At 36.5% G+C, this 109,418-nt stretch overlaps 1 protein-coding gene across 2 annotated transcripts; it reads left to right on the top strand.

The window, feature by feature from the left end:
* The first annotated feature begins 38,972 nt into the window (after window positions 1-38,972).
* HSPA4L (heat shock protein family A (Hsp70) member 4 like) lies at window positions 38,973-100,561 on the top strand. Of its 2 annotated transcripts, none has more exons than XM_058292591.2 (20): window positions 38,973-39,419; window positions 40,646-40,843; window positions 53,650-53,707; window positions 54,875-55,015; window positions 59,515-59,637; window positions 61,903-62,002; window positions 62,353-62,486; window positions 64,700-64,944; window positions 65,089-65,165; window positions 65,773-65,924; window positions 66,365-66,471; window positions 69,137-69,270; window positions 70,348-70,547; window positions 76,322-76,417; window positions 84,214-84,351; window positions 86,172-86,297; window positions 86,841-86,948; window positions 89,376-89,495; window positions 91,506-91,667; window positions 95,220-100,561. In XM_058292591.2, the coding sequence occupies exons 1-20, from the start codon at window positions 39,061-39,063 to the stop codon at window positions 95,409-95,411; spliced, it is 2,970 nt and encodes a 989-aa protein (XP_058148574.1). In that variant the 5' UTR covers window positions 38,973-39,060; the 3' UTR covers window positions 95,412-100,561. The 2 variants fall into 2 exon arrangements, with proteins under 2 accessions (XP_058148574.1, XP_058148648.1); XM_058292665.2 differs by lacking the exon at window positions 38,973-39,419 and adding an exon at window positions 49,383-49,446 and having other exon boundaries at window positions 40,331-40,843.
* The last annotated feature ends 8,857 nt before the right edge of the window (window positions 100,562-109,418 follow it).

The following is a 109,418-nucleotide window of genomic DNA, read 5'->3' as shown; positions in this document are numbered from 1 at the left end:
AACTACATCTTTCCTATGGTTGCCTTTCTGTATAGGTCAGATATTACTGTGGGAATTGGTGTCAAGGAACTAGAATCCTTAAACAAAATGGGGTGATTGACTTCCAGGCTTACCAGAAGCCAAGTAGCAGTCCTTAATCACCAAGGACAAGTTGGACATGGCTATCACAATGAAAGACAGACTCAAAGCAGCAGTTGAGTCTGAGCTGCATAGGTCTGTCGTATTGCCTAATAGATCATGGGGTATCTAGAAATAAAATAGATGGGCAGTCTACTAAATTACTACGTGATCTATCTAAGCAGAACTGTTGTATATTGAGTGAACAAAACCCTAACTTAAATTACAGAAACAGTCACAGCTCTTTGAACAGTTCCCAGACTTCAGATAGTTTACAGACCCAGAACCCCTTGAAAGAGGGAAAGGCCAGGTCTCCTTAGGGAAGGATCCTATTAAACTGCCCAAAATTTATACTGTTAGTCTTCCTCCCAGCTTTCCCCAAAGATACCTACAGCCTTTTAATAGGCTAACCATGCATTGGGAAAAGGAAATGATCACACATTTCAGGGATTATTGGACACTGGTGCAGAAATGATATTAGTCCAGAAGACCCAAACGTCACTGTGGTCCACTACTCGGACTAGGGGCTTATGGAGATCAAGTGATTGGTGGAGTTTTAGCTCAGATCCATCTGACAGTGGGTCTGGAAAGTCCTCACACCCTTTCTGTGGCTATTTCCCCAGCTCCAGAATGCATAATTGGAATAGACATACTCAGTAATTGGGAGAATCCCAACATTGGGTCCCTGACTTGTGCAGTGGGGCTGTTAATGGTAGAGGAAGCCAATTGTAAGCCACTAGACCGCTCCTGCCTAGCAGAATAGTAAATCAAAATACCGGATTCCTGGAGGGATTGTAGGGATTAATGCCACCGTCAAGGATCTGAAGGATGCAGAGGTGATGATTCCCATCACATTCCCATTCAACTCCTCTATTTGGCTTGTGCAGAAAACATGGATCTTGGAGGATGACAGTAGATTATCATAAACTTAACCAGGTGGTGACTCCAATAGCAGCTGCTGTGCCAGATGGGATATCATTGCTTGAACAAATCAACACATTCCCTGGTACTTGGTATGCAGCTGTTGATCTGGCAAATGCTTTTTTCTCAATTGCCATTTGTAAGTACCACCAGAAAGAGTTTGCCTTCAGCTGGTAAGGCCAGCAATATATTTTTACTGTCCTGCCTCGGGTATATCAACTCTCCAGCGCTATGTCATAATATTGTCTGCAGGCACCTTGATTGTCTCTCTCCCACAGGACATCACACTGATCCATTATATTGATATCATGTTGATAAGACCTAGTGAGCAAGAAGTAGCAAAGACTCTAGACTTACTGGTAAGGCATTTGCATGAAAGGATTGGAAATAGATCCAACAAAAATACGGGGGCCCTCCACCTCAGTGAAATTTCTAAGTGTCCAGTGGTGTGGGGCATATCAAGATAACCTTTCTAAAGTGAAGGGTAAGCTATTGCATCTGGCTCCTCCCACATCCAAAAAAAGAGGCACGATGCTTAGTCGGTCTCTTCAGATTTTGGAGACAACATACTCCTCATTTGGATGTGCTACTCTGGCCCATTTTCAAAGTGACCAGAAAAGCTGCTAGTTTTGAGGGGGGCCAGAACAAGAGGAGGCCTTGCAACAAGTCCAGGCTGCTGTGCAAGCTGCACTGCCACTTGGGCCATGTGACCCAGCAGATCCAATGATGTTGCAAGTGTCAGTGGTAAATAAAGTTGCTGCCTGGAACCTCTGGCAGGCCCATATAGTAGAATCACAATGATTAGGATTTTGGAGCACAGTTCTGCCATCCTTTGCAGATAACTACTCTCCTCTTGAAAAGCAGCTTTTGGCCTGCTACTGGGCTTTAGTAGAGACAATGCGTAACCATGGGCCATGGGCCACCAAGTTTCCATGAGACCTGAGTTCCCTATCGTGAACTGACCCACCAAACTAAAATATTGGGTGTACACAGAAGCACTCCATCATAAAGTGGAAATGGTGGTATATACGGGATAGGGCTGGAGCGGGTCCCAAAGCACAAGTTACTTGAGGGAGTGGCCCAAATGCCATGGTCACCACTCCTGCCACATTAGCTTCTATTTCCCAGCCCACAGCTGTGGCCTCTTGGGGAATTCCTTACAATCTGTTAAGGAAGAGAAAACAGCCTGGTTTACAGATGGTTCTGAATGATATACAGTACCACCTGAAAGAGGACAGCTGGAGCATTGCAGCCTCTTTCTGGGTCATCTCTGAAGGACAGTGTGAGGGAGAATCCTCCCAGTAGGCAGAACTTAAAACAGTGCTCCCAGTTGTTTTGCTTCGAATGAGAAGTAGCCAGATGTGCCTTTGTATTCTGATACATGGGCTATTGCCAGTGGTTTGGCTGGATAGTTAGGGACTTGAACATGATTGGGAAATTGATGACAAAAGAGGTCTGGGAAGAGGTATGTGGATAAACCTTTCTGAATGGACAAAACATGAAAATATTTGTGTCCCACATGAATGCTCACCAGTAGGTGACTTCTGCAGAGAAAGACTTTAATAAGTGGATAAGATGAGCTGCTCTGTGGCTAGCACTCAGCCTCTTTCCCTAGCCACTCCTGTCATTTCCCAATGCGCTCATGAACAAAGTGCCTGTGGTGGTAGGGATGGAGTTTATGCATGGGCTCAACAACACAGTCTTCACCCCACCAAAGCCAACTTGGCTATAGGCACTGCATATGCTCAGTCTGCCAGCAGCAGAGACACACTCTGCCCCTAATATGGGACCATTCCCTGAGGTGATCAGCCAACCTGGTGGCAGGTTGATTACACTGGACCACTTCCATCATGGAAGGAGCAGCAGTTTGTTCCAACTGAAAATACATCAGATGTGGGTTTGTCTTCCCTGCAAACAATGCCTCTTCCAAAACTACCATCTGTGGACTTAAAGAATGTCTTATCCATTGCCATGGATGGATCATACAGCATTACTTCTGATCAAGGAGCCCACTTCACAGCAAATTATATGTGTGAATGGGCACATGCTCATGGGATTCCCTGGTCTTAACCATGTTCCCCATCATCCTAAAGCAGCTGGATTGGTAGAACAGTGGACTGGCCTTTTGAAGACTCAGTTATGTTGCCAATTAGGTGGCAATACCTTGCAGGGCTGGGGCACTATTTTCCAGGAGGCTGTGTATGCTCTAATCAGCATCCACTCTATGGTGCTCTTTCTCCCATAGCCAAGATTCAGGGTCCAGGAATCAAGAGAAGTGGGGATGGCACCACACACTATTTCCCCTAGTGAACGACTAGGAAAACGTTTACTTCCTGTCCATGCAACCTTAAGCTCTGCTGGTATGCAGGTCTTAGTTCCAAAAGGAGGAGTGCTTCCACCAGGGAACACAATGATACCATTGAACTGGAAGTTAAGACTGCCATCTGGCCACTTTGGGCTCCTTTTGCTTCTGAATCAACAGGCAAAGAAGGGAATTACTGTACCATGTGGGGTGATTTATCCTGACTAACAAGGGGAAATAGAACTGCACCTATATAATGGAGGTAAAGAAGAGTTTGCCTGGAATACAGGAGATCCTCTAGGGTGTCTCTTAATACTACTGTGTTGTGATTAAAGTCAGTGAAAAATTGCAGCAAACTAATCCAAACAGGACTAACAATGGCCCAGTATCTTTGGGAATGAAACTTTGGGTCACCTCACCAGGCGAAGAACCACGGCCAGCTGATGTGCTTGCTGAGAGTAAAGGCAACATGGAATGGGTAATGGAAGAACTTGGACCACGTGACCAGTTACAAAAACAAGGACTGTATTGGACATGAATATTCCTTGTTTTATTGTACATCTGTATATGTACATAAAACAATATTTTTGTTTTCTTCCCTAACATTTTCCCTTATCGTATGACATAAGTTGTATTAGTTTCACATCATAAGAGTGAATGTGACCCAAGGATTTACACCCTGTTCTGGAGGTATATAATTTGTTTCTGGTTATACCCAGGACAGTTGAGTATTGTTAGGCAGAAACATATACATGTGTGTGTATCTGTTACTGTTTTTATTTAGAGAGTATGGTTTAAGGTGATGTGTATGGCTGCCAAGGTGACAAGGAGTGGACTGTGATAGTTAGGTTAATGGGTGAACTCTACCAGGTAATAGTTCCAGTTTGCTTAAGCAAACAATGGGCTAATTTTAACACAGGGGCATTTCATGGACTTTAACCATCAGTGCATTGATTACATAGGTGACTGGTTACATCTACAGTCAACCGAGAAGATTGATTTTCATCGGCAGTGTGTGACATCTCATCCAATCAGTTGAAGGCCTTAAAAGGAGGAGTGATTTCAGCATTTAGAGAGAGAATTCCCATCTCTACTTCAGATAGCCAGCATCTTCTGGGGAACTCATCAAGGACTTTCATCAGAGCCCCTGGCTTGCAACCTGCCCTACAGAATTTGGACTTGTGCATCCCCATGGCCATGTGAGACAATTTTATAAAATCTCATACTATTAACAGATATATTCTGTCCGTTCTGTTTCCCTAGAGAACCCTGATGAATATAGGACAAACTGGAATTTAATCACTAAATCACTAGACCAAAAACCAATTATTTGAAGCCTGGAAAATGTACAGTTGGGCAAAAGGATATAAAATATTAGTATCCTAGAATAAGTTAGAACTGTATATATTAAACTCTTGTAACAAGAGATAACTTAAAATGAACAAAATCATAATGGAGATTTCATACAAAAAGTTTTTAAGTGTGAAGACATATGTTAGAAAAATGTATAAGTAAAGCATATTTAAAATGTGTACAATTTTTCATGTTAAATTACTAAATACTATATGTTATACATATTTTTTTAGGTAGGATTTTTCATTCTCTGCCTAAAGTATCTCCTCAAATAATGCCTAAAATTCCACTCTGAAAGCTTCATTCTTTTAATTTATCTTTCTCTAACTCATTAACATATGCCCTCCATAAGAAAGATAACCTCTTAAGTTGGTAGTCATTTTTCTTAATGAAACTATTTGTATTTTAGGGATTTTCACATTGTTTCCTCACAGCAGATTTTGCTAAAGAGAGAAAAAAAATATATATGAAAATACCAGACACTTTCTCCGGGTAATATGAGGCCATAAACACTTTGATTTAGTTTCATTATTGCTGAAGCAAATACCATGCAGTGAGTTGGCTTAAACAAAGGGAATTTATTGGCTCACAGTTTTGAAGCTAGGAAAGGTTGAAAGCAAGGTGTCATCAAGGTTATGCTTTCTCTCAGAGGATGGTAGCATTCTGGAGCTGGCTGCCAGCAATCCTTTGTCCTTGCCTCTTCTGTCGCTGGCAGTGTACACAGCAGCCTCTCCTGGCCTCCTGGCCTCTTCCTTCTCTTCTGTGTTCCATTGACTCAGCTTCTGGCACTCCCTGTGGTTTTTCTCTCTTTGGCTTCAGTGATAGGATTAAGACCCAACCTAAGTCAGTTGTGCTACACCCTCACTGAAGTTACCCTCTCAAGCCCATTTACAGTGGGTTCACATCCACAGGAATGGGTTAAGATTGAGAACAACTTTTTCTAGTGTACATAGCTCCAAGCCACCACAACTGAAGAAATGCTTACTATTTCATATCCCTACTCTGGATTAGTACTATATAGTACTAGAACTTTGGACCCTCGAACTAAAATTTCTGAAATAGTTCCTTTGTTCACATGCAGACTTTGTGCTAGATAAAGGAGAAAGATACTTCATTCTTCTTTACCTGATTGACCTAAATGTGAATTCAGAGGGGCCCCTTTTCTTCTTCTACCTCTTAAATGTTAGTATTTTCTAGGTACCATTCCTATGCTCTTTTCAGTTTTCATATGCTCCCCAGCTCATCTCTTTTATACCTTTAGCTTCAGATACTGACTCTATTCTGGTGACACTGAATTCAGTGGAATGAAGGTAGAAATCAATTACAGAGGGAGACCTGGAAAATTCACAAATAAGTGAAAATTAAACAACACTCTTACCCAACCAATGGGCAAAGAAGAAATCACAAGGAAAATTTAAAAATACTTAGGAATGAAAATAAAAACACAGCATACCAAAATTATGGAGTACACAAAGGCAGTGTTCTGAGGGCGATTTATTAGCAGTTAATGCCTATATTTTAAAAAGATTTCAAATCAATAACCTAATTTAATACCTTTAGGAACTAGTAAAATAAGAACAAACAATACTCAAAGCCAACACAAAGGAATTATTACTAAATATTAGAGTGGAGGAAAATGAAATAGAAAATCAATAGAATCGACAAAACCAAAAATTGGTCTTTAGAAAAGATCAATAAAATTGAACAAACCTTTATCCAGACTGACCAAAAACAATACAAATAAGTAAAATCAGAGATGAAAGTGGGAGCATTACTACCAGCCTTACAGAAATAAAAAGGATTTTAAGAGGATAGTATGAACAATTGTACTGCAACAAATTAGATAATCTAGATGAAGTAGGCAAATTCCTAGAAACACAAATTATCTAAACTGACTCAAGAAGAAAGTATATCTGGACAGCAACAGAGGGATGGATAAACATTGTGTGTGTGTGTGTATATATATATAGTGGAATATTCAGCCATCAAAAGGAATGACGTTCTGATACATGCTACAATGGGTGAACCTTGAAAATACTATGTTAAGTAAAATATGACAGTCACAAAAGGACAAATAGTGTATGTAGCTGTTTGATATAGTTTATGAATTCCAAAAATAGATATCGGATTATGTTTGTAAACTGGTCTGCTCCTCTGGGAATATTAGATTATATCAGATTCAGAGGTTTCACTTTTACTTGATTAAATAACAATTAAGGTTTTGATTGGGCCACATAAGTAGGGTGTTGAGTCCCCACCCTCTTAATGGGTGGGACTCACAGAGAAACCGCACCACAGAGAAGGGAGGTTGGAGTTTTGAGATGGAGCCCAGGAAGTAAACACATGGAGAGAGCAGAGCAGCTGAGCCTGGAGAGAAACAAGCCCCAGAAAGAGAGAGCCTAAACCCTCACTGACATCAGCTGCCATCTTGCTCCAACACATGGCAATAGACTTTGGCGAGGGAAGTAACTTAAGCTTTATGGCCTGGTAACTGTAAGCTTCTTTCTACCTCAGATAAATGCCCTTTGTAAAAGCCAACTGATTTCTGGTATTTTGCATCAGCACCCCTTTCACTGACTAATACAGAATTTGGTACCAGAGAATGGGGTCTTGCTTTTGCAATTACCAAAATGCTGGGACAGTTTTATAAATGGGAAAGGGGTATTTTTTGGAGGAATTATGAAATGTTTGATAGAAAAGGCCTAGAGTGGTTTGAAGAGACTTTTTGTGATGCCTTAGAAGTAAGTGATGAAACTATTATTGGAAACTGGAGAAAAGGTGATCATGTTTTAAAGTTGCAGAGAACTTAGCAAGATTAACTCCTGGCATTTTATGTAAGACTGAATTTTAAAATGGCGAGCCTGGACATTTAGCTGAAGAACTTTCCAAAGTAAATTCAGAGAATGCAGCTTGCAGATTATAGCAAAATGCTAGACAAACGAGATAAACTAAGATAAACTAAGAACTGAATTGTTGGGCACAAAGAAAGCAGAAACTGATTCTGGAAATTCCAAGTCTCTGGAAATCAAGTCCCCAGAAAATAGTGGGGACTTTGAAGACTTAACTAAACTTGGAACTTGTAGATAAAGTTTGAAGATGCAGTTATCTAGGAAAGACTTGTGGAAAGACTTACTGTCTGATGCCTTGGATCCCTGCTTCTTGCCAAACCAACAAGCTTTTTGAGACGGCTCTATGAACAAAACCAGTCAGCTTGGCTAAAAGGGACATGGAAGAGAATAAAGGGGAAATGACTTCAAGAGGAAAACCATGAAAACAGATCTGGAATTAAGACATCTCTTTAGGCCAAGAAAGGAACCCCACCCATGTGTCCAGAGAAAGTAAGTTTGCCCTGGCAGTGGAAGAGGGTGGATGTCCCCATCCAATGATCAGAGAGAATTTTGCCTTCCCAGGGTGCAGAGAGGGTAGAGCACATTCCCTGGGGATTAGGGAGGTTGAAGTTGATGCCCCATAGGTCTGAGAGGGGCAGACCTGTCCCCAAGCATTAGGGAAGGCCAGGTCACCAACTTGTTGCTCTGAGAGGGTTGAGGCTGTATGCCAAAGGTTACGGAGAATGTTTTCTTCACTTCACTGTACTAGGGGGCTAAAGACTTTACCCCAGAGGACAGGGAAGGTGTGGCCATCACCCCAAGGTATTTTGAGGATGAGTTCTGGAACTTGGTCACCACCCAGATGCTTGATGAGGATGGAACCAAAAAAAAAAAATGGCTGTTGGGCATGCCTGTGGGAAGTGGATCTCCATGAGGCCCCAGGGAAAAAGAAACAATCATCTTAAGAATGACTCTCACGGGACATTGTAGATCCCCCCAGGGCCCACTGGATGGAACGTGGGAGAGTATGGGCTATGATGTGGACCATTGACCATGAGGTGCAGCGATGCCCAGAGATGTACTTACCAAATGCAATGGATGTGTCATGATGATGGGAGAGAGTGTTGCTGTGGGGGGAGTGGGGAGTGGGGGCGGTGGGGTTGAATGGGACTTCATATTTTTTTAATGTAATATTTTTTAAAAAATGAATTAAAAAAAAAAAAAGAATGACTCTCAGACTTTGAAATCGAATGGGGTCTGCCCTGCAGGTTTACTAAACTGTAGAGGACCCATGACTCATGTTTCCCCCCCAGTTTCTCCTTATGGTAATGAGAATGTTTATCCTTTGTCCATTTGTATATTGGAAGCAGATAAATTGTTTCATAAGGGAAGCACACTTGGCCCAGTGGATAAGGCATCAGTCTTCCACATTGGAGGTCCTCAGTTCAAACCCTGGGCCTCCTTGACCCGTGTGGAGCTGGCCCACGTGCAGTGCTGATGCACACAAGGAGTGCCATGCCACGCAGGGGTGCCCCCACGTGGGGGAGCCCCATGTGCAAGGAGTGTGCCCTGTAAGGAGAGCCACCCAGCACGAAAGAAAGTGCAGCCTGCCCAAGAATGGCGCTGCACACACACAGAGCTGACACAACAAGATGACACAACAAAAGGAAACACAGATTCCCATGCCTCTGACAACAACAGAACTGGATAATAGAAGACTACGCAGCAAGTGGACACAGAGAACAGACAACTGGGGTGGGGGGGAAGGGAAGAGAAATAAAATCTTTAAAAATTTGTTTTAAAAAAATAGTTTAATAAGTTTCAGAGTCACAGCCAGACTGGAGTTTGCCCCAAGACAAACTGTTTCTTTAAACTGATTGTGATATGATTTTGTATTTAGCATTGTACTGATTTAAGGTTTTTTAAAATACTGTAATGTCTTTTTGGAATACAGAGGGTGGAGTGTAGCAGTTTGATATTGTTTATGAATTTCAAAAATAGATACTGGATTATGTTTGTAAACTGGTCTGCTCCTCTGGACATATTAGTTTATATTGGATTCAGAGGTTCCACTTTTACTTGATTAAATAATGATTAAGGCTTTGATTGGGCCACATCACTAGGATGTTGAGTCCCTGCCTCCTTGGTGGGCAGGACTCATAGAGAAACTGCAACACAGAGAAGGTTGGAGTTTTGAGATGGAGCCCAGGAAGTAAACACATGGCAGAGAGCAGAGCAGCTGAACCCAGAGAGAAATGAACCCCTGGGAAGTAAAGAAAGGTACCCAGGAAGCCTGAACCCTTGTAGATGTCGGCAGCAATCTTGCTCCAACACATGGCAATAGACTTTGGTGAAGGAAGTAACTTACGCTTTATAGCCTGGCAACTGTAAGCTTCTACTCCAAATAAATACCCTTTATAAAAGCCAACTGATTGCTGGTATTTTGCATCAGCACCCCTTTGGCTGACTAATACAGTATATGATTCCACTTATATGAAATATTAAGAATAGGCAAATTCCTATTATAAAGTAGATTAGAAGCTACCAAAGGCTAATGGGGGGAGGAAATTGCTTATTAGGTATACAGTTTCCTTTGGGGGTGAAGAAAATGTTTTGAAAATAGTGGTGACAGTTGCACAACATTGTAAATGTAAGTAATGCCACTGAATTTTAGACTTAGAAATGGTGAAATGACAAATCTTATAGTATACATATTTTATATACTAGCCTTTCAAACACAGAAGCTTCTAAACTTCTATACAAACTCCTATTATTGTATTTTCTAGTATTTATTATAAGGCAAAGTATTTTATCAACTACTTTTGGTTCACCTCCTAATGCAAGGCCCTCTACTAAAAACAACACATTCTATATCCTCAAATCTTGTAAAGTTAATAATGTAGTAAAGCAGATAGGCAATACAGATAACCAGTGGAGGACAGGTGAAAAGTATAAAAAAATAAAACGTAAGTACAAAGTAATGGAAGGAAATAGTCAACTTGGGGCAGTCTTGGGAGGCTTCATAATACTTTCAACTGAGACTTAAACAATACTGAAGATTTTAAATATGTAGAAGTTAAGGAGATGTCAAAGATATTGGCACAAAACCTTGATGGGAAAACCCAAGTCATATTTGGTTAACAGTATGTGGTCAGACTGGCTGGGATTTTTAAAAAATAGATGTAGAAAAATGATAGCATGAGGATTGAAAAAGTAGATCTGGGAGCCTGGTTGTGAAGGTCTTTGAATACCAGAGTAAAGAATTAAGCAATGGGAAACTGTGGCAGTTTGAGATTATTTTATGAATCCCAAAAAGAGATTGTGTTTGTAAACTAATCTATTCCTCTGGGTATGATACCCTTTGATTGCATTAAATTCAGTTGGGGGGGACTTTGATTAGATTACCTATTAAGATTGATTTAGAGCTTTCTATTCACCCACATCATTGGGTATTACTCAGGTTGAGTCCCTGACCCCTTGCTGGGTCTGATATGAACAGACACTCAGACACAGGAGGAAAGAGCTCTGTCCTGTTTCTTGATCCTGACATGATAGAAAGGAGAAGGCTTAAATAGTTGAGGCATTGGGGAGAGATGAGGTATTTGCCTGATAGCTTACAGCTGAAATTTGGAAGAGAGCAGAACAGTCAAGAGTGATATAGGAGGACCAGAAAGAAACAAGCCTTATGCCAGGAGAGAGAGGAGTATATGATCACTTAAGCATGAAACGTCAAGAGACTAGGCCCACAGAGCTCAAGAGGAAGGGGTGAGCCTGAAGGGGAAGGCTGAAATCTGGACAGAAATTGGTGGCCATCTTGCTTCAACATTTGGCAACTGATTTTGGTAAGAAAGCACCTCTTATGGTACCTTGAGTTGGACTTTCCATGGCCTTGGGACTGTAAGCTTTACCCCCTAACTAAATGCCCCTTATAAAAGCCAACAGATTTCTGGTACTTTGCAGTGGCAGCCTTTTGGCAGACTAATACAGGAATCATTACTAATTTTTTAATTAAGTGAATAAAGTCAAAGCAATGGTTTTGGAAGATAGTTTGACATTGTAATGAAGGAAGGGCTGATGGTAGAGAAACCAGAGCACAATTATATCACTTATCCAACTGGAACAGATTAAGGATCATCAAATATTATTGCAAATATATTTACTAAACATCTTGTACTTTGTAGGTACATGAACTGTATATTAATCAGGGTTCTCAGGAGAAACAGAACTGACAAGATATATATGTAATTTATTATAGAAATTTACTCATGGGACGCTGAAAATTGTTGAGTCTGAATTCCAAAGAGAAGGCTACAATTTGGGAACATTGATGAAAGAAGCTTGTTGGTTGATGTAGAGATAGAAATTCTTTCTCACTAATGAAATATCAAGTTTTGCCTGTAAGGCTTTCGACTGTTTGTACAAGACTTCTCTTATTACTGATGGCAATATTTCTGTGTTGATTGTAGATATAATCAGCCATAGATGTAATCAACTGATTATTTAAGTCCACAAAGTACCCTCACACTAAAAACTAGACCAGTGCTTACAAAAAAACTGTTCCAGGACTAGTGAAACTCCCTCAGGGCTCTGGTAGAGACATAAACAAAACATCTCTAGGATACTTCCACAACCCAGACACTTAAAAATCCACATAAAAAATAGAGACTTCTCTTCTTTTGATGAATTCACAGTGAAAAATTAATAGTAATAATCATATGAGGAAACAGCACTGTGTGGCACAGTTGGTAGATGCAAAAAAAAAAAAAAAACACTCCAAAAACTGAATGTAATAAAATAGTCTGAAAATACTGTAAAATTAGTATGTTTAAAATGATAAAGATGATAAACTTTTAAAAGGTATAGTAAAGACAGCTGAGAAAAAATAAACAGGCAAGTTTGAAAAAGAACATCTAGAAATGGTTGAGTGTTTGAAAATAAAAACAGATGGCAACTTCAGGAAAATGGCAGAGTAGGGAGCACCAAAACAATTATTAAAGAGGCAGAAACTGAAACAAATATTTTGAAACTCCAAAGACCTAAGGAATATTATACAGCTTCCAAGTAAGAGTGGGAGGAAGAAGCTGATAAAATATGGTAAAGAACTGAAAATTGCTCTAGTCATGTGGCAGATTTCAGCACCCATCCCCCACTGTTGTGACTGGCTGCCATGGGGTCAAATCCCTGGTTAGCTGCTGACAAAAAGGGATATAAAAATCGTCTTCCCCAAGAACAGGTGTACACAGCTGATCCCTAATCATAGCTTTTGATTAGCAAATTTGAGTCCCTGCAGACTGACTCTGAGGACAGATATTGCTTCAACCCGTCCTGCAGCAGCCATTGTATCAACCACCCCCAGGCAGGGGCAGATGCAGTGGAGATTTAAAGACACAAGGCTTCCCCAGGACAGTGGGGGAAATTTAGCTGAAGGGCTGCATTTGCTGGGTAGACCAGGAAAACTCAGCTTTCGGGAACCATTGATGAAGTTTTTGGTGCCCTTCCTGATCCCATCCATAGGGCACGTTGGAGTCAGTCTCAGCCCCCTTTGTGGATGGCGGGCTCTGTTTTGGTGGGAAAGACCAAATTAGGAAAGTCCTTCCTGCGTGAAGCTCCTCCCAGAATTTGCCCTTCAGGCAAAAACAAAGTGAGACAATTTTAAAAAGTAAAAATCTAGACAGTCTGGGGTTAAGGCCTTCCAACTTCAAATACAAGGGAGAGGGAGGTTTGTCTCCTGGGAAGCAGAGGGAATAATCAAACTCGTGTAAATAGTAACTCCCAAACAATAAACAAAAGCCAGGGTCAAGATAAAGGCCCATAAAGACAGGGAAAACTCTGCACACTGCATTTACTTCGGGCAGACCTTCCTGATGCAAGGACTAAAGCACAAGACAGTCCTCTGTCTTATCACAGGCTACTTACAAAATCTAAAAACATACAACTCAGGGAACAAGTCCCAGAGTTAACTTTTTAAAATATTACAGTGTACAGTGTGCAACAAAAAAGTATAAAACAAAGAAACAGGAAATAATGGTCCATCCAAAGAAAGAGGCTAAAGAAAGAGGCTAAAAATACAAAAAAAAAAAAAAAAAAAAAGATAAGAACACGGACATACTGAACATACCCTTTAAAATATAATCTTAAAAATCTCAACAAGATAAAGTACAGAGAAAGGATATCAGGAAAATGATGAACAAATAATATGAGAGTCTTCGTAAAGAGAAATTTTTTAAAAAGAACCAAACAGAACTACTGGAGTAAAGACCACAATAAGTGAAAAATGCCCAGAATGGTTTCAAGAGCAGATTTGAGCTGGCAGAATAAAGAAGCAGTGAACTTGAAGACAAGACACTTGAAATTAGTCTGGCTGAGGATAAATAAATACATACATACATACATACATACATAAAAATATTAAAAGCAAGAAAAAAAAGCCTAAGACAGCTTTGAGACACCATTCAAGCACACCAATATTCATACTATGAGAGTACCAGAAGGAAAAAGGAAGGCAGAAGGAAAGTCAAAGAAATAATGAGAGAGAACTTCCCAAACCTAAACCAAAGCATACTGTGTTAGTCAGCCAAAGGGATGCTGATGCAAAATACCAGAAATTTGCTGGCTTTTATAAAGGATATTTATTTGGGGTAGGAGCTTACCAGATATCAGGCCATAAAGCATAAGTTACTTCCCTCACCAAAGTCTATTTTCATGTGTTGGAACAAGATGGCTGCCAACATCTGCAAGTGTTCAAGCTTCCTGGGTTCCTCTCTTCCCGGGTCTTGTTTCCTCTCTTCCCTGGGCGTGCTTCTCTTTCCTCTGTGTGCTTACTTCCTGGGGCTCCAGTTTAAGACTTCAGCATCAAACTCCCACATCAAAACTGCAACATTAAAAATGCTTCAGCATTAAAAAGCTCCAACTCTGTCCTTTACCATGCCTTTTATCTATAAGTCCCCACCCACCAAGGGACAGAGACTCAACACCCTACTGACATGGCCCAATCAAAGCCCTAATCATAATTTAATCATACCCAGGTACAGACCAGTTTACAAACATAATCCAGTATCTATTTTTGGAATTCATAACTATATCAAACTGCTACAGATGTGAATATGCACATTCAAAAATCTCAGAGAATACCAAACAGGATATACATTAAGAAAACACACACACACAAAAAAAGAAAACACACCCCAACATATATTGATGGTACTATCAAATGTAAAGGACAATGGAGACAGTTCTGAAAGCTGCAAGAGAAAAGCAATGGGTTATGTACAAAGGAGTCTCAGTTAGACTATGTGCTGATTTCTTGTCAGAAACAATGGAGATAAGAAAGCAGTGGGTTTAAATGCTTAAAGTGCTGAAGGAAAACAACTGCCAGCCAAGAATTTTATACCTGTCAAAATCCTCCTTCAAAATTGAGGGGAGGGAAGCGGACTTGGCCCAATGGACAGGGCATCCACCTACTACATGGGAGGTCCATGGTTCTAACCCCGGGCCTCCTTGACCTAGTGCACATGGATCATTCTCCAAGATAGACCACATGCTAGATCATAGAACAAGTCTCAATGAATTCAGAAAGATTGAAATTACACATAGTAATTTCTCTGACCACAATAGAATGGAGCTGGAAATTAATAAGGGGCAGAGAACCAGAATGGGATCACAGATATGGAAGTTAGACAACACTTTCTTAAACAATCCTCAACATGATAAAGGGCATATATGAAAAAACCACAGCTAATATCATATTCAATGGCAAAATGCTAAAGGCTTTCCCTCTAAGATCTGGAATAAGACAAGTGTATCCATTTTCATAGCTCTTATTTAACATTGTGTTAGAAGTACTTGCTCAAGCACTTAGGCAAGAAAAAGAAATAAAAGGCATACAAATTGGAAAGGAAGTAAAAATTTCACTATTTGCAAATGACATAATCCTTTAAATAGAAAGCCCTGAAAAATCTACAACAAAACTTCTAGAGCTGATAAATGAGTTCAGTAAAGTGGCAGAATATAAGATCGATAAGCCAAGATCATAGCATATCTGTACACCAATAATGAGCAATCTGAGGGGAAATCAAGAAAAAAATCCCATTTACACTAACAAATAAAAGAATCAAATATCTAGGAATAAACGAACTAAAGATATAAAGGATTATACCCAGAAAACTATGCAACATTGTTAAAGGAAATCCAATAAGACCTAAATAAATGGAAGAATATTCCATGTTCATGGATTGGAAGACTAAACATCATTAAAATGTCTTTTAATGTCCTACCCAAATTTATTTACAGATTTAATGCAATCCCAATAAAAATTACCACAGCATTTTTTATTGAATTGGAAAAGCTAATTATGGAATTTATTTGGAAGGGAGAGGGTCTCTGAATAGCCAAAAACATATTAAAAAAAATTTTTGGAGGAATCACGCTACCTGACTTTAATGCATTCTATAAAGCTACAATTGTCAAAATTACATGGAATTAGCACAGGTTAGACATACTAACCAATGGAACTGAATTGAGAGTTCTGATATAGAGCTCACATATATGGTCATGGGATAGTCAACAAGATCACCAAGCCCACTCAACTGGGAGAGAATTTTGAAAGCAGCAAAAGAAAAATGATTTGTAAAGTACAAGGGATCTTCAATAAGAATAAGTGCCATGAAGCAGATGTGGCTCAAGCAGTTGGGTGCTTGCCTACCTCCTAAAGAAAATGAGCAAGACAACAAGGCTGACTTGATGGGTCAGGATGCAATGAGCTGACACAACAAGGAAACACAATGAGAGACACAGAAAACAGGGAGCAGATGTGGCTCAAGTGACTGGGCACCTCCCACATGGGAGGTCCAAAAAAAAGATGAACAGACACAGCATACAATGAGCAGACAGTGAGCACAAACAATAAGGGGGTGGGAAATAAATAAATAATATAAATCTTAAAAAAAAACTTAAGTACTGGTTTCTCATCAGAAACCAGGGAGGTGAGAAAGCAATGGCATGATATAATTAAGGCACTGAAAGAGAAAAACTGCTAGTTAAAAATTCTTTATCAGGCAAAACTGTCCTTCAGAAATGAGAGAGAGTTTAAAATATTCACAGATAAACAGAAACTGAGAGAGTCTATCTACAAAATGCCAGTTCTACAAGAATTACTAAAGGGAGTTCTGCAAGTTGAAAGTGAAAATAGGAGAGAGTGGCTTGGAGTAGTGTGAATTTACCCTTCAGGAAGGGTAATTAAAATGCAAAGCCAATAATATTGTATCCTCCATGTGAAACTACTCTAATTCCTATATGAGACAGAATATAATTGAACAAGAAAAAGACAAATTTCTCAATAACGAACATGTGAAATATAATGTGGTAAAGTGGGACAAAGAAAGAAAAATGCAGGAGTGAGTGGCTTGGAGTAGTGTGAAGAAATGAAGATCTTCAATAAGGGTTACTAAACTGCAAAATCCAAAAATAAATATCTTTTTAAAAATTAAAAAAAAAATTAAAGCCAATAATACTGTATCTTCAGTAAAGAGCTCTACTCTAATTCCTATAAAATCCAAAATAAAATTGAACAAGAAAAAGGCATATTTCCTGATAATGGACATGCAAAATATAAAGTGGTAAAGTGAGGAGGAAAATAGCCACATAAAGAGAGGAAACAGGGATGTGGTAGCAGAGGACATGAATGTTATTGAAGCTATATTGTTGTCTTTTCAAGTCAGTAGGTTGTAATTGTAGGTTGTGTAATATAAATACTAGTGTAACCACAAATAAATTATTTTAAAAATATACAAAAACAGAAATGAGAAATTTGCCAGTCAGATACAGAAGATCAACTACACAGAAAAAGGAGATTGCAATAAAAGAGAGACAAGTAAAAATACAACAAATAAAAACCAAAGGACAAAATGGCTAAAGTAAGTAATGCCTCTACAGGTTGAGTTTAAACTCAACCATCAAAAAACATATTGGCAAAATGAATTTAAAAAAAAAAAACATAATCCGAATCTATGATATTTACAAGATACTCACCTTAGATCCACAGGCAAATTATTTGAAAGTGAAAAGGTGGAGAAACATGCAAATAGTAACAATGACAACAAAAAAAGAGCTGGAATAACTATACTAATATCAGAGAAAATAGACTTTATGTCATGAGCTCTTATATGGGACAATATATGTTAATAAAAGGCACAATCCACCAAAAATTGGGATATTAAAAAATAATGAAAAATATTTTAAACATTTTTTGGACATTTTGCTTTTCATCACTGTAATATCTGCTGTCCTGTATGTACTGTGGCATTTTTTTTCCATTTTTTCCCCAGTGTCTTACTTTTTTTCATTTTATATTCAAAGAAGTTTTAGGTGACAGTAAAGTCACATACAGAATACAGGGGACTCCCATATATCCAACATCCTCCCCCTTTTCCTCCTTCCCTACTGATAACTTTTTACATGTGGATGGTACATTTGTTACAACTAATGTACAAATATTGAAACATGGCTACTAACCATGGTCAGTGGTTTACATTATGGGTCACATTTTAGACTCATAAAAAAAATTTTATGAAATTTAACATGGCCTGTATCCATCATTGCAAGATGATGTAGAACACTTCCATTGCCCCCTAAATACCCCCTCTTCCATCTATTCTATTCCTCCCTCCCCCTCCCCTTGGGGCCCACAGCAACCACCAGGCTTCACTCCTTGAAGGACAAGATTCACAGATACTTGCAACATTGCTGAGGGCTTGACACACTAGTCTGCCCTCCCCTATTAGGATCCGCCAGTGCTCTCAAGAGACACACTCCCCTTTGTCTGAGAACATATCGGGCCTCCCCAGGATTGGAGTCCAACTCCTTCCCACTCTTCCCCCACTGATTTGACACACTATGATAAAATGATCACCCACACATTCCATGGACCGTCCAACCCACCCTCCCCACCCCACCCTCCTGTCAAGCTTGCACTGCCTAACCCAATAGTATCCCTACATGGCTGTCATATCCCTTCATTGCACAACTACTCACTTCTACCTTATCAGATTTCACCCATACAGGCATTGGCTCACAAACTTCTCCCTTTCTATTTCCTGTAAATCTATCTTCAAGACTCTAACACTCTGAGTATGCTCTATCTGCTTAATTCATATCAGAGAGGTCATGTAATATGTGGCCTTCAGTGCCTGGCTTTCTTCACTCAACATAAGGTCCTCAAGATTCATTCATGTGTTAGCACTGTATTCCTTCTTATGGCTGAGTAATATTCCATGTAGATATACACCACATTTTGTTTATCCCTTCATCTGTTGATTGTGTTGATTCCAACTTTTGGCAATAGTGAAAACGCCACTATGAACATAGGTGTGCATGTATTTATTTGTGTCCTTGCTTTCAATTCTTCTGAGTATATACCTAGCAATGGAATTGCAGGGTCATATGGCAATTCTATAGTTAGCTTCCTGAGGAACTGCCAAACTGTCCTCCACAACGGTTGCACCATTCTACAATCCCACTAGCAGTGGAGAAGTGTTCCCATTCCTGCACATCCTCTCCAACACTTGGAGTCTTCTATTTAAGAGCCGCCAGTCTAATGGGTGTAAGATGATGTCTCATTGTGGTTTTGGTTTGCATTTCCCTAATAGCTAGTGATGTTGGACATCTTTTCATGTGCTTTTTAGCATTTGTATTACTTCTTTGGAAAAATGTCTACTCAAAACACTTGTCCATTTTTTAAATGGGTTGTTTATCTTTTTATTTTTGAGGTGTAGGATTTCTTTATATATGCTGGATATTAGGCTCCTATCAGATATATGATTACCAAATATTTTCTCCCATTGAGTAGCCTGTCTTTTTACTTTCTTGACAAACTCATCTGAGGTGCAAAAGTTTTTCATTTTGAGGAGGTCCCATTTATCTATTTTTTCTTTTATTGCTCCTGGTTTGGGTGTGATTTTCATGAAGCTGTTTTCCTAATACAAGATCCTGTAGATGCTTCCCTACATTATCCTCAAAGATCTTTATGGTATTTGCCTTTTTTAAATTAAGATTTATTTATTTATTTTTCTCCCCACCCCCATTGTCTGTTCTCTGTGTCTATTTGCTGTGTCTTCTTTGTCTGCTTCTGTTGTTGTCAGTGGCACGGGAATCTGTGTTTCTTTTTTGGTTGCGTCATCTTGTGTCAGCTCTGTGTGTGTGTGTGGCGACATTCCTTGGCAGGCTGCACTTTCTTTCACGCTGGACAGCTCTCCTTATGGGGTGCACTCCTTGCGCATGGGGCTCCTTACGTGGGGACACCCCTGCGTGGCACAGCACTCCTTGAGCGCATCAGCACTGGGCATGGGCCAGCTACATATGGGTCAAGGAGGCCCGAGGTTTGAACCGTGGACCTCCCATATGGTAGACGGACACCCTAACCACTGGGCCAAGTCTGCCGCCTATGGTATTTGCTTTTATATTTAGATCTTCAATCCATTTTGAGTTGATTTTTGTTTAAGGTGTGAGAAGATGTTCCTTTCTAACTCTTTTGGATATGGATATCCAGTTCTGCAAGCACTATTTGTTGAAGAGGCCATTCTCTCCCAGTTGAGTGGCTTTCATGGCCTTCTCAAATATCAGATGACTGTATATGTGAGGATCTATATCAGAACTCTCAATTCTGTTCCATTGGTCAATATGTCTGTCCTTGTGCCAATACCATGCAGTTTTAACCATTAAAGCTTTGCAGTATATTTTAAAGTCAGGTAGTGTGATTCCTCCAATTTCATTTTTCTTTTTCAATACGTCTTTGACTGTTCAGGGTCTCTTGCCCTTCCAAATAAATTTCATAGTTAGTTTTTCCAATTCAGTAAAAAATGCTGTGATGATTTTTATTGGGATTGAATTAAATCTGCAGATAAGTTTGGCTAGGATAGACTTCTTAATGATATTTAGTCTTCCTATCCACGAATAAGGAATATTCTTCCATTTATTTAAGTCTTCTTTGATTTCCTTTAACAGTGTTGTTATAGTTTTCTGTGTATAAGTCATTTACACCTTTAATTAAATTTATTCCTAGGTATTTGATTTTTTTTAAAGATTTATTTATTTATTTCTCTCCCCTTCCCCCATGCCCCAGTTATCTGTTCTCTGTGTCTATTTGCTGTGTCTTCTTTGTCCGCTTCTGTTGTTGTCAGTGGCATGGGAATCTGTGTTTCTTTTTGTTGCGTCATCTTGTTGTGTCAGCTCTCCATGTGAGAGGCACCATTCCTGGACAGGCTGCACTTTCTTTCACACTGAGCAGTTCTCCTTATGGGGCGCACTCCTTGCGCATGGGGCTCCCCTATGCGGGGACACCCCTGTGTGGCACGGCACTCCTTGCGTGCATCAGCACTGCGCATGGGCCAGCTCCACATGGGTCAAGGAGGCCCGGGGTTTGAACCGTGGACCTCCCATGTGGTAGACAGATGCCCTAACCACTGGGCCAAGTCCACCACCGGTATTTGATTTTTTTTAGTTACTATTGTAAGTGGTATTTTTTCCTGATTTCCTCCTCAGATTGCTCATTATTGGTGTACAAAAGTGCTACTGATTTTTGTGCATTGATCTTATAACCTGTAACTTTACTGGATTCATTTATAAGTTCTAGAATCTTTCCTGTAGATTTGTCAAGGATTTCTATGTATAGGATCATGTCTGCAAGTAGTGAATTTTTTACTTCTTCCTTTCCAATCTGGATGCCATTTATATCTTTTTCTTGCCTCAGTGCTTGTGCAAGTACTTCTAACACAATATTAATTAAATAGGAGCAATGCTAGTGGGCATCCTTTTTTTCTTGTTCCCAAACTTAGAAGGAAAGTTCTAGGATTTCATCATTGCGTATGATGTTAACTGTGTTTTTTGCATATATACCCTTTATCATATTGAGGAAGTTTCCTTCCATTCCTTTCTTTTGCAGTGTTTTTATCAGGAAAATGCTGAATTTTGTCAAATGCTTTTTCTGCATCTATTGAGATGATCATGTGTTGTTTTTTTCTTTTGATCTGTTTATGTGTTGTACTACATTGATCGATTTTCTAATGTTGAACCGTCCTTTCATACCCGGGATGAAACTCACTTGGTCATGGTGCATAATTTGTTCGATATGTTGTTGAATACAATTAGCAAGTATTTTGTTGAGGATTTTAGCATCTAGGTTCATTAGAGAGATTGGTCTATAGTTTTCCTTTCTTGCATCATCTTTGTTTGGCTTTGTTATTAGGGTAATGATGGCAGCATAGAACAAATTAGGCAATGTTCCTTCTACTTCTATTTTTTGGAAGATTTTAAGGTAGGATTGGTGTTAGTTCTTTCCAGAATGTTTGGTAGAATTCATCTGTGAAGCTGTCTGGTCCTGGCTCTCCTTAGTTAGAAGATTTTGGATGACTGATCCTCTTTACTTGGGTCTGTTAACTTCATCAATTTCTTCTTTTGTCAATGTAGGCTGCTTGTGTGTTTCTAGGAATTTGTCCATTTCCTCTAAATTATCCTTCTTGTTGGCATATAATTTTTCAAAAAGGAATAAAAGAAATGGTGATATCTCCTTCCTCATATCTTATTCTGTGTGTTTGCATCTTCTCTCTTTTTTCCTAAGGGTTTGTAAATTTTATTGATCATCTCAAAGAACCAGCTTTTTTTATTTTTTCTAGTGCTTTCTTATTTTCTATTTAATACAGTTCAGCTCTAATATTTGTTATTTCCTTCTTTCTACTTCATTTGGGGTTGGTTTGTTGTTCTTTTAAGGTGTGCAGTTAGGTCTTCAATTTTAGCTCTTTCTTCTTTCCTGATATATGCATGTATGGCCATGAATTTCCCTCTCAGTATAGCTTTTGCTGAATCCCATAGGTTTTGGGATGCAGCAGTTGTAGTGTGTCATTTTCATTCATTTCAAGGTAGTTACTGATTTCCTCCTTGACCCACTGTTTGTCTAAGAGTGTGTTGTTTAACTTTCATATCTTTGTGCCTAATCTGGTTCACTGACCCTTACTGATTTCCAGCTTCATTCCATTGTGGTCAGAGAAATTACTTTATATAATTCTGGTTTTTCTGAGTCCATTGAGAATTTTTCTGTGGCCTAGCATGTGGTCTATCTTGGAGAATAGTCCATGTGCACTCAAGAAGAATGTATGTCCCACTGTATTTGGGTGTAGTGTTCTATATATGTCATTAGGTCCAGATCCTCTGATGTATTATTCAGCCTCTTTGTTTCTTTATTGATCATCTGTCAAGATGTTCTGTCTAGTGTTGATAATGGTGTATTAAAGTCCTCCACTATAATCGTAGAGGCATCTATTTCTCCTCTAATTTTTTCCAGTGTTTGCCTTATGTATTTTGAGATGCCCTGGTTAGGTGCATAAATGTTTATTGTTGTTCTTTCTTCTTGAAAGATTACCCCATTTACTCATATATATTGCCCATCTTTGTCTCTTAAAATAGTTTTGCATTTAAAGTCTATTTTGTCTAATACTAGTATAGGTACTCCTGCCCTTTCTGGGTTATTGTTTGCTTGTAAGATTGTTTTCCACCCATTCACTTTCAGCCTCCTTGAATCTGGTTCTAAGGTGGGTTTCTAGTAGACAATATATAGATGGGTCATATTTTCTTATCCATTCTGCCAATCTGTACCTCTTGACTGGTGAGTTTAATCCACTGATATTCAGTGTTATTACTCTCAAGGTGTTACTTATAATAGCCATATTTTCTTTGGGTTTATGTATGTCATATGTTGTTTTTATTTTTATTTTTAAGACTCCTTCTTTCCTGGTTTTTCCTTCCAACCTGCAGAACTCCTTTTAGTATTTCTTGAAGGGCAGGTTTCTAATTGGCATACTCTCTAAATTTCTGTTTATCTGTAAATATTTTGAATTCTCCTTCTTTTTTGAATCCCAGCTTTGCTGGATAGAGAACTCTTTGCTGGAAGCTTTTCTTTTAGTACCCTAACTATGTCATACCACTGCTTTCTTGCCTCTGTGGTTTCAGATGAGAAATCAGCACTTAATCTTATTGAGCTTCCCTTGTAATTGATGGTTCTCTTTTCTTTTGCTGCCTTCAGTATTTTCTCTTTGCCTTGAGCATTGGATAGTTTGATAAGTATATGTCGTGAAATAGGCCTGTTGGGATTTCTACTGTTTGGGTGCACTGCACTTCCTGGACATGGACATCCATCTCCCTCAGTAGGGTTGGGAAGTTTTCAGCAATTATTTCCTCCAACACTCCTTCTGTCCCATCTCCCTTATCTTCTCCCCTTGGGATGCCTATAATGCGTATGTTTGTGCTTTTGTGTTGTCATTCAAATCCCTAATTCCCTGCTGAAATTTCTCTTTTTACCTATCCATTCTACATCTGTTTGATTTCAGATGTACTGTCTTTCCTCTGCATGTTCAAATCTTCTGTTATGTACTTCCCATGTATTTTTTATTTCTTGGATTGTGCCATTCATCACCATCATATCTGTTATCTTTTTATGCATGTTTGCAATTTCTTCAGTATGTTCTCCCAGTGTCTTCTTAATATCCTTAATCTCTTCCTTCACTTCTTTAAGTTGGTCCAAGATATTTGTTAGGACAGCTTTGATTTGCTGTTCGATATTCTGCTTCTCTTTCTGGTTTTTAGTTTGTTCATTGCTCTGGCCATGTTTTCCTGTTTCTTGGTATGGTTTGTAATTTTTTTGTTGCTCTCTAGTCATCTTTTTATCTTGATGGGTTTATTCACTTGGTTACTTTCTCTCTCTACTCTGTGGTTTTATTTAGTTGCTGTTTGTGGATGTGTGTTAAGTTTCTCTTTGATAGTTTGTTCTTCTTATTCTATTTGCTTGTTGTTGTCTATATTCCCTTCAAGGAAAAAGATTAGGATGAAAGAGGTAAGAAAAAAAAAGGATAATAGTAATAATAATAGTAAAAGAAGAGGAGCTGTATAAGACCTAGGAAAATGAATATTTAACTCATGCAAGCAGTGTAGAGCAATAAGGATAAAAAAGTGGAGTACCTACAATGAAATGGGAAACTGAATAGAGAAAAAATATATAGAATGAATTAAAAGACCAGAGTGATGAGGAGAGAGGGAAAGAGAAAAGAAAGGGCAAAAAGAAAAAAGTTAATTAAAGAAAGAAAACAGAATAGATGAGAGAGAAATAAAAACCAGAAAAATTGAGGGCTAAACAAAGGGAGGTAGAATATTAGAACAATAGAAAATGAAAGATAGAAAGATAGAGGAAGGAAAAGAGTGTTGGGAGACAAAATTGGTATACACAGAAAAGGGGAAATCAAGGAAGAAGAAACACAGCAGACAAGAAACAAGCCAGAAGCACCTAATTAAAGTAAGGGAGGGGAGAAAAAGGAAAGAAAAACAATAAAACAAACAAACACACAAGGAATCAGTCAAACAAAAAGTAAGGAAAAACAGCTTTCCCCTCTTAGGCCCCTGAGGAGCTTCCCAGGTTGCCTGTGGTCATCAATCAACTACCCTACAGCCTGCCCTCAGCAGGTTTTGAAGAGGGTTTTAGCAAGTGAACTAAGTTAAATTATTTTTAAAAGTACCCTTTTTTTTTAGGAAAAATAAGAAAAAAACAAGAGAAACTAATAAAAAATAATGTCTATGTTTTCCATGTCCTAAAGTATCAGCTACATATTTGATATCTTAGTGGATCATAACACCGTGAGGAGCCAGTACCTGGTATAGTCAACGTGGAAACTCCTCCACAGAGCTAAACTTTCTCACTGTGTCAGTTAGATCTTCAGAAAGCTATCCAGTCACTTTCCCTCAGACAGGTTCGTCTATTTGTAGTTGGATAGATTCCTGCTAATTAGGAGTCTATTTCTATTCTTATTGCTTTCTCTCCTGGACACAATAGCCTATGTGAGCAGATGCCCCCTCCTCTTCCCTGGTCAGTTTAAGTTCCCTTTTGAAATTCAAATGGGACCCTTGTGACTCAACCCACAGCAGAAAGTGACTCTCAACCCTCTTACAGACCACCCCCCTCCTCCCAAGGGAGCCTAAATAGGCTCCTGGAATCTTATTAAGCACTTCCTACTGTCCACATTCCTTAGAAGCATTGAAATTTTGTTAGTTTTCAGCACAGGACCAGTCAATTGCCTGCCTTCACCCTCTCCTAGGCCAAGTTTCTCTATCCCAGGGTGGTTAGATAAATCAGGCTGCCTTGGCAGATTTGCCTCTCCCCTCTTCCTGGTGCACCTCAAGCCAGCTGGTATTCTCCTCAAAGCACAAAGGGGTTCCAGAAAACCAAACCCATGGAAAGGAAACCTCCCTCCACCCTTCACCAGAACCCTTCCACTCATGGAGAATGATCCTTCCTGCTGGGTGGTCAGTGGGATTTGGGGTTTGCAGTGGTCTTTTGCCTTTAGGGAGGTGCTTAGCTGCCTGCAGTTTCCAGCCTCCCGGGTAAGAAACTCATAGTTTTACCTTGAGAAATTTATCTCTTTGTCCAGCTCCCTCCAGATTGATGCCCTGAAGCCTCCTGCCCTGTGGGTTCTCAAAACAGGTCACTTGGGCAGAATTTTGTCCCCATTCAGCCATTTTTGCAAGAAAGATGGTGAGTGCTACATTAAACTGATGCCATCTTGCCATGTCCCCCGTGAATAACTTTTAAAAGATTGAAAATATACAAAATTTTTTCCCTGACCGTAATGGAATGAAGCTGGAAATCAGTAACAGGTAGAGAACTGGAAAATCCACATGGAAGTTGGATAACACACTCCTTAACAATCAGTGAGTCAAAGAAGAAATTGCAGGAGAAATCAGTAGTATCTTGAGACAAATGAAAAAAATGAGGTGAGTAAACAGACTCTGACCCTTGCACAAAAAAAGGAGTGAAGAGAGGGGCAGTTACCTATCTGAAGGAGCTGCTTTGGATATGCATAGAATAGGAAGGTGCTCTGAGTCACCTAGGAGGGTACTCGGAAGATAAAGAACCCAAAGGAAAACCAAAACATAGCCAATAGCAAGGAAATAGAATAAAAGGGATGAAGTGTCATACTAAAATACAAACAACAAAAAATAAAACCTTAGAGTAGAAATAGAAGTTAATCAACTGAATAAGCCCATCAAGATAAATAGATGCCTAGACACCAACAAAAAATTAAGAGCCATGTTAAGAAACAGGAAAACACAGCCCATTCCAATGAACAAACTAAAAAACAGGAGGACATGCAGAACATGGAACACATAATCAGAGATGTCCAAACAAATATCATGAATCAACTTAATGAAGTGAAAGAAGAGATTACAGATATTGAGAAGACACTGGGAGAACATACTCAAGAAATTGTAAACATACATTAAAAGAACAGATATGACAGTGATGAATGGCACTTTCAAGAAATCAAACAGTAAAACAGATAGATAAGGAGATAGAAAAAATCCAGCAGGGACTTAGGGATTTGAATGACAACACAAAACACACAAACATATACATTAATAAAAGGGATAATCTATCAAGAAGAAAGAACAACCATAAATATTTATGCACCTAACCAGGGCACCTCAAAATACATAAGGCAAACATTGGAAAGTCTAAATGAAGAAATAGATGAATTATCAGAGGTCTGGGGTTCAAACCCAGGGCCTCCTGACCCATGTAGTGAGCTGGCCCATGCACAGTGCTGATGCATGCAAGGAGTGCCGTACATGCAGGGGTATTACCTGCATAGGAGAGCCCCATGCACGAGTGTGCTCCATAAGGAGAGCCATCCCATGTGAAAAAAATGCAGCCTGCCCAGGAGTGGTGCCACACACACAGAAAGTTGATGCAGCAAGATGACACAACAAAAAAGAAACACAGATTCCCGGAGCTGCTGACAAGTATGCAAGTGGACACAGAAGAACACACAGTGAATGGACTCAGAGAGCAGACAGCTGGGAGGGGACAGGAAGGGGAGAGAAATTTTTAAAAAATAAATCTTTATAAAAATCAAAAAGAAATAGATGAACTAACTAACACCATCCTACTTACACTCTTCCAAAAAAAGTGGAAGGAACATTGCCTAACTCCATCCTGATGCCAACCTCACCCTAATAACAAAGCCAAAGAGGCCACAAGAAAGGAAAACTATAGACCAATCTCTCTAATGAACCTAGATGCTAAAATCCTCAACAAAATACTTGCTAATCATATTCAACAACACATCAAATGAATTATACATCATGACCAAGTGGGTTTCACCCCTGGTATGCAAGGATGTTTCAACATAAGAAAACCAATGTAATATACCACATAAACAAATTGAAAGAAAAAAAATCACATGATCATCTTCATAGATGACATCTTTTCTGATAAAGCCACTCTTTTCTGATAAAAGCACTTTGAAAGATAGGAATAGAAGGAAACTTCCTCAACATGATAAAGCATATATAAAAATCCACAGCTAACATCATATTCAATGGCGAAATTCTAAAACCTTACCCTCTAAGATCTGGAACAAGACAAGAATGCCAACTTCCACCACTCTTATTTAACATTGTGTTAGAAGTACTTGCTCAAGCACTTAGGCAGGAAAAATATTTAAAAGGCATCCAAATTAAAAATGAAGAAGTAAAAATTTCACTATTTTCAGTTGACATGATCCTATATATAGAAAGTCCTGAGAAATCTACAACAAAGCTTCTAGAGCTTATAAAAGGGTCAGTAAAGTGGCAGGTTATGAGATCAATGTGCAAAAATCAGTAGCATTTCTGTACACCAATCATGAGCAAACTGAAGAAGAAATCAAGGAAAAAAATCCCATTTACACTACTAACTAAAAGAATCAAACATGTAGGAATAAAGTTAATTAAACATGTAAATGACGTACACAAGAAACTACACAACACTGTTAAAGGAAATCAAAGAAGACCTAAATAAGTGGAAGAATTTCCTTGTTCATGGATAGGACAACTAAACATCATTAAGATATCTATCCTACCCAAACTGATTTACAGATTTAATGCAATCCCAATAAAAATTACCACAGCATTTTTTACTGAATTGGAAAAGCTAACTATGAAATTTATTTGGAAGGGAAAGGGGCCCAAATAAATACAAATTTATTTGGAAGGGGAAGGCATATTGAAAAAGAAAAACTAATTTGGAGGCATCACACTACCTGCTTTTAAAACATACTACAAACTACATACTATAAAGTTGCAATGGTTAAAACTGCATGGTATTGGAACAAGGATAGACATGTTGACCAATGGAACCAAAGTAAGAGTTCTGACATAGATCTCTACATATAAAACCAACTGATATTCAACAAGGCTACCAACCCAAATCAACTGGGAGAGAAAGGCCTTTTCAACAAAAAGTGTTTGAAGAACTGGATATCCATATCCAAGAGAATGAGAGAAGAATACCACTTTATCCCTTATACAAAAATTAACTCAGGATGGCTCAAAGAAATAAATATGAGTAAAGACCATAAAGATTTTGGAAGATAATGTAGGGAAGAATCTACAGGATCTTGTATTAAGAAATGGTTTCATGAACTTTACACCCAAACCAGGAGCAATAAAAGGAAAAATAGATAAATGGGACCTCCTCAAAATTAAAAACTTTTGCACCTCAAATGAGTTTGTCAAGAAAGTGAAAAGACAGACTACCTTATGGGAGAAAATATTTGGCAACCATATATATGATAAGAGCCTAATATCCGGCATATATAAAGAAATCCTACACCTCAAAAATAAAAAGAAAAACAACCCATTTAATAAATGGGCAAGTGTTTCGAATAGACACTTCTCCAAGAAGAAATACAAATGGCTAAAAAGCACATGAAAGGATGCTCAACATCCCTAGCTATTAGGGAAATGCAAATCAAAACTACAATGAGATATCATCTTACACCTGTTAGACTGGTGGTTCTTAGAAAAGCAGAGGACTACAAGTGTTGGAGAGGATGTGGAGGAATGGGAACCCTTCTCCACTGCTGGTGGGATTGTAGAATGGTGCAGCCATTGTGGAGGACAGTTTGGCAGTTCCTCAGGAAGCTAACTACAGAATTGCCATATGATCCAGCAATCCCACTGCTGGGTAGATACTCAGAAGAATTGAAAGCAGGGACAGGAACCAGATATATGCATAACAATGTTCATAGTGGCATTATTCATTATTGCTAAAAGTTGGAAGCAACCGAAATGTCCATCAACAGATTAATAGATAAACATATTGTGGTATATGACTACAATGAAATATTACTCAGTTGCAAGAAGGTATGCAGCATTAACTCACGGGATAACATGGATGTATCTTGAGGACCTTATGTTGAGTAAAGCAAGCCAGGCACTGAAGGACAAATATTACATGACCTCACTGATAAGAATTAAGCAAATTGAGCAGACTCACAGAAGTAGAGTCTTGAAGATAGGTTTAGAGGAGACAGAAAGTGAGAAGGTTGTGAGTCAATGCCCATATGGCTTAATCTATGATAAGGTGAAATGGTGTAGCTTTGCAGTGGATGGACATGACATTGGTGCTGTGATGCTATTGGGCTGGGTGGTGCTGGTCTGTGAGGGGGGTAGGATGGGAAGGGTGAGTTGGACTGTCCATGGAACTGGGGGGGGAGAATTGTTGGAGGAGCAGGTGGACTATGGAGATTTGTGGGTATTGGTTAAAACCACAATGTTGGGAATGTTCTTTTGGCAAATATGGCAGGGGAGGGTTACTGGTTTAAGGTATGGAATGTGGGGGACATGCAGGACAGGAAGCCCCTGGGGCAGGCTTCTAGGGATGTGTAGTGTTCATCTTGTCATAGTGTGTTTTATCAGTGGGTAGAGACCCACATAATGAGCAGGAAGGTGTTGGACTCCCATCTGGGGGAGTCTGCTATGTTCTTAAATAGAGGGGCAGGAGTTTCTCGAGGGCATAGGCAGTACCTAATAGGGGAGGACAAGCCAATATGTCAAGCCCTCAATGTTGCTGCAGGTAACTATGAATCTTGTCCTTCAATGAGATAAACTTGGTGATTACTGTGGGCCCAAGGGGAGGGAGAGGGAGGAATAGAATAGATGGAACAGGGGACATTTTTGGGGCAATGGAATTGTTCTACCTGATCCTGCAATGATGGATAAAGAGCATATTAAACTTCATCAAAATCTATAAAGTATATGGTCCAAAATGTAAACCATAACATAAATCTTTGACCATGATTATTAGCAATGTCTCAATATTTGTGCATCAGCGTAATGAATGTACCATCCACATATAATATGTTATTAATAGGAAAAGGGGAAAATGGAGAGCATGTTGAGTATATGGGAATCACTTATATTCTGTACATGGCTTTTCTGCAACCTAAAGCTTCTTTGAAGACAAATTGAAAAAAATAAGACACTGTAGAATAAATGGAAGAAAATGTCACTGTACATACAAGACAACAGATCTTACAGTGATGAAAGACATAATGTAAAAATTTTTCATTTTTATTTCAAATTTTTAAAAAACTTTTTATTTTACTCATTACTTTTAAAACTCTCATTATTATTACATTGTTTTCCTATTAATTTTATTCAGCTATTTTGTTGGCTTCAATTTTGAAGAAATTTTGGATCACAGAAGGGTTACAACTGTGGCAGGGGAATATCATTAGTGCAGAGTATTAGAGATGGGGGGGTGTATGGGAGGAGGTTCACCTGGGGCATACCTATAAGGGGCCCCTTAATAGTGATGACTGTACTTATGAATCATTACTTTTGAAATTGAAACTTAGCCTAGTATTATTGGGTGCCTAAGAGTTTCCCCCTGGGAGCTTCCTTGTTGCTCAAATGTGGCCTCTCTCTAAGCCAAACTCAGCATACAAATGCATTACCTTCCCCCTGACATGGGGCCTGACTTCCGGAATTGAGCCTCCTTGGCACCAAGGGGTTACTACCAAGCACCAACTAGCAATGCAACTGGAAAAAGACCTTGACCAAAAGGGGAAAAGGGTAAAGACAAATGAGTGTATATGGCTAAGAGACTTCTAAGTTAGTTGGGAGGTCATTCCAGAGGTTACATTATGAATGTCTCAGCAGGATTGCATTGACTGCCAAAGTAAATATTGCCGCATATAGCAGGGCTCCTGAAGGCTCTGGAAACCACACTCACTTGTGGTTTCCCTATACATGGCTCTTCTGCCCTTTCTATTTGAACCTGTAGTTAGTACTAGAGTTGATAAGTGTATGTCCAAAAGAGTTAAATCTTTCAGCTGTCCATGGACCAATTGGGCCCTGAATCTCAAAAGACTTGCAACACCTACTCTCCAGTTCATTGGGCTCACCCAGGACAACTAACAAGGAAATAATGATGGACAATGACCATCTCAAGGAACAGAGAGATTCTGCAACTGCAAGCAAGAGAGTCCCATCCATCTGCCCCATGGGATCTAAGCCCCCTCTTAATTAGAGTTGGAGTGGGCCTCACCATCCCAGAATCCTCAGGGATGAATGATGGACTAGAGTAGACTTACTGTTATTCTATAGACTTGTTGTGATTCTAGCAATGAAAGAACTTTTATCACTGATGTGGAGGGAGTGGCCACTGAAGGTTCTGAGGGGAGGGAGAAGGATAAATAGCTGTAATTTGGGGCATTTTTGGGACTTGGGACATTGCAATGACAGATACAGGCCATTATATATCTTGTAATAACTTACAAAAATGTGTGGGAGAGAGTGTAAACTACAATGTAAACTATAACCCATGCTTAGTGGCAGTGGTCCAAAATGTGTTCATCAATTGTAACAAATGTACCACACTAATGAAGGAGGCTGTTAATGTAGGAAAATGTGGTTGGGGTATATATGGGAAGCCTCTGTATTTTTTATGTAGCATATATGCAATCTAAGTAAAAATAAATGATTTTTTAAAAAAATCTTGTTTCATTATGTCAACAGCAAATACAACAAACATTAAGGGAAAAAAAAAACTTAAGGATATAGTGAAGGCAGTGCTGAAAGGGAAATTTATAGCCCTAAACATCTACATCAAAAAGAAAGAACAGAAATCAAAGACCTAATTGTGCACCAGAAGGAACTAGAAAAGGCACAGCAAACTAAAATTCCAAAACAAGCAGAAGAAATAACAAAGATTATAGCAGGAAAACAATTGAGAAAAATTCTATAGAGAGAATCAACAAAACCCAAAGAAATTCTTTGAAAAGACTAATAAAATTGACAAACCCGCCCAACAGTGGGCTCTTGATACTAATGGCTACACTTTTGAGCCTATGCACCTGCAATAAGAACAAGGCCTAGAGTAGCATTGTGCCTGGGGGTTTCCTCCTGACAGCCTTCATGTTACTCAAATGTGGCCACTCTCACAGCCAACCTCAGCGTGTAGATGTGATGCATTCCCCCCAGCGTGGGACACGACACCCGGGGATGAGCCTCCCTGGCACCGAGGGATCACTACCACATACCAGCTGAAGAAGCAACTAGAAAATGACCTTGAATTAAAGATTCAATGCGGAACAGCAGAATATACCTGTCTACATATAATAACATGACTTCGGGAAGCGGTTTGACCTAATGTAAGGGGGAAATGGAAAGGAGAAATGAGATTATAAGGCTGTGAGTCTCTAAAAAAGAGTCTGGAGGTTGTCAGAAGGAATACCCCTATGTACAACTGAACAGAGTCTAAGAGACAGATAAGGTAGATACAACCCCAGGTATTGGTTCTTTTGAGGGATAAAGAGACCCACGGGTTCTATGGTCATGGCAGAAGGGGTTCACTGCCATGACAGATGGCCCTTCTTTGGAGCTGGTGTTTCTGCGTGATGGAAATGGACTCAGAGGGGATCTCTTTTCACAAGACTTGCATGCTACTTTATTGGAATTGTAGTTGGTGCTGAGTTTAAGATATATGTAGGGGATTTGAATCTCTGGACTGATAATATGACACCCAGGCCCAGAGCCTCAACTGACTTCAGCTCCTACACTTTGACTTATTGGACTTACTCCACTCAGCTAACATGGAGTTGAAGAAGGTCAACCACCACAACATGGAGCCTAGAGTGTCTACAACTAGAAGCGGGAAGAGTGCATCCAGTACCCATGTGGAATCTAAGCCCTCACTTGACATAGGTGTGCAATGGACACAACCAATCCAATGTCCACAGAGGAAATGTGAAATGGGTGTGGGAACGGTAGCCATGGGGGCTGCTGGGTGTGGGGAACGGGAGGAAGAGATGAGATGTGGAGGCATTTTCGGGACGTGGAGTTGTCCTGGATAGTGCTTCACGGACAATTACGGGACACTGTAGATCCCCCCAGGGCCCACTGGATGGAACGTGAGAGAGTCTGGGCTATGATGTGGACCATTGACTATGGGGTGCAGTGATGCTCAGAGATGAACTTACCAGGTGCAATGGATGTATCACGATGATGGGAGAGAGTGTTGCTGTGGGGGGAGTGGGGGGCGGGGGCGGTGGGGTTGAATGGGACCTCATATATTTTTTTTAATGTAATTTAAAAATAATAATAATAAATAAATATTTTTAAAAAATTGACAAACCCTTAGCTAGACTGGCAAATATAAAAAGAGAGATGATGCAAATAAATAAAATAAAAAATGAGAAGGGGGACATTACTACTGACACCAGAGAAATAAAAAAGATCATGAGAGGAAATTATTAACAACCATATGCCAACAAATAGACAACCTAGATGAAATGGACAATTTTCTAGAAACACACAAAGATAAGGGAAAGTAACTGTCAACCTATAATTGTATACTTTGTTAAATTATCATTCAAAAGTTAGGTAAATAAGATTTTCAGACAAAAACTAAGACAGTTCATAATTCAGAGAGCTTTGCTGAAAGAATTACTGAAAGAAAACTGAACCCAGAATGGAGACTGTTATAAGAAGCAACAAAGTAAGCAAATTGGTAAAGATGTTAGTATATCTAAATAAGCACTGACTATTAAAGGAAAAATAAATACAGACTTTTTGGTGGGAGAAGTGCCTTAACTTGATGAATTACAGCCTCTTTATCCCTTCTCTCAGGAGCCATTTCTTGCACATTCTGGTCTCTTCTTTCTTGATATAAGTTTTGTAGTGGCAGGCCCCAGTGAGGGACTAAGTGTATTACTTCAACTAGGTGTATATCTGCTTAATTCTGGGGTGTAATATTAACAAGCCCATAGGCATGTAAGTCATTTCTCTAATATCAATGTTTTCATTTAAAAAGTGGTATTTTAATATCCATCTGCCTAGTCTCTCTCAATTGTTTGAAAATTCGGGTATGAACGCAAGTAAAATGGTATCTAGAAGGATATTTATAGCTTCAAATGTGTGTATTAGAAAACAAAAGACTAAAAATTAATGAGCTGGGTGTTCAAATCAGGAAATTAGAAAAACGACAGGGGGAAGCGGATTTGGTTCAACTGATAGAGCATCTGCCTACCATATGGGAGGTCCCCTGTTCCATCCCAGAGCCTCCTGACCCATGTGGTGAGCTGGCCCATGCACAGTGCTGATGTGCTCAAGGAGTGCCGTGCCACACAGGGGTGTCCTCTGCGTAGGGGAACCCCACATGCAAGGAGTGTGCCCTGCAAGGAGAACCACCCTGCTCAAGAAAAAAGCAGCCTGCCCAGGAGTGGTGCTGCACACAAGGAGAACTGACGCAGCAAGATGACACAATTAAAAGAGACACAGATTCCCAGTGCCAGTGACAAGAATGCAAGCAGACACAGAAAAACACACAATGAATGGACACAGAGAGCAGATTGGGGGGGGGGGGTTTGGGGAGGTGGGAAGGGTAGAGAAATAAACAAAAATAAATAAAATCTTTAAAAAATATATTTATTAAAAAAAAGAAAAAGGACAGGGTAAACATAAATGCAGAAGGAAATAACAAAGAGCAGATTAAACAGGAAACAAAAATGCAATAGAGGACAAGAAAACAAAAATCTGGTTCTCTTAACAAACCATTGGTTTGAATGTAATATTAAAAAAATAAAGACAAAAAAATACACAAAAACAAACCATTGGTAATAGGAACAAAATAAAAAAGAGAAGAGATTCAAATAAACAATATTAAAAGAAAAATACAAACATATTGCTACAGACGAGACTTTTAAAATCATGTATGAATACTATAATCAACTTTATGCCAACAAATTTGAGAACTAGATGAAATGGGAAATTTTCTATAACACTATAAATAACCAATATTGATTCAAGAAATGATAAAAAACAAAAGCTCTAAGCACTAAAGAAATTTAATCAGTGGTCATAAATTTACTCTTAAAAAAATTTCAGGCCAAGATGGTTTACAGGCTTGTCCTAGCAACACTGTAGCAGACAAAAGAAAAAAGATGAGAAACAAACTCAACTTCTTTTAGGAGGCTGGTAAAACCTTGATAGCAAAACTCAAGGAGAGTAAAGAAAGGAAAATTAAAGGCAAATCTCACTTATGAATACAGATGCAACTATACTAAATAAAATAATCACAAGCAAAAGCCAATGTACCTTAAAGAAAACAAAACCAACACGACCTAGCTGGATTTATCCCAGGAATACAAATATATTAGAAAATCTATTAATAGTATTCATCACAGTAACAGTTTAAAGGGGGGAAATAATTTTAATAGATGTTAAATAACATTTTTAAAATTTCAGTATCTGATTATGAGAAAAACCCTTAGAACACTAGAAATATAACACAATTTTATTAACCTTTATACATCATAAGCAGCAGAAATATTTTCTTTAATGTTACAGACGACATGGATGCTCAACACTACTGCTTATATTCAACATTGTATTAGAGAGATTTGGCAACATAATAAATTAAGAAAAAAAGCATTAAAAGATGTAAGGATTAAAATGAAAATATAACTATTTCCCAGGCCATATGATTCTATACACAGAAAATCCAAGAAACTCTACAGATATTAGACTTTAAAAAAAAAAGTTGCTGAATACATGATCGATTCACATAAAGCAATCATTCCTCTATTCTAGCAGCAACTAAGCTTAACTACTATTTATTGACCTTTTGGTGAACCAGGTACTTTGCTATGCTTACATTATCTTATTTAATCATAAAAATAGCCCAGCTGGAATATTTGTCTTCACTTTAACAGATTCTGAACTTGGGTTTGTTTTTTATTTTAATTTTTATTTATTCATTTTTTAAAAAAATATTACATTCAAAAAATGAGGTTCCCATTCACCCCCACCGCCCCCTCCCCACCACTCCTCCCACAGTAACACTCTACCCCATCATCATGACACATCCATTGCATCTGGTGAGTACATCTCTGGGCATCGCTGCACCCCATGGCCTGTGGTCCCCACCATAGCCCACACTCTCCCACGTTCCATCCAGTGGGCCATGGGAGGACATACAATGTCCGGCAGTTGTCCCTGCAGCACCACTCAGGACAACTCCAAGTCCCGAAAATGCCTCCACATCTCATCTCTTCCCCCCATTCCCCACACCCAGCAGCCACCATGGCCACTTTTTCCACACCAATGCCACATTATCTCGATTATTAACCACCATAGTTCATGAATAGAATATCATTAAGTCCACTCTAATCCTTACTGTATTCCTCCTTCCTGTGGACCTTGGCTTGGTTGTGTCCATTCCACATCTATGTCAAGAGGGGGCTTAGATTCCACATGGGTACTGGCTGCAATCCTGCTTTCAGTTGTAGGCACTCTAGGCTCCATGGTGTGGTGGTTGACATTCTTCAACTCCATGTTAGCTGAGAGGGGTAAGTCCAATAAACCAGAGTGTAGGAGCTGAAGTCTACTGAGAGTCAGGGCCTGGCTATGATATGGTCAGTCCAGAGATTCAGATCCCCTAGATATATCTTAAACCCCAGCACCAACTACAATTCCAGTAAAGTAATAGGAAAGGCCTGTGAAAAGAGATCACATCTGAGTCCAGCTCCATCACACAGAAACACCAGCTCCAAAGAAGGGCCAACTGACATGGCAGTGAACTCCATCTGCCATGACCATAGAACCTGTGGGTCTCTTTAGCCCTCAAAAGAACCAATACCTGGGGTTGTATCTACTTTATCTGTCTCTGAGACTCTGCTCAGGTGTGCACTAGGGCAATCCTTCTGACAACCTCCAGACTCTTTTTTAGAGACTCATAGCCATATAAACTCATTTGTCCTTTCCATTTCCCCCTTACTTTAGGTCAAACAGCATTTTTAACTCCTGTTATTATATGCAGACACGGATATTCTGTTGGTCTGCGTTGAACCTTTAATTCAAGGTCATTTTCTAGTTACGTCATCAGCTTGTACTTGGTAGTGATCCCTCGGTGCCAGGGAGGCTCATCCCCGGGTGTCATGTCCCATGCTGGGGGGAAGGCATTGCATTTACATGCTGAATTTGGCTTTGAGACTGGCCACATTTGAGTAACACCGAGGCTGTCAGGAGGGAACTCTTAGGCACAGTGCTGCTCTAGACCTTGTTCTTATTTCAGGTGTATAGGCTCACAAGCATTGTCATTAGTATCAGGGGGTCACAGTTGGACCCTCGTTCCTTCCTGGTCCTTGCCGTTGCACCTGGGGGACTGCCGCTGCTCCCCTAGGGACCACGACAGAGCCCCCCCCCCCCCCAGCCAGGAACCCAGTACCCCCCCAGCTGTTGTTTTTAATTGTTTCCACTCTGAGTATATCCAAACATTTCCATGCACCCTGGACACATGCCCTGTATAACTCCCTGTCAACCATATGTCCCCTGTCAATAACATCCTATACCAGTATTCCTCTGCTGCCATTATTGAACCACTCTGTGATCCAAAACTTCCTGAAAAGTGAAGCCCAATATAATGTCAGGTTCCCTTAATAGTAAAATGGAATATAGTGATGAGTTTAAAGGTTAGATATAGAATACATATTGATTTGGAAAAATTCTACAACCTAATTTTTTCTTTTCTTTTTTCCCTAATTATTGAGCTTCTCTTCACAAGAGCCTTAGATCACAGTAATTCAAATATACAATTGAACCTGGGGTTTTGAGAGCTAATAACTTGTGAATGATCACACACTTGGGGTTGTACCCCAAGTGTGTGAACGGGGAAAACCTGCTATGCTTTTAACCACTAGGTACTATCACTTCCTCCCAAATGGTAAGAAATCTGATCATAATGCCTTACTCCTGAATCAGCTGTTTCTCTTTGATATTTTAAGTGGTTTGTTAAAAAAAAAATCATTACAGACACAGAAAGCATGGGTAAACGAAGCCAGAAAGATAAACGATCCTAGGAGAGTTTCAGGGGATTCTGGAGTAATTCTAGATGGTGGTGGGCATAAAAGAATGCTGGCTGATGAGGCAACTGAAGAGAGCAGGTAGAAACCACTGACTGCCCAGCATTACGAGGGGCCCAAACGGGGGCCCAGACGGGGGCGCGGGGTTCTAATGGGGCTCAGCACCCAATCCCAGCTCTGCTGGCGCACTGCCTGCTGGGAGGCCGAGGTCTGCAGCTGAGAAGGACGATGGCGTGTGAGTAGATGGTCTCGACCAGGAGAGACCAGGAGTCCTGCGTGCTCCTGAAACGACAGCACAGGAGAAGAGAGGCATGAGTCGCTAATGCGGAAAGATTCGAGTCTGACATTCAATATCATCCATTCTTTTCCGTCAGTTTTGCCCTTGAAAATGGATTTCATGTTCCTCATAGGAACAGCAGCAGGAGCTATAGCCACACTAGCTGCTGGTGCTGTTGTCGCACTGATCGTAGTAAAAAGTCTAAACTCTATTAAGAAGTGGAACTCTGAAGACGAAACCACTAAAGAATCTGGTAAAAGAGCCCCGTCTCTTCTCAAGACAACAAATATGGAACAGAAAACCCAAGAAGAATTGGACAAGGAACAGGAAACACACAAATTGAACAAGATGGAACAGGAAACACACGAAGATTTGGGCAAGAAGGAGCAGGAGAGCGAAACTTCGTAAGTGTGAAATATAACTTGCTTAAATTACAGACGGACAGGCAACAGAGTGTTGGTCAAAGGCAGGGCTAAGACGGGCTCGACCACACCAGGCTCCTTTTCTGCCCACCAAAGGGCAGTGGCTGGAGGCGGAGGCACCTGCGTGGCCAGTGTCCTGGCGACACACAGACTTAAAGTCGCTTTCCTGTAAAACTGGTTTTCAGAGATAAGGGTTAGCAGAGGAGACCGTATCTTTTAGAATGGTGTAAAAGAAGATACATGGAGGAAAAGTTGTCAGTGTGCGCTTCGTTCTTGACAGAAGTTCGGCTTTTGATATTTCAAGCCCTGGTAGGAAAGAACAAAACACCTAAAATTCGTTCCGCCGGCCTCCACACGGGCGGCCTGTGAAGCGACGCGGCCTCCTTTTCCCCGGGAGCGGCGACGGCCCTTGAGCGAGGCGAGGCCGCCGCGGCGCGGCGCGGCGCGGCACAATGGGCGCCACCTCACAGAGCGGGGCGCGGCGGGGCCGCGCGCACACACTCGGGGCGCGCCCGCCCGGGGCACATGGGCCCCTCGGGGCGGCGAGGCCGCGGGTGGGTGGGGGCGCGGCTGCGGGCGGGCCCCTCGGAGGGGAAGAGGCGAGGAGGCGGCGCCGGGCCAGCACCTGCCTGCCAGCCCGCATGTCTTTGGGCCCGCTCGGCGGTGCCGTGTTCCAAGAAATAGGCTCGCCACTGGTTGCCAACAAAGAAAAAAAAAAAGAAAAGGGTGCTTCAAAACACGTTAGCAAACCCGCCGGGCCAGACGGCTGCTGCTCACCTAGCCCAAAGACAGTGCACGCAGCTGCCGCGAGAGGGCGAGCGAGCCACCTCTCCTTCCCGTGCCTCCTCTCCCTCCCATACCCGCCCCGGCCGGTCGAGCTGCCTCCATTTTCCAGATCTTTCTCGAACCCGCGGCTGCTTAGGCAGCCGTTGCCCGAGCGCTGACGGAAGCGGCCGAAACCAGGGCCGGGAGCAGCTTGGGGCTGGGAGCTTCGGGTCGCGCGCCTCCCCGGCAGCCGAGCGCGCAGGCGCAGATCGCAGTAACTGCCGGTTGGAGGCCGCCGAACCGCAGTGGGAGAGAGATCGAGGCAGGGGGACCAAGCGGAGGCTGCGGCACCGGAGGCCTCTACTCCCTCCCGGGTGCCGCGACGCCCTGCCCTAGATTTTCTGCGTAGCGACTTTGAGTCATCCCTTCTTTGCTTCCCGCAGGAATCGCAGTCCCAGCAGCGACAGATCAGAAGAGGAAGCGGTCCCCGCACGCGAGTCTTCAGCACCAGCTCCCCGACCTTTAGGCGGCGGGATGTCTGTGGTTGGCATTGACCTCGGCTTTCTCAACTGCTACGTTGCTGTAGCGAGGAGTGGCGGCATCGAGACCATCGCCAATGAGTACAGCGACAGGTGTACCCCGTAAGTGCCTCTTCTGGTCGTAACCCCGATCCTGAGAGACGTTTTCTTCTGACCCTTCCGTTTGTTCAGCCTGCTGGTTCCCCCCGATGCGCGCCGAACCCTGAGACGACAAGTGCAGCCCCTCAGCTGCAGTCTCCAGGGACCGCTGGTTGCCTGGCCTGGGTGCGAGTCGGACTTCCTCGCCTCGCAAAGCTGCTTTTCCTTCAAGGTCAAGGGACTTTGAGTCGTTGGGGCATCACTCCTTTCTGTTCCCGCAAGCCCCTGTCCTCCCCCCGCTCTTGTCTCGGGGTGCGGGAAAGGGGTTGGTGTGGGACGGCCGTGGGGTCCTGACCACTGAGGAAAGCGCTCGGATTGCGGCTGGCGGGCGGGAGGCGAATTGTCGGCCGCGGGCTGGCATCCCCTGCTAGCTAAGCAGAGTTCATTCATTCTGCCCTTCCCCTCTTCCCCATCTGTCTGGGTGACAATTCCGTCTCCAAAAAAAGGAAACGTGAAAGCGTAGAGTTAGACACTTTGGAAGACGAATTACAGGTTCATCTGACCCGGAAATCCATTGGGGTGGGGGTGGGAGATAGGTGTTTGGGCTTTTCCTCCAGTGTCCTTGAGAATTCGAGACAATCAGGTGGGTTTCCAGGGGCGTAGACTAATGCTACCTTTTTCTTCAGTAGGTCGACAATCAAGGATGGTAGTCTTTGGTCTCCTGTATTGGTATTGTACACCAGTTAAAGGGATGTGGTGGGATTAGGTCCTACCAAAAGTGTATTTTTACAGAATGAAATATTGGAGAGTCGGAGGTGACTGCCTTCTATAAACATGTTAGGAGATGGGTCTGTTATGAACACCTGATCAAAGACTTAGAAGAGGTGGCATTGTGTCATGGAAACATGTTTCTACATGTTCTGTTTTCTTTGCTGTGGGATGTTTGTTGGCAAAGAATATACTTAAGACGAATATGAAAACCTAGCTCTCATTGTAGATCCTGTTACCAATAATTTTGTTAGGAAAACAGCTGTTTCATGTATTACTTTACATTCTGTGGAAAGGTAATTAAAAATTAATTTTACCCTTTGGAATAACCCAAAATATGATATTTACATTTAAGTTAGACTGATCTTAACCAGAATCAGTATTAAGATAAGCCTTTAAAAGTCTAAAATACTGCAGTTCTACTGATAATTTAAATTCTGGGATGGGATTCTATTTTAAAATTTGCAAGGGGGTGCTAAGGAGAAAATTACTTATTTGAAGCAATCTGCTTTCGTTTCTTTCACAGAACTTTCTGGAAGGTTTAGATATATGCCTTGTGTTTCTTTTCTAGATGTATGTATTTTATTTTCTCTGTAGAATTTCAGGTTGTTTATACCCTCAAATATGGGCATAGGTCAGCTAATTCCCATAGTACTGTTAAAACTCTTCTTTTTGCCTACCTTTCAGAGTTTTATGCACAGTGAGAGGCTGAAGCAATAATTGTGAACTATTTATGAATTCATATGTATGAGTTATTGGTTTTTTTTTTAAAAAGAGCACAGTTAAGCCAAAGTAAATTCAGGCTTCTGCCAGAGAAGGATCCCAAAATTCCATACTTTTCTTTGAGAAAAATGGAGGTTTCTGGGGGCAGGCTTCGACTTCAGGGACATAACATATGGAGAAGAAGTGAGAGGTGGGGTAGACAAACCCCTAATCCTTAAAACCTTATCCTTAGTGATCAGAAATCAGAACTGTAAGAAAGTGCATTTCCAGGCTCAAATCCTTCTTAATAGTGAGTTGGTGACTCTATCTTGTCAGACTTACAGAGAGAATTTCTCAAAAATTAGTCTACTTATTTGAGTCTTCTAGAAAGCTTTTTGTTACTGTTCTTAGGCACTTAGGCTAATTCTATATGGTTGGAATTTGATATATTTCTGATTTATATGTAAAAAAGCCAATACTGATTTCTAGATTTAATGAGTCTAATCTGAGCTAGAAAGTTCTGGAGGTGGAAAGATCATATTCACACTTAAATTGCATGCATAACTCTGCTCTTTTCTCCATTGATTGAGTAGTAAGTACATAGGCGGTGCTCTGTTATCTACCTCAAGAATATATCCTTTGGTGTTACTTTATGGCAGTCCTGTGTTCTTACACTGTGTATATACTTTGTGGAAGTTAAAATTAAATGAAAACATAACCTGTCCTGATCCCATGACATAGATTTGTTGACATTTACTGAGTGCCTATCATGTAAAAGGTATAACTATTAATGGACCTTTAATTTTTGTAATCACCGCAGTATTTAATAACACATGATACAAACTAGCTCTTCAAAAAAAATATTTACATATTCCAGTGCTGAATTGTAATATGACAGTAGTATTTCTAAGATCCAAATACATTACAAAGGGATCCTGTGGACAAGTAGAAATGTTTGATTTAGTTGGTTTCTTCATCCATACTTTTTCACATTTTTTTTTTCTTTCTTTAACTTACTTGATTTTGTCCACATAGGAAGGTCCCTTGTAGAAACCAAGAATAACAGTTTAATGAAAAAGAGAATTAAATTTTGGGTGACAAGCAAGGAACCAAGGGCAAGTAATTTAATTTGTTTATTCTTCAAATTCACCTTCTGTACAGTTGGGATGGTTGCACTAGCCTCTCTTATTCCTATGTTCAAGAAGAAAAAAAAATTCTGAGCATTTTATTTTTAAAGAAAATTATTATACAGATAATACATGCTCATTGTAGAAAATAAAGCACATTAAAAGATGAAAATAAAAATCGTAATTCCTTCACCCAGAAAAAAAATTTCCAGATGGCTTTCAAGGGGAAGGGAATAAATTAAACTTTGTCTTTTAGATAACTTCTTTCTATGTAAAATATCTTTCTAAACCATCAGTTTTGGTTTTTATGTCATTATTACCTTATTTTTATCCAACTACCATTGGACATTTACATTTTATATGATATTTTGTTCTGAAAAATAATGCCACAAATAGCTGTCTTTGCAACTAAAGTTTTGATCCTTAGTTCCTTCAAATAAATTCCTAGAAGTAGAATTATTTAATGTGCAGATTTTGAAGGCCTTAGCCTTGCTTGTATTGTTGAATCAAGTATAGATGTGGTGATTGGAATTTCTATCACAGGTTTAATTATATAATTATATAAAGGTGATTAGTTTCAGGCAGGGGTAGAGAAAACTGCTGCCAAGAATCTTCATTCAACACCAAATTAAACCATATGGTCAACTGTAACTTGTTGCTTGTGTTGATAATAGTGATTGTTATGGCACAAGAATTTTGCTTCGTATTGTAATATAGTAGCTATCTTTTATTGATAAAAATCCTAAAGCAAAGTTAAATAACTTGACTAAGAACTAGTAAGTAATAAAATGGGATTCAGTTTTAGACTTCTTTGACACCCAGAATCTCAATATTTTTCCATTACCATTGCCATAGGGATTAGATGTGTATGCTAGATTAATAGAAATATAGTATGTTCAAAGGGACAAATAACTAGGCTGGGCACTCGTACAGAGAATTATCTTTCCTCTGCATCAATAAACTTACCTATTTTAGGCCACTGTCTAAGAAATATTGTCATGTTTTAAAATGTTGTTTTAATATGCTTTACATTATTTTAGAAACATGCAAAGAATCTTATTTTGTGAAAAAAATTTATATTTTCACATCTGTTGATATAAACATGGGGGAAAGCAGTGTGAAAGACTTTAAACTATTAGATATATCTTGGAGGGAGAATTATTGGCAGTGCTTTTAATATAGTTTTGCAATGCTTTAGAATTTTAAGTACATATTTTACAATGAGGAAAAAGATTTTTTAAATGAAACATTTCTATAATTCAAAACATTTTTGTCAAGTGTACTGTTGGCTTTATTATCAAAATTTTGCTTATCAGTCTGAATATTTAGTTCCCTGATTTTGTCATTACTTTTTTCCTTTTTCTTTATAAATGTAGAATGGTCTGAAAATAAGGAAAAATATTGTTTATACACTACTTTTCCAATATGTAATGTATTTTCCTTAATGCATGAAAGTAGAAATCATTTATTTTGGGATATTAAAAATAACTATATAAAAAAATGACAAACTCCAAAGATTAATCATGCTGGATAGGAGGACTTTTATAGTGATGCAGTCTGGGGGAGGAGTAGGATTTTACATTTTGTTAAATATTCTTTGTACTGTATGAGCTAGTTTTGTTTGTGGGTTTGAGTTTATGTTAACTTTGATTTAAAATATTTGTGTAATGCTGAAGAATTACACAAAGTAGTAAGCTTTCCCCCTTTGTCCCTTCACCAACCACTTCCTAAAGTTGTACATTGGTTTTATAAATATGTGAGTACCCGTTTATAACTTAGATGGTTGTTTTTTTGTTGTTTTTTAAACAAAAATGGAGTTAAGCAGTACATATTTTGCAGAATTGCTATTTTCACCTTGTTTTAGTTTGCTAAAGATTGTCAATGCAAAAATAACAAAAATGGATTGGTTTTTATAATGGAAATTTATTAGGGTTAAATCTTACCATTCTGAAGCTGTGAAAATGTCCAAATCAAGGTGCTCTGCTATCTCACCAAAAGTCTGCTACAGGCAGATCCTGGATTTCTGCCATGTGGCAAGGGAAAATGGTGGCTAAACTCTGCCTTCGCCTGTAGACTCACTTTCTCCCCAAGCTCATCTGTGGGCTGTCAGGCTTATGGCTCGTTCTTTCCCAAGTCCTCATCTCTTCATCTTTAGGCTGCTCCACTGATTCCATCCTCTAGTCTCTCTCTTAGTCTCTCTGGGTTTCTATGTCTTTCTGCAGCGATAGGTGATGCTGGAGTTTTCTCTCAAATGGCAGGGTAAAATGGGGGTATACCTTCTCTGTATTCCATTTATGTAAGACTGCAATAGAAGGATTAGACCCATCCTAGTCCTGCAATACAACCAAGAGCCTGAACTGAAGCAGTCTGATAAAAAGTGATCTAATCAAAAGTTCCCACATACAGTAGGGTCACATTCACAGAAATAGGTTAGTTTAGGAAAATAATTTTCTGGGGTCTACAAATACTCAGGCCAGGACACACCTCAAAATGTATTGTGGGGGAGTGGGTATAGTTCAGTGGGTGAGTGCCTGTTTCACATGTATGAGGTTGTAAGTTCAATCCCAGTGCCTTCTAAAAAAACTTTAAACTGTTGTGGATGTCTCAACTTTGTACATATGGCTCTAATTTATCTTATCCTTTTTTAATGGCTCATTCTTCCTGATGGATAAACTATTAAACTATTATTATTATTTTGCTATTTATAAATTCAGTGAACACTTTTTTTTTTTTTTAATAAAATAGACTGAGGGAGCCAAGGTGAGAGAAAGGGAGATAGCTCACACTTTGGCATGGCCAGAGCTAAGGTTATAGAAAGTCTTTTAATATGAATGCTATCTATAGTAAAACATAATGGATCTATAGGCATTGGCTTGCTGTGAGTGAAGAATCCTGAAGTTTCTAGAAGACAAGGAATGATAAATATAAATTATTTATATTTATGTAATATCTATTATGACATATAATATCTATTATGAGCTTAAGATGGCTAATATGCCATTTGATAATCTCTCTTTTTTTTCCCCTTGTATGTAGGAAACTGGTGCTCAACCACTGAATCTCATAGGCTACCTTAAGTTGGTCTTTTTCATATGTTTGCCTATTATTTGTTTTTGTTTTATTTAGGAGGCACTGGGGACTGAACCTGGGACCTCCCATGTGGGAAGCAAGAGCTCAACTGCTTGAGCCACACCCACTCTCAATAGGCTCTTTAGTATGTGATTACTATTTTATTTTAGTAAATTTTTTGAATGTTAGAGTTTTAGTAGGTTTACTGATGACCCTATCCTGCCAACCTTGTTTACCCTTAAACAAAGGATTGAATAGTGCTTAGCAATCAAGAAACGTTCCTTACCCTCTCCCCGCTCAGTCTGGAGGGTTGAGGAGGCACTGTTGACTTCCTCATTAAAGCAAAGAGAAATAACAGGACCTTTTTTGGTTTGGGGTATTGTTTTTTTTAAAATATACCTACCTTTAGGAGGCACTATCTTGATAAGAGAGGAACTTAAACAGTTGCTACATCCCCCATCAATAGTAAATCATATAGAAATATGATTTCTGAATGAATTGTAAAAGGTAGTATAACCTATAAAATGCAGAAAACTTAGATTCATATTCTAGTTCTTCCAGTTACTAGTTGGGTATCTTAATTTATCTAATCTCTTTGAGCCTCAGTTTCCATGTCTGTAAAATAGTGTTGCTACTTCTTCAAGATCTGAACTTCATTTATTCTTTTTTTATTCATTAGAGTGCTTTATCTGTTGCCATAGTAAAAGATTAGAAGCTTTATATTATTACTAAATCTAGAAGTCTTATTTGCTAACATCAAGCTAGAAAGTAAATAGCAATAGTCTATAATCACCCCCTTTGAGGGCTAGTGAAACTTTTTCCAAATTGTTAACTTTGGGAAACAATAATAACTATATAGTTCATTGCAAAACTTCTCAGCTCTCTTTATAAACATTGGAACATTCTAAGAAAAAGATATGTTCTCCAAATTGTTTGGACACAGAGGTCCTTTTTTCAGAAGTACTGCTTAGAAATTATATTTCACAGAACACTATTGAGGAAATGATGTTCTAGGGTTGTGATTCCTAACCAGGGGTGATTTTTTTTTTTCCTGCCTCTCAGGGACATCTGACAATATGACAAGATAATTTTGGTTGTCAAAACTGGAGAAACAGGGGTGATACTACTAGCATCTAGTAGGTAGAGGGAAGGGAAGATGATAAAAATCCTGCAATGCATATCGCCCTCCCCCTAACAAAAAATTATCTAGCCCAAAATGTCAGTAGTGCCAAGGTTGAGAAATCTTACTCTATGGATATCTTAGCAACCATAGTCAAAACTATTTGCTCAGCAACTGAAAATTTAATTCAGAGCCAAATTGGAAATGTCAGGGCCTGACCTCTTGATTTAAACCTGAGTACCTTCTCATGTCATCATTAATCTAGCTATTGTATTTATTACTCTTTAGTCTGTGATAGTGAAAGAAATTATAGATAGTAATTATGGTCTTCTCAGAACTGGCAAAGGAAAACTCAAAGAAAAAAATGTACTATCTTTTCAAATTTATTTATTATCTTTTTTTTTTTTTAAAGATACATCGATCACACAAAATGTTACATTAAGAAATATAAGTTTGGCTTAGAGCGTGGCCAACATCTGAGCAACATGGAGGCTCTTAGGAGGTAACTCGTATGCACCCTGCAGCTCTAGGCCAAGTTGAAATTTTAGGCACACAACTCATAAGAGTAGTCATCAGTATCAAGGGCCCATCATTGGACCCTCCTTCTTCACTGGTCTTTGCCCTTGCACTTGGGGGATTGTTTCTGTTCCAGGGGATTGTTGCTGTTCCATTGGGGAATGCGACAGAGCTGTCTAGGATGGTAACTCAGCACTCCCTCAGTTGTCATGTGAAACTCTACCCACTGTGTAAATACCCAACAAACATCTGAACATACCTGTATACCCTATATGCATGCCCTGGAAAACTCCCTCCCACACAAGCATCCCCCATCAATGACATCCCACACCAGTGCTCCTTCCCTGCCCTAGTTGAACCCCTCTGTGATCTAAAACTTCTTCAAAAATGAAGCCTAATATATTGCCAAATTCAATTAATAGGAAATTGAAATAGTGATGATAGGTTTAAAGATTTAGAAATAAAGTATATAGTAATTTAGAAAAACTAAAATAAAGTAAAAAATAAATTGAGGTATTAAAAATATGAAAAATAACAAAAAAAATTTTTTTGACATTTTGCCTTTCATCACTGTAATAGGTGTTGCCTTTTGTATACAGTGGCAAGGCAATCTCTTCCATTTCTTCTTCAATGTCTTACATCTTTTTTAAAGCTTAAGTAGTGAAATCAAGAGGTTTTGGATTCTTAATGGAGACTGACAAGAGAAAAGCAAACAAAGTTAGAGAGTGCTGTCATCCTAGATAAGAAAACTTTCAGCAGGCAATATGTATTTTCTGCAGCTAATCAGGCTGGCAGCTAAGGACTAGAGAAAAAAAATTAACCTTCACTTTTAAGGGAAAATACAGCTTTCTTAAGGTTAAATCCTGTCATTTGGATTTTTTTATGTTCTCCCACTAGAAGTGGCAGAAGACATTCAGAAGTTTTGCTTGTGTAGAATATTTGTTAGAATTCTGAGGCATTTTTTGAGAATCTGACATCTTCCCTTAGGCTATCAACATCAGATTGGATATTATAGATTTAAGCTGTACTGTATCAATTTTCTTGAGGTATAAATGGCATTTCTAAATAGTAGTTTAGATAATCTACAAAAAGTATACTGAATATTCTTTTTTGTAAAAAGTTTTATATCAGCCTAAATTATGTTATAATATGTGTATTTCCCTTGGTATGGTCAAAAAAGTTTTAAAGGAAAAACAGATATTTATTTTTGTTTTTCTGAAAATCTATGGTAGGTATTTTATATTTAGTAATTGTCTTCTAGAATCTTTTTTGAAAGAAAATTGGAAAATTGAAGACACGAGTTTGGAGACCTTTAACTCTGTGAGGTGGGTTTTCTGCTTATTTAAAACTGACATTTCCAAGCCCCAATATTATTATTTTTTAATTATAATAAACTTTATTTTAAAGAAGTTTTAGATTTACAGAAAAATTATACCAAAGTATAGGAAATTTCCACATAACCCCCCACACACCTATACCCACACAGTTCCTCCTATTAGTAACATCTTATATTAATGTGGTACATTTGTTACCATTGATATAACAGTATTGAGCACTGCTACTGACCAACGTCTATAGTTTACGTTATGCTATACATTTGTGCTGTGCAGTTTTATAGGCTTTAACAAATGTAAAATGTCATGTATCCATCATTGCAATATCATACAGAATAATTTCACTGCCCTAGTGTGTTTTACTTGTTCTTCCGTCCCCCTCCCCTCTGAACCCTTAGCAACCACTATCTTTATATCAACCAGCATTACAATTCTTTGGTCTTTAAAAGTTGTCTACTTTATCTTCAGAGAGAGTCTCATAATAGTAACTGTTTAGCTTTCTCTGTGAAATGATTTAGGCAAGAAACATATTTCAAAGAACCTAGCACTTATTAAGTGATAGCTCTGAATTTGAATCTTATTTGAATCTAGTGTTCTAACAAGTCAATCTCTTGGAATCAACCTAAGAATAAGATTTTCTGTGTACTCAAGTGATGGTAGCCTAGTACTGAAAATTTTAAAGTATTGGGAAATGTATGCAAGTAATTGGGGCTGTGAGCAGGGATTATAAGCAGGCTACCATATTTTCTCTGATAGATAAGTTTTAGGATAAAATGGCAATCACCCACACAGATTACTATACTGGGTATGCAAATTTTTATTCTGTCAGAGAATAAAAATCAAAGAGTTATTTGCAAGACAAGACAGATTCAAAGCTGTCATCTGAGCCACTGATTCTTACTATATCCTTATTTTCCTATTTTTCACTTAACAGTTAAAGAATGGTAACTTCTATTCTTTCCTGCATATGTCCATCACCCCCTCACACTCACACACTGAGATGGTTCCTTCATCTGTCTCCTCATTACCTGCTCAAAGTGTCTACTTGTGGTATCTGTTCCTGGTGTCTGCTCGTCTTCTTTAGGGGGCACTGGGAACCAGACCCAGGACCTCCTGTGTGAGAGGTGGGTGCCCAACTGCTTGAGCCACATCTGTTCCCTGCTCACTGTGTCAGCTAGTATTCTTTAGGAGGCACCAGGAACCAAACCTGGGACCTACTATGTGGGAGGTGGGCACCCAACTCTTTGAGTCATATCTTCTTCCTATGCCCATCACTTTTTAAAAAATATTTTATTTATTGATTTTTTCCCCACCCCTCATTGCATTTGCTGTGTGTTGTGTGCTGGTATTTTTTTTTTTTTTAGGAGCCACCAAGAACCAAACCTGGGACCCATGTTGGGAGAGAGGTGCCTAATCACTTGAGCCACCTCCACTTCTGCTTGTTAGGTCCCTCATTATGTTTGCCTCCTTGTATCTCATGTTGCATCATCTCATTGCATCAGCTCGCTGCACCAGCCTGTCGCATCAGCTCACTGTCTTGTTCAACTTCTTTATGAGGCACCAGAAATGGAACCCAGACCCTCCCATGTGGTAGGCCAGAGCTCAATCATTTGAGCCACATCCACTTCCCATGCCCATCACTTTTAACGTTTCATTTCTAGATATATATGCTTGGATATCTCAAATACACCTCAAACTTAACATGTCCAACATGTGATTATCCCACCCCAAACTTGTCCCCTCTTCCATTGTTTTTATTGTCTCGGTGAAAGGCCACCATGTACATTCCTATGCAAACTGAAAACGTAGACATTATTCTTAACTCCTGCCTCTTCCTTCTATCTAGTACAGTGCTGTCCAATAATATATTTACTTTAACTCAATATATCCAAAATCTTATCCCTTCATGTAATCACGAAGAGATATATTTTATTTTTTTAAATATTAAATTTTCAAAACCCTTGGTATATTTTACATTTATAGCACATCTTAATTTAGACTATCCACGTTTCACATGCTCAATAGCCACCTGTGTCTGGTGGCTAGTGGCTACCAGATTGGAAATAGCAGATTTAGTCCGTTAGAAAGATTCTAGTCTTTAATTTTACCTCGTACATGTCTCTTAATTCCTTCCCCTTTTCTCTGTCTCTGCTGCCATCACCATGATAAAAATTACTGACAACTTCTTGCTCTCCTCCCATAAGTTCACACTGTAATCTAAATTATCTTCACCAGTTCTTCCTCCCATGCCATCATTATTTAGTCTCCCTTCAAATCTCATCACTTCCTCAGATAAGTCTTTCCTGACAGTTCTCCTTTAGGTCAGTTCCTGCTATTACCTACTCTTAGAGCACAATGTACCCCTCTATTTTACTCATTTGTATGAATTTATAACAGTAAGTTCCAAGAAAGCCAAAACTTTGTCTATCTTTTTTCCCTCCCTCTTGTATCTCTAGCAACTAATAGTACCAGGTATGTAGTAGTTACTCAACAAACATTCCTTAAATTCACTAAGTGAACTTTCTAACTGCTTTTCTTCCCTGAAAATCTATTGGCTCTCAACATAATAATGAATTGCTCAGCACTTGAAAATCACTGATCTGGGATCTTTCCTCTTCAGTTTGTATTATATATCAACATTAAGTTCTTTTATTCAAAAACCTTAATGAATTCCCATTATGTACTAAATAAATTTCAAATTTGCAATTTACCATTTGAGATCTCTATAACCTGACACCACTGCTATTTGTCAAGCTGTCCTATGAAACTTTCGAAGTTTTATTCTTCATAATCTCCAAAGAAGCATTACCTTTTGGAGCCATCGTTCCATTTATTCATTTACTTATGCATTTAGCAAATATTTAATATGTACCTTTGCTATATACCAGACAATGATCTAAGCTCCCCAGGAAGTTAGAAATGTTCTGTACTATCTACCAGGCAAATGTGGCTGTTGCTTACTTGAAATGTGGCTATTGCTGCTGAGGAACTGAATTTATAATTTAAATTTTACTAACCGCATGTGGCTAGTGACTACCATATTTGAATAGTACAGATCTAGGAGGTAGGCATATATTCCCTGCATTGGTGGAGTTCACACTCTGGTATGGAGATATAATCAGTAAATAAATTATGTCAGCTGGTGATACAAAGTACAAAGTATTGAGAAAAATAAAATTAGGTTTAGGGTATGTGTTGGGGAAGGCAGGCATGTTGTTTATATAGGATGGTCAGGGAAAGCTTCTCTGATAAGCTGACACTGAGCAGAGACCTAAAAGAAGTGAGAGTACAAACCATATGGATGTATTTAGAAGAGTACCAGATGAAAAGTGAGACATATAATAGTTATGTAATTTTTACAAGGTTACTAAGTTGTTAAAAAGCAAAGACAGAATTTGAATACAAGCAGTCTAGCCTTCGTAATATATTTTTTTTAAGTAGGTCATAGACTAAGAGAATTTGAAAAATGATTTTGGAGACCAACAGTGTTGCCAGTAGACATAAAAAAAGATTTTTGGGAGCAGAGGTAGCTCAGTGGTTTGAGCCCTTGCTTCCCACATACAAGGTCCTAGGTTCAATCCCTGGTACTTCCTAAAAAAAATTTTTTTTAAATATATTATTGTGGAGCAGAGGTGACTCAAGCAGTTGAGTACTTTTTTTTTTAAGATTTATTTACTTATTTATTTATTTCTTCCCTCCTCCCCTCCTCCCCCACCCCAGTTGTCTATTCTCTGTGTCTATTTGCTGCGTCGTCTTTGTCCGCTTCTGTTGTTGTCAGCGGCACGGGAATCTGTATTTCTTTTTGTTGCGTCATTTTGTTGTGTTGGCTCTCCGTGTGGGTAGCACCATTCTTAGACAGGCTGCACTTTCTTTCACACTGGGCGGCTCTCCTTACGGGGCATACTCCTTGCGCATGGGCCCCCCACACACACACGGGGGACACCCCTGCGTGGCAGGGCACTCCTTGCACGCATCAGCACTGCACATGGGCCAGCTCCACACGGGTCAAGGAGGCACGGAGTTTGAACCCTGGACCTCCAAATCTGCTTCCCAGCAGTAATCTACATTTAGAATAGTATATTGCATGATTTTATTAAACCTTTTAAATTCATTTTTGTACATGGAGAAGCAAAATTATAGCACTTAAGTACAAAAATACCATAGAAATAAATTTTTCACTTTTCTCCTCTTTAGGGCCTGTATATCTTTGGGAACCAGAACTCGAGCCATTGGAAATGCAGCTAAAAGCCAGGTAAATTAATTGTTGAAGTTGATGTTTTGACTTTTATAGGAAGAATTAACTGAACCCTGGTAATTAAGCTCCTATTTTATGTAGTTGAAAGTGAGCAAAAGAGAATGAGGGAAATATGATAGATCCCAAGACCTTTGTATTTTATTAGACTCATTTTGCTTTGAGATATAAAATTAGTTCTTAAATTTTATAAAATTTTCTAGTTGTGAATTTAGGGTCGCTATAAGTTGATTTTCCTTGAACCAAAAGTCCTTATCCTTACCAGTTATTTCTTTTATTTTAGTTTCCTCAGTTTTTCTTTCCTTCATTATAATATAGTTTTTAATATGAATTTACTTTGTTTAATGGGGCTTTTTTTTGGTCATGGGGTTTTTTTTTGTGTGGGTATAATTGACTCATTTATCCTGAACTTTTTGTTTATGATTTTTATCTTTTATACTTGATATATATGTGTATGTGTGCACGTGCTCGTATTTATCTTCTCTTCCACTTTCATGTTGTGTATAACTAAATGCTGGTTTAAGCCCTCCCATTCATTTGTTTATATTTCATATTTTGTCTCATCTTCTAAGTGTATCATAGATATCACAGTCTCTGAAGAATGAAACTAAAGTTATTTTTCCAAAAGAGCAAAAGAAACTAACATGGTTATTTGGCATCCCTATGGTTTTCATCTCATAATTGAAGATCAAGATCTACTTGGCTTTAAAGGTCACTGAGGGAAAAGTAATTGTATCTCAGTAGTATTATAATTTGAACTCTGTATTATAGTTAAAGGACAAATTACTTTATGATAATACAAGCCATTTACAAATAAAAGAAACCAAAGTTAACAATTTACTAGAACAAAAGTGTTGAGGAAAACCAAATAAATTAGTTGTAGGTAGATTCCCATTGTATTTGAAAAATTTTTGGTTTTTCTTTTTTTTAAGACATTAATTTTGATTATAGTATCCCCTAGGAGAGAAATTTTTGTTAGAAACCAGGTAATAGTTTAGTTGCAGACATTGTTGTATAATTTTTCTATTTTCATTAGAAACAAGAAAAATGAATGGTTATGTATAAATCTGAACTTGGATGTGTAGAAAAAGGGAACTTAGCAGTTTGCAGGTATTAGAATACTAGTATTTTTCATTCATTAAGTAATTAAGTACTTCTTGCCAACAGATTGTCACAAATGTAAGAAATACAATTCATGGCTTCAAAAAGCTTCATGGGCGATCATTTGATGATCCTATTGTGCAAACTGAAAGAGTAAGACTTCCTTATGAGCTGCAGAAGATGCCTAATGGAAGTGCAGGAGTTAAGGTAAGCTTTATGTTTGCAGGGTACAAAAATATCATCTTCAAATCAAGAAACTAAATATGGTAATTGTATTCATTTGCCAAAGGCTGCCAATAAAGTACCAGAAATGGGGTTGACTTTTAATAGGAAATTTATTAGAGTAAAAGCTTAAAGCTCCAAGGTTGTGAACTGTCCAGATCAAGGCATGATCAGAGATGCTTTCTCACCAAAATCAGCTACTGGTGATCCTGGCATCCTGCCACATGGAGCAACAGGATCTCTACCTAGGTTCCTACCTTCCCCTCAAGGCACAGTATCCCCTGGAGCTCAACTGTGGGTGATTAAGACACATGACTTACCTTTTTCCAGGTCTTCTCTCTCAATCTCAACTGCTCAACTTTCTTCCTAGGCTCAGCTGTAGGTGATCAGGCATGTGGCTTGTCTCTTCACCCTTGAGCTGCTTCATGGCGCAGCCTCTTAGGGTCTTTGTGCTTCTGCTTTGGCTGTTAGCGGTTCTTGAGTGTTCTCTCACATGGCAGGATCAAAAGTGATGGCTTCCTTTTTCTGTGTCTATGTTCTCAGTTTATATGAGACCCTGCAAGAAGGTGGATACCCAACCTGTCATGCCTTACTGACATAGTCTAATCAAAAAACAAACTCATCAGGTGATATAATCAACGGCCCTTATTGAATCTAATCAAAAGGCTCCATCGATACTGTGTTTACAGGCACAGGAATGGGTTAGCTTAAGAACATAATTTTCTCGGGTCCAAAAAGATAAACCAGGACAATAATGTTCCTACTTGTAATTTGTAGTTAAACTTTTTTCCTCTGGATGCAGTTTATACATACCCATAATTAAGTTCTTTAAATAAACTTTAGAGCAAGCAAAAAAAATTTTGATAATCTTAATAATCCAAATAATACTTTCATTGCCAAGGAAAAGTGGTTATAATTTAGGGAGCTTAAAGCAGTGAACAGTTTTGAGGAGATAAAGGCAGATTCATATGTGACTTAGAGTAATAGACCCAAAAAGTATGTTAATTGCTGTAATGAGTTTTCTGTAATTTAGAAAAATCTTCATATATATTAGAATTATTTAAAGCAAACACTTCTTAGAGTTTGGATTTTGTGTTTTTGAGTCTACATCCTGAAGTCGTCAGTCATTGGTTGATTAACAAAAACATTGTTTGTGTTGATTTTTCAAAAACTAACAGAATACATCAAAACATAGTTACTACATGACCCAGCAATTCCTCGGAATACCCAAAAGAATTAAAATTTATATCCATGCAAAAGCTTGTACATGAATGTTCATAATAACATTATTCATAATAACCAAAAAGTGAAAACAACCCAAGTATCCCTCAGAAGCTGAATGGATAAACAAAATGTGGTTTATCTATACAGTGGAATATTAATTTGCCAAAAAAAAAAATGAAGTACTAATACAAACTGCAACATGGATGAACCTTGAAAATAATATGCTAAGTAAAAGAAGCTAGACATAAAAGGCCACATATGATTCCATTTACATGAAATGTCCCCAAAAGGCAAATCTATAGGGACAGAAAGTAGATCAGTGGTTGCTAGGAGATAAGGGGAAGGGAGAATGGGAAGTGACTGCTAGTGGGTATGGTTCCTTTTTGGGGTGGCAAAATGTTCTAGAATTAGATGATAATGCTTGCACACTTTGTGAATATATTAAAAACCACTGAATTGTATGCTTTAGAAAGATGAACTTTGTGCTATATGAATTATTCTTTATTGAAGCTGTTATTTTTAAAAACTTTAAAAAATTTTAAACTTGGTAAAAATGTGTTACAGTTAGGCCTCTATTTCCATTTTTAGAAAAGGGCTCTGACTTACAAGGTGGATGATGAATTGTAGTGAGGAGACAGGAGACTGTTAAAATAGTTCAGGGAAGACACCTTGGGAGGTTAAAGAAAAGAAAAATTTATGAAGCCATATATTAGGTAAAATTTACTGTTCAAGGGTTGCTGAATGGGAAGCTTGATGGGTTATGATAGCCATAATATTAAGGACTATGGATAGACTTGAATTTGGAGTCAGACTGTCCCTTACTTATGTTGCCTTTTTCTCTGTGCCTCAGTTCCTTCCTATGTAGAAATACCTTGCACTGTGTGGTTCACACTAGTTCCTGCCCATCTTACAATATCTGTTCACTGAGCATGTCCTCTCAGCCAGGTGTTGGGCTTGGGTTTGGACACACATGGTGAGCTAAATAGTCATATTCTCTGCCCTGGGGTAGCTCACAATCTTGTGTGATAGCCAAACAAAACTCAGAAGTTTGCAAAACATAGCCAGGGCTGATAAGGAGAAGGATGAAATGCCAGGAAAGGTCCAAGCTGTTTCCCTGGGAGGAAGAATGTGCTGGACTCAAGGGAAATGGGAGGGACTCTAGGGTGGAGGATGGGCAGGGGAAAAAAAGGAAAAATACATAATATTCAGATATCCTTTATTTTTTTTTTAAGATTTATTTTTTATTTCTCCCCCCCACCCAGTTGTCTGCTCTCTGTGCCCATTCTTTGTGTGGTCTTCTGTGACTGCTTCTGTCCTTATCAGAAGGTACCAGGAATCTGTGTTTCTTTTTGCTGCGTCATCTTGTTGTGTCAGCTCTCCGTGTGTGCGGTGCCATTCTTGGGCAGGCTGCACTTTCTTTCGCGCTGGGTGGCTCTCCTTACAGGATGCACTCCTTGCGTGTGGGGTTCCCCTATGCCAGGGACACCCGTGTGTGTCAGGGCACTCCTTGCACACATCAGCACTGCGCATGGGCCAGCTCCATACGCAAGAAGGCCTGGGGTTTGAACCACGGACCTCCCATGTGGTAGGCAGATGCCCTATCCATTGGGCCAAGTCCACTTCCCCAGATATCCTTTTTTTTTTTTTTTTGCTTTTTAAAATTTTTTAATTTTTTAAAATATATTTATTTATTTTTAAAAGATACATAGATCACACAAAATGTTACATTAAAAAATATAGGAGGTCCCCATATGCCCTACTCCCCACACCCCCTGCTTTTCCCACATCCTTTAGATATGAATTGTAGTTAATGATCACTTAGAACAGTTTTACTTTAGACTTATTCTTTTGCTTTTATTCTTAAAAAAGAACAGCTCATACTTTGTAAATAGGTCAGGAAAAACAAGTAAAATTTTTTACAAAAGAAAGCCAAAACCTAATGTCTGAGTATATAATTTGTGTGTATTCATAGTGAGAGGCTGAAGCTAGTTGAAAACATCAATGAGTCCTGTGTCAAATTGTCTTCATCTTTTGAAGGTTGAAGATCTTAAGCGTTTTATGTATTTGTTTTTTAAATATGTGTTGAATTAAATTTATGTTTATTTAGTCTAACTTTTATATGTATGTACAAAAGAATATTGTATTTTTTTACCTCTCATAGTCGTTCAGACTAAGACCATGGTTTTTGATTCATTTTTCCCTTATTTCATTGGGCTTGATTTCCCCCTCTCTTTTGATTTGAAGGTAGTGATTTGCTACAATAATGGTAAATTGATTTGGAAATAAATGGATATCAATTTTAGGTGTGGAAAGCTTATTAAATATGTATGTATACATGAACACACACACTCACATACATTCATGCATTTCCCTGCTTGGGGGAGAAATTCTTTAAAGCTGTTTCAGAGTTTAAAGTGGTACAGAGTAAAATCATTCACTCTACTGAGATTACAGGATAAAGACATAGCCTTTTTCTCAGTGAATTAAATATAGTTCTGTGGGTTATAAGGTAGCTTTTTATTGTTCATAGATTTTATGGTTGTCAGTATAGAAGGGCTTATGTACATGAATAAAGCACAAGTCTCCCAGTATTCCTTAGTCAAGAGGCACTCTAAAGCTCCATTTTATGTGCTTAAAATTAAATACAACCTAATCTTAGGCCCATGTATAGGATGAGTAGTTATTTGGTCTAAAACACAAATTTTAAATTTCATATATGTATATGTCTAATATTTAATTCATAATTGTTTTCAAAAACCTTGGAGTAATGAATTTTAAATCTCCCTGTTTTTCTTTTTTTTTTAAGAAAATTTTGTTTTCCAATGTTCTCATTTTCTTTTCTCCAAACTATTGACTGAAATTTTCATTTTAAATCCAGGAAGAAGTCTAACTTTCAAAAGAAAGAATATTTCGTCTTTTTTGTACTTAGTTGTTTACTGTGTCATACTTGGAAAGTGAATGATAAAAACTGGTTTTGTGGAAAGTGAGGCTATGAAGACAATATAGACATCTTTGAAAAGAATTTGATTAATTTTCATACTATATGTAAGGCACTAGGATTTCAGAAATAAGAGAAATTGTCACTGCTTTTAATGAAGTTGTGATTCTAGAATGACAGTCTTTTTGGAATATAAATTCTTAGAGGCAAGGACTTTGCCTTTTTCCCTGTTGTATATTCATTACATATGTAGTAGATGCTCAATCAATACTTGTTAGATGAATAAATGGCTCTTAATTAATATCTCAATTTTGGGTTTTAGGTGCGGTACCTAGAAGAAGAGAGACCTTTTGCAATTGAGCAAGTTACTGGAATGCTTTTGGCCAAGCTTAAAGAGACAGCAGAAAATGCCTTGAAGAAACCAGTAGCTGACTGTGTGATTTCAGTAAGTTTTACTTCAGTAATGAATACTCTTGAATCATGTTTTCCAGTATATTAATGCTGTAATCAATAATTTTCTTTCCTTTTCATTACACTTTGTATCCTTACCCAGTAAATAGCTTGAATCCATTTTCATATTTTCTTTTTAAAAAATATTACCTTATTTGGTATAATTTAAGGATTGGATTTCCCCAAAAGTCTATTGTAATAATATGTGAATCTTAAAAAATCTAATGTGTTAGTGGCTGCTGTACCTGTAACTTTTCCGGGGAATGCTTAGTTTCCTGCCTTTAAGGGAATTAATATTTTATGGTGAAGTTTGAAAGGTTGAAAATTTCTAGGGAATTTGAGATTGTGTATATTCTATATCAGAAAGAAAGATCATTTTTTAAGGATTCTTAACAAAAAAGCATTTGTTTACCTGATCTTATCCCTTGAGATCCCATTATATTGTGATAATTTGTTTTTCAAGTTTTATGGTCACCTAAACATAAATATATTCCTAATACTATTAAACATGACTATGTAAGATCAAGAGTCTCATGTCATCAGAAAAATAGGATCAGGATATGAAACTGAAGCACAGAAAAGTTCAATTAACTTGCCCAAGATCACACACTTAATAAATGATAGAGCCAGAAATTAAGTACAGATAGTTCATTCCAAGTCTATGCTCATAACTATTCCATTATCCAACTTGCTTTAAAGTATGTCAGAATAAAATAATCCATTTTAAATTCAAATCCATTCCTATTAACCTATTCTTGCTTTTATTTTCATGTCAGAAATTAGTGTCAGAACAAAGTGATATGAACTTCTTCACCATTATTCACTTTGTAGTTTGTGCAATAAATCCATTATGAGCCCTCTAAGGCAAGACTTTTGTCTTTTTTTGTACTACTGTATCCCTAGTGATTAGAAAAGTGTCTAGTATTTAAGTGCTAAGGAATGATGAATAACCATTATAGTCTAGAATTTTGTCAGATGAATGGTACCAAAATCAGGGTAAGTTTATCAAAATTCAAGGTTTTTTTCCTATTTTTAATATCTTTTAAATGAAATTTATAAATCCAATAGAAAAATTCAACGAGACTACTTTATAAAAGAACTCAGTCCCAAGTAATTTTGTACATGATTATGCTTAGTAACTAGCTTTTCAAAAATATGTCTGTAGGTCAAAATAGTGATTATTAGTTTGACAGATCAAAAAATCTTAATGACTTATGGTTTTAAACTTGAGTTGTTTATTTTATTTTTTAATAAAAATATATTTAATGTTTTTGGTGATTTTATTAAAAAGATTTACATGCTCATCATTAGTCCCTTGGAATATAGTTCTCCCCTTTGCAAAGGTAACCACTATGAACAATTGAGAAATCAGGATTACATTCTTCAGGATATCTGTATATATAATGAAATCATGCTAAACATAACCTTTTTATTTTTTCATAATAAAGATGCTATTCCATGACAATTGAGATCTACCTGCTATGTAGAGTTCCATTATATAGATGAACCATAATATATATAATCAGTTGCATTTTAAGTCTTTTAGGCTGTTTTCAATTTTTCATTATTAAAGATTCATGTATAACAAAACATAAGAATAGGAAGGGTTTAGATTAACAGACTTTGGAAATCGCCCTACAGTATTCCATATCATTAATAACTTTAAACTAGTGTTTGTGCTTTTAGGTCAAATCTTTATGGTATAGAAATTATAAAGCAAAAAAATATACTACTTTTCCTCATTTAATTAGAAAGCCATTCTTTGCCTTAAAGTATACACACATTTTTTTTTTTTTTTAAAGATTTATTTATTTATTTAATTTCCCCCCCTCCCCTGGTTGTCTGTTCTTGGTGTCCATTTGCTGGGTCTTGTTTCTTTGTCCGCTTCTGTTGTCATCAGCGGCACGGGAAGTGTGGGCGGCGCCGTTCCTGGGCAGGCTGCTCTTTCTTTTCACGCTGGGCGGCTTTCCTCATGGGCGCACTCCTTGCGCGTGGGGCTCCCCCACACGGGGGACACCCTTGCGTGGCACAGCACTCCTTGCGTGCATCAGCACTGCGCATGGCCAGCTCCACACGGGTCAAGGAGGCTGGGGTTTGAACCGCAGACCTCCCATATGGTAGACGGACGCCCTAACCACTGGGCCAAAGTCCGTTTCCCTACACACATTTTTATTGCAATTATTTTACAATTTTCAACTGATGAATGTTTAAGTAAGACCCATTACATCAGACTAATTTACCTATTGTTTTTAAATACCAGATTCCCAGCTTTTTCACTGATGCTGAGAGAAGATCTGTAATGGCTGCTGCCCAAGTTGCGGGCTTAAATTGTTTAAGGCTGATGAATGAAACTACTGCAGGTAAGCACTTTCAGTTTGAAAACTACCATCAGAGAAATAGTTTTTTCTAAATAATACAAAGCACTTACTTTTTAAAAACTATTACGTACATTTTTAGAAATTTATGTTGGAGAGCAGCATTTTTGCAGAAGTTAAATGTCTCATTGGCTATAAGTATGATCAGTAATGATAAAGTTATAGGTGGTTAGGAAAAAATAAAACAATCAAATTATAAAAAGTTAATTACTCTGAAGCTAATAATGGTTTCTATTACTGTACTGTATATTAAAGTGCAATATGAAAAGGACATATTTTTTTGTTTTCTAATGATTCCTATGTTAGAATTAACCTAGTTCTCTCTTCCTACACAGTTGCACTAGCATATGGAATTTATAAACAGGATCTTCCCACTTTAGATGAAAGTCCAAGAAACGTAGTATTTATTGATATGGGACATTCTGCCTATCAGGTCTCAGTTTGTGCTTTTAACAAAGGAAAACTTAAGGTAAGTAAATAACTGACCTGCTACATTTAGCTATCATGATTAAGAGCACAGACTATACAGAGAGCCTTAATACCTGGATTTGTATCCTGCCTCTACCACTGAAAAACTATAACCTTGAGCAAATTACTTAACCTCCCTAAACCTGTTTCTTTATCTGAGACTATCAGGAATGACCTCATAGAATTTTTTAGGATAAAATGAGTAAGTGTATATAAAATGTTTAGAATGCCTAGCACATAGCCTATTTTTATTATTGTTATTTTTGTTGAGTGATAAGGTAGCTGTCACGGAGCATAAATTATTTATCCATTAATACACTTTCAGGGAAGATTTTTTTAAATGATTCCCATTGTTTTAAAAAACTTTTCTATCTTGGAGTCCTAGTCATAATTTTCTACCATGTGACAGTTTTTACTCCTATGTGCTTATCTTCTGATTGTTTTTTGGGTTTATATTCATTTTTACATGGACTATCTTGATCAAGACTTATTTTCTCTCCATTATGCACATTAGTAGAGTTTACTAGAGAATAAAATACTTTGGGTTTTCCAACACACCTTGTAAAGCCTTTTGTCTTACAGTTTATATTCTATAATACTGTCCTTGTAATCAGAAAATTAAAGGGAAATGACTCATACTGATAGAATAGTTTTCTGTATAGATTGGTTTGATCCTTGCCATTCAACCTTAAATTTTAACTTAATTAAAAGAGAACATTTTCCTTCCTTTTTAGTGGATAACCTCCAGTTGATCTGTAATTTTTACATGGTAGACCACTTTGAAAGTTTGATAAAGGTCATGGCCCTTCCCCACAGAAGAATGCTCACTTGCTCTCTTCACATACAAATATAATTTTGCATTTAGTTTTAGGTAATATTTGTCCTGTGAGAAATCTATTCATGGATTCTCCTTGCATGTGTGGGGTGAAATCCCAATCAGATTATGCTAACCTCATTCTCTAATGTTTACCAACATTCCACCTCACCTGATGAAAGAAAGCTGATGACAACACCACAGTGAAATTCTAGGGAAAGAGATTAGATATCTTGGTCCTATGTTTTTAAGAACTATAGTATTGAAGTTTCTGGGAAGCAGATTTGGTCCAACAGATAGGGCATCTGCCTACCACATGGGAGGTCCAAGGTTCAAACCCAGGGCCTCCTGACTCGTGTGATAAGCTGGCCCACGCCCAGTGCTGATGCGCGCAAGGAGTGACTTGCCATGCAGGGTGTCCCCTGCATAGGGGAGCCCCATGTGCAAGGAGTGTGCCCCATAAGGAGAGCCGCCAAGCATGAAAAAAGTGCAGCCTGCCTAGGTATGGCGCCACATACACGGAGAGCAGACGCAGCAAGATGACGCAACAAAACGAGACACAGATTCCGGGTGCTCCTGACAAGAATACAAGCAGACACAGAAGAACACACAATGAATGGACAGAGAGAGCAAACAGCTGGGCTGAGGTGGTATGGGGAAGGGAAGAGAAATAAATAAAAAATAAACCTTTATATACAAACAAACAAACAAACAAATAATAATAATAAAAAGAATTATGGTATTGAAATTCTGTGACTTGGTTGCTCTCATTCTACCAGACTGCTATTTGGGAGGTCTGTATGCTCAACAAGCTTATTATATTAAATTCTTGCCTTTCCTCTTCATTTTGTTCTGTTTTCTTTTTTGGCCTCTCATATATCCTTATATGATTTTAGGAAAAAACACTGACTTTTCTTTTCTTTTTTAATGAAAGTTAGAAAGCTTAATTCCTGATCCGTAAACTGACCAATTACAGTATATGCAATACAATCTTTGAATCGGCTCTTTTTGGATTTTTTTCCCTTGACTAAATGCTTAGGACTGTTTCTGTGCTCTTTAAATTTTTAGTTTTGGTGTACTTACTCAATGCTGTTGTGAAACCAGAGGATGCAAGATGATAAGGGTTTAGTTATAACTCATTTATTTCAGAATTAGAATTAATCTTTTAATTATGATATATGGATCTGTAACTATATAGCAGATAATTCAGAGTGGGAAAATATATTGGCTAAGTATAAATGATAAGTTAACTCTGATCCCAGATTTGACATTCCTGTGATTTGACTCCTTTGGCTTCATTTTATTATAATTTTAAAGGATGTTTTCCTGCTTCTGTTTCTTTTTTTTTTTTTTTTAATCTATAATTCATAAAATTTAGTTCTGGTTTTTTAATTAAACAGGTCTTAGCTACTACCTTTGATCCATATTTGGGTGGCAGGAATTTTGATGAGGCTTTAGTAGACTACTTCTGTGAAGAGTTCAAGACCAAATATAAGATAAATGTGAAAGAAAATTCTCGGGCCTTGTTGCGTTTATATCAGGAATGTGAAAAACTAAAGAAGCTAATGAGTGCAAATGCATCAGATCTTCCATTGAACATTGAATGTTTCATGAACGACCTTGATGTTTCTAGTAAAATGAACAGGTACCCATGCATGTTGTTAGTTGAAAAGTGTGGTTGATTATTTTTAAATGTCTAGATCATGTCCAATTTTTTTCATTGTTATATTAGAAAATTTACTGAATTTTTTATTCCAAAATAATGAATTTTCTTTCATTTTACCTTCAGAGCTCAATTTGAACAGTTATGTGTTTCCCTCTTGGCCAGGGTTGAACCACCTTTAAAAGCGGTAATGGAACAAGCTAGTAAGTAGATATTTCTCAGCTAACCATCTAACTGTACTTATTTCAGTGGTATAGAAAATAGTCTAAGCAATTAAAGCTTAATATGTTTTTAGAAGATTTGTATTTCTCATTTTAAGGAATATTATAACTCATTTTTTATTCATTATAGTACCACACCAGAAATGTGGGTTTGTGAGAATTCTTCCTAGCTCATTTTATTGTTTAGGTCAAAAAGCTATAATGCTAGTTAGATGTGATGGTGTTTAATATGTAAGTATAGAACCTTCTTAGATGAAAGTAGAAATAGGGACATGATTGCTTTTTGTTAAGGTTTTTGTAGTCAGCAATGCCTTCAGGTAGAAATTCTTTTCTGGTTGAGAAAATTGAAGATTCCTTGAATGCCTATGGGGTACTTGTCTTTCCTGTTACTCTAGCACAGTGCCTGTAAAAAGTATAATAAATGTTTATTAATTTTGCCCTTTTTAATATTTTATCTCCTTTTCATGTTCTTTTTTATGCAAATAAAACAATTGATCCACTTATTTTAAAAGTGCCTTCCAAAGCTTACCATCCACATTTTTATAAAATCTGTCTTATTTTTCTCAATTATAAACATTTTATTTTCTAGACTTACAACGTGAAGACATAAGTAGTATAGAAATTGTAGGGGGAGCAACACGAATTCCTGCAGTGAAGGAACAAATAACTAAATTCTTTCTAAAAGACATAAGTACCACGCTAAATGCTGATGAAGCTGTTGCAAGAGGATGTGCATTACAGGTATGGTTGTTATCCTTTTTATTTTTTTAGAGTATATATTTTGTCAGAAAAGGATATTAGGCCTTCAGGAACTTTCTAATATGGTTCTGTTCCAACTGCCTGTCAATAAGCTAAAGTAAATTGAAACTATTCCTGATAAATAAATGTCTTTCCCATTTATATTTTAAAATTTTCTAATAGTACATATCTATCTGTAATGGAAAAACATTTATTCTATGAATTCTTGCTACCCATTTAAAATTCTTTTTTGAGATATAAATATATTCTTAAGTTTTTGTAAGGTCACAGAGTGCTCCAGCCCTTTCTAATTTTAACTAGTTATAATTGATTTTTCAAGTGTAACAATCTTAATATAAGGACTTTATCAAGCAGTTTAATCAGGGTAACCTAGGGTATGTTCGTATTTGTTGATGTAAATATGGTATACATTTTATTTTCAGTGTGCGATTCTTTCACCAGCGTTTAAAGTACGTGAGTTTTCCATAACAGACATTGTTCCCTATTCAATCACATTAAGGTGGAAGACCTCTTTTGAAGATGGAACTGGGTAAGTTACCTTTAAAAGCCTTGCTTATAGTCATGAATCTTGAATGAACCAATTAAACTGTTTTCTACAGTAATTTATACTTATTATTCTTAAAAACATTGTTTTTAAATAAAGTGTTAGAAAAACAAATGTAGAAATATAGTCTGTAAACAATGATAGCCATATTTTTAAACTAGTATTTTATTATTAAAGTAAAACATTCTCTTTTTCAAATGGGAATCACAGTACAGACATGTGAAAAAATCCTGAAGACCTACCTTTGACATACCCCAATTTCCTTTGCCCATTTTACTGAGGTAAACCTTTGTTAACTGTTAGGTGTATTCTCCACCTAGTTGTTTTCATTAGATATCCAAAAATAAAAGTATGTACCTTTTTAATATATATAGGATCTCACCTATGTATCTCAAGTGTAACTTTTTAAAAATATTATCTTCAAGTCATATATACCATAATTTAACCAATGCTTTATTAAGTCATATTTTTTCTATATCCCACAGTGCTTTTAGAAACATCCTTGTATACATATCTTTGTTCAGCTGTGTTTGTTATATATGTAAGGTAACTGTAGAGATGGAATTGTCCAGTCAAAGAGTATGCATATTGTTTTGACTAATATTGCCTAATTATCCACTTTAAAGATTGTATCAATTTGTATTCCTGAATGTAAATAGTGAATGTGATTACCTGTTTTAGCTTTTCTTCTATAGTTTTAAATTTAACAGTTTGGTAATTTTAAAAAATAGTACTTTACTAAATTTGTATTTCTAAATATTGTGAGCTTAAAATCTTTTTCATGCTTTTATTGACATTTACATTTATTTTTCCATGAAATGCCAGGGTTTGTTTTAAATAGCTTATTTCCCTTCCAGAATGGAAATTTGTGTTTCAAATATTTCGTTTGCCATCTTTTCAGAAACTTAGTTTCACAATGAAATAAAGCTGTGTTTAGGTTTTGTAGTTGCCTTTGAAATTCTGTTCTGTATTCTATGCATTTTAAGAAATTGAAATTTTTGCACAGGTTTTAAAAATATAAATTATCATCTTGCTCAGAATATCTTGAAGAACATTTAAATGGCATATTTTAATGTCATTTTTGAGGCAAAGAGTATTATTCTTAAATGGTTAAAGGTAGACATAACCCAGGAAAAAAAATGATGATAAAGTGTGTTTGAGGAACCAAATTGAAAAGTTAAATATATACTGATAACCACATAATGAGAAAGCGGAAGATACTAGTAGATTTTTCTTTTTTTAATTTTTAATTTTAAAATACTTTTACACTTACAGGATAGTTACAAAAATAGTACAAAATCTGGAGAGAGAACTCCAGTGCATCCCCCATACCCAGATACTCAGATCTACCAACTTTTTAAAAATCTGTATACTTAAATGATTATCACATTGGTACTAGTTATACACTTGATAGTAAAGTATTTGGTCATAGAGGATGTGATTGTTAACTTTTAAGAAGTTTTTATTCTGATAAAGTAGATACAATATAAATTTCCCATTTTAACCACTTTCAAGTACATAGTTCAATGATGTGAATTATATTCAAAATGTTGTACCATTAAAAAATAAAATTAAAAAAATATATATTGTGCTACCACAAATGTCATCCAGTACCAAAACTTTCCCCATCTCCCCAAACAGAAACTGTATACCAATTTAATGTTAACTCTCCATTCCACACCCTTGCCCGTGGTAACCTATTCTCTAATTTCCAGCTTTATTAATATATATATTATTGGTAGGTCTTGAGAACTAGGATAGAGGAAAAGGTTCATGATTATCAAATTTTCAAACCCTACGTAATTAATGTGATAGGATGATCGCATAGTACTCAATTGTGAGTTTCTAAGCTAGTACAAACTATAGTCATAAATAGTATATATTACTTTAAAATACACTATTTAAGGAATATGAATTGCTATGTAGGTTAAAAAAATTTGTACTAGAGTGGGAGAAATATTGTACAGGGCTTTATTGTGTCAGCTGAAAATTTTGAAATATTGTTGATAGATTAGTATATATCAATGTAAATTTATGACATTGACAACTGCATTCTGCTTATGTTAGAGAATATTCCTATTAGGATATACACACTGAAGTATTTAGGGGTAAAGAGCCATAATATAAATAACACCCTCAATTGCTTCAGGAAAAAAAAAACCTATGTATACAGGTAAAGAGTATGTGTGCATAAATGATAAAACAAATGGAAGAAAATGTTAATAACAAAATCTAGGTAAAGGATATACAGATATTCCTTGTATTTTTATTTTTGCTCCCTTCTATAACTTTGAAATTGTTTTTTTTTTTTAAATTTTTTTAAAGGAGTAGGGAGAAAAGTGTTACTTGTAACAATATTTTTGAAAACTTAAGAATGTAGCCCTTAGTAGATATATGCAATAGAATAACACCCAAATATTGGCCTTAAAATATACCAATTTCAGATAATTTGTTTTTCCCTTTTTAGTAGTATAGAATTGTCTGTACCTGTTAAAATGGATGTTTATAGTAAAAGCAATAAATTTTTCTTTACATTTGTGCCTAGAGGTCTTTGCCATTTCTGCTTATGAATTGAGAATAAGATGGATTCTGTAATTAGGTTCATAGACAACTTTTTGTTTTTAATTAGTCTTTTTATACTCCATTTTAGGGAATGCGAAGTATTCTGTAAGAATCATCCTGCCCCATTCTCAAAAGTCATTACTTTCCACAAGAAGGAACCATTTGAGCTAGAAGCATTTTATACTCATTTACATGAAGTACCTTATCCTGATCCAAGAATTGGTGAGAGAACTCAAGAAAAAAGTTTTCCACAAATTTTTGGTCTTTTATAAATAATATGGTAAAGTTAGCATCAAGTAAAGCACTGAATTTTAAAAGAAAGATTTTTCATACATTTTTCTATACATGTATTTTTTTTTAGTGCTGAGAGTATTTCTGGTCTAATCTCACTCAGACTTGACTGTTGTTAATTTTGATGGCTGTATTTTAAATGATGTGTAACTGGCTGAAACATTTATATTGGTTATTTTTTAATAAAAATCTTTAATCATTAAATTGAAATTATGTTGCCAGCATGACTGTATAATCTGATTTAAAACTTTCTTATGCCTAATAGCAACAACTCTAATGAGAATCTTTTGATTAATATGAAAGTGAGAAAAGAAGACTATAATGTCCATTTTAACTGAGTATTTTTATTAGAAGATACACAATAAAGCATAATTTTATAACATTTAAAAGAGTGGGGATAATTTTAAAATTTTAAAATTTCCTATTTATACTGTTTATTCATAGACTAAAAGGGGGACAAAATAAATTTTTCAAGTTCAGTATTAAAAGTAGTAAAAATAAATTATTGAAGGCCAATGAAATTCTTTACTATTCAATTTCTCTGCTTAAAATTCTCTCTCTACTATGGGTACCATTTTATAATTAAGAGTTCTTTAGAGAAATAGAACATTAGTGAATTCCTTAGAGTGAAAAATTGATATGATTTATGCAGGTATTAGTGACTGGGTAACAGCAGTTTAGCTATGGGAAAACTCTGGTATGTTTTTGAAATTGCTTTTCTTATGACTTATCAAGGTAATTATGATTTTTAAAGCTTATAGTAAAAAGGTAATATCCTTTTGATTTTTAAGTTCAAAAATTGAATTTTATTTTGGTACTAGAATAGCAATATTGTAAATACTTCCTTATATTGTCTTTGAATCAGATTGTACTTGGTTAAAACTTTAACTCTCATATATCCTAGCATTGATAATTTTGGGCAGATTATAATTATAGTCAGATTACTCAGTTAATACATTAAGGAGTAAGTCTGAGGTGTGTACTGATCATAGCTCTTTTTTCCTTAAGGGAGCTTCATCATTCAGAATGTTTTTCCACAGTCTGATGGTGATAGTTCTAAAGTGAAAGTTAAAGTTCGTGTTAATATCCATGGAATCTTCAGTGTGGCTAGTGCATCGGTAATTGAGAAGCAAATTTTAGAAGGGGATCACAGCGATGCTCCTATGGAGACAGAAGCTTCAGTTAAGAATGAAAGCAAAGATGATGTGGTATGTAGAAATCATATTTCAAGATTGCTCCAGTAGATTGTATATATAGTATCTTAATCATAACTGGCTCTTAAGTAATTGGAAATTTTAATCTCTGAGATTTTGCCCTGAAACTCTGCTGAAGTAATCACTAAATAAATTTTTTTCCTGTGAAAGCATCAAACAATAATTCTATTATAAATACTCTGCATCTTTAAAATTTTAATATACTTTTCAGGGGGTTATACATCTTTCATAGCATTATATGGAGCCGGGTATATATGTGTGTTTGGAGTCATCTTTCCTAAATTCCTCAATTCTTCATAATTTCCATTAAAAACAAATGTATTTTATGTGCTAGCTTTTTAACTCACAGATAAAACTAATTCAGAATAATAAATTTTGAACAGTGCACATTTTTTTTTACATTGAAAATACATGCTGAATAGGGAATTTTTCAGGATTCAGTTAGAGAAGTGTGGTAGTCAGAAGAATGAGCTACACATTTAATAATAGTAAAATACAGAGTTTTGACAGTTAATTTCTTACGAAAGAGTTAGGTGACCTAACACTAAATTTATTACTTTTAGTGTACCATAGATGGAGGATCTTAGGAGAATTTTATTGTATTCCATTACACAAAGCTTTCACCTTTTTTACATGTACTTTTTAGTTAGGAGTTCTTTTTAATGGCATTTGTTAGGTATTTTTCTAAACATAATTGGAGATCTGTCGTAGGTTTTTAATATATTTGTGCTTATTAAAAATATATTTGCTACATTTCAAGATAATTTCTTCCTTTTGTGAAGCTTATCTTTTAGTTTATTAATAATTGCTGTAAAATCTTTTCCTCCACTTATTAGAATTGCATGTCTAGTATTTACAGTACTTCATTTAAGGAGCATGGCGTTTGTTTGTTTTTTTCATTTTTCTCTGTATGTATCATTTGCTATCACATCCTCCCTTAATTGGAATTGAGAAAGAGGGACTATTGTCCTAATCTTTTAATGAAGATATGTCTAATTTTTCATAAATTTAACTTGAGAATAGTAAGTGAAAGTTTAACTTATAATTACAGTTCACAACAAACCTTATATTTATTTATATAAATTTAATCCATGAAGATTTGTTTAGACTAAGATTGAGAGCACTTGTTTGCTTTTGTGCTTTTAAGTCTTAGCACACCACAAAATTAGTTTAACTTTTAAAAACTTTTCTTCAGTTAGTTTTCTTTGAAATTCTAATATAGTAGTTTTGTTTTTTTTTTTTTTACAGTTTTTTAGTTCTTGTTTCTTTTTACAGTTTGGGAAACAGCTGTTTAATACTTCACAGGACACCTTTCAAAGACTAGTTCTTTTTTTTTATTTTTTTTATTTTTTTATTGACTTTGTAATAATATTACATTAAAAATATATATAGATATATGATGTCCCATTCAACCCCACCACCCCCATCAAAGACTAGTTCTTTATGAGCATTTCACTTTCTTTACCCACTTTTTTTTAATGTGTCTCTGCTGAGTCCCTTAGTTTTCTCTCTATACTGTTAGTGAATCCTGGGCACTGAAAATAAAGCAAAAATAGTGTGGTACTCATTTTCTACCTCCCATAGCATTTCCAGTTTTCTGTTTCTGTTGATCTGTGGGCTAGAAATCCAGGTAAGCAATTTTTTTAGGGTAATTTCTGATGTGGACTTAATGAAATGCATGAATTTATGACACCTGCTCTGGCCATTCAGAGACATTCAAGAAATCTCTTTGCTTGCTAAGGTGTTTTGGGTTACTGTAGAGCAGGTGTTCTTAACCAGGGTTCCATGAGCTTGAATTAAAAATCAAAAAAACATTATTCTGGGAAGAGGACATGGCTCAAGTGATAAGGCTTTGCCTACCCTATGGGAGGACCCAGGTTCGATCCCCGCGGCCTCCTAGTGAAAAAGAAGAGAAAGCATGCTGGTGCAATGAGCCAGTGTCTACGTGGTGAGCCAAGTGCCCATGTGGTGAGCCAAGTGTCCATGTGAGTGCCCACATGGTGAGCCATGCGCCCACGTGGTGAGCCGCATGTTGAGCTGAGTGCCCACACAGTGAGTCATGTGCCTGCGGAGCAAGCTGAATGCCCATGTGAATGCCTTTGTGGTGAGCCAGTCCCCGTGTGGCGATCCAGGGCCCGTGTGGTGAGCCGAATGCCCGCACAGCAAGCCAAGTGCCTGTGCAGTAAACCAGAGCCCGTGCAAGTGAGTCACACAGCAAGATGATGACACAACAAAAAGAGAGAAAAAGGGGAGAGTCAAGGTGAAGCACAGCAGAGACTAGGAACTGAGGTGGCACACTTGACAGGGAACCTCTCTCCACGTCAGAGGAACCCAGGATCGAATCCTGGTGAATCCTAGAGGAGAAAGATGAGAAGACAAAAAGAGAAATAGATACAGAAGATCACACAGTGAATGGACACAAACAGCAAAAACAGCAGGGTGGGGAAGGGGGAGAGGGAAAAAAACAAACATTCTTGTGGGGACATGTTGGTGCAGGTGTGATATGTTTATTAAATAATACACAGTAGAGTGTGAACTTAGAAAGGGGTCCGTGGTTTTCACCTGACTGGCAAAGGGGTCCATGGAACAAAAAAAGCTAAGAACTCCTTCTCTAGTGTATTTCCATGTAGTTGAGGTTCCCATATAAGGAATTTCTATTATAGATAAATGAGATGTTTCTGGATATTCAAGTCCTAACCTCTGGTATCTGTGAGTATGACCTTATTTGGAAATAAGGGGTTTGCAGATGTAATCAAGTTGAAAAAAAAGTCATTACTGTCTTAGGGTGGGCCCTAAAGCCAATGACTGGTGTGGTATAATAGCAAGAGAGAGAATCTGGATATAGAGAAACAGACACAGAAGGGGAAGAAAGGCCATATGAAAACAGAGGCAGAGATTGGAGTGATACACCTAAAATCCAAGGATTGCCAGAAACCACGAGAAGCAAGGAAGGAATCTCCCCTAGAGCCTTTAGAGGGGGCATGTCTCTGCTGACACCCTGATTTCTGATTTCTGGCCTCCAAAACTGTGAGAGAATAATTTTCTGTTTATCACCAAGTTTGTGGTAATTTGTTACAACAGCCCTAAAAAAAAATTAAAAAAAAAAGAAACCAATTCAAATTATACTATGTAAGCTAATTGTTTAAACGTTAGAGGAGCAAATACTATGGGTAATAAGTTCTTCATTTTACTCTTTCCTAGTTGTCAACATTGCTGTCTTTGGGTATATAAAGAAACCCAGACAGATTAGTGAGCAGCAGCAAAGGTTTTTTTTGTTTGTTTGTTTTTTACATTAGGGTTAATTTAGAAAGATTATTTTATGGGCCTCATTTTTTTTTTCAATCAAAATGAAGATTAACTTTGGTTCTCTTGAAAGATCATATTTTAGAGTATAGAATGCCTATTTCTTTTTAACATAAGAATGTCTCAAAAATTGGAACTTCTAATACATAATAATTTCTGGGCAAGTTAAGAAATTACATGAAGGTAGCTTCTTTTATTGATATTGATGTACCATGAGGTAACTATTCCCCAATTTTTGACCATTTGGGTTGTCTTTTTTCAATATATTTGAAAAAAAACACTGTCCTGGGCACTAAGGATACAAGACAGAGAAAATCCCCACCCATCTTTAACTTATATTCTAGTGGGAAAAGACAGGCAAGAAACAAGATGACATATACATATAAGGGAAATTAGCAGGGTGAAGTATGATGGAAATTAACTATATGGTAGCCACCTGGGAGGAAGGAACTGGTAAGCTGACCTGAAAGATGAAAAAGAGACTATTTGAGGGGGAGTATGGGTAGTTGTCCAGGTAGAGATGATAGCAAGTACAAAAGCCCTGAGGCAGGAAGAAGTTTGTAACAAGTAGAAGGGTGGCTGATGTATAGGATATAGGAGTGAAAAAAGGGGAGAGTGGAAAGGAAAAAATGAAACTGAGAAGACAGATCAAGGGCATAAATCGGGTAAAGCCCATGATGATAACATCTTATTCTTAATTACTTTTTGTTTGACAAATATTTATGAAGTACCCAGTATGTGTGTTTGGGTATAGCAATAAACAGAAAGATATTACCAATCTTGGAGCTTAAAACAGAAAAGCCAGAGTCTAGAGTCACTTTTACTGATTCCCTGCTATTGATAATATACTATGAATCTTCCCAAAATCATTGTGAGAGATTAATAAATTACTATTTTTTATAAATTCTAAGATGCAGAATTTTCCCATTTTTTTAACATCCTCAAAATTGGGATAAGATCTTAAGTCGTGAAATAGTTCTCATCATTTGTATACATGTGTGAACTTGGTTTGTTATTCCCAATAGCATGACTTGGTAACTGCAGTCCCTTGATATTTTGGTGAACAAACCATTTAAGGGACCATCCAAGACGGGAAGATAAATCTCGGTTGTTGTCTGAAAGCCATGTATTAACTACTATTGGCAAGAGAAAGAAAGAAAAAAAGAAAAAAGCACCATAAAATTTGCAGAATAGGTTTTGATGGCTTGGAAGATAATACTAGAGCTACTACTGGAATGATTTTTAAACAAATGCTGGTTGACCAATGCTCTTGATGGCTCAGAGGACAATAATGTGTAGAAAAACAAGAACATCGACAACTAATTTTAAGTGACTCAGAAGAACTAATTAGATTCTGAATGTGAAGAAGTTTGAGATAATTTTGTCTCTTTATTTGGTTTATTTTCCTTTTTATGTATAGAGTTTTAGATATCGAAACAGTGGAAGTATTTTTTAGGTATAAAATATAAATTCTAAGTGATAAAACCTTGTGACCATTTAATTGCCAGCATTTTTACTTAGTGACACATAAGATAGAGTTAAAAAAAATAATGTTTTTGTCTCTTCCTGAATGATCCCAGCTCATCACTACCAATTTCCCCTCTTTTTCTCCATCACAGGGTTGGAATGGTTATAGAGTTGGAAGAGTTAGAATATCAGAAATAGTTGACTTTTAACTACAAAGAACACTGGTGTAAATTATCTTCAGCTTGTTTTTCTCTTTGTCAAAAATAAACGTTTATTCATATTAGCCTTCTGTGTAATATATGTTTGCTTAATTCCAGGTATAAAAGACCAACATCATGTTAATTGCTTTCCAAGCTTTCTTTTTTTTTAGAAGGATGATGGTGCATAGGTTTTAAGAAGGGGACCAAAAAAATCTATTGCTTTGATTATTTGTCAAGTTGGAAGTCCATTTTGGGGGTTTTATTGGTTAAAGGTTTTGTCTTTTAGACATCAGGAAAAAAATCTAAAATATCATAATTCAGGACAACTACTGTGACAGTTTTGGTGAATTTCCTTCAGCACTTTAATGCATTTTAAAAATATAAATGAGTCTCTGTAATATGTAGATTTTGTATTATTTTCACTTCATTTTTCCACATTATTAAATTATTTATCAACCTTTTTCACATGAAGTTTGATGTTTTGTTTTGGTATGCTTGCATTTTGTGAATCTTGGCTTGTAGATTTGATTAACTTGAAAACAAATTTGCATTTCTTTTTTCAATTTTTTGGCCCCAGGTGAATTAAACAAGATTTATTCACAAGGCAACAATAGCTTTTAATTTTACTTATCTATGCATTTATTATTTGTAGAGCCAACATGCTTCTACCTTACTATGTTCATACATATTTCAAAACAGGATTGAACACTGTTCACTTTTCCTTTTTTTGTTTTATTTAAAAAAAAAAATAGGTAAAAGAAAACTATATATGTAATCAATTACATATTTTCTTTCCAGGATAAAATGCAGGTTGACCAAGAAGAAGGTCATCAAAAATGCCATGCTGAACATACCCCAGAAGAGGAAATTGATCATACAGGCGCCAAAACAAAGGTTTATTTTACTATTTCTGTAGTTGTATCCATTTGAGATTGTATTTTGAAGAAGTAAATGTATTTGCTTTATAATGCATGCTTTTTAATACACTTGATATTTTTAATCTTAGTACTGTGGAAAAGTATAGAAAACATTTAGTGAGAATAAATATATTTCACTGATACATTATAGATTTCTTTAGGAATGGGTCCTTATGATATAAGTAAAATTATCTTTTTGGTACCCAAAAAAAGTGTATTTTGTAGTAATGTTTTTTCTCATTAAAAAAATCATACAATCTTGGGAGTGGACTTAGCTCAAGTGGTTGAGCACCTTCTTCCCATGAACAAGGTCCCAAGTTCCATCCCCTCTAAAAACAAATGAAGAAATCATACAATCTTATTGGACAAAATATGGAACAAGCAAAATGAAGAAAATTTTGATTATCAATAAACTTACATCTCAGAATTAACAACCTAACATATTTTATTGTCTATCATAAAACATTTTTCTTTTGCAAAAGATAAGTATATTTAGGGAAGTGGCTGTGGCTTAATTGATTAGGCTCCCATCTACCATATGGGAGGCCCTGGCTTCGCATCCCAGGGTCTCCTTGTGAAGGCGAGCTGTGTGGAGAGCTGATGGCCCATGCCACCCGGAGAGCTGGCGCAGCAAGAACACTCAACAAAGGGAGACAAGCAGACACTGAAGAACACACAGCGCATATGGACACAGAGAGCAGACAGCAAACAAGCCACAAGGGAAGAATAAATAAATAATAAATCTTTAAAAAATATAATAAGTATATTTAAAAATGAACTTATGGGGAAAACCAGCAAGATGGTGGCAGAGTAAGGAGCTCCTAGAGTCAGTCAGCTCCTGCTACAGGGCTCTCTGGAGGTAGCTGAAATACCTGTTTGGGGGCTCCAGGAGGCCAGAAGAGCATCCTGCAACATCCTTGAACGAGTAGAAGGAGGAGACTGCCCATCTGCAGAGAAGACTCAAGTAGATCACTCCATGCCACAGAGGCCGGTGCCCATCCTCCACTGGAGGCACAAGCCGCCCCAGGAGCTGTTCCGCAGCTGGAATTGAAAGCTCCATTTCCCAAAAATGGGGGAAGAAGAGACGATTGGGCACCAGTTTTAGCACTGATGAGTAAATTCAGCGGGCTGCAGTATAATCCTGAGGACAGATAAAGTGTGACCCTGTCCAAGTCAGAAAGAGACCAGGAGCCGCCATCTTAACTCCACGTGTGGCACAAGGGGAAACAGGGCAGACTGAAAATCACAGTGCTAATGGGGACCAGCTTCTTTCCATACAGATCAGATTGCAGCTCTAGCCTAGGCCCCAGTGCCACTTCCAGCAGGGAGGAAGCTGCAGGGACCTGCACCAGCCTCTCGGGGAATTACTGGCCAAGCCACGGAGGCGAGTGATTATCCTACTCTGGCAGCATGAGCTGCCCGGGGAGCTATTCTGTGGCTAGAATTGGAAGTTCCATTTCCCAATATTGAGAGGAGGAGATGGTTGGCTGCCGATTTTGGCTACTGATTGGTAGACTTGGCTGGCTAAAATATAACCCTGGGAATAGCAGGTGTCTGAACCAGCCCAAGTCAGAAAGAGGCCAGTAGCCACCATTTTGACTCTGCCCCCAGCCTGAGGGGAAGCTGGGCTGACTGAAACTCTCAGTGTCTGCCGAAACCAGTTTCTTTCATGCAGAACAGTCTGCAGCCCTAGCCTAGGCTTCAGCCCTGCCTCTGGTAGGGAGGAGGCTGAGGACCCCTGCACCAGCCTATACAGGTAACTGCAGGTAACTTTGGCTGGCATAGACTGAAAATCAGAAGGCTACCAGGGCAACTGTGGTCATGGTGGACCCACACTGCATAGATTGTTGCCCACACCTGCAGCTCCATCCCTGCCATAGGCAGGAGAGAAAGGGATGTGAAGCTTCATCAGTCTTTCTGGACAACTATGGTCTAGGCCTGCACTTGGATTATTCCACACAGCTGTGACTCTGTCCCTACCTGGGCAAGGGAGAAAGTTGGAAGAAGCTTTATTGGTCCCTGGCGCAATGAGGGCAGCTTGAGCCTCCACGGCTTATAGCACCAACTACATGCTTGGCTCTTACTGCAAAACCAGCAAGGGAGAAAGGATAGGAAGCCCTAAAGTAAAAAGAAAAACTGCACCCAGAAAAAATACTCTAGTAAGCCAGAGCAAAGACACCAACAAAAAATTACAGTCCACACCAAGAAACAGGAAGCTATGGCCCAGTTAAAGGAATAAGATAAGCCTCCAGATGACATAATAGATTTGAGACAACTAATCATAGATGTTCAAACAAATCTCCTTAATAAATTCAAAGAGATGGCTAAAGAGATTAAGGATATTAAGAAGACATTGGATAAGCACAAAGAATTTGAAAGCATACATAGAAAAATAGCAGATTTTATGGGAATGAAAGGTGCAATAAATGAAATTTAAAAACATTGGAATCATATAATAGCAGATTTGAAGAGGCAGAAGGATTGGTGAGCTTGAAGAAATGGCATACAAAAAGTGAACATACTGAAAGTGAACATACAAAAGACCAGATGAAGAAAAGAATGGAAAAAATTGAACAAGGTCTCAGGGAACTAAATAACAGCAAAAGGTGTGCAAACATACATGTTATGGGTGTCCCAGAAGGAGAAGGGAAAAGAGGCAGAAGGAATATTTGAAGAAATAATGGTAGAAAATTTCCCAGCCCTATTGAAGTACATAGATATTCCCTGTTCAAGAAGCACAACATACTCCCATCCGAAAAATTCCAAATAGACCAACTTCAAGCCACATACTCATCAGAATGTCAAATGCCAAAGACAAAGAGAAAATTCTGAGGACAGCAAGAGAAAAGCAAAGCATAACATATAAGGGATATCCAATAAGATTAAGTGCTGATTTCTCACCAGAAACCAAGGAGGCAAGAAGACAGTGGTCTCATGTGGAGCTGGCCCACACGCAGTGCGCGCAAGGAGTTCTGTGCTACAGTGGGGTGTCCCTGCGTAGGGGAGCCCTATGCGCAAGGAGTGCGCCCCGTAAGGAGAGCCGCCCAGGCCGAAAGAGAGTTCAGCCTGCCCAGGAATAGTGCCGCACACACAGAGAATTGACACAACAGGGTGACGCAGCAGGAAGAAACACAGTTTCCTGTGCCACTGACAACAACAGAAGCAGACAAAGAATATGCAGCAAATGGACACAGAACAGACAACCGGGGGAGGGGAGCGGGAAGAGAAATAAATAAAAATAAATCTTTAAAAAAAAAAAAGAAGACAACAGTGGTCTGACATATTCAAGACACTACAAGAGAAACACTTCCAGCCAAGAATCTTATATCCAACAAGACTGTCTTTCAAAAATGAGGGCGAAATTAGAATATTCACAGGTAAACAGAAACTAAAAACATTTCTAAGCAAGAGACCAGATTTTCAGGAAATACTAAAAGGTATGCTACAGCCTGAAAAGAAAAGACAGGAGAGAGGGACCTTGAAGAGAGTCTAGAAATGAAGATTATATCAATAAAAGTAACTGAAAGTGTCAAAAGAGTGGTGAAAATAAAGTATGACAGATAAAACTCAAATAGTCAGGAATAAACTTAACCAACGATGGAAAGCACTTGTATTCAGAAAACTGGAACTCAATGTTAAAACAAACCAAAAAAGCCCTAAATAACTAAAAGAACATTCCATGTTCATGGATTGAAAGACTAAATAATATTAAGATGTCAATTCTACTCAGATTGATATACAGACTTAATGCAATCCCTATAAAAATTCCACCAGCATTAAAGAAAAAATTGAAAACCTGATCATTAAATTTATTTGGAAGGGTAAGGAGTCCTGAATAGCTAGAAACATCATAAAAAGGAAAAGTGAACCCTCATCTCCAGACTTTAAATCATAATACCTACCTATAGTGGTAAAAACAGTATGGTACTGGCCTAAAGACAGACACAATAGACCAGTGGAACCAAATTGATGGTTCAGAAACAGACCCTCACAGGGATGGTCAAGTGATTTTTGTCTAGACTGTCAAATTCACACAGCTCAGGCAGAACAATCCATTCAATAAATGGTGTGGAAAGAATTGGATATCCATAGCTGAAAGAAGGAAAGAGGACCCCTATCTCACACCTTATCCAAAGATTAACTCAAAATGGATGAAAAAAACAAAAAATAAAAGCAAGAACCATAAAACTTCTAGAAAAAAATATTGGAAAATATCTTCAAGACTTGGTGGTAGGTGGTGGATTCTTAAAGGAGATAAGAGAAGGACTGAGTGGACTACTGACGTTTAATGTATGGAAGTTTTAATTAGCTTTACTATAAAAGTGTGGAAATGTGTAGTGTGGATGGTAACACACAGTGAGTAATAGCTAGTTTATAAATGGGAATGTGACTGAAAATTATAGTCTTGTTATATAAATGCCAATTGACAGAATGCTAGAGAATAATCTAGGAACTGATAGCATGGTAAACCAAGAGGTTGATGAGAATTGTGGTTGATGATAAAGATACAAGAGTGTGTTTTGTTAGGTAGAGCAAATATATAACACTACTGCAGGGTATTGGGAATGTGGAGAAGCATGGGAAAAATACAGCTGGATGATCTATGGACTGTGGTTAGTAGTAATAATATTCTTGCTTCTATGCCAAAGGTATACTGTGTTATGAGGCAGGAAATGGAAATGGAAAATGTGAGCCAAATGTACACTATGGACATGGTAACAATCAGATGATATTATTTTATCTGTAACAAATGACACACCACAATGTGGTCTGTTGATGGAGGGGTGTTGTTTGGGAATTTTGCACATGTGCATGATTGTTTTTTAAGTTTACAACTTCTGTCATAAAAAATAATAATAGAGTGGGTTGGGGGAAAACATACCAAATGTAAGATAAGGACTATGATTAGTAGTAAGATTTTGACAATATTCCTTCATAATTTGTAACAAACATCTCATGACAATGCAAGGTGTTGGTGGAGGGTTGATGTATGAGACCCCTGTATGATGTTATGCATGTTTGCTTTGTAAGTTCACAACTTTTACTATACACTTAATTGTTTATGTATGTTCCTATATAAATGATATAAAAATAATAGTAATAGGATTGGTTGGGGAAAATACTTTGTTTAGTAGTAATATTTTGACAATGCTCTTTAATCATTAGTTAAAAAGGCTTAACAACAATGCAAGTTATTGGTGGTAGGGTGAATTATGAGAGTCCTGTATGATGTTATATATGTTTATTTTATAGGTTCACAACTATTATTATGCATTTATTGTTTATGTATGTTTATGCATGAGTGATATACTTCAATCAATTTTTCAAAAAAGTGATCTTATACTCTCAACTCTACTGAGATTAATTATTTTATTAAGACAAACCTTGCAGCTAAAAGAGAAGGAAAAGATTCCACCCCCCATCATCTGAATGAACTTGGCTACTGTTCTAAACTGTCATCTTCAACAGATTTTTCTAACCTAAACAGAAATTAATCTATGGAGTTTAGCTGTCATTATATCATACTGTTTGTATAGATTTTTTTATAGAGAGTTTTAAATCCTTGTCACTAAAGTAATTTGATACATGAAGTCTGTTTTTCTAAATTTTTACTTTTACCTTTCTTTAAGAATTTTAATTAACAGATTGAGGTTTCATTCATATAATTACTTATTTAAGTGTACAAGTCTCTGGATTTTAGTATAGTCACAGTGTTATGCAACCATCATCACAAACAATTTTAGAATTGTTTTCTTCACCCCAGAAAAGAACCCTGTAGTTATTTGACTGTAACTCTTCATTTCCCCCCAACTCTTCTCCCTACCCCCACCCCACCCTCACCAGACTAGTAATCTTCTTTCTATTTATAGATTTACCTATTCTATACATTCCATGTAAATAGAATCATATATTAAGTCATCTTTTTTTGATGGGCTTCTTTCACTTAGCATAATGTTTTCAAGATTCATTAATGTTGTAGCATGTATCAGTACTTCATGTGTTTTTATTGCCAAATACTGTAGGATATGCCACATTTTATTTATTGATTTGTCGATTGATGGACATTTGGATTGTTTCCTCTTTGGGGCTCTTATGATTAATGCTGCTATAAAATTTGTGTGTAAATTTTTTTCCCTTGAGCTTTTTATCTTAAAATAATTTCTAACTTACCAGAACAGTTGCAAAAATAATACAAAGACCATACAGGGAACTCCAACATATGACCCTCATTCCCCTGCCCAAACCCATCTATTTTAACATTTTGCCACATTTGCTGTATCATTTTACCATTTATCAATCCATCTATCATTTTAAAAAAAACATTTGGGAGTATACATATGTTCCTTGAACTCATAATACTTCATGTACATTTCCTAAAAATAAGGTTATTCACTTATGGAACCACATCAAGTACAAATTTCAAATTTGAGAACTTTAACATTGATATAAAGCTTTCAGTTTATATACCAATTTTTTCATATGTTTCAATAGTGTCCTTTTAGTTCTTTTCTCCTCCATTATTCAGTCCAGGATGACATGTATTGCATTTAATTGTCATTTTTACTTTAGTTATTTTGTTTTTTTAAATAATTGGAGAAACATATATGCAACATAAACTCTCCTACTTCAGCTACTCCCAAACATACCATTTAGTGGGAATAATCACATTCCCAATTTGGAGTATTGTCATCCACATCTATTACCAAAATTTATCAACCCAAACAGAAACCCTGCAAGACCCATTATGTATTAATTCCCCATTCCCCTTCTGCCACCCCACCCCCGTAATATATGTTTCACTTTCTTTCTCTATGCATTTGTATACTCTAGCAGTATCATAGAAGTAGAATTATACAATATCCCTTTATGTCTGATGCATTTCATTCAGCAAAATGTCTGCAAGGTTCATCCATGTAGTGGCATGTATCAGGACTTCATTCCTTTATTAGGGCTGAGATTACTAATCCCTTGTAAGTAAAGATCACATTTTGTTTATCCATTCTTCTGCTGATGAACATCTGGGTTGCTTCTGCCCTTTGACTACTATGAGTAATGCTGCTATGAACATTGGTATACAGATATCTGTCTGAGTCCCTGCTTTCAATTCTTGATGTACAGACCTAGAAGTAGGGTTGTTAAACCATGATAATTCCAAACCTAACTTTCTAAGGAAATTCATACTTTTCCACAGCAGCTACACCATTTTACATTCCCAACCACTACTTGTCACCACTTATTTTTCCTCTTCTTAATGTTGGCCATTCTTTTGGGTGTGAGGTGGTCATGTATATGTTTTGGTGTGGATATATGTTTTCATTTTTCTTGGGCATATACCTAGAAATGGAAGGGCTGGAATATGTGGTATCTGTATGTTTAACAGTTTGAGGAACTGTCTGTCTAGATGTTTCCCAAAATGACTAACATTTTATGATCCCATCATCATTGTATAAGGGTTCCAGTTTCTCTACATCCTGGCCAACACTTGTTCCTTTCCTTTTTTTGGTTAATATTATATCCATGCTACTGAGTATGAAGTGGTATCTCATTGTGGTTTTGATTTGCATTTCAGACCCAATATTTATTATGTAAGAAGGATTTAGCATGCACAAAGTACAAAACACTATCAGTATTAAAGTATTTTTAAATTAATAAAATAAAGTATGATAGGTGGTAATGGTTTTTTTATTTAATTTTGCTTCTTTGTTTCACCTGAAATCATTCTCCAAAGCTGTTTTTAAAAATTTACACTTTTCTTTTGCATTTGTTTTGCAGTCACCTCCCTCAGACAAACAAGATCGATCAAACCAGACCACTAAAAAAGGAAAAGTCAAGAGTATTGATCTACCTATCCAGAGTAGCCTATGTAGACAACTTGGCCAAGATCTCCTCAACAACTACATTGAAAATGAGGTATGTAATTTTGAGTTGATGATGAAATAGGTAGTACTATATTCTGAAATTTTATAGAAGTCAATGATTATTAATTTTGGGGTAAAAATAGTTCATAACTCCTAAGAGATTATTAAATTATTGAACTACTTTATTTTAGACAAAATGCTCACTTACATTAATGTTTTTTGTACAGCATAGTTTCCACCTTGGTTATATGCAAAACAGCCTGTCTCCCCAGTAACAAAAGACCATTCTGAAAATCTAAGGAGTCTTAACACCTTTTATTCTGTCTTTTACAGTAACACCCAACAGAAGTATTAGAGGCTTCCCCCTTCTAATGTGTTGTCCTTAACGATTAAGGCTCTATTCAAATCATTTCCTAAAGACTTCCATTTAATACATTTTTAAAAATCCATTTTTATTCTTGACATTTTTTTACATTTTTTGCCTATTTATATGCTTAATTTTATAGTCTCTTGAGGAAATGAATTTTGCTTACTGGCAGCTATGTAAAAAGTAATTTATTTTTATTTCAAAGCATTTTGATTGATGGTTCCTAATTTCTACAGGCTTGGCTGGCATTAAAGGAGATCATCCTTCTTTGAGGAGTCCCATATTCTAACCGTCTGCTACATATTATTCTAGGAATTTCCTCAAGAGATTTTGACTTTTTAATGCTTGCTCTTTTTACTACCTACCAAAAACTCTTATCACCTGTTCATTAATTATTAAAGGCTGCATTTATAAATGAGGCAGAGATTCTTGAGGACCCGGAATAATTCAGAATTTGTATGTTGTTTTCTTTTTTATTAGAGAAGTCATATGTCTTATGTTTGCAGAAAAATCATACAGAAAATAGAGTTCCCATAAAACCACCCCTATTATTAACACCTTGCATCAGTGTAGTACATTTCTTACAATTGATGAAGGAATATTATTATACTTGTACTATTTACTATAGTCCATGGTTTAAATAAGGGTTCCCTGTTGTACAGTCCTATGGTTTTTTAAATTTTTTTTATTCTAATAACTTGTAGACAACCTAAAATTTCCCCTTTTAACCACAGTCAAATACATAATTGAATGCTGTTAATTTTGTTCACAATGTTGTACTACCATTATCATTGTCATTACTGAAACTTTGCAGAATTTGTATGTTTTGAAACTTAATTTTCCCAAAGGAATAGATTATGGGGAAGCACAGCTATGACAAATATTGTATATAAAATAAGATTTTTCTTAACTTTTAAATATTTCACTATTCCAAATTCACAATGTTAATGCACTGTAGTTTTTAAAGGAGATCTTGTGTTTAAAAGACCATGTTTTTATGAAAGTGAAAATTTTGTTCATCAGGTATTACCATCTGCAGGGATTCTTTATTTTCTTTGCTTTTGACTATAACAATAATAATTTTTGCTGACATCTTCAAACACTTTGATATGTTATATAATCTTCCAAACCTCTGAAGTCACTGTTATATATCCACATTTTTCAGATTAGGAAACTGAGGTACAGATAGACCAAATCCAGTAGTATGTCTCCAAAGTTGACAATCACAATCATTATACATTATGCCCTCCCCTAACTAACATGTATTCAGTACCAGTTATATTTCAGGCACTGTACTAAATATTTTATATAAAGTATCTCAGTTTTATTAACAGTCCTGTGAGCTGTAAGTATAATCTCCAGGATGAAAAATTGAGGCTTAGAAAAGTGAGATGACTTGCCCAAGATCTCAAAGCTAGTAAGAAGGGCACCTGAGCCTTGAACCTGACTATATAATAATATTATCTTTGTTATTAATGGCAACTAATCTGTAACTTTTTGAATAGGGGAAAATGATAATGCAGGATAAGTTAGAGAAAGAAAGAAATGATGCTAAGAATGCTGTTGAAGAATATGTATATGATTTCAGAGACAAGCTGGGTTCTGTCTATGAAAAATTCATCACTCCAGAAGTAAGTCTAAATTTCATAAGTTTTTTTTCTTTATTAGAGAAGTTTTGGGTTTACAGAATAACCATGCATACAATACAGGATTCTCATATGCCACCCTATTATACAACCTAACATTTTCCCTATTAACCACATTCAGATATATATTTCAGTGCTGTTAATTTTGTGCTACTATCGCCTACTACCAAAACATTTCCATCGTTACAAATAGGAGTCCTGTACATTTTAAGCCCTAACTTCCCATTCCCTATTCCCACTCAATCCCCCTATGATTTTTATTAGAACTCCTTAAATATGTACTTGATAATGCTGGTATGTGTTATATAAATAGACTATTTTTATTGTCCAGTCTTCTTGAACTCATGGGGATGTTTCTTAGTTATTTTTCCATATTGCAAAAGTATGTCAAAAAATACATTTGTAAGTAAGAAGTCAGAAAAATCTGAAATTTAATCTCTTATGCTTAAAAAACATTCCATCCTTCCTTGATGATTCTGAACTCTGTGGAGAGCATTTTCAGTCAGTGTCTCTTAAATGTATAACTAGGACTTGAATAAACTATCTGCAATATTGGAAGACACAGAAAATTGGCTTTACGAAGAAGGAGAGGATCAACCTAAACAAGTTTATGTGGATAAGCTTCAGGAACTAAAGGTAAATTGTTTGTAAAGTCTGTGGTAGTGTTCAATAGAACATAAAGTTTCTTAAAAAGTGTTTTGAGAGGAGGTCAATGCCACATGATAATTAAAATGAAAACATATATAGTCATAGTTGTCTATCATGATAATCAGACATAAATGTTTAGCAGACCCACCAGAATGTTAGTATTATTTTTACACAGTGAAGACACATGTTTTTTTTAGGATATATGGAATAGTTTTAATAGACTTTTACATACAGTCCCTTACATACAGAACAGTGTGTTTGCAAATTTAAATATCTGAATGTACAGTGTACAAGGCATGTATTGACAAGGCATGTATTCTTATCAAAGATTAGTTCAAATTTACTATCTTATCATTTGTAAAATGCATTTATACAGATTGCTAGAACTGATAAATAGAATGGGGCAAAAAAAATATTAGTTATATGTCATCAAATAACCTCCTTAACAGTCTTTTTTCTCCTTTTAAAAAAATTTCAAAACTGTCCATACATTTTTAATTTTTAAAAACCAACATATTTGAGATGTCTTTAAGACATGATAAATTTGTCAACTAACTTACTAATCTATTAGAGGAGCCACCCTTTCTCTCCCCTTCACTGCTCTTATTTTGGAGAATAATATTTCACTGCCTTTTGCATTCACTGCTTCTGATGGGAACACTTGATCAGCCAAGGACCAAAAATGACACACACACCCCTGTTCTAAATATCACTTCACAAAGAAATGAGAAACTTGACCCCTCTTTTCTATTGGTATAATTTTAAGACCACTGCTTCTCCTTTTCACCTGCTTTCTACCCGGCTTCCCCTGAAGAGAAAAAAAAAAGAACAAAGAACTTTAAGAGATTACAAGTTCATGTTAAAGGGATAAGGAGATATTTCAGTCATTCCATCTTAGTGTGGATCATAGCAGTGCTTTAATGTGCATATGAATTACCGGGACTCTTAGGAAATACGGATTCTGATTCAGAAGATCTAGGGTGCCCAGTATTCTGCATTTCTAAGTACCTAAGTGATGATGCTGGTCTCTGGACCATTCTTTGAGTAGCAAAGATGCTAAATGATGCCATTGTTGAGGTTTTTCAGAATAATGAAAAAGGCAACCCTTTAGAACTATGGGGTGTGGTAGGATTATGTTTAAAAGCAAAGGAAGTTAATGTCTAGAAAATTTATCTTCATGCTAATAAATTACTTCCATAGGGAATAATTAGAAAGTAACTACAAAAAATAAGTTTAAGATTTTATCATATTTTATCTTCTTGGTGGTTTTTATTCCCCATCTCCCTAAGAGGAATGTGTGTATTTTGAACGCTAAGGAAAAATCAGGCAGCTGAGGCCAATTAAAGTAACTGAAAAGCCCAGAAAGAATTATTTTTGCCTTGTTATAAGTAACCATAGAAATTGTTATAGAAATTTTTATAGATTTTCATTTTCTTGAGATGGTTTTTAAAGATGAAAACTGAAGTACTTATTCCCACTTGAAAAATGCATTCAATAAATATACCATTCAATATGTATGGTATAAATAGACTAATTGCAACCTTATAGGATCCTGGAACAGAAAAAGGTAAAATCCTAATAAAGTCTAAAATTCAGTTAATAATAATGTACCTGTGTAGGTTTCTTCATTTTGACAAATGTAGCATGGTAGTGTAAGATATCAACATTAATGAAGGACAAGAGAGCAGTATATGGATCTCCCTCTGTATTACTTTTGTAACTCTTCTGCACATCTGAAATTATTCTAAAATAAGCTTTTTTTAGGTATGTAAAATAATTTTTTTTAAATGTCCAGTAATAATAAATGTCATCCTTCCTAACATGTTCCCATCCCCAAAGTTAATAGAGTCTCTTGTAATATTTAGAAACTTAGAAACTCTCATTATAGTTGCCTGGATGAAGGGGCTAAAAGTATTTAACAAAAAAAAAAAAAAAAAGCTACACATATAATACAGTATATGTTTTAATCTAATGAGTAAATATAAATATAAAATATTCAGTAGATATCAAATATCAGAAAGTCCCACTAATCATGCATGGAAGGTATATATGTATTATAAATATTTAAACCAAGTTTCAAGAAAATGCATGAACTTTGCATACAGTATAGTCTACATGGTCTTCTTAGTTTAGTATTTTTGCAAACTTTTAATGCCTGACTTTGTAGGAATAAAGTTTTGATTTGGACTTTGGATTTGGTAGGGATCAAGAGATGAAACCTGTTAGGTATCCTTGCCTGTGTAGGATTGAGCAAGAAAATAGCCACTGGACTCACTTCCTTTTAGGGAAATAAGAGAGACATATTTTAATCTGATAAACTTTCTTTCCTATCCTTCATCCTATGAGGGCTCAATAAAAGTTATTTTCTGTTAAAACTCAAATATTAACAACATTTTAAAAATTTTATGTTAACAGAAATATGGCCAGCCTATTCAGATGAGGTACATGGAACATGAAGAGAGGCCAAAAGCTTTAAATGACTTGGGAAAAAAGATCCAGCTTGTAATGAAAGTGATAGAAGCGTACAGAAACAAGGTATTGAATTCATGAAACCAATTGTTAAAGGTACCATGCATGTGGTACATGGAGAGGGTTGGGTAAATCTACAAGTGCTCACCCACAATGCTACAGTGGGTTGCACCAAACTTAAAATGTTTTAATTGGAGAATTATCAGTAAAGGATTGTTATGCATTTAAAATACAATGAAAGTGTGTGGATTTCATCTTTTAAAATTCCACTGAAACCACATTGTACAAAGTTAATCCAGTAACCAAATCCATTATTTTCTTAGCGATTACATTTATATATACTTACATATAGTGAAAACTAAGTGCTCTTGGGCCCTTTTGTTATTGACCTCTTTGAAACTAGACTCTGTTAACCTTTATTTTGTTCCTTGGCCTCCTTTTTTTATTTTTTACTTGCTTTTAGTCTTCCAGTCCATTAGTCATCTGTAATCCCCCATTCCCTTTATTCCTTTAAGTATATATGCACATCTCTATTACTAACCTTGATCTTTGAGCTTCTTTGTAAGCCTCAAATATTCATTTTTATACAGGTTATCTCAATTTGGATGGAATAGTAAAATTTGACAACATTAAGTTTCTCATTTTTTTCCTCTAAATTAGGGTTTGGCAAACTTTCTTTAATAAGCCAAATAATATTTTAGACTTTGCAGTCTAGTCTCTGTCACAACTATTCAACTCTGCCATTATAGAGGGAAAGCAACCATGGGTGATATTTAAACAAATGGGTGTGGCTGTGTTCCAGTAAAACTTTATTTAAAAAAACACAGGCAGCAGGCCTCAATTGGCCTGCAAGCGGTAGTTTGCTGACTCCTGCTCTAAATAAATGCTCACTATAATCTTCCAGTTTTTTTTTTTTTTATTACTCTCCCCTTCCCTGCGTCCCCTGGCCCCATTTGTCTGCTCTCTGTGTCCATTCACTGTGTTCTTCTGTGTCCACTTACATTCTTGTCAGCAGCACCGGGAATCTGTATCTCTGTTGGTCATCTTGCTGCATAAGCTCTCCATGTGTGCGGTGCCACTCCTGGACAGGCTATACTTTTTTTGCGCTGGGTGGCTCTCCTTACAGGGTGCTCTCCTTGCATGTGGGCCTCAGCACTGTGCATGGGCCCACTCATCACACGGGTCAGGAGGCCCTGGGTTTGAACCGTGGACCTCCCATGTGGTAGGCAGACACTCTATCCACTGAGCCAAATCTGCTTCCCTGATCTTCCAGTTTTTAATCATTGATGTTAAAACTGAATCAGTTGACAAGAGAGAACCATACCATAAAGATTCAGGCATGAGTGTCAGGATAATAGATGTATAATTTATCAAGTACTTAATGAATTTTAAGCCCTTTACATGGATTATCTTTACTTTAATCTCACAAGTATAACCTATAAAAAAGTTAGTACTATTGTTTTCATTTTGTATATAAGAAAACTGGAAAGCTTGAGCAACTTGTTTAGAATTACACAAATAGTAAATGATGGATCAGGATTCTAGCCTAAGCAGTCTGAACTCATAAACTCTTAACAACTATGCTCTGTGGTTTTCAGCTATACAGTGTGGAAAGATGTTACTTATTCTAGATATGAGGGATTTGTGAGTTTTGTTAAACAAAGATTACAATCCAGGATATGTAGCCAAATCTAAAGGAAAAATCCAGGTACTGATGTTGAATGTTCCTGCCAGTGTCAGTGCATAAATAAGCTGTTTGCCTGCTCAGCCTTATTTCTCTCTATTCCTCCAACAAGTTCCTTTCCATGCAACTTATTTCTTGACTAAGTGCTTTTCCCTTGAGTATCCTCCAGTAAGCATTCTTTTCCAAACCTGATTTCTTCAGAAAGCCTTTTCTGTTTAAACTTATACTGATTTTTCCTTTTCTCTCAGTCTCTTTAGTTCTGTGTAGTTAGCATACACTTTTTCACATGGATATGTGTGAGATATACACTAAGACTTCAAGTGCTTTGTGTAGAAATTATCAATAAGTTTGTGATTACTGAAAAAATCTTACCTTAAAGTTATTTTTAATAGGATGAAAAATATGATCATCTGGATCCTGCTGAAATGGAAAAAGTTGAAAAATATATCAGTGAAGCCATGAATTGGCTGAACAGTAAGATGAATGCACAGAACAAACTAAGTCTCACTCAAGATCCCGTGGTAAAAGTTTCAGAAATAGTTGCAAAGTCAAAGGTAAAATCATTATTTTTTTAATGGGCGCTAAGATTTCTTAAAGGGAGTCATAAATTGAGAAATTCAACATGAAAAAAGAATTTAGAGAAACAACTTTAAGACCGGTCTTCTGTTTTTAAAAAGGGGTTCTTTTTTTTTTTCCACTTTTGCTTTTTATTAGAAGTTGTGAGCACTTCATCAAGAAAATGTCATGCATAATGTACAGAATACTTACACATCATTCCTCCACCAAAACCTTACATTTTTGTGGAACATTTATTACAGATTATGAAAGAATATGATCAGACTATTACCATTAACTATGGTCCATAGCATACATTTAGTAATTTTTTCCATACACCCCCTAGTATTAACACTATGTTTTAGTATTAGTATTATACATTTATTATAGTTCTGAGAGAACACACTCATATTTGCACTGTTAACCACAGTCCTTCTTCCACCACATGGTTCACTGTGTTATACAGTCCCATGCCTTGTACATTCTATCCAAAGTGTATAGTCAGTGGCTCTCACTTTCATCACTGAGTTGTACAGTCTTATTAAATCACTGAACATTTTCCTTAATCCAGAAGGAAAAATTCCATACTTCCCAGTTATTGACTCTTAGCATTGATATAGTACCATCTTTGACATTGAGGCATGAATATTACAATATTGCTGTTAACTATAGTCCATAAGTGAATATTAATTGTATTTTTCCTATGCATCACTATATTCTTACCACCTTGTAATAGTGACATATATTTGTTTCTAGTTCATAGAAGAACATTCTTGTATTCATCATCCACCTCTGGGTTCACTAACACTTTTACCATCAAGCTAATTGAAAATTCTACACACGTTAAGCATCAGTACACCTTCTCAGTCCTCATTCTATCTCCTAGTAACCTATAGTCTAGGTTTTAACTCCAGGTGTTTATTCTTCGTTTTTAGTTCATATTAGTGAGACCATACAATATTTGTCCTTTTTTGTCTGGCTTATTTCACCCAACATAATGTCCTCAGGGTTCATCCATGTTATTGTATGTGCCCCAATCTCATTTCTTCTTACAGCATCATAGTATTCCATTATATATATGTACCATATTTTGTTCATCCATTCATCAGTTGATGGACACTTGAGTTGTTTCCATCTTATAGAAATTGTGTATAATTCCACTGTGAACATCCATACACAAATGTCTGTTCACATCACTGTATTCAGTTCTTCTGGATACATTCCTAGTAGAGGGACTGCCAAGACATATGGCAGTTCTCTAGCTTCCTAAGGAACTACCAAACTGTCTTCCACAGAGGCCGCACCATTCTACTTTCCCACCAATAGTGAAGGAGTGTTCTTATTTCTTCACATCATCTCCAGTGCTTGTTGTTTTCTGTTTAATAATGACCGTTGTATGAGGTGCAAGTTAATATCTCATTGTCATTTTGATTTGCATTTTCCTAACAGCTAGTGATATTGAACATTTTTTCATGTCCTTTTCGCTATTTGTATTTCCTCTTTGGAGAAATGTTTTAAGTCTTTGCCCATTTTTTAATTGGATTGCTTGCTCTTTTATTGTTGTATGATCTCTCTGTATAGCATGGAAATCAAACCGTTGTCAGATATATGGTTTTTCAAAGTATTTTCTCCCATCAAGTGGGCCGCCTTTTCACCTTCTTGACAAAGTCCTTTGATGCACAAAAGTGTTTAAGTTTGAGGAGGTCCCACTTATCCATTTTTTTTCTTTCATTGCTCATGCTTTTGGTGTAAGAAACCCCCACTTACCACCAGGTCTTGAAGATGTTTCCTTACATTTTCTTCTAGGAGTTTTAAGGTTCTTGCTTTTATATTTAGATCTTTAATCCATTTTGAGTTAATTTTTGTATAAAATGTGAAGTAGAGGTACTTAAATAGGGGTTTGTTTTAATCCTAAGTGGGACATCTCTCTTCCTTGATTTAATGTCACATACACAAGACTTTGTTCTTTTTCTCCAAGTATAATACATAATAGAATAAAGCAGTGTGACAATTCTGACTGTCATATATTTCATACTTATATATTGATTAAAGACCTCTAAGTTTCCATCGTGTCCATCGCAGTATACGTTTATCTTTGATATAGTTCAACATGTTTTAAATTCCATGGTAAAATCTTATTTCTAAAATAAACTTTATAGTTGAAGAAACATTGCTAATAAAAATATCAAAGATATCATAGAAAACACCATGAAAAACACAGGGGACAAAACTTTATAATAAAGATCAACATACCAATAAAAAAATAAGTAAAGATATTGGTTAAACAGCTGAAAAAGAAGTACATGTCCAATAAACAAAAAGGTGTTTGTCCTCATTGGTAACCTAAGAAATGTAAACCATTTTTATACCTGTCTGATGTGGTTCTGTTTACATTTATAATCTTTGCCATAGTTGGCAAGGATGTGGAGAAATGGATGCTCTCTCTGGGCAAATTGGTTAAATTTTTCCAGAACATTGTGTGAATAGGAAATATATATTGAAATTTAAAGTGAGTATACCATTTAACCCAGGAATCACAATGTCCTAAGTTGATAGCACAAGTAAATGCAGATATATACCCTTGCTTTATAATAGCAAAAAAAATTGGAAACAACCTAAAATGTCAACAGAAAACTAGATAAATAAATTGATATATCCATGTATTATATAACCATTAAATATAATTTTTAAGATACAAAGATGTCTTTTTAACAAAAACAAGTCATGGTTTTATAACCAGATAAAGCAATTGAAATATTTTCATTCTGAAATTACAAGGTTATTATAAGAAGTTGTAGTAGGTAATTTACTCCTAACATATGAGGCACAAATTATGACAGAATCACTTTTACCACCAAAACATTCCATTTATATATTATTCCCTTTCTTTCCATCCCTTCTCCAATTTCTTTGACATTGGCCTTGCAAGATTTTTAAATTTTACTAATATTTGTGGAATAGTCTTTTTATTTCTGTGTAAAAAGAAAATTAATAGAAAATATATTGTATTTCTTTTAAATTGTTTTTAGCTTACATTTACTTTCATGGCTTTTTCTTTCAGTGCCTTATTGACTTTCAATAGAAAAGATTACTCAATAATTTTCAAATAATAATGTTGTTAGTATATATATTTATATGATTCTACTTTTTAAAATTGTTTTCATATAAATGTTGAGAAATTCCAATTTATGATATAGGAATTATTTGACATAATTCTCATCACAAAGCATTAGACATGATTTAAAGGAATGAATTTAAAGTTATTCCTGCTAAAATAAACAATTTAATTAAGAGGAAATATGTTTTAGAGAGGTTAGATTAAAAGAATATTATTAAAGATTCAGTAGTTTCTTATACCCAGTGAATGTGCATTTGCCTAGAAATGTTAAGTCCTTTATTGAGGTATTTGAATAAACTTGTTATCTACCTGAGCTAACATAAATTCAGACATAGGGAATTATATGGAAATTTTGAAAGTTAATGTGGAATTTAGAAAGTTAATAGTAACTTGTTTCTGTAATATTTTAATATTAATTTTCTGTTGTTTATAGGAACTGGATAATTTCTGTAATCCCATTATTTATAAGCCCAAACCAAAAGTAGAAGTTGCTGAAGATAAAGCAAAAGCTAACAGTGAACACAATGGACCAATGGATGGGCAGAGTGGAACTGAAACTAAATCAGATACAACAAAAGACAGCTCCCAGCATACTAAATCTTCTGGAGAGATGGAAGTGGACTAAGTCTTAATTTTTCCTTCACGTAATTCTAAAACAGTGCAAGTAACTACAGGGTCCATTCTTCTTTTACATCTGGTACACACAACAGATGTTCAGTTGTTCTTAACCACTTTTGTCATTTGTTTTTTGCAGTAGTTTTGAAAAGTGTTTTATATTGAGTGTACTTCTGTTTGTTTCCGTTGCTGGTTATGTGAAGCTTTAGCTGAGTATAGATTTACAAGTCAGTTTAAGCTTCCCCTATATATTTTATATCAAACATGCTGGACTGATATGTAGTTGGCAACAAACTCCCTTATTTTAAGCTTCTACTTCTTCCTTTATTCAAGAAAGGGTACTGTATTGCACTATTGCAGAAGCATACATTTAATTGCATCGTTATTTTGAGAAACAAAAGTTGAAAATTGATGTGGTTTAAAACCACTAAGGCACTGACATTTTTCTAGTTATTGTATTGTTATAATGTAAGTATTGAAACAAATAAGAGGTTCGTTGACAAATTAGTCCATCTCATTGTTATATCAGGAGAACTCCAAAGCTTTGTCGTCATCACGTGAATGAACTAAAATACAGGTTGAAAGGGAAAACAATTTTCTGTTAAGGTGACACCAGCAGTTTGCTTCGTTTATTAGTAATGAGACTTGATGTGTTCTCAGACTAACTCAGTGTCCTTTTCACTTGAAACTTCTTTTCTGACCTACTTGTCCTAAACATCAACTGCTGCTAAAGTAATGCTAGCCTAAAGATATAGAAGCATATTTTATGAAAATAACTTCACGATAAGGGGAAAATTCTATTGACTACTCAGACATGCATGTCTTGTTTCAGTTTTAATAGTTGTGTTTGTTTCCTTAGTTGATTTTGCTAATATCCTAATACAGGTTAGGGAGAAATGGCACAATGTATTGCATTATATACATTTATCACTGATTTGCTTAATGTTAAGATATAGATAAACACTATTAAATAAGCAGTAATACTTGAAAAAGGAGCACTTATACCATAAGACTTAGGAAGTAATGCTTGTAATAAACTTAACTATGTTACATATCAACAGGCTAAATATAGAATGTTACATAGTATAATATGATATGGTGTGATTAAATTATAGTTCCTGCTGTTAACATTACCAGTTGAAACCTTGGCTCCAGTTTTGGTGCTTCTTACATAATTATATGGGAGAAGGGACTGTAAAATTAAGATATATTAAGGACCTGATCTATGCTTCATCACCAGACTTGTTCACGTTCAGTTCTGTCTAGAGGCTTAAAACTAAGTAAGGAAACAGCCTGAAGTGATGTTTCACCCTTCAAGAGAAAGAAGCATAGACAAATGCATGGGCACTTGTGTTCTTAATGCCAGTCAAAAGAGATTGACCTAGGCTAAAATTTTGAAATACTCACCTTTTCCCAAAGCTAAGTCTTTATATTAAGAGAAATTAATATTGAACTTTTTTAAGTAGTAAAAGTGAGAGTATAATATCTTTAGGGATTATTTCTCACAACTAGTTCTCTAAGAGAGATTTTGTTTCTACAATGTAGTCTGCACTGAAGGGATAGTATGGAGCAGTACATTTTGCAGGGATTTTTATTCAGCGTTTTGGGGGGAGATGTCCCTTTTTGCATTAAAAAATCACACAGACACAAAATATTTTTTGATGTCCCATAATCTTAAAATGGTTATTCTCTTAATATTCTTAAAATGAACTAATTGTATTCATTAGTACATAACATTTTTTTAAAAAGTATATACCAGTTATTTTCATTTCTGTGTTTAAGCTTTTTTGCCTTTTGGCTAAGATTAAGTGTAGTATCATTTGTATGTTTAATATAGGTTCATTGCAGAAAGCACATGAAGGTTATGAAAGGGACTTTGGGTATGTAATGTTACATACAGGGAGTTACAGCTTTGTATTAAGAAAATCTCCATTCCCTTTGGAGTTAGGAGCTAAGCCTCAAAAACTTGGGAATGTTGGACAACACTTTCTCCATTTGAATTAACTAACATATATCCTCACCTTTTCCATTCCTGCTCTTAAGTCATTTTGCATTAGTTGCATGTTTTAGTCAGATGTATAGCATTCCAATTCTTGCAACTATACAAAAACACTTCATATAATAAGTTAAATACGTCTGAAAATAATATGTGTACTTCTCTTTCCCATTTAATAGACTTAAATGATATTTCCAAATATCATGTAGTTAGTGTTGAGTACATTAATCAAAGAGAATATGTTCTCTTTAATACAGATATGAGTAGAAAGTGTTAATGATTCAGTTTAATTTAATTTTAATCTGCATTGAAATTTTGAATGCTGGGCAAAAAATGAAAGATTTTTTTCAAAATAAGAAGCCATTAAGTTAGAATTTGTTTTAAAAGATGCATAGTAAAATAGAATGTTTTCCTATAGTAAGCAAATGAAAACTAAGTATATAGTAAACATCTAAAATAATAAATACAGATTAATTAATATACTTTAACTCTATGGGGAGAAGCATAAATTGTCTTGAGTTCAGAAACTAACTCTTGATAGCCAAATGTTAATAGTGCTTTTAAAAGCAAAGATATTAAACAGTATAACAAAAGAAAGTTTCAGATGTTTTAATTCCTTAGCAATATACTGAATTCTTATGTTTTAAAATAACTAGAAAAGTGCATACTAAAGAGTTTGTTGGGATAACAGGTAAAGGAAAGAAGTCAAGATTTTTTAGATTTTTGTTGTTGTTCAATTTTTTATCATATTTCTTTGCTAGATAGAAGTCTTTAAAACGAATTTTGGAGCTTAGCTATTAATATAATAAAATGACAGCGTTAAAGCTTTTTACCAAAATTATAACATCTTTAACTTTTGAAAAATTATCACTGAAGAAAATAGTCCTTTGAATAGAGTGATCAAATGAACTGACTTCATTTTGACGTAATATTGGTATAGCATCCCTCATTTTCATAAATTGAATTATAATAAGCCTTTTAAACAGTCCTACTAGGATTTTCTGTTTTGTTTTTAATAATTTGTATTTGGTAGTCCACAGCAATTAAAGCCTTTGTATTAATTTTTATATCATAAAAGTTTTAGAAGAGATTCTTAAATGAATAGAAAAATATAACTTCATCTTTATCACCTTTTAGAATTTTACAGCAAAAATGTTAAATTTTATTTTGCAATTAAACTCTGGGAAGTTTGAGTTTCAAGTGTAATTTGGATGTTTTTATCTGTAAAACTTAATCAGAGGTACATGTTATGGTATTAACATATCAACATATAACTCAAAGTCTGGTGAATTGATAAAATAAAGTTAGCTCCTGATGACTTTCAAATGACATAGGTATAAAGTTTAATTCTAATATTTTCCCTCTTAACTGCAATGTTTTTTAAACTATCAATCCATTTAGAAAACTAAATAATTTTCTTAAAGCAGTCAGTCAATTTCAGATGATACTTTTTTTATTAAAAATACTAGATTATTCGACTTTTTTGTTTGTGTCAAAGTCTGATTGTAATCTACAGTATGGTTTTAAAATTATTCCCAGGAAGCATAATAATCTTTTCTTTTGATAAAGCAATGCATACCAAAGGACAAAGGCTCTTAACTAAACTTTAGCTACTTTGCTATCACATCTCTAATTTAAATCCACTAAAATTAAGGTTTTTCCGTGTATTCATATGTTAGGAATTTCTTTTCTAGCAAAACAGCTTTGAATGTCTTTCTGACTGGTTCTTTGCTAAGTTCTTTGGTAATTACATCAAACAATAAAAGGGCACTGGAATTCTAAGAACATTAACAAACTGAAACTGCTTAGAAGAAAAGAAGAATAATGTTTGTGAAGTTATCAGTACCTATAGGTGGTAATGGCTCTGTCATCTTCTGGATCACTAAGGATACCTCTAGCATATTGTTAGAGTAAGTATTAAAAGAAAAGGCATGTTTGTTTAAATACTGTTATATGTTAAATGACTTGGAGCCTTCAAGTCAAAGAAACAAAACTAATAATTGAATCATGACCAATTGATTCAATCTGACAGGGGGCTCAATATCCATAACAATAAAATAATTAATAGTATGATTCGTGCTTTGACATCTCTAATTTACTGTCATGCCCCGAAGTCATAGAATATTAGGGAAATGTATTACCTAAAAATTACCTATCCTGTGAAGAGATCAGTGAAATTCAACATGTTTTAGATAGTTTAATTGCATTACACTTTATTAACCAGATATGGAAATGATCTTTGTTTTCCTGTCATCTTGTTTTATCTATGCTCTTATCCAGTTCTAGACTCTTAAATCATCATTGATTTTCTCAAGTATAATATGCTTTTTATTTTGGATTGTCCTAGATCTTTTATTTCATGGCTTTTTAAATAGTTTCACTATTAATAGTTTCCTATCACTTTGATAGCTAATTTTGATACCTTTGTCTCTTTTTTATTTTAATATAAAGTCGTACTGTTAAGAATCTTTTGGCTCTAAATTCATTCATACTTCATAAGCCATGTTATAAGTTTCCATATGCAATATCTCAAAATTTAATAGTGACTTGAGCTTTTTCACATTCTGGCCTTAGAATACTTTTAAGTAGTTCTGGACCAAAAGAGATCAACTTTGTATAGTGTATTCAGGTAACCAACATCTCTCATTTTTAATCCAAAAATCAGTGTTACAAAATAACAGAAGTCAGAACTCATTCAAAATAGTTGTTAGAAGATAGGATACCTTCAATCCTTTGCTATTTTCTGATTATGTGCATATGTTGTGCATCTTCCTCATTTTTCTCATCTTAGAGTTTCTTAAATAATTCTTTGTTTTTGAAGATTTGAGTTAAAATGCTCTTGAAATCATATGTGAAAGCACCCAGAATATAGATGTTAAAATGTAATTAGAAATGGAAATCCAGCTAAAGGAGACATCAAAATGTTGTGTTTTTTTTCCCTAAAATAAACTTTTATGACTTAGTGTCTTGAAAGAGACTCACATTAAAAGTGGTTACCTTTTATATTAGTAAGATAAAGCCATTGTTGTTTAATACTACCCTATATAGTATATTGAAGCAATTTTTTAATGAACTTACCAAATTGTTTAGTATTAATAATATGGGATCCAAGTCATTTTCTCTTTTCTTCCAACCATTATTAAAATAATTTATGTATACAGTGACTCTGACTCCAGTCATTAGTGTAACATTACTTCTGGCAGTTTAGTTCTATCACATTTTATTTCTAGGTTTATTTTTAATACAGTGATCAATGTAATACAGAAAATCATAATCAATTGTGATATGTCTATAAAAACAACTGAGTTTGCATGCAGTAAGATCTTTAGCTTCAACAAGGGACATGAGAATGGTTTGTAATGTTAAGGTGGTAACAGTAATATCTATTTGGCATACAGTTTTGGATCACAAACATATCCATAAAAATGTTTACATATGGCAGTATCAGAGATAAGACATTTCCTATGTATGTAAATTGCATCTAGTGGAGAAACAAGTAGCAATTGATAAGAAATGCAATTTGTTTTTGGATGGCAGTGCACATTGTCAAGAGGTCATGCAATTATAATAAATATATATCTACCTAATTCTTGAACCACGGTTTTGCACAGAGATTTAATTTTAACATATAGATCTTCACTTAAGATAGAGGACAGATCATATTAGGGTCATTTATAGAAATTTTCTTGCCAATGTCATTTTTTAAATAAATTTTCAAATCTTCCAATCCTATTTTCAAAATAGGATTGGAATCAGCAAATCAGTTTGCTAATGTTCAACGTGTTATCAGAATAACTTAGCTTTATATAAGAAGAAAAAACCTAGGAATGAATTAATTTGAAAACTTTAAGTAGGCATAGGGGAGTTCCCTATTCCAGAAATTCTGCAAACAGCTTCTCTGAGAATTCCTGTTCCTGATAGAAATGTGTCAAATAGCTTCATGTGTTGGGGAAAGAAAATATTTGAGGGCCACTGGTTATAAGATTAGAGCATTGGTGCTTCATTTTCTAGGAGTCAGACAACTGGTGAAAATTTGAAAGATACAGACCCTAGGTCCTGGAAAAGCTTCATACTTCCGTGAACATAAAATTTTCCATATAATTAGGTGTATTCCAAGAATTCCCAGTTTGAACTGTACAGTGAAGTGCAAATAAGTACTTCTAATGTCTAGAAGGTTGAACAACTGGCAGTTCATTCTTCTTCAGCACTTCTTGAGCTTGGAAAAGGAAAACTTGGAGAGGGTTTAAAACTAAATCAAAAAAATCTTTGACCATAGTAATTAAAGAAGAAAGACATGATAACCTTCCAGAGGTGAGGAGGTTATGTCTTGTGATTGTAAGGACCTCCCAATACTGTGTAAAACATTTTCTCCATTTTAAAGGTGAAGAAATAGGCTCAAAAAGAAAAAAAGATGGTTATCATAGTCTGCAAATGCCAGAGGGAATTTTTAGCCGGTTATGTCCTGCAACATTAACATTGCCTTCCCTTTCCACTCCTCTCTGATAAAATAAAACAGTATAATCTGAAAGAATCTGTTTTGTTTTTAGAGATAGCAAGGATCCTCGGTTAAATTGGGAGAACATATCTGGGAAAGAATTTATATTAACATAATAAAGAAAACTCCTGTTGAAGGCAAAAAAGAAAAGCATAGAAATCACTCAATAGAAATCCAAATAATAGTTGTCATAATGAATGTCTTAAAATTGCCAGTTTAAACACAATCTAGATGTGTTTATTCAGAAACTTGTTTAACATAACAATTGAAAGTAAATGGATGGAAAAAGATAAGCCAAGAAAATGCCAATCAAAAGAAAATTGTGCAACTATTAACAGATAAGGATTATTTTAAGGTAAGATAAAAGTGGTATTGGAATTAAGAATAAGCTTTAATAATAAAATGGCAATTCATCAGGAATATAACAATATTCTGAAATATCCTCAAATATATACAGCAGTTGACACTTCCAATGAGAAGTTGAGCCCCACAATAACAGTGATAATTTAAATATATAAGATATAAATATGTTTTATATATTTATAAAAATATACAAGAATTGAACAGAATTTAAAAGGCTAATCTAATGGGCTTAAATTCTGTCACTCAGTTTTTAAGGAGAATTTTATTTTTTTATTTTAAAGAAGTTTTAGATTACATAAATGTTACATCAAAAATAGGAGATTCCCATATAGTCCCCCTCCCCTCCCACACTTTCCCCAATTAACATCTTTCATTAGTGTAGTACATGTGTTACAACTGATGAACAGATATTTCAATATCTGTTGCTACTGACCATGGACTATAGATTACACTTTGCCCTACACAATTTTATAGATTTTGACAAAATCTATAATGGCTTGTATCTGTCATTTCAGTGTCATGCAGGACAATTCCAATGTCCCAACCATGTCACACCTATTCTTCCCTTTCTCTCCCCTCAGAACCTCTGGTGGCCACTGCCTTTATATCAATGATTCAAATACTTCCATTTCTAGAATAGTAAATTTAGTCCATAGTTGCATTCCCCCCTTATATTTATTCATTCCTCAATCTTGAGGATTTGGGGGTGATGATGCCCATTCTGTTTCTAATTGGGAGGGGGGCTTAGATCCCATGGGGCAGATGGATGGAACTGTCTTGTTTGCAGTTGTAGATACTCTGCTTTTTTGGGGTGGGCTTTGTCAAGCAGCCTTTTTTTAGTTGCCCCTGATGATTCCAATGAACTGGAGATTAGGTGTTGCAGTCCACGCCTCAACCAGCATATGAAAGAGACAGAAGATTTAACTGTCTGGGACATACATTTAATGAGTATAGTGCTAATTATAGATTCAAATAAAAGGTGTAGAATAACCATCTGTAGGGAAATTACAAATGAGTCTAATTCTGTTACATTGGGGATCATATATTCCAAAGTAAGGCCCACTGACAGGGTCTCAAATTCCTGAGATTGTCTGTCCTGCCTATAGTATCTGAATTGAAGATTTAATGATCTCATCATCCAAGTGAGGAAGGTAGAACGAGAACGGCAAAATAAACCTAAGTAAATGAGGGGAGGAAATAATCCTCATTAAAGAAATTGATTTTACAGTTAAGTCTACCCACAAAAAATACACCAAGCCAAGACAGGTTTATAAACATATTATCAAGAAAGAATACTTCTCAATTTCTATTAAAAAGTCAGTTTCAAGGAAAACCTTGATACCAAGCCAGAAAAGGACAATATAAGAAAGAAAAGTACTTCTTATGAGGTCAGTCATGAACATAGATGCAACAAATAATGAATTTAAAAATACTAGCAAACATTTATAAATATAAAAGATGGAATTGAATTAGTTTTATCCTGAGAATGGAAGGTTTAATATTTGATAATCCTTATTATTCCCCATATTTATAGCTTAAGAAAAATATGTAGTTACCATGGTGAAAAAATATTTCATTTATGATTTAAAAAAAAAAAGTCAAGCCCACTATTGTTTCTTACCTAGATTGTTGCAATAGGGTTCTTTTTTTCTTTTTAAAGATTTATTTTTTATTTCTCTCCCCTTCCCCCAGTTGTCTGCTCTCTGTGTCCATTTGCTGTGTGTTCTTCTGCAACTGCTTCTATCCTTATCAGAGGCACCAGGAATCTGTGTTTCTTTTTTTATTGCATCATCTTGTTGTGTCAGCTCTCCGTGTGTGCGGCGCCATTCTTGGGCAGGCTGCACTTTCTTTCGCGCTGGGCGGCTCTCCTTATGGGGCGCACTCCTTGCACGTGGGGCTCCCCTACGTGGGGGACACCTCTGCGTGGCAGGGCACTCCCTGCGCGCATCAGCACTGTGCATGGGCCAGCTCCACACGGGTCAAGGAGGCCCGGGGTTTGAACCACGGACCTCCCATGTGGTAGGCAGATGCCCTATCCATTGGGCCAAGTCTTCTTCCCTGCAACAGGGTTCTAACTGGTATTCTGATCTCTACTCCCAACACAGAATTGTAAATTATTCTTTTAAAAGATAGATCTTATGTCTGATCAGAACTCTCCATGGTTCTCCCTAGCACTCAAAAAAGTAAAACCCAGTGTCCTTACCACGGCCTTTAAGGTCCCACATGAGCTATACCATTTTTTTTTTACCTAATCTTTCACTGTTTTTACCTTAATCACAAAGATCCAGCTACAGTGGCCTCCTATATTAAGAAACATGGTAAAACTGCTGAAAATGTAAGAGGAAAATTTAAAAGCTTCTATTAAAAAATAACAAAGACTATTACTCCTTGGGGCTAGCTCCAGCCACCCATGTGGTTGAAGCCTGGGACAGGGGGTGTGAGAGAAGTCTACCATTTTAATTGTAGGGTTTTTTTTTTTAAGATTTATCCACCCCCCTTGCTGCATGCTTGCTGTCTGCTGTCTGTGTCTGTCTGCTGCATGTTCTTCTGTGTCTGCTTGTCCCCTTGTCTCCCCTTGTTGCGTCATTTTGCTCCATCAGGTCTCCACAGGGTGCGGGCTGTCAGCTCTCTGTGGGGCGTGGGCCAGCTTGCCTTCACATGGCAGCCCTGGAAAGCAAACCCAGGGCCTCCCATATGGCAGACCAGAGCCCAATCAGTTGAGCCACATCTGCTTCCCGCCTTGTAGTATTTTAATTGTCACAGAGTGGTACTTATTGTAAGCTCTCAAATCTGGAGTTGTATTTTGTTGAGTCGAAAGTGAAATTTCCTTCACCATGACAGTTCTCAGTTTATATAAGATCCCAAGGATTGTGGGAAGGTAGCTAAGGATACTGTCAGAGAAACAATGGAAAAAGAACCAAAATCTTTCTGAGGTACCTGCTTTGGGATTCAGCAGACCAGGACAGTGGTACACAATTCCTAGGAGGGTGAGGGACAGAGACAAAGATGCTGAAATGACAACGTGAGTTACCAAGCCTGCATGGCAGCCGGGAAGGGCTCCCCACTCCTACCCCCAAGATATTAAGCTGGGGTAAAACCCCTGGTTCCCTGCAGCCAACTGAGGGGGAACAGACATTTTCCTGTCAGTTATTACAGTGGAAAGGGAGCTGAGATCAGGATGATTTTCTTCAGTGAATTCAGCCAGCAGAGCCCTCTTTGAATCTCTGCTCTGGAAATTAAACACGAACACAAGGAAAACATTGAAATACCTCAGTGTAAAGGTGCACTAACCATCTACTATCCAGTATGGAAATTTCATGGACAAAAACTGTTCACATTCTCTGTATCCAACCTCCGGGAGAAAATCTCACCCCGCTAGTGAGTCCCTAGCTGATTTTGAAAACCTAAGCTGGGCAATTTTAAAGACAGAATAAGTTGAATCAGTTATCAAAGAAAAGCTGTGGAAAAAACAAAAACCAGTAGGCAAGAGAGAGAAATTGGCCATCAGAGTAAACTGACCAACATATTCAGAAGCCTAAACATAAGCAAAAAATTACAAGCTATGCTAGGAAACAGAGATAGCACAGCCAAAAGAACTAACAAAATATCCTGAAGAGATACAGAATTTAAGACAACCACATAACTCCCCTAAATCACTTCCAAGAATTTACAGAAAATGTGACTAACAAAATAAGGGATATTAAGAAGAGACTCTGGAAGCGTAAAAAACAACTTTAAAGCTTGCAAAGAAAAGTAACAGACCTTAATGGGAATGAAAGACATGATGGATGAGATTAAAAATACATTAAAGGCACATAGGAGCAGATTTTAATTGCTTGAAGACAAAATTTACTTCATAGTGGAATATCTGAACTGGAGAAGACAGAACAGAAAGAGAAGAGAATGGAAAAAATGGAGTCTCAACGAACTGAATGGCATTATTGGTGTCCCAGAAGAAGAAAATGGATATAGGGCAGAAAGAATATGTGAAGAAATAAAAAATGCAATAGTCCCAATCCTTATGAAGGACATAAATATCAATATCCAAGAAGGACAACACACCCCAAACAATAAATCCAAAAAGACCTACCCAAGACACCTGTTCAGAATGACAAATAGCAGAGATAAAGGAGAATTCTGGGAAGTGGACTTGGCCCCATGGATAGGGCATCTGCCTACCACATGGGAGGTCCATGGTTCAAACCCGGGGCCTCCCTGACCTGTGTGGAGCTGGCCCATGCGCAGTGCTGATGTGCGCAAGGAGTGCCCTGCCATGCAGGGGTGTCCCCCATGTAGGGGAGCCCCACGTGCAAGGAGTATGCCCCATAAGGAGAGCCGCCCAACACAAGAGAAAGTGCAGCCTGTCTAAGAATGGCACTGCACACAGAGCTGACCCAAGATAACGGAACAAAAAGAAACAGATTCCCGGTGCCGCTGGTAAAGATAGAAGCGGTCACAGAAGAACACACAGCAAATGGACACAGAGAACAGAAAACTGGCGGGGGAGGAGGGAAGAGAAATAAAAAATCTTTAAAAAAAAAAAAGGATTCTGAAAGCAGCAAGAGAAAAAGCATCACATACAAGGGAAACTCGATAAGATTAGTGCTGACTTCTCACCAGAAACCATGGAACTGAGGAGAAAGTGGTATGATGTATTTAAGGTACTGAAAGAGAAAAACTGCCAGCAAACTATCCTTCAAAAATGAGGAGTTCAAATTCTTCACAGACAAAAACTGATAGAATATGTTACAAAAAGACCAGATTTACAGGAGCTACTAAAGGGTGTGCTGCAGCCTGAAAGGAAAAAAAAAATGGGTGAGAGATTTGGAGAAGAGTTTAGAAATGAAGATTATTGGGAAGGGTAAACTGAAGAATAAGAAGACAAGCAAATGGTATGAAAGCAGAGAACCGAAGAACAAAATGGTCGAAGTAAGTAATACCTTTATAGTAATAACTTTGAATGTTAATGGATTGAATTCCCCAATCAAAAGACATAGACTGATAGACTGGATTAAAAAATATAATCCATCTATATGTTTTCTACAAGAGACTCACCTCAGACACAAGGACACAAACAGCTTAAAAAGGAAAGGTTGGAAAAATGCAAGTAGTAACCAAAAAACCACACACACACAAAAAAAGCTGGAGTAAACCAGATAAATGTAAAATAATATTATTGTATATGGGCAATAATTACTCAGTGCAACTAGCAAATTTTCCTGTGGATCAGTATTCTGTAAGTTTCTTCATACAAAATAAACACTTGCTTTTATTGAGGACTGGAGAAATATTTTTGGATACTTCGTTTTCTTTAACCCTTTCTTATGCATACTCATTAATTAAAATCCATCTGGATCAATAATGATTTAACATGAATACTATTGAAATAGATTTTGAGTTTTTCTGCCTCATAAAATTATGAGTTGGCATATTATCTGTGGTAATTCATTCCAATAAGATGTGAAGAATTCTCAAATAGGAATTTGATTACCCAGAAAGAATTATGACATAAATGAAAAATAACTAAACCAATAGTTTATTTCACTTTTAGAGATTATGTCCAATAGTTAGTGCTGTAATATAAAAATTAGAATTGTTATAATTATTTTATATTGAATTAATTTTTACATTGATAAATGTTTGTTGCTATACTATCTATTTCTTATAGTTGATTATATTAAATCTCACCTGACCTTACACTCTCTTTTAAAATTTGTAATTTCTTTCATTTCCTTTTTGGATTGTTCATTACTTATATATAGAAATAAACCAATTTTTGCATGTTGATCTTGGCTCAATTAGTTTATTAGCTCTTGTAGGTTATTTTGTTAATTCTTTTTGGATTTTCTATATATAGGATAATGTCATCTGTGAATAGAGCTAGTTTTACTTCTTCCTTCCCAGTTTGGATGCCTTTTATTTCTTTCTCTCTCCTGATTGCCCTGCTTAGAACTTCCAGTACAATGTAAATACAGTGGTAAACAAAGGTATATTTGTCCTATTCCTGATCTTAGAGGGTAACCTCATTCTTTCACCATTCAGTATGATATTAACTGGGTTTTTCATAAATGACCTTTATAATGTGAAGGAAGTTCCCTTCTACTACTAGTTTTCTGAGTGTTTTTGTCATGAAAAGGTGGTGGATTTTGTTAAATGCCTTTTCTGCATCAACTGATATAATCTTGATTTTTTCCTGTTTCATTTTTGTGGTATATCTCATTGATTTAGTATGTTGAACCATCTTTGCACTCCTGAGATAAATCCCGCCTGGTCATGGTGTATACTCCTGACCAATAATGTACCTTTAGATTCAGTTTGATAGTATTTTTGTTGAAAGATTTTGCATCTATCCATAAGGGATATTAGTCTGTAATTTCATTTTTAGGAAATTTTCACAGAGTGCATTAAAATTTGAGAAGAGCTTTTCTACGTGATATGCCTTGTCCTTATCCCCTCACTGTAACTTTCTTTTCTTGTGATATCTTTATCTGGCTTTGGTATTAGTGTGATGTTGGCCTCATAGAATTATAGTTAGGAAATGTTCCCTCCACTTATGTTTTCTGTAAGAGTTTGAGTTTGGTAAAATTCACCAGTGAAGCCATCTGGTTCTGGACTTTTCTTTGTTGGGAGTTTTGACTGATTCAATCCCTTTATTTGATATTTGTCTCTGATCTTGTTTCTTGAGTCAGTAAAGGTGTTTTGTATGTTTCTAGGAATTTGTTCATTTCATCTAGGTTCTCTAATTTGCCCCCATCAGTTGTTCATAGTATCCTATTATAATCCTGTAAGTTTGGTAACAACGTTCACATTTTTATTTCTGATTATAACTGCATCCTCACCTCTTTCTTCTTTGTCAGTCTAGCTAAAGGTTTGTCAATTTCATCACTCTTTTCAAAGAACTTTTTTTTGTTTTCATTGTTTTTTTTCTTTTCTCCATTTATCTCTACTCTACTGTTTATTTTTTATGTCTTTCTTTTCATTGAAGTATTTATCCATTTGTATTTTAATTTTTTAAAAATTGAATGTTGTATGCATTCACATAACTACCACCATAATCAGGATACAGAACTGTTTTATCATCACAAAAAAAAACTTTCTTGTAGTACTCTTTATAGTCACATCCTCCCCCTGTTTCTAAACCCTGTCAACTGCTGGTATGTTCA

The sequence above is a fragment of the Dasypus novemcinctus genome, chromosome 1, assembly GCF_030445035.2.
Source record: "Dasypus novemcinctus isolate mDasNov1 chromosome 1, mDasNov1.1.hap2, whole genome shotgun sequence".
Lineage (NCBI taxonomy): Eukaryota > Metazoa > Chordata > Mammalia > Cingulata > Dasypodidae > Dasypus > Dasypus novemcinctus.
The sequence above is the reverse complement of the archived record's forward strand: the minus strand, read 5'-3'. Positions and strand labels throughout refer to the sequence as shown.

Coding starts and splice junctions, on each gene's coding strand:
- HSPA4L (XM_058292591.2), top strand. CDS start 39,061: ATGCGGAAAGATTCGAGTCTGACATTCAATATCATCCATTCTTTTCCG. Junction 53,708..54,874: donor GAAATGCAGCTAAAAGCCAG/GTAAATTAATTG, acceptor TCTTGCCAACAG/ATTGTCACAAATGTAAGAAA. Junction 69,271..70,347: donor TTATCCTGATCCAAGAATTG/GTGAGAGAACTC, acceptor TTTTTCCTTAAG/GGAGCTTCATCATTCAGAAT.